This window comes from Perissodus microlepis, chromosome 7 (assembly GCF_051167445.1).
Source record: "Perissodus microlepis isolate ML-2025 ecotype Zambia chromosome 7, ASM5116744v1, whole genome shotgun sequence".
Lineage (NCBI taxonomy): Eukaryota > Metazoa > Chordata > Actinopteri > Cichliformes > Cichlidae > Perissodus > Perissodus microlepis.
The window spans coordinates 28833735-28945683 of record NC_140467.1 but is presented as its reverse complement, the minus strand read 5'-3'; the positions used below and the strand labels follow the sequence as shown (position 1 = coordinate 28945683).

Sequence of the window (111949 nt, the reverse complement as noted above, 5' to 3'; positions counted from 1 at the left end):
GAAAATAAAATAAAATAAATACATAATTATAATAAAGGTCAGTCAAATGGACCAATACAGCAAGGCCATGATGATCCACTTGGTAAAGTAAATCCACTTGGCATCTTTCTTGGCCTTCAGACAACAATTCTGATGGCTAAAGATCCAAACGAGACAGGCAAAAAAAAAAAAGTTTTTATTTATTTAAATATTTATTCATTTTTTGTGTGACATTGTACACTTTTTGTATTTTATTTTATTAATTTCTTTTTAACAATCTTAATTCTTCTTGTATTACCGTGGTTATGTCTCGGGGTCGCGCCACAGAACTGCTGACCTTGATGTCCAAATAATACACATAATTTTAATTTCTTCATAAGTAAAAAACAAACAAATAAAGGGATGTGGGAGGGGAAAATGGAAGAAAAATATTAACTGGGCTGTCAAGTAAAAATGTCGTGCCATGAACGCCTCTCCGTCACGCTCTGAACTCTCCGAGGTTTCCTCAAAGCAACACGAGCTTTGACAGCTCGACGTGCCAACATGGCGGCTGGCAGCTAACGCAGACGCCTCCTCCTCCGTCTTTATCGTTATCTTTGTCAGCAGTGAAGAGATCAGCGGGCCCGGGGGAGGATTCACGGAGAGGGCCGGTGAGCGGATGTCTGTCCCGGTCTCTGTCTCGCTGCTGTCCGTTACGTGAAGCCGGCTTTTTTTCTGAACCGACAACAACAACAACAGGAGGAGCGGAGGGCGGGCTGGTTCAGCGGGGCTTCTTCACCTGTCGACCGGTATGTCTCTCAGGTAAGAAGGTGTACCTGTGATGGCTCGTTGCTGTGCTGGCTTTCCTCCCTCTCGGCCAAGTCAGGTGACCCGTTGGCATTAAAATGGCTCTCAGAGACAAGAAAAGAAGAGCGGGCGGCTGACTGCTGTGACATTAGTCTGCTTAAATAGACTCGTCAGGCTTATTAAGGTTAAGGGTCAGAACGGTGCCACATCACCCTGATACAGGCTTATTTCTCAGAGGCTGTTTTTAAACCCGAGTTTCTCCTAAACAGAGACTCCACTGTCTCTGCTGTAGAGTCACAAGAGAAGGTCTTTTGTTTGTCATCCAAATCTAATCAGTGGTTTTCATTAACACCTGAACCTGATGGTGGCTCCACCCATGAGTGATTCATATTAGATAATCCCCTCCACTTATTCTGCTCCAAACTTTTTATTTCTGGACTGAACTGAATAGCTTTGCATGAGTCACACTTCAAAATAAACCTTCTTTATTATATAATGGTCTTATTTAGCTATTCTCTCTTTAATAGGGCTTTTAAATTATTGGCTGCCCCTCATAAACAGAAGTGGGTGGAGCTTCTGTGTGACTGAGATGGCATGTTAGGAATATCCCCTCTGCCAGAGGCTGGTATGATGGGTTCAGACCAGCCACATCTAACCAAACAGTTTTCAGTAGCTGAATAGAGCAAGGAAGCAGACATCGACATGAATGACCTGCTTCTGTTTCTCATCTTTACTGAGCAGGAGTATCCAGGCGGTCTGAGTAGTTTTTGTCACCTTAACATAATCGAGGAGTTTTTAATGATAATTAATAATGCAGTACATATCGAAAAACATGTCCTCAAGCTGCAGAGAGGCTTAAATAAAATATATTGATGTGCTGTCTGGATAGATGGGAGCAGGATTAGGGGGGTTAGCGTGGAGTGGGAAGGGAGGCTTATTAGCAGCATATCTGGAGACTGTAAAGAAGACATAGAAAAGGATGAATGCTGGGAAACCAGCAACAAAGGCCGAGTGCTGAAAAGCAGCACAGGTGGATAAATTTGGCTTGGCGCCGGCACATTTGGCAGGGCTGAGTATTTGATTATGGAGCTGCTGTCATCCGGTGTGCTTCTGGTCTGACTCCGGCACACCTGAAACCACACAAACACAAAAAGGAGACGCTCAGGGAGGGGCGCAGGTCAGCAGGAGGGAAAGGGAGGTGGAGGAGGGTGTGGCACATGAAGCAAAATCTGTAGACGGCCTCTGTCATCTGTTTAACTTCCACCTGCAGGTTTTGGTTTTGCTTTGTGTGTGTTTGGATGTTTTTGGCCATACAGAGTACTTTTTGCTGTTTACATAAAGACACCTCACAGTTCCCACTGAACTGAGTCAAACCCTGAGGACCGCTGGAGAAATTAGGCATGATCATGATCTAAAAATAGATCAAAAATTGAACTCTCGCTGCACATCCCTACCTCAGTGTTTTCCCTCTTCTTGTGCTTTTATCTGCTTCTCTGGCTTCCTCACACATTAATAAGTGAGCCGAGCAGCAGGCACCCAGCGGGTGTGTGCTGCAGCTGTCTGATGACCACGGTGGCGTCTGGGCGGAGACGCACATTCCTCAGCTACATACCAAACATGCTGGTTCCTGTGAAGTCTCAGGAAGTAGTCTGGGCCCTCAGACTCTTCCTCTCTGGTTTTGCAGGAATTGGTGAACTTTGCTCGTTGTGACCTTGAGTTGTTTTTTTTTTTTTTTCTCTCTGCAGGTAATCTAAGGAATCTCAGATAACCTGCTGATGATGTCATCACCGATGGCAGCAAAGCCATCCACTGCCTCTGCCTCCCAACTTCGGCCCTCCACAGCTCTGGACTCACTGTCCGTGTCTTCCCTCTTAAGCGGGGATCTGGACGATGAAGAAGATGGAGGAAGTCGAGGCGGTGAGGATGAAGGACTGGGAGACCTGGAGGTGAACCCTTATGATGGTTTGCCCTTTTCTTCACGATACTATGCCCTGCTGGAGGAGAGGCAGCGCTTTCCAGTGTGGCGACTCAGGCAGAGTCTGCTGGAGCACCTCGAGAGCCACAACATGGTCCTACTGAGCGCGCCCAGTGGGTCTGGGAAAAGCACGCAGGTAACCACAGGCAGGAAAACGTTTTTTGTTTTGTTTTTTTGTCGAAAATGTAACAAAGCCAGTCAGATCTGTGACTGCCTCCCAGTTGCTCCCATTTAGAGAATTTCCTAATCCATATTTTCATTCTTGGACTCTACTAGAGACGCTTTGCATGACTTGCATCAAAATAATCCCTCTTTATCTTACACTTTGCACAGCTACGTTTGGCATCAAAAACGAGGCTTGATTTTTGGTCTTTTCTTTGTAAATTCAAACTGTGGTTTGAGTTTTGCTGGTTTAGAAGCCTGTGTGCTTTATGGTGGTTTTACTGGTCTCACTCATTTAAGATCAGACTGAGCTGTATGTGTCCAGTCTGACACCCGGTCTTTTAACATGACTCGTGTGTGGAGCCAGCCTCAAGTGGACATCAGAGGAACTGCAGGCCTGGCGGTGGTTTCTGTGCCGGGTCTGTTTCTCAGGGACAATCTGGTTATCTATATACCTGCTCCATAGTTACATCCACCCACAGGCTAATGAATGACACCATTAAACCAATGTGATAGATTCACAGTGCTGTGCTGTAACCTGAACGCTCATTTCGTCCTGAAACACCCACAGATCTCATTTCCAGCACCTCCTCCTCCTTCTCCTCCTCTCTGTGAGTCTTTATGTGCTCGTTGCTTCGGTCTCTGTTGATCGGCTGTTTTCTGTGATACCATCACTTTGTCTTTCTTTTTGTGTTACAGCCTTTATCTGCGCTGTCTGTTTATTAACCTGATTCTGGGTCACATAGCTGTTATCACTTTGACCTTTGCCCCTCAGTGCGCTCGCTGTATGTCAGTAATTTCTTCTGTTTTTACTCAGTGTTGATGAGTCCTGATTTCCTCTTCAAGGTTTAATTTAGAAGAACAAAAACGTGTCATAAGGGTACATTTTTGTGTATTCTGGGTCTGAATATTTTGCTTATTTTGTATTTAATTCTTTATTCTTAGTTTGGGTCCCCATCAGCTTCCCCCTCCTCCTCTTAAGATCAAATGAAAGCTTTGATTAAATATGGATTTAAGCTCCATTTAAGGCCCAGCTTGTTCTCTTTGGTAATGCGTGGATGACACTTGTTGGCAGTTTATTTATTGCTGTTAATAAGGGATGGATGTAGCCATGGTGATGTCACCCACTGGTTTCTGCACCTTTTGAAGATGACTAAACGTAGGTCATGTGCAGGTTTTGGGACTTGTGCACTGGTTTCTTGTGGTGTCTGAGGTCATGCAGCATGGCGGTGGTTGTCTGGTCGCAGGCATGGCAGGCTCAGTGAGCAGACTTGACTAGCAGACGAGGGCAAATTCAAACAAGAGAACCAATCACAAGCAGCACTCAGAATTTGAATGCTTACAGCCAAATGACAGCAGTCCATCCAAAACCTCATGATGTTGCGCAAGTATAGTGTGAATTATAGGCTTTGAAGAACTTTATTAAGTCTAAAAACATTGTGTGACCTCTGTCCTCCCATGTGCTCACTGCAGGTTCCTCAGTGGTGCGTGGAGTATGCGCTCTCCTACGAGTTCTCTCGTGGCCTCGTGTGCTGCTCGCAGCCTCACTCGGTGGCGGCGGTGAGTCTGGCCCTGCGCGTGGCTGATGAGATGGACCTCAGCCTGGGTCTGGAGGTCGGCTACAGAGTGCCCAACGATGACGGCTGCACGCCTGACACCATGCTCAGGTTAGATCGTTTTGAAATCTTACGCTGTTTTCAAAGTAATTTCATTTCTGTAGTGGCAAATAAAAAGTATTCAGATTACTCTGAAATTTCTCCTTTACTCTGTCTCTTGTACCTTTAGATACAATATATTTTTAAGATAAATGCTTTTTATTGTGAATTATAATGTTATTTAAAAAATGAGGCACACAGTGCATAGAACAGAGCACCACTGCTTCTTGTTGTCAGTATCAAACAATTAGGTAATCGTAAGTAAAAGTAATTAATCTGCGGCAAACCTTAGACTGCTCTGAATCTTTGCTTCAATATTTACACTAGATATTGTCTTTCTTCTGCTTTCAAGATCAGCTGCCATCACTTCATAACACGTTTATACTCTAATCCAGCAGGTACAGGCAGTATATCTTATAAGCATTGGATGATGCCCCTCTGCAGGCTTCCAGAAGGTGATCAATCAGGGGGGTCTTAAAAAGATGGGAGCTGAAATGGCTCGTTTCAGTTAGATGAACCGAGTGGTTACATAAAGGCTCGATAAAAGATAAATAAGGATTGCTTTGAACGGAGCTACTGCAGCTCGTTCCCTGTTCTCATTTAACTCACAACAAGGACGCAAGTATTAAATTATTCCTTTTTGTTATTCTTTGAAAAGTCTCTGAAACAAACCTGCATGAAACATTTGATCCATGTTAAAGTCTAAACTTCTGCATCTCTGGATTTCTTTGGTTCTGGATGAAAATATTCCTCTGCCTTTCTTCTGCCCACAGCCTCACCATCAATTCTTATTCTCTGTACAACTTTAGTTTCCTCTGAGATTGATCCACGTGTCCTGTTTTGATGCCCTCTCCGCAGGTTTGTCAGCGACACGCTGCTGCTGGAGGAAATGATGTCAGATCCCCTGCTGCATCAGTACGGCGTCGTGGTCTTGGACGAGCTCCAGGAGCGCACAGTGCCCACAGACGTGCTGCTTGGCCTGCTGTGCGACGTCTGCCGCCAAAGGCCCGACAACTTCCGAGTGGTCCTCCTCACTCACCCCACTCTCGCCCCTCGGCTCGCCACCTTCCTGGGACCCTCTGTCCCTCACCTCTCCTTGGACAACCTCCCCTCAGAGCCTGCTAATGGAGACCAGGAGGAGGAGGAAGAGTGTGGAGCAGTGGAAAGGAAGGCTGTGAACGTGGAGGTGGAGACACTGTACAGGGAGCTTTCGGCGGGGAAGGAACCCACCGCCGTCGCCTGTCACATGGTGCTGGATCTGCACCGGAGAGGAGTGGAAGGAGACGTGATGGTGTTTCTGGCCAGTGCACAGGTACACGAGTAAACAGCCACGGAAAAGAAAGTAGATCCTCCGAGGTTTTTTGTGACAGAATATCTTTAAAAATTAATCTCCACATCAGCAGGCATGAAAATAATTTAAATACAACCTCTAATGAAGGAAAGCATGAATCATTTAACAAAAACTAAACCAAAGACTGATTTAATAATAATATACACTATATTAATGCCATAGGAAATTAGTCCTCTGCATTTAACCCATTCACTCAGTGAAGCAGTGGGCAGCCACCAATCCAGCACTTGGGGAGCAGTGTGCGGAGACGGTACCTTGCTCAGGGGTACTTCAGGGTTCGGTGGATTCGATCCCCTGACCTTCCAATCATGGAACCACCTACTGAGCTATCTCTGTTTGAAACAAAGTAAACTGGGCCTGTTGGTACAAAGACACCTGATCTTATTCCTTTAACACAGTGTTTAGTTTTTACACTTTAACACAAAGCAAATTACCCAAACCGATCTTCATTCTTTATTCTGAGCTGTAGAGTTTCACCACCTTTGTCCTGCAGAGCAGTGAAATAAGGTCAGCTCCACCTGAGAGGCGTCTGGGGCTTTGCAGGTGTCTGATGTCCCAGCTCAAATGAAACTACAAATATGCAGAAATCCCTCATGTGCTTTCTGTACATATTGACCTTCACTTTAGACTCTCGTTTAAACTCCCTTTGTGTCAACATCACCACACCTCCTGCTCCTTCACTCACTGTTGAGGTCTTGTCTCCCTCGAGGGTAGTTTAGTTAGGATTACCTGGAGTGGAACAGTGTCAAGTTCTTTTTAAATTGCCACTAAGTGACAATCAGCTCGTCCTCAGTTTGGAGAAGCAACGCTAGAAGAGAAGGATAGCTGCAGGTGACAGCAGGCCACCTAAAAACATTCACTCTGTTAAGTGTGCTCTTTATTTAGAATATTTTTACTTCTTTGTCTTCAGAGAGCTAAAACCATCAAACTTTGGCAGGAGCATCATTTAACCTCACAGAGCACAAGCTAGGTGAGGGTTTTTTGTGCTTGTTTGTTTGTGGAACCTGTTTTATTTTTAGAGAAATGCCTCAAAAGGAACCAACAGCACAAACAAGAGGAAATCGGCAATGGAGGCAAAACCGTTTATGTATCAGGTTGTAAATGTTTATTTCTGCTTTAATGTCAGGCACTTTAACACGGGAGAGTATGGGGACTCACTGCTGTAGCTCCAGTGGACATCAGGGGAACTGCAGCTGTTAGTGCTTTTTTTCAGCCTGGTGATGAAAACATGTCCCCTGAATCACACCCTCAGAGTGGATTTGATCGTGTCCTGTCTCCTCTCTGTTAAACAGGAAATAGAAGAGTGCGCCGCCCTGCTGGAGAAGGAGTGTGTAGCTTTGAGTCCTCAGCTCGGCGCTCTGCGACTCCTCCCCCTCCATGCCGGACTGGGTGGGCTTACCCAGCGGATATACGAGTCCGACCCTGATGCGTCCACTCTGAGGGAGGACGGCAGCTCTGAGGACAGCTCGGCACTGGGAGCTGGAGGTGTGGGCATAAAAAGGAAAGTCATCCTCACTGATGCACTTGCAGAGGCGTCCTTCTCACTGCCCGGAATTCGCTACGTCATTGACATGGGGCTCCAACTAAAAAATGTGAGTTTGTTTTTGTATGAACAGCAATATTTCATGTAAAAGTACTCTTTTTATTATCACTTAATAAGCTTTACGCATATTCAGGCCTGTTTTTGAGCTTGAATTTAATTAATGTTCTGTGGCAGGTTTATAATCCACAAATAAGAGCGAACTCTCAGGTTCTGAGGACGATCAGCAAACACCAGGCCGACATGCGCACTCAGAGGGTGAACAGCCACCTTCCAGGTAAGCCATCTGTTCAGGTTTCACTCCCACACAAATGCTTCCTGAGGGTTAACAGTTTGCTGAAGAGTTATGAAGCACTGACTGAGCTAATCACAGCTCAAAGACTGAAAGATAAAACTCCATTGGTATTTCCCATAGACTGTAAATAAAAGATGCCCATAGCTGCCATGATGTCACCTGCTGGTTTCTCAACTTTGGTGGTGAGAGTCTGAAGTGACCGTTGATCTATGAATTTTAAGTTTGCACATATTCGCACCCCCAGCCTGATTCTGCTGGAGGCTTCTTCGTGTTAAAAGGAAGTTTTTCCTTTCCACTGTCACTAAGTGCTTGATGATAGGGTGTATTGCAGTATCTACCATTTTAAGGCAGCAGAAGAGCTCATCTTTACAGTCGCTCCAGGCTGAACAGCTGCCGGGTAACTTTAAATGACCTGAAATTGATTTAGTGACAGCAGCTCACTGAGATTTAGTTTAGATGTAATTTTACCAACTGATTAAAGGCAAAGGGAGCGACAAATTCTAACTTTCCCCCCCCCCCCAAAATAAGCTCAGTGCAGGATTTAGGGACAAACAGTAACTTCCAAAACCTTTCAGTAGATGATAGCATAAATGTATCAGTGATTGGTTCTACAGAAGTAAAAGAAGACCATTAAACATGAGCAGAATACAGCGGGGATTAAATGGTTTTAACTTTAGGTGACTGTGAGGTGTAAAACAGGGTCGTCCATGTAGTTATAGTGCAGTTCCTCTCGGCAGACTACATGCTGCCATCTTATGGTAAAGTTTGGTATTACATGGACAGGGAGAGGCCTAGCTCTGTATCTTTCTTCACACTCTGCTGGCTGCTTTGGATAATTCTGGGAGGATTTGAACTATTTTTAAACAGGAGTTTACAGAAAATACCTTTAACACCTGCAGTGTTTCACCATGGCTGTTAACTGTGTGACTTCTCTCACTTTTTAGGCCTGTGCCTCCGTCTGTACTCCCAGTCCCTGTATGAAGAGGGGATGGCGGAGGCTCACTGTCCAGGTGTGATGGAGGAGAACCTCAGCCACCTGGTGCTGCTGCTGAAGAGGCTGGATATTGCTGACATGGGGCAGTGCAAGTTCCTGGACAGACCAGGTGACTTTTTGCAAACCTCCTCTGTGCCACAGAGCACACAGTGAAGGAGGTACACGTTTGTACCCATGTTAAGGAGACAGTCCAAACTGGTAGTAGTTTGGATTTACCCTCATACCCTCCTCTCTCTGCCCCTCCCCCCAGCCCCTGAGGCCCTGATGCAGGCCCTGGAGGACCTGGACTATCTGGCAGCGCTGGACGACGACGGAAACCTGTCGGAGGTCGGCATCATAATGTCAGAGCTGCCCTTGGAGCCGTCGCTGGCGAAAGCCCTGATCGCCGCCTGCGAGTACGACTGTGTCGACGAGCTGCTCACAATAGCCGCGATGCTCACGGGTAAGCAAGCATTACAGGAAGTGAAGCCCGATGAGAGACATTCGTTCTACATTGACTCTTTTAATAAAGAACATTTGATCTGATCTTTGTGTTTTCTTGTTGCAGCTCCTTCCTGCTTCGTCACTGCAGAGCCCAGCAGAGAGGAGGCTGCCGTCACACACTGGAGGCCTCTGATGCACACAGAGGGAGATCACATGACTCTCATCAATATATATAATGCCTTCTTGGAGCGTACGTACACTTAACCTTCATCACAGATGTACTGTGCTCAGCAGTGATGGTGCAATATTTTTCAGAAGCTTTAGGCAACTTTTTTCCATTAAACAGAGAAATTTAACAGAACAGCCCGTGGACCCGTTTCCATGCTGTATTTGACATTAATAAAGTTGAAGCCTAAAGGAAAAAAACCCAAAACATTTTCACTGTTTTCTGGGTACAAGTCCTGAAATTCAATAACTGCTTCTGCTGGTTCCTCTCTGATTGCTGGCCGGCCTGTGTGCGATCACTGCAGACAATCAGGATGAGGCCTGGTGCACGACGAACTTCCTCTGTCACGCCGCCCTGCGATTGGCTGTGGTGATCAGGGTGCAGCTGCTGGAGGTGATGCAGCGGATAGAGCTTCCCGTTTCTCCTCCCACATTCGGATGCCAAGACAACTGCACGAACATCAAGCGGGCTCTCATCTCAGGCTTCTTCCTCAAAGTACACTCCTCATTTTAAAAATATTTTTACCCATATTTCTGCTCTTCAACTTGGTGAATTTGTGTAACACTGACTCTTCCTCCTCAGGTGGCTCACGATGTGGACGGCTCCGGTAACTACCTCCTGCTAACTCACCGCCACGTGGCTCACCTTCACCCCTTCTCCTCTTACCTGTGTCGACAGCCGCGGCCCGACCCCCCCAGCTGGGTCCTCTATCACGAGTTCACCATCTCCCGCGACAACTGCATTCGCATCGCCTCTGACGTCCACCCACAGATGTGAGTTAAAGCTGCAAATTGGCTGCAATGTAGTAAAAAAGTGGCTTCATGCAACTTTATTAAAGTGAAAAACATTTTTAATCCCAGTGTCTGAGCAGATTATAATCTAACTTAAAAATCAGACCCTCCACAACTCTCAGCTGCCTCGAGCAGCCTGTGAAGGATGAGGGCGTAAAAGAGTCGTGTTTTGAGACGCTGTTGTCACTTAGTGCTGATTATTATCACCTTTAAGCATCTCTGTTGACGCCTGTCGTGATTCCCCATAGGCTTGTGGAGCTGGCGCCACAGTACTTCCTTGGAAACCTGCCTTCGAGTGACGGGAAGGAGCTGCTGATGGAGCTGCGGCAGAGCCTAGAGCCGCCAGGGTTGTACGATCAGGAGGGGGCGGCGCAGGAGCACGGCCGGAGTCCTAGAGACGCTGAGGGGGGGCAGGAGCCTCACAATCAGTCCAGCACTGAGCTCTGCGTCATCCAATGAGAAGGGAGAAGGGGCGGAGCTTCTCAGGAGAGGATTCTGAAGACTTGGCGGTCTTCTTGATGTGACTTTACACGTGCAACACTAATGTACAGTCCTGTGTGTCTCCTCCTCTGTGTGGCGGCTATGAACATTCACACCTCCTCATTTCCTCCTCCTTTTTTTTTTTTTTTTTTTTTTTTTTTTTTTTTTGGTTGACTTTATTTAAAAATGAATCTCAAACATTTGCTTTTATTTAAAGAGAGATTTCTATGTTTCTATGAATTTAGAGTTTTAAATTAAAGACAAAAAAAGGAAGGAGCTATGAGGGTGAAATACCGGAAGCAATACTCCCTGTTAGTGTACGACCTTTGACCTCTATGCAGACGCCCATGAAGAGGTGCTTCTCAGGGCTCACTGTGATCTGTTGTGATGCTGATGCTTTCCAGCTGTTTTGATACAGTTTTCTTGCTCAGTCTTTTCCCTTTTTAATAGAATTTATGTCGGTGCAAAAACTGCTTTGAATAAAGTGAAGTTTTTCATGTTTTCAGGATTTCAGCTGAGTGATTTTGAACTTTGTAGCTACCTGAGTTTTAACTTTTAAAGTCGCTTTACTGTAAGATTTAAAACTGTCAGTTATTAAAGAGAATTTCCTCCTCCAAAGAGTCTGTTGGTCTGTCAGTGAGATTACACATAAATGATGAGGTTAAACCACAGACTGTAAGCAAAAAAAGGATGTAGCAACCGTGAGTTCAGCCACTGGTTTTAGGTTTTTGGGCATCGGGGAAGACTGTAAGACTGTATTTCAGCAAGAAGCAGGAGTGTCAACTTTGTCCTTGCTCAGCGAGCTGTGTAGATGCATTACTCAGGCAGATAAAATTTACACTGAATGATAAACACTAATGATGCCTGTAGTTACAGCATATGTATCTCCACTTTTATTGTACATACATGCAGCATATTGCATTACAAGCTGCAGCTTTGCAATCAGATCAATCTCTGCTCAGAGGCTGTTTGCAGAGCTTTAGGGGACTCGGTATGTACATGTCAGCAGACAGTTAAGATAGGAGCATCAGCGGTGAAGGTTTCTGGTGTTCAGTGCTTCAGTGCAGCGTCCCTCATGGTTTGGTACGCAGCCTTGTTCTGCTTAAACATCTTCAGCTCCAGCTCGGTCTGTGTGCGCATCCCCTAAAGCACAAGAAAGTGAAATCAATGAATTTACAATTTATTATAGCACTTAAAGACCAAACATGTGAGTGCATTGTGACCTCCAGGTCTTTGGTGATGGCGTGGTTGGATCCATGGGTGACCATCAGGATGCGGTAGGCCTGACAGATCAGGCTGTGGCCCTCCTCAATCTGCCCTGCATGCCAGTGGGTGACACCTGCCCGCATAATGGCCATACCCAGCTGGGCATTATTGGGGTGGTACAACTTCCTGTTTCCAAAAGCAAAGGGGGCGAAAGTCATCCAAAATCGACATTTTAGATGCTTTATAATACACACTCTAAAGCAATGAGTATATATTATAAATTATTTATTTATTATTTGTAGATTTATTTTATATTAACTCTGAGCTCCAGCAGGATTACAGGCCAGGTTGAAGTAGTGTGTCTCATGCATTCATTTAAAAGGCGCTGATGTTTAGGCAGATCTGTTATGAAGTGATGGACTGTTTCAAAGCTCAGAAGCAGCAGATAAAAAGCGTTAGAACCTAGCCTTTGTTTGCAACCATTTGAGTTGTGCTCCTCCACATTGAAAGAGGCAGTTGAGGCGGTTTTGGTATCTGACTAGTATGCCACCTGGACGCAATCTAAGTGAAGTGTAGGACACATCCTACCAGGATAAGGTCCTGGGGCAAACCCAGTATACGCCAGAGGTATTATTTACTTTTTCCTCAGTCTACACCAGCCTCCATGTCCAAGTTACTAACATAGCAACCACACAGCATGATGCTACCACCACCATGCTTTACTATAGGGGCAGTTTTAGCAGATTACAGGCAAGGACTGATTTTTTTTTTTTACCTCAAAACTGTATTTTTTGCCTCATCAGGTCTAATAGTCTGGGTCTTTCCAGCTGTTCTAACAGAAGGGCCCTATTAATGAGCTACTGAGATGGCCATCCCTAATCTCTTCAGAGGAAGCTTTGTTGGAATAACCAGTTCATCGTTGCTCCCCAATCAAGACCTCAGATAGTCACTTTCTCTATGAAGAGTCCTGGTGGTTCCAAACTTCTTCCATTTCACACATGGTTTTAGACCCTAGCTCCCATGCATGACCTACCAAAGTTTAATTATGGAGGTCTGCAGAGAGTTAAGCAGACATCAGGACTCCTAAATGTGCTGTTCTGGTCTGCCTCATGGAAGCGCTTCCATACTGGCCTCACTTCTCAAACCTGGCGGCTATGTTGATCTGATACAGAGTCTATTATCAGCACTAACCTGTATCCCTCCACCATCCTGTGGGCGTAGTCCGCTGCCTTGGCGAAGGACCGCTGGTATGACAGGACCTCGCTGGCGATGCTGAGCACTCGCAGCTTGTACAGGTTAGTATCTGCCAGGACATTCTCCTGCTTCTGCAGACACTCATAACACAACTTCAGCACCTGAGAGAGGAAAGGAGAGATGCTGACTAGACTGAAGGAGTTAACGAAAGCATGGCAACAGTCATCAAGAGAGGGTTAGGTGGAAGGAAGCTGACAGGGGCGTGGTGTACCTCATTGTAATCTCCCTCAACACGTGACTTCTCAATCTTCTCCAAAGACTCCTTACTGAAGACTGTTACCTCCTTTACCTTATCCGCAGATGGCTGAGAGAATGAGAGAAAAGTCGAGGTAATAAACTGAAAATACACTTTAAAAACAGTCTAATGTTTGCCCTCGCACTTTGCTGTCTGCACCCGCTGTCATCAGGTCATCCTCGATGTGCTTGCTGCAGTGCTCACAGGTGCAGTCAAAGTAGAAACGCTCCTTCAGCTTCTTCTGGCGGTCAGCCGAAAGGTTCAGGAAGTCCACGTAGCTCACGGTCAGCTCTTCTCCCTCAGGGATTTTCCCCAGAGCACGTAGCTCAATCCTGGGACAGAGAAGGACCGGATGGTGTAGGTTTCTCAGTCATCCAGGTCATGGTAGTCTAAGGAGCTTGGAAAGAAAGTGACTGGACTTCTTTAAGTTTGGTGAAGACATTTCACCTCTCATTCAAAAGGCTTCTCCAGTTCTAAAACCACGTGGTGTAGAGTCTCAGTAAACCCCAGTGAGGGTTTACGATGGTTATCAACCGTCTTAAGGGACAACTCTGAGGACATCACGATGCATGTAAATTGTTTTATAGCGGAGGAAACTGGACTTTGTTACCTATCTGAATATCTTGAATCCTGGAAGTCGATTAGTCCATGTTCACTATGATCTCTGCATACAAGTGTACTTTTAGAGATATGGGGCAGGTTGATCTCTTGTTTATAATCCTTATGACCATCGTAGGGATGGGTACCGGTATCCGGTGCCATGATGGCACCGGTTCTGACATAAACGGTAGTAACCAGACCGAAAAGCAGCGCACATTTCGGTGCTTTATTTCGGTGCTTTTTTTTCCTGAGATGTGATACACTTTGAATTCTAGCCAATCATTTTACGTTTCCGAGGATAGTAGGCGGGTCCAGGTACGTACGTTCTTTTAGAGCAAAGCTACAGAGTAAAAATGCCCAAGGCAAAGCGGTCAAAAGTCTGGCTGTACTTTACAGCAAAATATGCAAACTCAGCAGCCTGCAACAAGTGTTTTAAGGTGATACTGTGATACTGTCAAAGGAAGTAACACCTCAAATCCGATGAAACACCTGGCGACGCATAGCGTGTTTTTTTAAAAAGCCAAAAAATGCGCCGTATTTGATAGCTTGCTGCGAGACCTCACACCGAGCACATCTACTGCGGGTGTGGTGCCTTTTATCGGACCCGGAGTTAGCAACATCCCCCAAAAACCCGAAGAGTAGAGTCCTGGCCCCTAGCCCTGCCAGTGTAGCAGAAATGATGACGGATGATGATGGCAGCAGCAGCCGTTCTTCTCTGCGTGAGTAGCTTAATGTTGTTCGTGTGTAATTTACGTTGAGTAGGCTAACCATGTTATTACATTAATGCATGTAAGGTGAACTAGCAAACACCATCATAGCTACATGCGGCTGTCTTCTTGTTTGATGGCAGATGCTCCCTTCACCCTGGCCAAAAAGGCTAAAATGACCAAAGAAAAAGTGGAAAACAGTTAAACATGAGAGGTTTTTGGACAAAGTTTGTGTTTTTTCCATTGTTTAAGCACTGCTTCCAGCCAAGAGTGATACCATATATGCCCTATAGCTGCAGAAAAGGCTAACATTGTTATCTTTTTACAAAAAAAAACAGCTGAACATGAGAGGTTTTTGGACCAATTTTGTGTTCTCCATTCTTTAAGCACCGGTTTGAGCACCGTTTAAGCACCGGCACCGTTTCAAAAGTACCGGTTTGGCACCGGTATCGGATAAAACCTAAACGATACCCATCCCTAACCATCAGCCAGGAAAAGACCAAAACCAGGTATGAGCGTCTCTCAGAAGCTTTCTTTTTTATATCTAACAAGGGTCTACGAGCATTTTCTTCCTCTTAAGCTTGCATGAATGACCAACCTATTGGGTGATTTGTTGCCATTTACTGCTTTATCTCTTTGTTTTGATGCTTTGACGCATCACAGGATAACTTGCAGGTTTAGCAGTTCAATTGAATTTTATTTAGATAGTGCCAGATTACAACAACAGCCTCAAGGTGCTTAGAATTGTAAGGTAAAAACCTAATGCAGCCTTGAGACTGGTGACGTTTTGGCTACTATATTTGAACTAATGTGGATATTTAGCTATATGCAACTGTAGTGGTAAACAGCCTTAGGTGGATCCTGTAGACACTGTGTTATTGAACTGAAAACTTAAAAAATGCAAAAGTTCTTGTGGAAAAGCAGTTCATGTCTAAGAACTTCTTTTAGTGCAACCAAACCTGCACAGATGCTATGAAGAGGAAACTATCCACAGAAATCAAAACTGATTTTCTACCAGGCTGTAAACATTTTTATTTCTGCTGTGAAGTTGTATATTTTAACACAAGTCCTATGGGGACTTGTGCACTTCTCGAGGGAGCCTCCAGTGGACATCACAGGAACTGCAACCTCAACTTTGGGTGTTTTTAAGTCTAATATTTGTGTTTTTTTCCTCAGCCTCACAGGAGAAACAGAAAGATAATAAAACTGTGTATGTAGCGTTCTGCGTTATAGCTGGAATAAACACTGCCGTGTGTCTCTGTGTGTTCTCACTAAAGCCAGTCATATGTCGGAACGAGTGGTGAACGTCTGGAAAACATACCTCCTCTGAGAGTGGAGAGCAGAGCTCACAGCTGACTGGCTGCAAAGAAAAGAGAGAGTCAGACGTTTATACGCTGCACTCTGTTTAAAGTAAAGCATCGGTGTGGTCCACTAAATCTGCCAGACTCTGGCTTCATTACTGTACTTTACTTCCCTAATATATGCCTCCATATATATCTGTAAATTAAGTCGTCACAAGCACAAAAAACACATAATAAACAACTTCTTAGTGTTAGGAGGATAAAATTCTGCGTGCTTTCATTAAGATTTTTTCAAATTGTAGTGTTTTTTTATGAAATGACCCTGAGAGGTTTATTTCATGATGGAGCAGTGCTCCGCAGCTCGGATACGTACTTTCCATGGTTGAGGATGACGGTGCAGTTAGGCCAGCAGTCATGGTTGACCAGGCACAGGTTGGGAAAAAGACCCACACCCACAGCCTGCAACCCTCTTTGGTCACTCAGGGTGAATCCATTACACTTGATCTGCAAGAACAGACACAGATGGCAGGAAGGGTAAGAAGAGGCAGGGGCAGGGCTAGGATGTTGGATTTGGTGATTAATGATGAAACACTAACGATGCCAAAGATGTGTGAGATATAGTCGACAGAGTGTTGCCTCGTCCCGTAAGACCAGTACTGAAGGAACTTGTGCACGTCAGCCCGGAGCTGCTTAAAGTCTTCAGCGGCCAGGTCGGCCACATGCTCCTGCAGTTGGTCAACGGAGATCAGCTGACTGTCGGAAGCGATGCCCGTGTCCTTGTGCATACGCCACAGCACACGAGCTGCCAAGCTGTCGCAGGAAGAAACAGGAAATTGAAGGTTCATTCATCCATGTCCAAGATTCCTGGGAATATCAGCCAGATCATAGTCCAGGACAATAAACCTGGCAGGAAACGCATGATGTAGTGCAATGATTCCAGGTATAACTGGGATTTTGTTGTAGACACACAATTCTAAAACAATCATGTGACACAAACCCCCAGCCTGGCTGATTTATTAGCCTCAGATACCTGGAAGTTCAACCTTCTGATCATGACAGCAGCAAAGGCTTTAACCAGGTCCCCAATGACCTATTTAGACTTTGGTTAAGATTTTTAGTTGGGTTGGTCCACCTAATTTGGAACACCCCAATTGAACCCCACCCCAAAAGAAACTTTACCTATTTAGCACGTGGCTAAAACAAAATCCAATGCCAATCTTAGCTTTAGATGAGTCACAGGTCATTTGGGGATAACAGATAAATGGGATTGCTGGTAGTAACCAAATACAAAACAAGATTGAGCACATTTGGACAAACCTTGCACTATCACATTTAACATCACTTCCGGTATTAATAAATCTTAGTTTAAGCACACGTTCTGGTACTTCGCGGCCTGTAAACAGCTCTTAACTGCCGGGAATGTGTGAAGTCTGTAAGCGTTCAAGGGGAGTGAAAATCTGTCTTTTCATACAAAGTGTATTTCCCTTCTCTTCTACAAACTTTATTTATCCAGGAAGCAAAAACGTTTCAGATGTTAGCACATTTTTCGATGGTGGGAAAACCCAGAGGTCTCTGTCATGCACCTTTTCTTACCGAATATTCTCGCTGGGCGCGCTGCCGAGCTTCTTGATGGCGCCACACTCCTGCTTGTGCTCGTTCCAGCACGCGGTCTGGCAGGTTCGGTCGCAGTAGTGGGCAAACTTGCACTGAGCGCAGCGGTGCAGATTGGCCTGATGGCGGAAGCAGCTGTGGCACACCTGGGTGGCCAAACTGAAAGAGAAACACAGACAGGTTAATGGTAAAATCACAGAACTGAGGAGTGCTCCTATGTTCAGAGAATAATGAAAGTGTGTAGCTGTTTTTCTAGTTTCCCTGATTCTCATTTCTTTATCATTCTTTAAACCTCACAGAAGTTTGCAGGTCTGTGTGTAAACTGTTTATTTAGCCCTCTGTGCCGTTTGTTAATGCCTCTCACCACTTACAGCGTCCTCAGTCTCTTTGTAGTTTTGGACAGCTCCCGCCTTATACTGTGCAGAAACCCTCAGTGCATGCCTGCTTCGGTGAGCTGCCGTCTTGCAGATACGAGCTCTTATAAGGCTGTAACACTAACACTGCTACCAGATCTGTGTCTGGTATTCTAGCACATCAACAAACCAGTGTTCCCTTTAATACCAGCTGATTTTAGCCATCAGCAAATCATTACTAACCAAAGCAAACATGTAGAACGCTCAAAAAAAAATCAGGAATCAGCTCCCGCCTGATCCTGAGATCCAATAACTTTAGTTCATTTAACGAAGGCATAAAATTTTTACCTTCTTGTATGAAATTACAGTTGCAGGCCCTCATCATAATATCTCATAGTTTCAATAAAGATCAAAGATTTCATGTCCTCGTAGAGGAACAGAAAAAACAAACTGGTTCTCTGGATGTTTGTTTTCCAATAATTTGCTGGATAAATCTTCAAAACAATGAAATTTTTTCTTTTTTACCTACATTTGGACACAAGAGTCATTTTCTATGTCAAAAGGTCAACTGTCAACTTTGGCGCCAAAAAAACAAAACCAAGCTTGAACGACTTTAAACTCAGATGGCTGCAGCTTATTCAAACCACTGAAACCAGCAAAGCAGACCACATCAATCCAGTTCTTAATGACGTCGCAATGGCCTCCTGTGTGTCCCAGTTTGACTTTTGCTGCGTTGTCAAACATCCATCCCTCTCAGATTTTCGGGGACAGGTCTGTTTTCTGTCTCCAGAGGCCAAACTAAACAGTGAGAATCAACCTGCAGATCACTGCATACCTGAAACCAACCACAATGTGCTTTTTTATGTTCCATATGTGATGCTAAAAGGCGTTACACTCTTAAATCTGATCTTATATTAATAAAACCTGAACGTTAAACCTTGTAAAGGTGCCATAATCCTTTCTGCTGGAGCCTCCTCACATTGGATCCAGAACTATGTCACGCTCAAGTTCACATGACACCTCGATGGCCTTCGTGTTGCTGATGTCATAGAATTCAGAGGTCTAGAAGGAAGGTCACGACCCTGAGATGGTGACCAACCCCCACAGTCTGAGTACACCTGAGACGTGTTCATGCAAAACCCAGAATGACCAGGAGACCCGTACCTGTCGAAGACCACAGCTGCAAAGCTGGGCTCGGAGAAGACCACTTCCCCCGTGTTGAGCTCTTTGGCGGCCCTCAAGCCTCGACCTTTGCTCCCGGCATCAAACAGCTCGGCTCGCTCCATGTTCCCTACAGTCATTGTGCCGGGCAAACAAAACACAGAGGAGACAGTGAGGAAGGAGAAAGCAGCCGAGGGCGGGACAGGCTGAGGGAGTGCAGGACTCTCACTAACATTCGGGTGCCCTCTCTCTCTCCTCTTAGGCCGACCCCTGCAGAGGCCAAAAATAACCCTGAAGGGGTTGAACCACCTCAGCAGAGCGGTAAGAGAGGGAGGAAGGTGAAGGAGGTATGAGGTGGTGCATGTGGGTACCCCTTGTTTGGGTCGGTTCCCCCAGTGGTATTTTAGTCCAGGGCAGCTGTGGCTGTCTGTCAGAGGCACATGACAGGAAACAGATTCAGTAACTTTATCTTTGCTTTTTACAGTAGAGTGGAGGTGACTGCACCCAGTTTACACTCATTAACACATAAAAGAAGATTTTAAAGTCTTCTTTTATGAAATAAATAGAAATAAAGTCACTTTAGTGTTAATTTTCATTGGAAAACAGACAGAAATACAAAGCCATTCTTCATATTTAAAACAATAAACTACATTATTCTTGTTTTAAAGTCACACCATCCACAAAGTGATGAGTCTGAAATAACTGCTGACCCAATAACCAATAAAGTGTATATCAGTCATGCTGACTGGTCACATGTGCAAATAAAAGCATTAAAAGATTCAGGACAAGTAGCGAAGAGGCAGAGCCAATGAGAAAGTGAATCCAGGTGTGAATTGTTTCATGCTGTGGATGCTGCACGCTCAGCACCAGTATGAGGAAAACATGTATAAATGATATTTCCAGTAAATGTACATTGGTTACAGGCTGTGATTAAGGTCCTTAAAATAATACTAATATGTGGTATAGCCTGAACAACCTGATTTATCAGCATTTAAAATGGTTTGTAAATCTAAATAAGTAAAGAAGAGACGAGAGAAACACCATTCATCTGTGCTGTGAGTATCATTGTCAGAGTTTATCCACTAGAGGGCACTCTTCAACATCCCTGTTAGCAACACAGTTTGAGGATTTGTTCCAGTTTCTTCATTGACCCTCCCATCGGCAGAGCTCCAGAGAATCTTGTGAGTACCGATTTATTCAGTCTTTCTTTGCTTTATTTTCATGAAATAATGGTGAAAAACAGTTCAATTATATTATTTCAGACTCACACGAGGCTCTCTGTGATTTTCTTTCTGTGACTGTGTGAATCAGTGATTTCACAATGTTTAGCTAACACACGGGCGGAGGATTTAAAGTCGGTACACAGTTTTGGTCAGTGTTGTGGTAACCGAGCACCGTTCACGCTGTACATCCGGTGACTTATTCCACTGTGAGTTTAACAGTTTCGAGCCGAATTTACTTAAATGAGACAAGAGGATGATCCAGCTCATCATCATAACATCTGTGCTCGCTGCATACATCACACTGTATAAAACACCTGATTCTACAAGTGAAGGCTTTGATGAAAGAGTGAGCAGATTACTAAAAACTGTGTCAAATTCTCTCTGTTTCACATCCAAAGTGCTTTAAAACCAAACATATTGAGTTAGATTTTTCTTTAATCACTGCATTTACTATCTCATACTCATGCCTAATTTTAGAAGGAGCATTTAACATCTGGGAGAGCCCCCACTGGGACCCTCATCCTAGAAGCCTCCAAAGAAGTCCAGGTCATCGGTCCCCAGCGGGCAGGCTGCGGAGCCCAGAGGAGGTGGATGCCTCAGAGGGTTTGTTACACCAGCTACACCAACCAACAAGAAATGGTTTCTTTCTGCAGTCTGATCAGCTTCCACTCTCTTTAATTTAAACATCAAATGCTTCATGAACTAAAACATTTACTTCTCTTTCATTCAGCCTCTCACTACAACCACATCCAGCTCCTACCAGGAGTCACAGGAGGAGCTGCTGGAGGTCTCACAGGGTCTGGATCAGCTTGCGGAGGTGCCATCTCCTGATGCTACTCCTCACAAGGCTCCCCCTCCATCTTTGGTGGCTCCTCCACCATAACCGAGCATTTCCTGGCCTCGTCCAACCTGAGCCCTGGTTTCCACTGCCAGACCAGTTGAGGTGAACCAAAGGTGTTTAGTCTTCACGTGGGTTTGATCAAGCCTGCTGCGTACACAGGTTTCACCTTTAAGCTGCTCTGTTCTCACAGTATAAATGACGTTCATACTTTGAGATCTACGTGTGATGAGTTACACAAAACTGATCGGGGTGGAGTAGCTGTAGCAGCAGCAAGCATCAAGCTCAAAGATGTCAGCTGACGTTCTGGACGAGGGGACGGAGCCACCGTCATCACCTCCAATTCTTCTCCCCCTTCCGATGCAGACGGTGGGTCAGCTGCAACGCGCAGAGATGACCTGATGCTGCCGTCTACATTGGCTTACTCTAACCCTACTCACCCATCCCTGTTGCTTGTCACGTGTTTTCATGGTTTTATGGTTTGAGGATTCGTGTGCTTTTGTGCTGAAGAGTTTTTGTTTTCTGTTCTCATACCAAGAAACTAGCCAATCAGGAGCTCAGTCTGAGCAGAGTTCTCTTTTTTCTCCTCCACTGCCCTTTTGTGTTGTACATTTCATTGTTGTTCTTTACACTACCTGTTCTGACCTGTCTCCCCAATGTGAAGTTTGTGTAATGTATGTATGGTTGCAAGAGGTCCAATTTTGCTGCAGGCAACTGCAAGTCACAAATAAAGGCTTCATCAAATCAAATCATCGACGTGGATATCACCAGCACAGTGACATGTCTCCAGACTCCTTTTTAAAAAAGAAAGAACTATTTGGCATCTTTGTTTACAGTTATTTCCATCATAAGATAAGAAAGAATTTATTAGTCCCAGAAATTCACTTTGTTATAGCAGCAAAGTAGAAAGGGTTGGAATAAATCAATAGATGCGGCATACCTAAGAACAATAATAACAATAATGCAAAAACAGAAGAAAATATAAAATATACAAGGTAGAAGAAATATTTAGACATGCATGTAAACAACAAGACAAGCTCAACAGGTCAAACAGTGCAAACATGATTTAATTACAATTACACCTGATTTGATAACAGAGTTCACTTCTGTGTGATTTCAGCTCAGACCGATTTTAGAGATATTCGCAGTCATATGATGGAGTTCAATTAGAAACGTCAGTGTCAGTGATGGAGGTCTTTACACTCCACCACACATTTCAGATATTAAGTCACACTGAGGAGTCGGTCCGTGGCCTCCATGTCAGGAGGAAACACTGCAGAATGAGAAGGACATTTTCTACAGACACACTTTATCACTGCTTACTACAGGTTAGCTCAGGCCTCTGAGGAGAGTCAGGCCGAGTGTGAACGAGTCCATAAAGAACTAAACATAACAAATGTTACAGAAATCTGCTTTATGTTAATGAAAGAAAAATATATCTGATCTTTAAGTCATGAAATATCAAAGTTAGTCTCATAACAAAGAGTGATGTGGAGAAAACTACCCGACAACAAAGAGCAGAATATTCAGATATCTGAACTTTGATCAGTCTGATTCACACCTCTAGTTACTTCATACATTTCAACACAAATAAGTTGAAATAAAGTTCCTGTTGTCATCATCAATGTATTGTATTAACGTGAGGTTAATATCTCTTAGCTTTACTTAGCACTCAGAACCAGCTGCTAGAAATGTCCTTCAAAGAGCCGTTTTAACCTTTAAGTATATTTCAGAGCCTCAACTTCTCCATTTCTTTAAAGATAAATCAGTACTTCAGCTTCTCCCTGAGGCTGTTCTGTACTTCTGAGTATCTAAGTATTTGTGTACTTCTGGTCCTTGCACAGGACTGAAGCATTATCCACACTAACCCTATCTTCAGAGACCAACAGGATATAAAAACTTCATTAACTCTGATCAAAGTTTACATTTCAATTGAGAGCGTTTAAGTGTCCCCTCTCTCTCTTTTAACACACACTCATTAATTTTATAAATATTTTAATAACATAGAAATATTACTTTACTGCTGTTAAACACGTTTCTGAGCACACATGCACCGAACCAGCCTCTGATCAGGAACATTTAAAGCATAATGTGCGGCTTTAAACTTCACACTGATCTCATGTTACAATCCTGCTGTGATCTCAGTAAAAGTCGTGCAGGAGAAGCAGAACTTAGCATGTGGACAAAAATCCTAAATCTTAAAATTTAAATGTTTCGGCACTGCTGCCATCGCCTGCTTGTGTACCACCAGGGGGCGGAGTCAGAGGCACTTCCTGCATGATTTAATGCTAAAGAATTAGTCAGCTAAAGAATGATTAAACACAGATTTTGTGCTTGTTTTAAAAGAGAAAATGAGGAACGCTTCACGAATTTGCGTGTCATCCTTGCGCAGGGGCCATGCTAATCTTCTCTGTATCGTTCCAATTTTAGTATATGTGCTACCGAAGTAACACGACAGCTCCAAGGAGCCGGGAGCTATTTAAAGCCCTCCGTCACGGAAGCTGTCTGAGTCACGGTTACAGTGGGAAGAGGCTTAAACTGCGTTTAAACTGATGGGAAACTGCAGCAGAAACACGTCTGGGTGCTGCTGGGTCGGTTATACATCCGTAAGAAGACACAGAGGCTCAGAGAGCGCTAGTCTGAGTCTGTTCCTCATTCTCTGCTTTCACTTTGAGCCTGTGAGACACACGGAGGCATTGTGGGTAATTTACACAGATCGGTTGTACTCACACGCTGCTGATTGGACGGCTGAAGGCAGCAAAACAAAAGTAATAGTGTTCTTAATGTGAGCCATAATAACAAACATTACTCATTACCACTTGGTGGGAAATTCGGCACATAGTATATTTCAGAATCTCAGCGTATTGTGGGCAAAAACACTGATCAGCTCCTTCAGGCGGCGGAGGTCGCGGACAAACAGACTCCAGGAGAGCTTGTACAACAGCGCAATAGCCCTAATCAATGCTAACAGCTGACAGCAGCCAATCAGGTCCAAGCTGACCTGATTGGCTGCCTTTATGGACAATAAAAATAATACTAATAATGTGCAATAAAAATATACACTCATTATTTTTATTTATGAAGTTACTGTGTTGTGTTCTCTTGTTTGTGTTGTGTTGTACGTACTGCCAACGTGGGACAGTTTTGCAATTTCGTTGTACTATTGCACTAGGTATGACTGTGCAACGACAATAAAGCGTTATCTCTTAACACACCAGCCGCAGTTCCAGTGGCTGCCTCAGGGCGTGGCTGTGTGGACGCGAAGCTGAGGAGTGTGACTGCAAGAGGAAGAAATCAGCCGCATCACCAATCTCATTAAAATTATCAGTTACTTCTGATCAAAGCATTAACAACGTCACCAAGATGACTCGTGACAGCCTGCACTAAACTAGTTGGACCAGGTTACAAACCGGCGTAGAATATTTGTGAGATTTTCAGGTTTATGTCGGTTTTCTTCTGGACTCTCCACCATGTGACCCTAGAACTGAAGAAGCTTCTCGGATGAGAGGTGAAACGTCTTCAAGCAACTTAAAGAAGTCCAGACTCTTTTCTCTCTTTTCTTTCCAAGCTCAGTAGACGTCGGTTTTCTTCCCACAATCCCCACCTGAAGGAGGACAGGTGACGGTGAAAGACTTTAGCCCAGCTTCACTAACATTTGAAGAACTGGACAGTTAAAAATTGTGCTTTTAATTTTGAAATGTAGGTCAGAAAAAACACATTTATTACAGCAAATGAACATGCTCTGTATTAATTCACAAAAGACAAACTCGTACATTTGCAAAATACGGCTTCAAATATTATTCTAGCTCCACAACCTCCTGAGGAAATCGGCTCACACTGTGGGAAATATTTGAACTTCATGTTTTTTATTTCAGACTTTCGGCTGGGATGCTACATGAGGGCTGCAAAGCTCTGCAGAGCAGAAACTCTCTGTCACCAACAACCATCGCCGAATTTATTAACCCCCCTGCATACTTCATGTACAACGTTGGGGTTGATATAAAACTCGCTTTATTGATTACAAACCAAAGACACAGTAATTTAGCTAAATATTGAACGAAGTCTGGCGCGCACAGGAGCTACAGTCAGTCAGCTAAAGAATGATTAAACACAGATTTTGTGCGTGTTTTTAAAAGAGAAAATGAGGAACGCTTCACGAATTTGCGTGTCATCCTTGCGCAGGGGCCATGCTAATCTTCTCTGTATCGTTCCAATTTTAGTATATGTGCTACCGAAGTAACACGACAGCTCCAAGGAGCCGGGAGCTATTTAAAGCCCTCCGTCACGGAATCTGTCTGAGTCACGGTTACAGGGCGAAGAGGCTTAAACTGCGTTTAAACTGATGGAAAACTGCAGCAGAAACATGTCTGGGTGCTTCTGGGTCGGTTATACATCCGTAAGAAGACACAGAGGCTCAGAGAGCGCCAGTCTGAGTCTGTTCCTCATTCTCTGCTTTCACTTTGAGCCTGTGAGACACACGGAGGCATTGTGGGTAATATACACAGATCAGTTGTACTCACACGCTGCTGATTGGACGGCTGAAGGCAGCAGAACAAAAGCCGACTCAACAACCCTCCCACCCCCGACTGACCTTCACCCGCCCTGCAGGCTGGGAGTAATGATTGGCTGGGAGAGAGACACCCGGCCTGCTCCACTCAAACAGAAAGACCTCCACAGGGTCTGGATCTTGCATCAGGACTCAGATCTGGAGATTTCTCTGAATCCCAGCAGGACCTGGACTCATTCTGCTCATCATTCTGCTGCTGCCTGCCTCTGAAACAGCTCCTGATCTGGCCTCTATTTTAAAACCTCTCTTAATTATTGTTATACTGAATGCTGCCTCTGAACATTAAGTGTATGTGTGGACTAAAAACTGCTTTGCTGTCTTTATTTTCCTGCGTTAAACTGAAGGAGGAAGTCTGCTTTTGTTTAAATGACAAAAACAAAACCTGCAGCTCCACCAACCTGCCACACAAGGGCGACACTGAGATATAAGAGTCTCTGATTTAAGACGACAGACCTCACCAGACTCCGTATAAAAATTGTAATATTTAGCAATCTCAGGGCATCGCTGTCTGACTGCAAGCTGCACAGTGGGAATGCAAAAGGAGGAAATCAGCCACATCACAGATGTCCATTAAAAGTATAAATTACTTTGATCAAATGATTAACAAGGTCACAAAGATGACTCATGACACCACGGAGTAAACCAGTCGGGTCATCCTACAAATCCAGAATAAAATATTGATCAGACTTTCAGGCTTATGTCGGGTTTCTTCCCACAATCGCCCATCTTAAGGAGGACAGGTGATGGTGAACGGCTTTAGCCCAGCTTCACTAAAGTTTGGAGAACTGAACGGTTAAAAATTATGGTTTTAAGTTTGAAATGTAGGTCAGAAAAAGCACCTTTATTATTGCAAATTAACATGCTTAATTCACAAAAGACAAACTTGTACATTTGTGAAATACGGCTTCAAACATTATTCTAAGCAGAGGTACAAATCCTGCTGAAAAAATTGGCTCACACTGTGGGGAATACTTGACCTTCATGGTTTTGTTTTTTTTATTTAAGTTTTTCGTTTGGGATGCTACATGAGGGCTGCACAGCTCTGCAGAGGAGAAATTCTCTGTAACCAACATCCATTGTTGAATTTATTAAACCTCCCTGCATAATTCAAGCACAAATTTGGAGTTGCTATAAAACTCACTTTCTTGGTTGCAAACCAAGGACACAGTAATTTATCTAAATATTGAACGGAGTCTGGCGCACACAGGAGCTACTTCTCTTTTTTTTATCTTTATTTTCTTCTATGGAATTTACTGTGAAAGGTAATTAAAATATAAGGTAATCCATAGATGGTCGTGGAAAACCACCCCCCAGTTTTACTCCTCAGGGCCACTGCAGCCTGCTGAGGAATTCATCTCAACACTCATATCATTCATTTTGACTCAGACAGCAGAGGAAACAAACTTCATCTCTGCGTATATTTGGATTCAGCGAGTCTTGAAAATCTTTAAATGTATGAAAATCAGATTTTCTCTGTTTGGGTAACACTCACAGTATCTCTGGTCATGATCTCTGTCCATCCACAGATAGGGTGGTGGTGGTGATGGAGGAGATTTCCTTCAAAATGAAAGTCCTGCCCAAGTTGAAGTACAACTCAGGTCAACTGTGTGTTTTAATGACAGTAAATACAGAAGAATAAATGTATATACTTGTATCAAATTTAACATAAAGAATGACATATTTTAATATTGTGTCTGACTCCAACACCAACACGTGTTTGTCCTGCTACGGCCCTTAATGTGGAAAATCTCACATTAAGGGCTGTAGCAGGACAAACACGTGAACTCTCAGAGTGGCCTCCATTTGTCAATATGACATCCATTATGAGCTTAAAACGTCCAACAAAAGGAGCAAGTGCTGACTCTCCAGGTTGGTCCAGCTAATGTGTGACCTCCAGCGGCGGCTCCTGTGATGTTTTTAATTTTTGCCTTACACAAACTTCCCTTAGGCAGTATCATTAGAAGGTACAGAATACATTTTCACTGATCTGCAGATGACACCCAACTTTATCGATCCATGAAGCCAGATAACACACACTAATTAAACTCTCTACCACCAGGGGGCGGAGTCAGAGGCACTTCCTTCTTGATTTAACTCTACAGTCAGTCAGCTAAAGAATGATTAAACACAGATTTTGTGCGTGTTTTTAAAAGAGAAAATGAGGAACGCTTCACGAATTTGCGTGTCATCCTTGCGCAGGGACCATGCTAATCTTCTCTGTATCGTTCCAATTTTAGTATATGTGCTACCGAAGTAACACGACAGCTCCAAGGAGCCGGGAGCTATTTAAAGCCCTCTGTCACGGAAGCTGTCTGAGTCACGGTTACAGTGGGAAGAGGCTTAAACTGCGTTTAAACTGATGGGAAACTGCAGCAGAAACACGTCTGGGTGCTGCTGGGTCGGTTATACATCCGTAAGAAGACACAGAGGCTCAGAGAGCGCCAGTCTGAGTCTGTTCCTCATTCTCTGCTTTCACTTTGAGCCTGTGAGACACACGGAGGCATTGTGGGTAATTTACACAGATCGGTTGTACTCACACGCTGCTGATTGGATGGCTGAAGGCAGCAGAACAAAAGCCGACTCAACAACCCTCCTCCCTCCCACCCCCGACTAACCTTCACTCGCCCTACAGAGATTGACAGACCACGTGACTTTTGCGCATTGCGTTGTGGGTACGAGTGTCAACAGAATCAAAACACTGCATCAAGCACTAGCATTTCCAGCACCGGTAATCATTAATTCTGTGGTTTTAAACCCTACTTGCATTTTATTTGCCCCAAAAACAGTTATGTACAAAACGACGGCGAACACGGCAGGTCCGTACAAAGACAGACTTAATGAAAAGGCAAAAAAAAAGCACGAGGAAAAAATCAAAGGAGTGAAAGGGTCAGACCCATATGAGCATACAGAGTGGAGTAAGGACGTTATCGTGCTGCCTCGCACATATTTATTATTATATGGTCCTAAGTGTGAGTGCATATACTCACAAATGTATCTCCTGTACAGGCCAACACAATCTATTTGTCGTTTCAGGTTGTAGTATTACACAACATTTTCAGATCTAATTGAAATAAAATATGTTTCATAATTCACTCAATTTATTGTCTGTAACGTTGGACCCAAGAAACATAAGCCGGAGCGAATTTGACGACAGCAGAACTTTTATTTAACACTGTGGTTTACTGGGACACAGACACTCCAGCTCTCTCTCTGCTGTCACGTCCGCCCTCCTCCTCCGACTGTCACTGCCAACATATAAAGAGACACAATCACTGTCAGATCCCAGCACACCTGTTCACCCCGCCCCTGCGCCGCCCCGGGAGCTCACTGTGTCACCCCTCCTCTGCAGCTGGCCAGAGACCACACCCACGCCACATTGTCTTTATTTATTACTGGCATTATTGTTTCATTCTATTATAGAATCTTACAAGAAAGAGGCAAAACTGTATTCCATCGTGCTTTATTAGCTGCTTCGGTAAAAAACAAATGAACAATGCAAAAAAAAAGAAACCCCAACATACTGGAAAACAGTTATACATTGCTTTATTGCTTTAATACAACACTTGGGCACATATATGCAGGACGTTTCGTGGCTGTTTTGATATCGCTCTCTCTCTTAATCGATCAAATCTCGCTGTGGTAGCAGCTTTAAACTCAGTATGACCCAGGTTGATAGAGGTGCCCAGTCTGGATCGCATTCCAGCCCTTTGTAGGCTGGTTTTCCTACAAAACACAACAAACATTAGCCCGCAAAGCCACTGTGAACAAAGCAGCATAGCCCAACGAATTCAATTCAAATCAATATAAGACTTATTTGTAACCTACATCAACAATTATGTTATGATAAATTACGCAATAACTACAACAGAAGACTTACCTTTGTGGAAATGCTTGGAGCAGACTAACATGTGAGCTGGAGTGTTCTGGGACGTTATTTTTGGTCTTTGAATGGCTGCAATCCAGGCCATCCGTCGGCTCTTTGTCACTTCGGAAACATGGCTTAAACAATTTCTCTTCCACGACGTAATCCGATAAAAAACGATCTCTTTACCCGTCGGCTTCCCGTGGCTGTCATGCGACCGGCTATTGCAGTTAATAATACCACAGCTTCTTGCCATTTTTTGTGTTTCTTTTTATTGCTGTGTGACTGTTTTCATGTGAAATCCTGCGTGCGCTAGTACCGCTTGCCACTCGTACCTGCAATCCTTTGTGGTTTTACCCCGGAAATGAGGTCACATTTTCAATCTCTAGTAGAGAGAGACCAGGCCAGAAGAGCGATGCAATCAGGAGGGGGGAGGAGAGAGAAACCCGGCCCTGCTGCACTCAAACAGAAAGACCTCCACAGGGTCTGGATCCTGCATCAGGACTCAGATCTGGAGGTTTTTTAAACCCCAGCAGAACCTGGACTCATTCTGCTGCTGACACACGTGGACTTTGCGACAAGGGTGAGAAAAGCGCTGGATCTTGTTTACACAAACATTCCCAGTGCTTAGAGATCAAAGCCCCGCCTCCACCTCGGACACTCAGACCACTTGTCTGTTATGCTAATTCTGGCATACAGACCGCTTGTCAGATGCTGCATATCGGTTCTGAGACAGGTGAGAACTTGGCCTGCAGGAGCTCTCTTTGCTCTTCAGGACTTTTTTGAGCACACTGACTGGGACATGTTCAGGGAGGCCGCAACAAATGGTGACCTCCCTGCAACCAGAAATCATGGATGACTGCATAAGTGTGTGAGCTGCTAAGAATTCGAGACTCTGCCTTCAGAGCAGGCGACAAGGCAGCCCTGGGAACAGCGAGGGCTAAACTGTCTCATGCCATCAAAGCAGCAAAGTGGGCGCATGCCAGAAGAATCCACAGCAACTTCCAGGATAGCAGTGACAGGCGTCGTATGTGGCAGGACATCCAGGCCATTAACAACTACAGGAAGAAAACACCTGCCCGTGATGCTGATTCCTCCCTACCAGATGCGTTGAACCACTTCTATGCACGGTTTGACGCCCAGAATGATGTGTTGGTGAGGAAGTCCACCCCCACACACCCCCACCCCCCTCATAAGAACCATGTTCTTTGTCTGACCTCTGGACCTCTGCTGATGTGAGGAAAACTCTTCTCAGAGTTAACCCACGGAAAGCTGCTGGTCCAAATAACATTCTTGGAAGAGTGCTCAGGGAAATATGCAGACCAGCTCACAGATGTCCTCAGTGATATCTTCAACCTCTCCCTGAGCACTGCTGTTGTCCCAACGTGCCTCAAGGCCACCACTATCATTCCCGAGCCAAAGAAATCCCCAGTGTCCTGCCTCAACGACTACCGCCCCGTTGCAGTCACACCCATCATTATGAAGTGCTTCGAGACGTTCCTCATGAGGCACATTAAGACCCTGCTGCCACCCACACTGGACCTACTGCAGTTCGCCTATCGGCCCGACCGGTCAACAGACGACGCCATCGCCACCTCCCTCAACACCACCTCCATAACCAAGAAGGCTCAGCAGTGTCTCTTCTTCCTGGGGAAGCTGAGGAAAGCCCATCTCTCATCATCCATTCTTACCACCTTCTACAGAGGGACTATCAAGAGCAGCTACATCACTGTCTGGTATGGTAACTGTACCATATTGGATCGCAATACCCTACAACAGACAGTGAGAGCAGCTAAGAAGATAATTGGAGCCCCTCTCCCCTCCATCACGGACACTTATAGCACCTGCTCCATCCACAAAGCCACCAACATTGTGGAGGGCCCCACACACCCTCACACACACTCTTCTCCCTGCTGCCCTTCTGGAAAGAGGTACCAGAGCCTCCGGGCCCTCACTGCCAGACTACAGAACAGTTTCTTCCCCAAAGCCATCAGACTCCTGAACACTCAGTGACTGGAACGACACACACACACAGACACACCTTCATACATGTCACTACCAAGCACTTATCTGTAGTATCTCACACTCACACACCTTCAGACATCAAGTTACTTTTTGCACAATGCTCAGCATTTTGCACATTTCCATTGCACCGGCTTTGTCTGTATCATCCTGTTCTGTCTGGTGTTGCACTGTCTTGTCTTGTTTATTTTTGCCATTTTTTGCACACTGCACTTTACGCAGTCCTGTGTTTGTCCGTTACATGTCATATGCAGCACCAGGGTCTCAGAGGAATGGTGTCTCATTTCACTCTGTACTGTACCACCGTACATGGTTGAAATGACAATAAAAGCCACTTGACTTGACTGCCTCTGAAAAACCTTCTAATCTGGCCTCTATTTACAAAACCCTTTCAATTATCCCCAAAAGTTGATTCTGTTCATTTGGACATAGTGTTTTTCAGTGGGAGAAATGTTTCAGCACTTAGTTATCAAAGTTACTCATCAGTCTCAGCTGACTGCAGGTTTCCCCAACCTTGTGATCAAAGAATATTGATCATTCACCAAAGACCACTGATCAATGGCCATGAGTACCATTCACAGAGAGTTGGGGAATGGCTGCAATCACAGCATTGTAACATGGTGAAAGATGTACCCTTAGGCCCCCTCCTTGATTCAGAGATGGTCTTTCCCTTTTCACGTAAATGGCCTCCTTGACTCCGCGCTCAAAGCAGCGTTCCTCCCTGTCCAGGATGTGTACATCCTCATCATTGAAAGATTGGTCAATAGCCTCTCTTAGACTGTGGAGTTCTGGCCTGACAAACTCATCTTTGTTGTGCCATCTGCTTAACCAGAAGTTGTTTGGTTTCCCCGATGTATAAATCATGGCAATCCTTCCTCCTGGCACTTAACAGCGCACACCATATTACTCTGTCTGTGTCGGGGGACTCGATCTTGGGATGGACCAGTTTTGGGCACAGTGTGTTTTGGGGTTTGAAAGCCACATAGACTGTGTTTAGAAAAAATGGGTGTCAACTGTTCTGATACTCCTGACCAGAGATGGGCAGTAACGCGTTACTTGTAACACCTTACTGTAGTCTGATTACTTTTTTCAAGTAACGAGTAAAGTAAGGGATTACTATTGCAAAAACGGTAATTAGATTACCGTTACTTTCCCGTAGGAACGCTGCTTACTGCGTTATTAAAACCGTGATTTTTTTGCGAGAATGTCTCACGACAGTGACGTAAGCGAGTGCGACGTTCGTGACAACAGCTGTGTGCAGATCAACAATGGATAATATATCGAGTGCAGGAGAGAGTATGAGCCTGCAGCATTTAAAGCGTGGAAGTACTGACCTTACTTTGAGTTTGATTCCATAAAAAGTGACAAAAACTTTAGCGTCCGTTGTGCGTGGGAAGAAAACTTCTTTTTACAGCGAAAAAACTCCTAAACAAGCACCGAGTGCGCTACGACGTAATGGGAAATTCACAGAGAAACTCGCGGATTCTTCAACTGACCGCTGCGGCACACCTGCTCCAGGGTAAACCTCCGCCTACCCCACTCCTGCTATACAGGTGAAAATAGAGCAACAGGACCGCTAGTCTTTGATTTTATTTATTTTCTGCTGTGTTTTACGTGCATTTATTTGAAAGAGTGAGTGTAAACACAAAAAATATTTTATTTTATGTGCTGGAATGTGCAGAAAATAGGTTTAAATGTTAAACAAATTTCTTCACGTCAGAGAATGTTGCATATAATTAAATTTTTGCTTGATGCATAAAGTTAAAAGATTAAAACTAATAAAACAAGTTTTAAAAAGAGACTTTTCCATTTGATTACATTTTGTATGATAGATTATGCAGAAAAAGTAGAATTGGGCTGAAAGATCTATCGCTTTATTACCTATTCAGGTTGTAAATCGTGTTTTTAAAAAGTAACTAAGTAACTAAGTAATTACTTACTTTTGAAAATAAGTAATCAGTAAAGTAACGGGATTACCTTTTTTGGGAAGTAATCAGTAATTAGTTACTGATTACTTTTTTCAAGTAACTTGACCAACACTGCTCCTGACACACAAGGGATCACTACGGGTTTTTGCTTAGGCAGCAGATGTCCTTCTCTCCTGGATCACCTGGAGCTCTCTTTAGGTGCCTTCCCGGCTTTGATAAATGCCCAGCTGGGATAACCACGTTTACTACATCCAGGTGAACAGAATCAGCATTTGGGGATGTGTTTAACTGGGTGAATGGGGATGTCTCAACAAAGAGTTTTGTACTTAATTCTGTCTCTGAACATTGAGTGTATGTGTTACAAGAAATAACAGCTGCAGTTTCAACAACCTGCTAAAGGGCAGGTTTAACTGCTGTGTTGCAGAGTAGAATGTAAAAAAACAAAACAAAAGCAACTGTGTTTTTGAGTGACAGCAAATAGAGAAGAATATATTTATATACCATCCAGCCATGGTTGGCAGGAAGTAACGTCTCTACACTAATGTGAGTTGAAGACGGCTCTTATGTCTTTTTACAGTTCTGACTTTTTGAATAGGTGCATACCAAGGCATACTGCTCCCCTCCTCTGGTCATTCCTTTAATCTCATCACAAGAATAAGATCCTTGGATCAAATCAGTAGATTCAGTTTTCAAGAGAATGATCTGTAACATAGATCCCTGACAAGTCTGCATGTAAAAGTTTTCTTTCTGCATCAGTAAGTGCAAGTCAGTGCTTCTCTTTGGTGTTGTGTTTGTTTGTTTTGTTACATTACACATGCTTCCCTTAGGCACTACCATTAGAAGGCAAAGGGTACATTTTCACTGCTATGCAGATGACACCCAACTTTATCTATCCATGATGCCAGATGACACACACAAATTAAACTCTCTACCACCAGGGGGCGAAGCCAGAAGCACTTCCTGTTTGAGTTAAACTAAAGAATGATTAAAAACAGATTTTTTGCATGCTTTTCAAAAGGAAAATGAGGAATGCTTCATGAATTTGCGTATCATCCATGCGCAGGGGCCATGCTTCTCTGTATCGTTCCAATTTTAGTATATGTGCTACCGAAGTAACACGACAGCTCCAAGGAGCCAGGAGCTATTTAAAGCCCTCCGTCATGGAAGCTGTCTGAGTCACGGTTACAGTGGGAAGAGGCTTAAACTGCGTTTAAACTGATGGAAAACTGCAGCAGAAACATGTCTGGGTGCTTCTGGGTCGGTTATACATCTGTAAGAAGACACAGAGGCTCAGAGAGCGCCAGTCTGAGTCTGTTCCTCATTCTCTGCTTTCACTTTGAGCCTGTGAGACACACAGAGGCATTGTGGGTAATATACACAGATCAGTTGTACTCACACGCTGCTGATTGGACGGCTGAAGGCAGCAGAACAAAAGCCGACTCAACATCCCTCCCACCCCCGACTGACCTTCACCCGCCCTACAGGCCGGGAGAGAGACACCATCAGGAGGCGGGAGGAGAGAGAAACCCGGCCCTGCTGCACTCAAACAGAAAGACCTCCACAGGGTCTGGATCTTGCATCAGGACTCAGATCTGGAGGTTTTTCTGAATCCCAGCAGGACCTGGACTCATTCTGCTCCTCATTCTGCTGCTGACTGCCTCTGAAACAGCTCCCATTTTAAAACCACTTTCAATTATCCCAAAAAGTTGATTATGTTCATTGTGTATGACCTCCTTGGCTTTGGTGATTCTCCAGGTTGGTCCAGCTAATGTGTGACCTCCAGGAGCCCCTCATCTATTAGCTCTATTACGGACGTCTCTACACTAACGTTAGTTCAAGACAGCTGTTATGTTCTTTTCTGTTTTTTTTTTTTTTTTGAATAACACCAAGGCATTCTTCTTCCTTCAATTTATATTATACATGCTTCCCATAGGCAGTATCATCAGTAGGCATAGCATACATTTTCACTGCTATGCAGATGACACCCAGCTCTATCTATCCATGAAGCCAGACACACTAATTAGTTAAACTACAGGAATGTCTAAAGACAAAGACTTGGAGGACCTCTAATTTTCTGCTTCTTAACGGTGATCAAACTGAGTTTATTGTACTCGGCCATGAAAATCTCAAAAATATGGTATCTAAACAGATTCTTACTCTGGATGGCATTACCTTGGCCTCCAGTAACACTGTGAGGAAACTTGGAGTAATTTCTGACCAGGATATGTCCTTCAATGCACATATTAAATAAATATGTAGGACTGCTTTTTTCAATTGCACAATATAAAAAAGAGCACAAGAGAGAGCATATAACCCCTGTGCTTGCCTCACTGGACTGGCTGCCTGTGTACAAACATTTTAAAATTCTCATGTTTGTTTTTAAATGCTTTAACAATCTTGGCCCGGCCTTACCTCTCTGAGCTTCTTCATCCCTACACACCCTGTCGGTCTCGTAGATCAGCTGACCAGTTGCTCCTGGAAGGACTGAGATCCAGGAGGAAGCTCAGAGGGGACAGGGCCTTTTCTATCCTTGCTCCTAAATTATGGAATAACTTGCCCTTGCACGTTAGAGAGGCCCCTTCACTGTCTGCTTTTAAAACACGTGTTAAAACCCATTTTTATTCTTTGGCTTCTGACCTCAGGGAGACTTAGTTAACAACTAATTTAATTATTTATTTGACCTTTTTTTTTTTTTTTCTTTTTTTTTTTTTACTTTATTTGGCTTTTAATTATATTTTATGTAATTTTATTATTATATTCCAATGTACAGCACTTTGCATCCGCTGTGGTTGTTTTAAAGTGTTTTATAAATAAAGATGATGAAGAAGAAGAAGCAGAAGAAGAAGAAGAAGATGAGGATGATATCTCTGAAATTAGAAATATCCTATCTCAGAGTGAAGCTGAAAAACTAGTTCATGCATTTATTACTTCTAGGCTGAACTACTGTAATTCATTATTATCAGGATGGCCTAAAAACTCCCTGAAAAGCCTTCAGTTAATCCAAAATGCTGCAGCAAGAGTCCTGACAGGGACTAGAAAGAGAGAGCATATTTCTTCAATATTGGCGTCTCTTCACTGGCATCCTGATAAATCCAAAATCAAATTCAAATCCCTGCTCCGGCAGGTGATGACGTACCTGCTTCCGGGTCGAAACTACTCTGCGTTTATTAAGGGTGTTGTGTTTTTAACATTTTTTAATTCTTTGTACCTTGCGCTATTTAATCTGAACAAACCCCTAAAAAAAGGCAGTGATCTCCGTCGGCCTCTCTCCGTTTTTATTACCGCTATTCATTTTAAAGCTTAGTTTTTAAAACCTTACGATGCTACAACAGCCCAGCTCATGCAGCAGTATATTAATGACTATGTCACGGATCACAGAGTGTACAGGTAATTGGACCCCAAAAAGCAGACTCAAAACACCAAAACTCCAAACTATGTACAGATTTATTGATTAACTCATGAATCTTTAACGAAGTCGGGGGAACGAAAAACTAAGGCTCACACTTTGGGGGAAAATGAGGAGCGCGGCGCCCATGGGGGAACTCCAAGAGAAAGGGGAGACACAATTAATAGCACTCAAGCTGTGTCCAAATTCATGGGCTGCATCCTCCTGAGGACGCATTTGTAGACCGATTACGTCACAGCGATGTGCCGAAGGCTGTCCAAATTCGTAGACTCCTCCGAATGCAGCCGACAAATGCGTCCTCCGTTTCCCCGAATTTGAAGGATGGGTCGGGTGTGTCCTTCGTAGCCTACCATATCCCAGAATTCATAGCGCGGCCCAGCCAAACTCCAGTTTTCTGCAATGGCGGCCGCTACCAAGTTTTAAAATTACTCTTATTAATCTTTCTGGGTCACAAAATAAACTTTTAACATATTTTCAGGCGAGAATGTGGATGTGTAAACTTGAAATATCTGCTCAATTTATTAAGATATCGCATATTTGCAAAAGTGCTTTGACGTTTTCGGAGACGTCTGTTACCCACCAGCTCGATAGCTAGCCGGGAGCTCGAGGGTCACTGAAGCCGCCGAGAACGGCACAACTCCCGGTACATCCTTTTCAGATCACCGCGGACTTTTGCTACTCAGGTTAAACGTAATATATAAGTCACTTAGACAACCTAAAAATGTTATTGTTGGGCTTTTTTCAGTGTTTTATTTGTTTGTGAGTAAATCGGTTTGGCTGAGTTTAAAGTTATTAGATTAGGTTAGGTTAGGTTAGGTTAGATTAGATAAAATAAAACTTTATTAATCCCCCGGGTGAGTTCCTCCTTGGTTTTTACACCGCTCAATAAAAGTCAAACAGAAAACTGATTAAACAGAAGTGTGAGATGGTCGAGAATTTACACCAGTGTCCTGTTATATTTTAGATAGCAAGGAGCAGACGGCCGAGTTTATTAAACTCCACCGAGACAGCGGTGATGCTAATCAGAAGGCTAGACCGTCCAATTTCCCCAGCCGTTTACTTCCGGCCTACCCGACCTTCTGAGGACTCGGCCCACGTAGACCGCGAAGGCCGGGTCCTCAGGAGGATGCAGCCCATGAATTTGGACACAGCTTCAGGTTACCCGGAGCGAGACAGCTAGACTGCATTAATTGCCGAGGCTTACAGGCAGAGCAGGACCGTAGAGCTTAGAGAGGCAGAGGTGTCTTTGGAGGGAATCCAAGGGAGGGAGGCAATCAAGCAAGAGGACAGGCAGGCAACAGACTACCTTGCCGAATGCTGATCACTAGTTGCACAAACAAAAATCAAATGGAATCCAAAATCTCACATGGAAAAAGCAAAGATTTAATGCAGAACCTAGTTACCACCGAAGGGAGACTAACAGACAGGCGAGGAGCAGCCATGGAGTGGATAAAAGTTAGTGTTCATCCTCCAGCTGTTTATATTATGCTAACATAGGTGAGTTGCTAGCAATCACATAGCACATCATTATATACACTGGCTAGCCCAACTTCAGTAACCCTACAAAAGTCACTGCTGTTTAGTTTTCTGTCTTCATTTATGTCAGAGCCGATAGCAGAGCATGTTTACGTTTGATTTTTTTCAGAAATCTCTCAGTCAGAACATGCTAAATCATGTTTAGGTGGGAACTAGTGCGCTAACTCCCTGCTAACGTCTAACTCCATTAAACGATCTGGGGCGATCGTGGCTCAAGAGTTGCTGGTTCGAGCCTCGGCTTGGACAGTCTCGGTCGTTGTGTCCTTGGGCAAGACGCTTCACCCGTTGCCTACTGGTGGTGGTCAGAGGGCCCGGTGGCGACAGTGTCCGGTAGCCTCGCCTCTGTCAGTGCGCCCCAGGGTGGCTACAATGTAGCTTGCCATCACCGGTGGATGACTGGATGTGTAAAGCGCTTTGGGCTTCTTTGGGACTAGTAAAGCGCTATACAAGTACAGACCATTTCATAAACTTTGTTTTCATGGATGCCTGGATGTTAAACTTAATTGTTACACCTGGTAGAGCAGCCACACTGATCGTTTTATTACAGATGAACGAATTTAGACAGTTTGTAATTCTCTGTGATGCTGCAGTGTTCGTTTGACTTTGAGACCTGAAGCAGAGTTTGGGCCTGGAAACGGCTAATGACATCAGACCTAAAGACCGGACAGGGGGTCATACATTTGTTGGGGTTTTCTGTGTTTTCTTTGTATTACTGTAGGGTCTTTACCGTACAATATAAAGCACCTTGAGGCAACTGTTGTTGTGATTCAGTGCTGTGTAAATAAAATTGAATTGAAGTTGCTGTTTTGTTGTAGTATCATGAAAATGCTGGTTTGCTGTATTTATGATCTCTGGTGTAACAATGCTCATATTTTATATTTGCGCCTACTCTTAATTACATTCAAAATAAGCTTCCAATTGAAACAAATTTCAATATTTACATATTAAAAGAAACTAAATCAATGAGCTGAATGTCCAGCTGAGCAGGTTTGTTCTTCCATCAGGCACTTATATTATTTTGTCTTTCTTGTTTTTAGAGCAATTTTGAGCACATCTGAACTTCTTTGTGTGGAACTGGCTTTATCAGGGCTCAGGCTGCCAAAGTTCATCAAAGTGCATCTGAAGATGTCTTGAGCCTGGCATGATCCAGAAAACAGACGGGTTCAGTTTGGGTCAGGCAGGATGTGCGTGTGTGTGTCTGCATACAGCAACAGTCTTACTGTGTGTATCACTGTGATGTCATTATGGTGTTTCGACTGGCTGGCTGGTCATCACCAGCTGCACTTTTACTGAAGTTCATCTTCGAGTGAGAATGGACATGTTTGATGTGCCTGCTTCTGACCCTTAACCGAGTTGAGAGCTTAAGCACTTAATCTAAATACCCTTCTGTGTTCCCTCCCCTTTGTTCTTGCTCAGTAAATCTGTGTATGTGTAAAGAGTGCAGGGTATAAACCTAAACAGAGCCAGTGTGATTGAGTCGAGCTTGTGAGAGTGAGTGGATTTAAGAAAGTGAGTGACTCAGGTGTGTCAGTTGGTTTGTCATGTGTTTTAAGTTTTGAGGGGAGTTAGAATATTTTTGTTTCAAAGCCAAGTTAAAAATATTCATAATTTAATTTCCAAAACTTGCATATGATCTTAAATTTGCAGCTAATCTACTGACGTATCACATAGCAGCTCCAGTCTCAAATGGAGTTCAGTCCACTATTGCCACCTGTGGCCAAGTGCCATAACCTACAACCAATGTTCCCTCTAAGCTGCGCGCGTGCGCAATTGCGCACTGCTGGCACGGTCTCTGTGCAGAAAAAAATTTGCGTTGCGCACACAAAAAAAAAAAGAAATCTAACCTGAATTGAAATTAAAGTAAATACGTTAACAATTCTGTTTTGCAGTGTTAGTCAGTAAGTGACTGGCTGCTCCAGTATGGGATTAGAACGATGCCGCCTTATCCCATAGTCCAGCCAATAACGCAATTCACATTCGTATATACGCAGTTAATCAGCGTCGTTGACAGGCTATGACAGCGTCCTTATGTGCCGACGCCGGTGTTTTAGCTAGCAAAGTGGCTTATGAGGAGTGAAGCCACGTTAATGACAACGTGTACAACCATTGGAGATGTGAGCAGGACAGACGGAACAATTGACGGAAAAAGTGTGGACTTTATACCAGTTTTTAAATTGTGTTGATAGGCCACGTAAAACCAGAGTTATGATAAAAATATATGCAATGTTTGGTTTCCTCCCTGAATACTGTCGTTGTTTATATTTACTGCGGGAAGAAACGGGAAAAATGGTGTTTTATAAGGAAAACGCTCGAAAGCACTCTCCGCCAAGTCAGATACAAGTCAGAGCTTTATAAAAAAAAAATTAAAAAAAAGAAAGAAAGAAAGAAAGAAAGTTGTGTTTTCAAAATTAGAGTTCAAGTTATTTTTACTTCCAATAGTGTTAACATACTACACAAGTCATGAACAAGATTTTTTCAAATTTTCATTGTAAGTGGGATAAAGCAGTTAATTAAATGTAAATGCTGTAATTTGATTATTTTAATAAACCATGTAACTTGGATGGATGTGATGCTGGCGTGACCACAGTGCACACGTCTGCTGTTGCTCACAGTGGTCCAAAGGGACCGCTCAAGGAAGTTTGTGCGTTCTCTCAGACACATGAAAAATTAGAGGGAACATACAACCAGATTGTTTGTGCTGCATTCATTTTAAAGATATTAATACAAATTTCTAGAGGTCAACTCCGCCCCCCATCATTAATGGAATCAAACAAAATTGGTGTCAATCACTGTGCTGTATTTGTGCTGGTTTGTGCTACTGAAATTGTAGTTTGTGCTGCTTCTGTTTTAAATATAATAAAAGGGGGGGTTGACCTAAAGGTCAAAAGGTCAACCAGTCCCCACATACCACCCAAATCCAACAAAACTGATGTCAAACATTTGTGCTACATTTGTGTTGGTTTGTGCTGCAAAAGTTTTTGTTTGTGCCACTCTCATTTAAATTAAAAAAATATATATATATTCATAAAATATTAATATTAATAAATATTAATAAAAGAATGTCTTGATGCATACTCAATCATCCAGGTAAGTCTTTTCTCTGCACATTTTAACTGAAATAACGGGGTAGGGACTTTGTATATTGCATCTGTGTCACTCACCTTGGAGAATCGTGTAGTGTTTGCTAGGAACACCAGTAGCCAATATAGGTAATTGATAAGCACAGCTGGAGAGAATTGGTAGTTATACACAGTCTATATAAGCTTGGTGAGTAAAACAAACCTTTGGGGGTTTATGAGGAGAGAGTAGTTACAGTGAATTTACAGTGGTTAGAAAGCAATTATAGCCAGGGTGGTGATTGAGAAGCGCTTGTGAAAGTGAGTGTCTGGGGTGTTTCAGTTGGTTTGCTTTCTTTTCTTTCTGAGTCTGTGTGTTTGTGGTACAGTGGAGTAGGTAAGTTATCAGGTGTGATAGATACATGGACAAGCGTAGGTGGGGGAAATGGAGCCCAAACTTGTGAGGGAGCTTCTGGAGTTCAAACTCCACAATTGCTGAAGGGTCAAGAAGCAGATAAAGATGTACAATCAAGAGAAGAGCTGAGACTTTCAGAAAAGATGGTGAGTACAACTGATTATTTCATGTAAACTATCAGAGTGTACTATTCTGCTTTCATGTGATCATTTGTTTTGTTTTTTCGCCTTTACACGCTTAATCTAGATGGAAAGAAAACTAAAACTGAGCACTTGGTGGAAGTGGTCTGCTCTGCCAAAGAGGCAAGTGAAATGTTTAAGGATATTTCATTACAGCCACTTTGGTGGACAATGTGGATGGAAGAAGACTCAGACTATCATGGCACACTATTACTGCCCTGGCATGGAAGGGGACATTCAAAAATGTGTGAGTACATTTCTTCAAGATGAGCATGAACATGCCTCTGTCAGTGCGCCCCAGGGTGGCTGTGGCTACAATGTAGCTTGCCATCACCAGTGTGTGAATGTGTGTGTGTGAATGGGTGGATGATTGTGTAGAGTGTAAAGCGCTGTGGGGTCCTTAGAACCAAGTAAAGCGCTATACAAATACAGACCATTTACCATGAACAAAGGTGTGTGTTTTACTGTGCTTTTCTTTGTTTGTACTATGTTGGTTTTGTCAAACATATTATCTACAGCTATAAGTTATTGTGCTGATTATTATGAAAAGCAAGGAGAAATTTAGACTGTTTTTAAGAATTTAATGTTACTCTATTTGTCACTAGGTTGCTCAGTGTCCACAATGCCAATGTAACCAGGGCAATATTATCCCATATGGAAAGGATGTATATAAATCTTATAAAGTTCGTATCTGTCTTTTGTGAAACTTGTATGAAAAGCATACAAGAGTGAAAACAGATATAAGATTCCTCGAAAAATTATATGAATGAAACTTGTATGTTTTGGATACTTCCTAAAACAATATATGAAAGTGGCCACTTTCATGAGTAAATCATGTAAGCCTTATATGACTCACTATATGAAGTAGGCCACATCTGATGCAAGTCTTTTCTATTTCTTTTCCATATGGGAAGGGAAAAAATTATACATTTCAATAGAGTTAAAGTAATGCAGACAGAATAGTTGATACTATTCAAATACTTCAAACATAATATAACACACTTGTCTTTTTTCCTCATAATTCACAGAGCCCTTTGAGCTCACTGGAATGGATCTTGTTGGTAAACTAACCTTAACAAATGGCGGTAATCAATATATTTGTGTCATGATTGATTATTTCACCAAATGGACAGAGGCCTACCCACTAACCGGTGTATTCTTGATCTCTTTTACAAATTAGGTGCACCTAAAAGACTGCTAACAGACCAGGGCTCAGAGTTTTTCCACAAGGTACAACATTAATAAATAAAGCAAAAATGTAATTTCAGCTGTGATGACTAATGTGATCAACTTTTCAAGGTCATCTATGACCTGTGTGAAACTCTGGGCATCAAAAGAAGCCTCTGCTCACCATGTCATCCCCAAACAAATGGCCTTGTGGAAAAATTAAATGGCACAAGCCAGAGGTTAAGTACTGCCATTTATATGTAATGTTGTAACTACGTCACAAAACTGCATATTGAGTATATTTTTCTTTTTCATGCTACCAAATTTCAGATCCCTCAATAAACTGGTGACTGACCACTCAAAGAGCTGGGACAAATTTCTGCAGTTGACTATGTTCGGGCTCAGAACAAAAAAAGCAGGTGACTATAAAATAAAGCCCCTTTTTCCTCATGTTCCACAGGGAGGCAAGGTATCTATTGGAGATCCCAAAGGAATGCAGGTAAAATGCTATAATGCACTTGAGGGAAAATGTTTTAATCCAGTTTCAGTTACTCGGTGTCCTTCTATTTTGGCAGATTACAGAAGAAAGCGTCTATACGATCATTTCAATGAAGTTTGTGAGGGCCTAAAATCCCAGGAGGTGGTGTACGCTGAAGTGACCAAAAATGCCAAAAGCAGCCAAGAAAATATCTGCAGGAGAGAAGCAAAAAGGGGAGAGGAGGATAGTTTTCAGGTGGGAGACCTTGTTTTGTGGAAAAATATAAGGCAAGAAGAGAAGAAAGGTGGCAAACTGGATTTGGATATGGTGGGACCCTTTAAAATTATGAAGCCGGAGGGCAAAACTTGGTGTCAGAGAAGGGAAAGAGGACTCTCAAGATTAACACAGACCAATTGACACACTACTTCCAGCCTAAAGAGAGGGTCCAAGCAAAACTGAAGGAACTGTTTGCTCCTTGTGAGGGGCCATCAGCACCACCAGTGTCACCACCTGTTAGGGGAAATCGCCAGTGCACTCTTGCTGTGACCCAGAAGATGATGGCTAAGGAGATGGTGAAGTTATTTTCTGAGAATGTTGACTTGGCCCCTGGGAAAGAGTTGGAAAGTGAGGTATGTAAACTTTTTCCAAATTAGTGGTCACCTTATTGGAAGGGAATGACGGTGTAATGTTTGTTCCGGTATGATGGCGCCTGTGTTTGGCTTTGCCGCTGCCGGGTGCAGTTTGTCACGCTCTTTCGTCGTGCTGTTTTTCTCTGCTCTGCTGTTTTTTTTTTTATTTGTATCAATGATGTACTGGCTGCCTTGGTTTATGATCGTTTGACGCTGCTATCCATCCGATCTTCAATGATGGCTCAAGATGTCTCATCCTCCTCCTCCTTTGGCACTTTCCATCCTCCGCACTTTCCTCCGCACTCCTTTGGCACTTTCCATCCTCCGCCAGTGGCTGGATCCTCGGCCAGCGTCCTCAGCGTTCCCCGCAGACCACGGAGAAGGAGAGGAAGAAGAGCAGGTATCCAGGTGAAGCTTAGGCTTTTCTGGCGGCGGGGGCTGACTGGAAAGCGATGTCGAGCGTGCTTTGTTACCTATGCTCAGAACAGCTCCATGGAGAGGAATTTGTGTTCCATGTCCCTGCTTGGATATGCAGGGCCCGGCTCTCCGAGACCGTGCTGCCTCAGAAGGGTTCATCCAGACTCTCCTGCTGACTGGCTTTTCATCCCCTCGGTGAGTGGAATCTACGAGCGTGAAGGCTCAAACCCCGAGTATTTATGTCCTTTAACTCGAGCCTCTGCCAAAAATGATGCTTCCACCCCGCTGAACATGGCGCTTTTTAATGCCCGATCATTGACTAATAAATCGTTCGTGCTTAACGATTTTATATCTTCTAAAAAACTGGACTTCTTATTTCTTACCGAGACCTGGCAGCGGGACTTGGACTATTCGTCTCTCATTGAAATGTGCCCGAACGGCTATTCCGTCATCAGCCAGCCTCGGGGATCTGGTCGTGGAGGAGGTCTCGCGGTGGCATTTCAGGGCCATTTCAACTGCCGTTCAGTGAAAGTTGGACACTTTCTTTCCTTTGAATTACAGCTTATTAAAATCGGAAGTAAGGATCCTTTTTATTGTGCTGTGGTGTATCGTCCACCCGGCCCAAATAGCTTGTTTTTATCGGAGTTTAGCGACTTCCTGTCCTCTACTATGAGGTTGTCCAGACTGCTTTTAGTTGGGGATTTTAACATACATGTTGATGATGACTCCGACCTCTTTGCCAGAGGTTTTATCAACATTATGGATTCTTTTCATTTTACCCAGCATGTGTCTGGCCCCACACATAACAAAGGACACACACTGGACCTTGTTTTTACTTTGGGTTTGAATATTGATTCTATTTGTTCTGAGGACATCTTTATCTCTGATCATCACTGTATTCTTTTTAACATGTCTTTTCATGAGCCTTTGTCTCCTGTTCACCGGACAATTATCTCGCGCATCATAAATTCCTCCACAGCGGAGAATTTCTCGGATGCTTTTAATTTAACACTATCCCCGCAGAACGGCGTTGATTTCTTAACAAATCTATTTAATAACCATTGTTTTTCGATTTTAGATGAAATCTGTCCGGTTAAAATGAGACCCGTTTCTGTTTCCAAGTCCTTACCTTGGCTAAATGACAACATCCGCTCCATAAAATGTGATTGTCGTAAAGCTGAGCGCTTATGGAGGAAAACTCATTTAAATGTTCATCTCCTTTACTTAAAGGATCTTTTAGCCTCTTTTAACAATGCAATTAGAGATGCGAGGGCTGCTTATTTTTCTCATCTGGTTGCAAAGAGCAGAGGTAATCCTAAGGTATTATTTGACACTATTACTGATATTATTACCCCTGCTCCACCTGCTGCCATTATTTCTTCTAATGAAGACTGTGAAACATTTCTTTCTTTTTTTTTTTTTCTAGAAAAAATTAGTAATGTAAGGAAAAAATTGTCCCCATCAGCATCTGCATTGTCAGTTCCTACGCCAGCTCGGCCTGTCGTTTTAGAAAGCTTTTTACCCGTCTCACTATCAGAGCTGGAAAAAATAATTAATGCAACAAAAGCATCCTCCTGTTCACTCGACATTTTACCTGCATCGTTATTCAAAAATGTCTTCCACTCTATTGGTCCCTGTGTGCTCACCATAATTAACACCTCACTGGGATCTGGTAAAGTCCCTGCTTATTTTAAAACTGCTGCTATACACCCCCTGTTAAAAAAGCCTATGCTGGACCCATCTCTCACTAGCAATTACAGACCAATCTCAAAAATACCGTTAATTGCTAAGATATTAGAGAAGGTTGTGGCTAAGCAGCTTACAGCAGTTTTAGACAAACATAATATCTTTGACAAATTTCAGTCTGGCTTTCGTAGAGCTCATTCTACTGAAACAGCCCTTCTTAGAGTTTCCAATGACATTCTGATGCAAAACGATGCAGGAAAGTGTTCTGTACTCCTAATGTTGGACCTTACGTCAGCCTTTGACACGTTGACCATTATATTTTGCTTGAAAGGCTGAAATACTGGGTTGGTGTATCTGGGTCTGCCTTAGAGTGGTTCTCCTCGTATCTCTATGAACGATACTTTTCTGTGGCGGTTTCTAAGTACAGGTCATCTTCCACGTCCCTGTCCTATGGTGTGCCACAAGGTTCTGTGCTGGGGCCCTTATTGTTTTTAATATATCTACTTCCTCTCCAGCATATCTTGAGCCCCTTTGAGGACATTTGCTACCACTGCTACGCAGACGACATCCAGCTATATATATCTTTTAAACCTGAAGATGTTTCTAAGCTGCAGATTCTGATTGTGTGCTTAGAAACCATCAAAGGTTGGATGGCTGACAACTTCCTCCAACTTAATGAAGAAAAGACTGAAGTCCTTCTATGTGCTCCAGACAGACATGTACCTAACATAATGAATGCTCTTGGTCCTCTTTCAACATTTGTGAAATCGTCTATCAGGAACCTAGGGGTAACCTTTGATTCTGCTCTTACCCTGGATGTCCACGTCAAATCTCTGGTTCGGTCCTGTTTCTATCATTTAAGAAACATTTCTAAATTGAGCCCCATAGTATCTCATACTGAACTGGAGATTGTTATTCATGCATTCATTTCATCACGATTGGACTACTGTAATTCACTGTTTACATGTCTAAACAAAAACTCCTTGGAGCGTCTGCAGATTGTCCAAAATGCCGCAGCAAGGCTTCTGACAAAAACATCGAAATACTCTCATGTAACACCATTGCTTATACAGCTGCACTGGCTCCCCATTGAATTCAGAGTCCACTTTAAGATTCTGGTTCTGACATTTAAGGCTCTTCAAGAACAAGCACCAGCGTACATCATTGAACTTTTACAGCCCTATGCCCCTAGTAGGTCCCTGAGGTCTTGTGATCAGGGCCTACTTGTTATTCACTATACAAGACTGAAAACCAAGGGTGATAGAGCTTTTGCTACTGTGGCCGCCAGACTGTGGAATTCTCTTCCTCAGAACTTAAGATCTGCAGACTCAGTGATTACTTTTAAAAAAAAAAAAAAAAAAAAAAAAAAAAAACAGCTAAAAACACATCTTTTTAAAATTGCATTTTGTTAACTTTTGACTGTTTTTGTTTTATACTTTGTGAAGCACTTTGATCTTTTATCTAGAAATGTGCTATATAAATACAATTTTACTTACTTACTTTGTGCCTATTTGTCGATGGTGGGGCGAAAAAATGCTGCATTAATTATGGACTCATGTTTAATGACATCAGTTTGGCAGGGGTCCACAAAAAGTTGTCATGCCTGTGGTGAGAGAAGCTCGGGTGCAGAAACAGATCAGTGGGTAAGATAACCAAATCAATACCTAAGACTGAAGCACCTTAAATGGTTTACTTCAACATCACTGGGTGAAATGTTGCTTTGATGCACCAACAGAAAACTTCAGGTAACCTGCATGCCTTTGCACTTTAAACACACGGAGCATCTAAAGGACACATGAAAACATTGAGCAATCCACAGATAAGACTTTTGCACAGAAATCTGCAGTACCTGCACATTCAGATATGTTTAGTTGCTTCACTCAACAGCCTGACTTTAGACGAATGACTCTAACAATCTAATTTTTCTTTCAGATTGAATGCAACTGCTACAGAAAGTGGTACCACACAGTGAGCGTGGACTGTACAGAAGGCTACTACAAATGTTATGCATGCTAAATAAACAGAAGAAATGATCGCTGTTGTCTTTGCTTAATGATTGGTTTAATTCTTGACAATCCACATTGCTGGCATTGCATCTTTCAACATGCTTGTGGGTAGATTTGAATGCACATGATTTATGTGAGTGAAGTTGGCCCCCAAATGAAAAATTTTGCAGCACAAACGTTTGATACCACTTTTGTTAGATTTGAAGGGGGGGGCAACTTCACTCACATGCCAGATGTAAGTGCAGCCACTCAGCCTCTACTCAATGTGGTGATAGAACCAGGTACAGATGTGTCTCAAGTTAATCTGGTCGTAAGCTATGGCACCTGGCCACAGGTGGCAGTAGTGGACTGAGCTCCATTTGAGACTGCTCCAGCTGCTAGGTGATAGTCAGTAGATCTGCTACAGACTGAAGATCATATGCAAGTTTTGGAAATTAAATTATGAATATTCTTAACTTGGCTTTAAAACAAAAAAAATTCCAACTCACCGAAAAAAATCAAAACCACACAACAAACCAACTGACACACGTGGGTCACTCACTTTCTTAAATCTACTCAAGCTCGACTCAATCTCACTGGCTCTGTTTATTACTAATCACTGTGTAACTGCTGTAAATTCACAGTAACTACCATCTCCCTACAAATGTTTGTTAAATTAACCAAATTTATACAGACTGTATATAACTACAAACTCTCTCCAGCCATGTTGATGAATTACCTATATTGGATCAAAATGTTCATTTCCGGAGAAAAGACGCAGATGTCTATTTATTTGCTGTTTTCGTAGTTGCCTCATGCATGAGAATATCACCACATAAACTTGCAACATTTTTTAAATATTTTGTTGTTCAAGAGCCAGGCAGACTAAAGGTTCAGTTAAGAAACAAGGGGACAGAGCGGTTGTAGCACAGTGTGGAGCACTAGTAAAATTACTGCTCACTCTAACCCCATGATTACACTACAAAAACCACTACACACCATTCCAACCCCTAACTGCACTCAAGTAAATGCAAGTTTTTGGAAAAATATAGTTTTAAAAGTACTTTTATTGCACCATGTTCATTCACTCATGAGCTGCTGTAACATGAATCAGATGGCTGAATAGCCACCTCAGCATGTAGTCAAGTTCTATTGTCTTGATTTTATGAGCTTTATTTTATGACCAAATTATTTATTCTCTTGTAGATCTTTGGTTTTCTCCATGTTTTTTTTTCCACCGTGACATTTAGAAGGGCTAAGAAGATCTCTTCAGAGCAACAGTTAGTGTTTTGAAACAACCTTCTGTATCTCTGTAAACAATATTTTCAGTAAACTGACCGCTCTGTGACCATCACTAAATGAATATATTAACGTGACTCCGGCTTAATCAGGATAATACTTTCATGTTGTGACCACCTGAGCTTCAGGTAAGGAACAAACTAACACAATACACATTTTAAAAAAAGGTAAGAATTCACATTTACAGAGGTTCAAATTGTTATCAGCAGCTTTTGCCCTGCCAGGTTGTTTTTTATTTAACTTATTAGCATCCACCAAGAAATATGAAAACATGCAAGACTAATTTAGAATGCAGTTTCTGAAAACTGGATGGAAAAGTAGGTGAGCTGTGAATAATATTTAACCTCCTGAAACTCAGGATTTTTATTTTTTTAAGTAAGTAACAACTATGTTACATCTTCCAGTTAATAAAGGAAGCTTAGTTGGGCCAGACAGGAATATAAACTCATTACAAATAGTTAGGAGAAAATTAAAAAAGTATCTGAAATAGTTTAGGGCTGCTATTTCTCTCACCCAAAACACCCTTTCACGTGAAATACATCAGCTCTAAAGTTGTGCTGTCTATAAAAAAAATTAAATTCCATGTGATGACGTTTTCAGCTAAGTTTCTTCCTGAACAGTAATGGCGGCGCACTGCTGAAAACGTGGTTTGTGACTTTGGCATTCCTTTAGTTTTTAAAGTTAGCCTGTGGCATTTACAGAAAACAATAACATACTCATAAAACAAAATACAGTCTGCCGATCTAGAAAGCACGAGAATGGCTGCCGAGTCATCTGCGTTGTTCCACTGGTTCTTGTGGTTTTTCAGCATTGTCATGCTTGTCTCTGCAGGTGAGCGTTATTTCTTAAACATTCGCATTTGGTTTATAGAAGTAGTAGTATCTGCCCATTTTACATATAAATACTGTTTCTTGAAGAATTATTTTCATAATGACTGAGTTTCTTTGTGTGTTGACACGAGGCTGGTGGTGGTGGTTGTGATACACACAAAGCAAGGCTACGCTATGCTAAGGCAACACAAGGCTGGGTGGTGTCTGTGGCCGTGTAACGTTTTGACTCCATGTCTGACCACAGAGACCAAAGAACTTTACTGCCTGCAGCATCTGTAGTTTTCAGAATGAGTCTCCATTGAATAAAGCTTTTTGTTCAATGAATAAAGGCCAGCAGTGGCTGCACTGAATAGACACAGTAACTTATAATGAGGGGACTGCATATTTAATTGTACCATGGCATGGTTTTGTTCTGTAATCTGTATGCACTGATTTACACTACTAGTAAAATGTTTTAGAACACATCGATTCTTCTAGTTTTTAAATTTTTATTTCAGAATCCTACAAAAAAAAGCCTTTTTCAGGGAACAAGAAATGGCTTAACAACTTAAAGCTGTTCTGCAACAGTAGAGATTGATCAAGCCTTCAAAGTCGATGCTACCAATTGCTACAGGTGTCCCAATTTTTCTTGATCACTTACAAACTGCTCTGTCTGCTGGGGGCAGGGGGTTGTAAATGCAGTGTTGGAACACAATGAGGTACCATACCCTTAATGTACTCAGTTGTACTGCAGTAATGTACTGAAGAAATTTGTGTGTTGCTATAGAAATAGAAAGAAAAAAGCAATTAACAATGGAAGGCAGACAACTCATCATAAGGTTTAAAAGTCTTTCCTACAGTGAATTTGCAAAGAAAGTCACTGTGTTAGTTGGTACAGTTCCCTTCACCATCAAAGGGCACTCAGAACCTGGGGAATCTCAGACAGGAAGTGGTCTGGCAGACCACAATAAAAATCAACAGACAAGTTTCTGGGAGTCAACAGCTTATGCGACAGACAGCTCACACAACTTCCCAACTTCAAACACAGCTCAATAGATGTTTGTAGTCTCAGTTTCGACTGTAACAAGAAAACTTTGAATTGCAGGTTTGACAGATCGAGTTACAACAAGAAACCATTGGTAAGTCGTCAGAATAAGAAAACGAGACATGCCTGTGGCATGAAACACCACCGATAGACAACTGAAGACTGGAAGGTGTTATGGACTGATCAATCAAAATTTTAACACTTCATCATGCATAATTTACGTACACCACCGGGTATTGTTTTGCTGCGGTTGATGACTGTTACAGAATGAGAAGCAATGAAACAACCACAAGGTGGACATTTTTCCCTCTTCATCCTTTCTGGGGTTTTTCCCACTAGTTTTGCTTTTGGCTAGTGTCAGTTTCATTACCTGTAGCATGAGGCGATACCTGGACCCCACAGTAACCAACTCGTCCAGAATGTCTCATCATTATGTGCCACTGCCACAAAGTTTGCTGTGTCTCAGTACAGTCTCAGAGGCACAGTACACTGACCCAACAGTGGTCTCTCTCGCTGATCCTCACTGTGATTGGCTGTTGTAGAAGCAAGCAGTTATACAATGATTGCTCTAACCCCCTCTACTTTGTGTTGTTTCCTCTTTTAGAGCTGAAAAACATCACAGCTGAGTCTGGACTGAACGTCACTCTGCCATGTCGAGCTCCAAACAATAACATCCTGATCTCAGTTGTAGAGTGGAGCAGGCCTGACCTGAAGAGAGACGAGTATGTGATCTTATACCGGGACAACCAACTTCATCCAGATTACCAGGATCCATCCTTTAAGGGCCGGGTGGACCTGCAGGATAGCCAGATGAAAGATGGAGATGTCTCATTGGTGCTGAAGTATGTGACGATTAGTGATGCTGGAACATATGAGTGTCATATCATCCAGAGGACAGGAACAACTCGAATGAAGAGAACTTGGCTGACGACTGACCCCATAAATATCATCAACTTGAGTGTTGTTCCTTCAGGCGAGTTTGAGTTCAGTGTGTGCAGTTTGAAGAGGAAATTGATTCTGGTCTGTGCTTCAGTGATCACCTTCCTGTCCCTCACACCTATTTCTCACCTACAGATCCACCAGGAGGACACAGAGAGGACAGATGGGAGGAAGATGGATCTGTTGGACTGATAGTTGGTGTGCTAGTTTCTTCTGCAGCGGTGGTTGTTGTCAGTGGTCTATTGATTTACAGAAAACTTAAAAAGCAACAGAATCACGGCTCAGCAGCAACAACAGGATGAAGTGCAAGCCTCCTGGTGCCGTTTCCAGTGTTGACATTGATGACGTGACTGAACGCTCAGTATTTGGTTTGATTTTTACATGCCTCTTATTATCCTCAGTGTTTATACACCTGCAGTACTTTCTTTGGGTTTTCATTACTGTATTTTTCGGACCATAAGGCGCACTGGATTAAAAGGCGCAATAAGCAAAACAAAACAGTCAGATAAGTCAAACTTTATTCATGTCATTTTTCTTGCTTCCTTCACTTCCGTACCATTGATTCATTAATGTTGAATTCTCTTGCAGCTTCTCTATTCCCATGTTGTTGCTGTAAATTAATGACTAAGCTCGTATTGTGGATGGATTATCTCAGTTGTTCTCCTGACTGAAGTTTGGTCCGTTTACAGCATCCTGCCATGCAATTGCATTTTTCCACAACCATCGGGGACCCTCGTGTTATCTTTTATTGAGTGGAAAAAAGTTAGCGTTCATCCTCCAGCTTCACTGTGTTTATGTTATGCTAACATAGCTGTGTCGCTAGCGATCACATAGCACATAATTATATACCAGCTAGTCCAACTTCAGTAACCCTGCAAACGCCACTGCTGTTTAATTTTCTGTCTTCATTTATGCTGGAAGTGATAGCAGAGCTGTACGTTTTAATTTTTTTAGAAATCTCTCAGACAGAACATGCTAAACTAATCTACGTTAGATGTTACAGACACTGAGCTGACTGACAACAAATACACTGTGTATTACTGTAGATTATAAACCAACAGTTGTTACTAAGCTGTTTAATGGTGCAGGACCCACAGGTTGATTACAGCTGAATGACCTCCAATTTCAGATGGGGGAGTCTCGTCTACGCCTCTTCCTGTTGGTACTCTCACTGCAGATGATGTTGCTTTATGTTGTGTTGGTTTTTGTTTTTTTTTAAATGTGAGTTTGTGTACTGCTAATAAATGTCTGCATCACTTTTTGTAAGTCAGTATAGTCTTTTGTTGTCCTTGGCTGTAAAAGTTAAAATTCATCTTCAACATTTAAATAGTTGTAATTAAACATAACTGGAATCAGTTCAAAGCAAAGAAATCATCACTGAACATGAGTAAAATCTAGACCAACCAAGTGATAACTTATAGACTGCAGTTTGCAGTCTATGACATTATCACCTGAAAAGCCATTTAGTTTATTTATTTATTCATTTTTTTTAAAAATTAATTATATTTAGTGGAGTCATCAGATCTGCTAATGTTAGCTAGCTTAGTTAGCGAGCTCCATTCATATGCACACACTTTTACATCCTCTCCTCGTGTCCCATCACAGATGTGAGCTTAAGTGTTAAGGTCAAATTGAAGCAACAGCTGGAACAAAAATATTTTTATAAATCATTCAATCGCTTTTAATGATCTCAGGCATAAAAGTGTTCATGGCATACTTTATACACCAGGCCAGTTCTAATTTAATCACAGTACGGCATAACTGACAGAATCAAACTTAAAAAAACCAAAAACTTAAAAAACAACAACAACAACATTAATCTTCAATAAACTCCGATGTGAAAATGAACATCTCTTCACAGGAGCCAAGAATCCAGCGACTGTGGCATTATAGGGCGGAGCCCTTACTGTCTTCCCCGCCAGTTCATCAGCTAGTTACAAGCCGCCTCTGCTTCGTGTTCGTTGTTTCTAAACTACGTTTACCTTGTTTACCTTACTGCTGTTTCCTATGATCGAATCTGTGTTTGGGTCCATGTCCACGTCCTGGCCTCTGGGCTCCCTCTCTTCCGTGCCTCCTAACAGACTTCGGTCTTCAGTTATGCACCTTCACGGGCTCGTGCTGCAGCAGGACTTAATGTCGTTAAAGCAAACCTTTAGAGAGTGTTTTTCCTCACAATCACACACACAATCCAGACGTGTCTGCTTTAAAAAAGTCAACATACAGCCAGAAACCACCTGTTACTTTGCTTAACAGCTTCTTGTAATGGACCGTGCTCTCCTGTGAAGGCTCAAAATGCACTCAGCACACCCAAATAAATACGACAATAAGAAAGATATTAAGGTGAAACTTTTTAAAAGTCCAAACACACAGAAATGATAAAATTACTCAAGCAGCAGCAGAAATTTTTGCCCCATTGGTGTGAGAATCCATCTAACACAGGATCATGGCAGTTTGTGATACGGTCATCTCAATACACTGATTTGTGTCTGTATGTACAAAATAAATATTTTCCTATATAAGCAGACATCAGCAAAAATTTACATTTTAGTTAGGGCAATGCGGTTCCTGTGTAGAGTAAAAAAAAAAGAAAAGTGTGTTGCACTGAGGTTTTCGGCTAATGTTATCAGTACATGTTACAGAGCTCTAGTATCAAAAATATCTCAGGTTGAGGACAGCAAAGAACCAAAGTTTGGAAACATGTTTCCAGCATTTTCTGGTAACATCTCCTGTGGTATTTCAAATAAATTAAGACAAATTTACACTAAATTTACATTTATTGATGGGGTGCACAAAAAGACATGCTGTTCTTGAGCATTAAATGTGGTGCAATTTAACTACTCTAATATACCAAAACATTTGCATTTTGAGGGAAACACCTACATATCCAATAATGTAAAAAAAATGAGTGTAACCACACCTTTTATTTGGAAATATTGACCCCGGACTTCTTTTTTTTTTTTTTTAGCAAAATAAATAAATAAAATCTTTTAATACCAAAAGACGGGTTTGTGCTGGTTGGATTTATTTAAGATGTTTTCAACAGAGTTCTTAACAGAAAAATTGTAAATAAATTGAAATATCTCAGATGTAGTTGAAGACAAAGCAAAACGAATATAAGAAAAGAAAAAAGGGGGATTCTGACAGCCTTTTGATAAAAAAAAAATAGTATGTAACAATTAGAGAAAGAAAGTTTACAGACAGCAAATGCTCAGAGAGAACCAAATTAATAAGGATCAGGTGAACAAAATCAGGCATTAACGAAGACTGGACAAAGAAGAAAAGGAAAATAGTAAAACAATATATTGTTAATGTAAGAATGATGTTAGAAACCAAAATTATCAAAAGGTTTTTTAACAAATGTGATTTTCTTTTTTGAAACTAAATGTTGCTGCAGCTGTTTTTACATTAGTGTTACATGGCAGCTCAATAGAGGATTTACCTCGATGCTGCCCCAACATTTGGTTTTGTTTGCGGAGTGAGTCAAGTATACAGCGCCACATACTCTAAATATGGAGCAAAGCTGTGAGCAGGGTTAGAAAAGCCTGGGCCTTCCAGTGTTAAAAACAAGGTATGTGTTAATAGTATCATTGAATAATAAATAACTTCTCTTAAAAACAACATACAAATACCAATAATTATCAAGTTGTTGCAATAATTAAAATTAGTAGGCATTTTGTTGAGAAAGTGATGTTGACAGGATACCATTATGAGGTAAAAAAAAAAAAAAAAGAAAAAGAAAAAAAAGAATAAAAGTAAAATAAAACTATTTTTTACTATTTACTATTTTTTTTATTTTCAGTTGTTACATACGGGACAGACATGGCTGGTGGAAGGAAAAGGGAGAAAGAAAGAGAGGGAGGGAAAGAAAAACAGCGGGAAAGAGGAACAGTGATAAAGGTTACAAAACAAAAAATGAGGTGGGGGGACAAAAAATACATATATATATCAATCACCTGGATCACCTGTTGAGAGAGAAAAAAAGAAAGAAGAGAAAACAAGCAAAAAAGAGAGCGATATAATAAACAACATCATCACAATAATCTATGTGTATATAATATATAATATGGAATATTAGCACGTAGGATCGACAGCGCACAGTGTGCTTTGAGGTAGCAGCCAAAAAAGGTGTAGTTTGTGTGTGTGAGTCCCCGTGTGTACACCTGTGAGCATGAGCGCGCTTGTATTCAAAAGGTTCCTTCATATAATGATCTGCTAGAGGGTGTGTGGGGCCATAGCCCCGTCCTCCAGGGCATGAAGCAGGTATGGAGGAGATCCAGGCTCCAGACAGTGCAAGACCCTCAGAGTACAAGAGTCCAAGAAAGACCAACAGAGGGGCAGCCGCGCCACTATCCCAGAAAGAGCTGAGGAGAGCCCCAGATGAGGGGTCACTCAGCAGCTGCGGAGCAGAAGCCAGGGGGGGTTGCAGTGACGTGCCCGTGAGCTCCGACGGCAGCCAGCTGTGCCAGAGTGACTGAGCCCCAGGCCCAGGGGCCAAGGGCACCCCACCCCCCGAAGGGGCCCGACTGAGCAACAGGTGCCAGGCCCCGACAAGCAGCCACTGGGACTGAGCCGGTGCATACCTGAGTGCCCAGACCCGGACACCAAGAACCACCAATGCACCGATGTCTGAGGGCATCAGCCACCGGCAGGTGGAGTGGTGGGGGGAGATAGGCCTCCATACCTTGGAGGGCCTGAGATGTCCCCAGAGAGGTGGCATCTGATACCCGACCTGACATATAGACACAGACAAACAGGCACAAACAGATACAAACATCCATTCCCACCCTCATGCTTTCATATGCAATTACTCAGCACTCACCCAACATGGAGACAGACATAAATAGACACTGTACACACAATCACACTCCCCAAGCGTACTCTATACCCCAGGTCTAGGTACCCTTGCCCCTGGAGGGGGAAACTGCACCCAGACCCAGGAGGAGTTACCCTTTTCCGTGGGGTGGAGAGAAGCAGACCGCCCTGACTGCGCAGAAGCAGAGAGGCCCTACATTCCAGACCCCAATCGGACAGCCAACTCCTCCTCCCAGCCCCTACCTGCCAGAGAGTAGCAGATAGCAGTGAGCGACCATCTTTGAACAGAGGCGGTGGTTTACGACACCAACTGTCTGCCACCTATAATCCAGTTTTGAGATCCCTTCCCAGACGCCTTAACGCCCACTCACATCCTGGGCCATCTGACCTCAGGAAATCACATGATAGGGTGGGGCCAGGTTTCACAATGAGCTCACCTGAAACCCTGGCTGATTGTGACCCACATCCGTTTTCACACCCCGGCTCATGTGATTAGGTAGAGGATCATCAGGGGGTCCTTTGTCCCTCTTTGGGGGGAAACTCCCACAGGGTTTAAATCTGGGACTCGCCACCATTTGACCTTAGAACTGAAGAAGCTTCTCGGACAAGAGGTGAAACGTCTTCAAGCAACCTAAAGAAGTCCAAACGCTTTTCTTTCCAAGCTCCTTAGACCAGCGGTCCCCAACCTTTTTTGCGCCACGGACCGGTTTATGCCTGACAATATTTTCATGGACCGGCCTTTAAGGTGTCGCGGATAAATACAACAAAATAAAACTAGTACCGGTACCGAAAAAAAGAAAAATTTATTCATAACACACGTGAAAAGACCAAGGAAAACCGAGTAAACGATAAAAACAATAACAAAATAACGCTGAAAACCGATAAAAACCCTGAAAACTATACATTTCACACCTGAGCCTCAACTCTCGCGGCCCGGTACCAAACGACTCACGGACCGGTACCGGTCCGAGGCCCGGGGGTTGGGGACCCCTGCCTTAGACTAGCAGATAGCTGAACTGAATCTAACTAAAGAGACATCTGAACATAACACAAACAAGACAAGAGACCATGAAAATAGAAGAGGTAATACCAGAATATGGGCATGCGGACTTTTACACAAAGACAGAAAGAGACAAAAAGCACAGAGAACAAATTACTTCATACAGGAGACAAAAACAAAAATGAGACCAGGACAGGCGCGAAAGGGAACTAACATAATGAAACAAGGAACTAAGGACTGGAACATACTGGAAGATAATCTCAGGAGCACTAGGAATAGATAATCTATTCTAAAGACAAAGAACTTTAATATAAACCACTAGTTAAATCCAAAGGAACAAATCCTGAGTCCACAACCAACTCAAAAACACTGGGTCAAAGATCTAGGACCATGACACCTTCCACATCAGGTGGTACGACCAATGTAAAATTAGGAAAATATTAACCTATCTTAAAATCTTTATCTAATTTAAAAGTTACACGTATGCGTTTGACGCCAAATCCAAAACACAACATAGATGTCTCCATTACAGTTAAAATAGAAAAACAGTTGTAACAATCAGTTGATGCAGCTAAAAGAATTTTACTTTGTGAAATTAATGTTATCAAAAGCTTTATAGTTACACATTACATTTTTAAAATTTTTATTTAATAGACGTTAGGAACTTTTCTTCATATTAACCTTCTTACTATTAGTATTCTTATTTTTGTATTAGTAACTTATGTCCTCTCCACTGTTTCTCCTCTCTCTGTTTCCGCTGTTTCTTAAATTTAACTAACTAAATAAAATAAAACAATATTACACATATCTTTACGGTTAATTGAACAAGTAAACTGACAAAATGGAAAATTTGACAAAATCGCACACATTTGCAAAGTTGGAGATATTTAACTCTTAAATGATATAAATATGAAAGTGACTGTAGATTCAAAACACATTTGATAAACGTGTGGAGACTTTGGACAAAATTATAGCGCAATATTCTGAGCCTGACCACTCTATCCTTAATAGAAGCCCTCTTTGAGATGAAATGATAAATTCATGGATTTACATTTATCTATAAACAAGAATAAATCTTTCCATTTAAATATCTTGTACAATTTTATGAACTATCATGCTGTACAGAACTTATGATATCAAGAGAGCCAGTATATGGGACAGTATTGTTTCTCTTTCTACCAGGCTGTCAAAAAAAAATTATCTATTATTCTGGTAAAAATGGGCCTATGGGGGTAGGTCACCCCTTACATGCTAAAAAGAAGTGGGACAATTTTAAAAAAAATCAAATACAAAACATGTATATGTGTTATCAATAATATGAATTTGGATGGATGCATAGATAACTGTCATCAACATATTTTATTAAATTTTTATTTTTTTTTACATCTATAACATGAAGATAATTTGGAACATTTTAAATGGCTGATTAACAAATGAGAGGAAAATTAAAAGGTAACAACAAAACGAGAATATATACAAGAAATCAAGAATATTTACAGGAGAAGAAAACAACTATGTACAGGTATTTATAGTGCAGACCACAGGATTAATCTGACTGACCTGTACCTGGATTGTTTCTTTGAACTTTAATAGCACAGCAGGCCCGATGTTTGCCTGAACAGGAAGTCTCTGGCAGTTTCTGCTGAAGCTAGATCAGAGAGAGGGATATTGTACTGCTCCTGAGACCCGTATCTTGTCTTTTCTGGTCGGGTGGTCTGTAGAGAGTGCTTTGGATGCTTCCTTCCATTGTCCATCGGTGGCTGCCACTAAGATGTATTCAGAAAGATGAAACAAAAAAATGTGGATACTAGTCACTCTTCAACAAACAAAACAGGTTAACAAAACACACAAAAAAACATAACAGGAACCTAGACTTAAATTTTTTAGCTTGCCTGTTAAAAGTAGTTGTGTTCTGGTGTACCTCCTCCAGGACAGCAGAGTTTGCTCTGACAGAGAGAACCCCTGACTGCCTCCAAACCAGTCGTCCTCTCAACCACTCCTGCATATTTCTCAGGCTCATTCTGCGGGGCCATGATGTCACCAGCATGGAAGCAGAAGAAGCATATGCTGCACTTGCAGGAAGATGGCTCAGAATCTGGTCTTCATAACAGAATGTGCCCTGGAATATTGGCTGTTGACATACTGGGCTCCCACAGCTTGTACTTGCCTTTTGTAGGGAGTGATGAGGGGTAATGGACATTGGAGTCATGGGTACACTCCATCTGCCAAGATAAAATGCCCTTGAGGAGGGTAGACTGACTGCCTGCACAGTGGGCTGTGGCGGAGCAGTCTGGACTCGTACACTGACCTGAGGCTGGTCAGGTACGCGTCAATAAAGCCCTGATGGTCACAAGCCGCCTGTAAGATGATGGGTCCTCAGAGGCTTAATGTAGATGTGGCAGCAATCAATTGCACCAGCTGCTTTCAGAAAAACTCTGAGGCATACTAGCCCTGCAATCGTATGGGACACTACCTCCATGTCATTGACGGTCTTGGGGAGCTGGAAGACCTGGTGTCCACGACCTCCTCTGTGAGTCTGTGGACTGTAGAAGACTCTAGAATGAGGCATCCCTAACACCTGAGAGCAGCCTGTGGGATGCTCCACTTGCCAACTAGCAAAGAAAAAGTCTCAATTGGGGTACCCCATCCATGCTTCCGATTGTGGTTCAGTGGATTAAGCAGCACTGCCAGAAACTACCAGCTCAGCTGAAATTCAGGCTTGGTGTCCTCATGGTTAAACACACTGTCCAGCACTGGGACACTGCAGTAGAGAGGTCTGCTCTGGTTAAGGAAAAGCTAAAGAACAACATAAACAGTTTTACTATTAAGGTACGATATGGGGTATCTTCAGAGATCAAAGCATTCAGATTTTTACACTTAATTAAACATACGAACGCACAGTGAAAAGACTCCACTGTTGTACACCTTACCTGTGCAAATCAGATTTGTTGTGAACTCAAACATTAAAGAGTATGTTTTCAGTTTTGTGACATTTTTCCACACACACAAGAAGATCAACTGAATATTAGAAAATGCTCTATTTTAAATTTGAAAGATATATTTAGTTTTTCTAGCTATAAGCTATAACATCTTTTTAATTCATTTGAAAGCCTGATGCTTAACATTGTCCACCCCAGCTGTGAAACTCAGAAACCAGTCTTACTTGTTATCATCTATCGTCCACCTGGGCCTTACACAGAGTTTCTGTCTGATTTCTCAGACTTTATATCTAATTTAGTTCTGAGCTCAAATAAAATAATTATTGTGGGTGATTTTAACATCCATGTAGATGCTAAAAATGACAGCCTCAACATGGCATTTAGTCTGTTATTAGACTCAATTGGCTTCTCTCAAAATGTAAAAGAACCCACCCACCACTTTAATCACACTCTAGATCTTGTTTTAACATATGACATAGAAACTGAACATTTAACAGTGTTTCCTGAAAACCCTCTCCTGTCTGATCATTTCCTGATAACATTTACATTTACAATAATTGATTACACAGCGGTGGAGAGTAGATTTTATCAAAGTAGATGTCTTTCTGAAAGCGCTGTAACTAAGTTTAAGAATATAATCCACCCACTGTTATCATCTTCAATGCCCTGTACCAACACAGAGCAGAGCAGCTATCTGAACGCTACCCCAACAGAGGTTGATTATCTTGTTAATAATTTCACCTCCTCACTACGTACGACTCTGGATACTGTAGCTCCAGTGAAAACTAAGGTCTCTAATCAGAAGTACCTGACTCCGTGGTATAATTCTCAAACACGTACCCTAAAGCAGATGACTCGTAATCTGGAGAGGAAATGGCGTGTCACAAATTTAGAGGATCATCATTTAGCCTGGAGAAATAGTTTGCTGCTTTATAAGAAAGCCCTCCGCAAAGCCAGAACATCTTACTATTCATCACTGATTGAAGAAAATAAGAACAACCCCAGGTTTCTCTTCAGCACTGTAGCCAGGCTGACAAAGAGTCAGAGCTCTGTTGAGCCAACCATCCCTTTAACGTTAACTAGTAATGACTTCATGAACTTCTTCACAAATAAAATTTTTATCATTAGAGAAAAAATTACCAGTAATCATCCCACAGATGTAATATTATCTACAGCTACTCTTAGTACCATTGATGTTAAGTTAGACTCTTTTTCTCCAATTGATCTTTCTGAGTTAACTTCAATAATTACTTCCTCCAAACCATCAACGTGTCTTTTAGACCCCATTCCTACAAAACTGCTCAAAGAAGTCCTGCCATTAATTAATTCTTCGATCTTAAATATGATCAACCTATCTCTAATGGTCGGCTATGTACCACAGGCCTTCAAGCTGGCTGTGGTTAAACCTTTACTCAAAAAGCCATCTCTAGACCCAGCAGTCTTAGCTAATTATAGGCCAATCTCCAACCTTCCTTTCATATCAAAAATCCTTGAAAGAGTAGTTGTCAAACAGCTAACAGATCATCTGCAGAGGAATGGTTTATTTGAAGAGTTTCAGTCAGGTTTCAGAGCTCATCACAGCACAGAAACAGCTTTAGTGAAGGTTACAAATGATCTTCTTATGGCCTCTGACAGTGGACTCATCTCTGTGCTTGTCCTGCTAGACCTCAGTGCAGCGTTCGATACTGTCGACCATAATATCCTATTAGAGCGATTAGAACATGCTGTAGGTATTACAGGTACTGTGCTGCAGTGGTTTGTATCATATCTATCTAATAGACTCCAATTTGTGCATGTAAATGGAGAGTCCTCTTCACACACTGAGGTTAATTATGGAGTTCCACAGGGTTCAGTGCTAGGACCAATTCTGTTTACATTATACATGCTTCCCTTAGGCAGCATCATTAGAAGACATAGCATACATTTTCACTGCTATGCAGATGACACCCAGCTCTATCTGTCCATGAAGCCAGATAACACACACCAATTAGTTAAACTGCAGGAATGTCTTAAAGACATAAAGACCTGGATGGCCGCTAACTTTCTGCTTCTTAATTCAGATAAAACTGAGGTTATTGTACTCGGCCCTGAAAATCTTAGAAATATGGTATCTAACCAGATTCATACTCTGGATGGCATTACCTTGGCCTCCAGTAACGCTGTGAGGAACCTTGGAGTCATTTTTGACCAGGACATGTCCTTCAACGCACATATTAAACAAATATGTAAGACTGCTTTCTTCCATTTGCGCAACATCTCTAAAATTAGAAATATCCTGTCTCAGAGTGACGCTGAAAAACTAGTTCATGCATTTATTACTTCCAGGCTGGACTACTGTAATTCATTATTATCAGGATGTCCAAAAAACTCACTGAAAAGCCTTCAGCTAATCCAAAATGCTGCAGCAAGAGTACTGACAGGGACTAGAAGGAGAGAGCATATTTCTCCTGTTTTGGCTTCCCTTCATTGGCTTCCTGTTAAATCCAGAATTGAATTCAAAATCCTGCTCCTCACATACGAGGTCTTAAATAATCAGGCCCCATCTTATCTTAATGACCTTGTAGTACCATATCACCCTATTAGAGCACTTCGCTCTCGCTCTGCAGGCCTACTTGTTGTTCCTAGAGTATTTAAAAGTAGAATGGGAGGCAGAGCCTTCAGTTTTCAGGCCCCTCTTCTGTGGAACCAGCTTCCAGTTTGGATTCGGGAGACAGAAACTATCTCTACTTTTAAGATTAGGCTTAAAACTTTCCTTTTTGCTAAAGCATATAGTTAGGGCTGGACCAGGTGACCCTGAATCCTCCCTTAGTTATGCTGCAATAGACGTAGGCTGCCGGGGGATTCCCATGATGCATTGAGTTTTTCCTTTCCAGTCACCTTTCTCACTCACTATGTATTAATAGACCTCTCTGCATTGAATCATATCTGTTATTAATCTCTGTCTCTCTTCCACAGCATGTCTTTTATCCTGTCTTCCTTCTCTCACCCCAACCGGTCGCAGCAGATGGCCGCCCCTCCCTGAGCCTGGTTCTGCTGGAGGTTTCTTCCTGTTAAAAGGGAGTTTTTCCTTCCCACTGTCGCCAAAGTGCTTGCTCATAGGGGATCATATGATTGTTGGGTTTTTCTCTGTATCTATGAAGCGCCTTGAGGCGACTTTTGTTGTGATTTGGCGCTATATAAATAAAATTGAATTGAATTAATAAATGTGTATATTTGATCACCAATGATTCAGTTCCTGAAATTAACCATAAAACTAGCTAAAAACTTACAGATTAGTCAAACTATTTTACCTGGATATGATAATCTGTCAGCTTTAGATATGAGACATGCCAGCAGCAACGGTACAGCTCCTGCAGCTCTCTGAGGATTTTTTTTTAAAGGGAAAATTTCAGGTTCCATTTTGACACCACTGCAGGTATTTCACATTGGCACAAATCTGCTCAACTCTTGTTGTGTGTTTGTGTTCCTTCCTTATACACACTGTGCTTATGTGCTACAAGTGAAATAATTTCCAATTAGTGAAACTAGCCTACTAAATGAACAATGGGCTGTGAGGTCAGTTCCATAAGGTTGTGAAAACCTGCAGTCAGCTGAGACTAAAGAAGTCACTTGAACGAAAGTTTGTGCAGCACAAACCAGCACAAACGTTTGAGCGTGCATAAAGACATAACGCAGCTAGGGTTCACCACTCTCTGATGGCCTGTAGGAGGCAGCACGAGCAGTCAGCCGGTATAGAAAGTATAGAAAAAGAAGTGTTTCCGGGTGGCAGGTGGATGTTTTGGTGTGGGTCGGGTTGATTAGGTCGTTACAGGTTCTCCATTAAACCGTGTCTTCTGTCCGTGGACACTTTGATGCGCTCCCCTGAGCTCTGCTAGCCGGATATCAGTGTCGCCCCCCCTCACTCGCTCCGACCCTGACATGGCCTCCAGGCGGCCGGACAGCTTCGACGGGCTCGGGTACCGTGGCCGGGATGACCCGCTGTACGGAGCGGGCTACCCGGTTCGCAGCGCCGGAGCCCCCGCCGAACCGCAGCTCCACCACTGGGTCACCACGCCGCCGGACATCCCCGGCAGCCGCAACCTGCACCCTGGAGAGCGGACACCTCTGTTCGATGACGCCCCGGGAGAGATCGCAGGTTCTGCAAGCGGCTGGGAAGCTCCAAATCCCGGCATGCCCCCCGCTGGTAGGTCGTTGTGCAGGTTCAGAGTCACCTAGCCTAGCTGGCTAATGACAGGATGGAGCCAGAGCTGGCCAACTACAGAGATAATGGTCTGATAGGCGCCGATGACCTGTCAGCATGCATGCTAACCGGAAGCTAGCACACAAGCTAATCAAGCTCAGAGTAATTATGTAATAAACGGACTGGGCTAGCGGCTAGTTAACCAGAAGGCTAACTATATTAGCCAGTTGGCTAACAAAATGCACAAATAGTAAATACAGTAATATAGTAAAATCTTGACTCGCCCATCATTTCCTCAAATTTTGCAAGAAAAATGGGAAACGCAAAATGCAAAGATGTGTTTAAACATGTAAACATACCTGGAAATACAGTCAGTAACGCAACATAGAGTCTAACGCCAACGAGCTTGACAGTAAATATTTGGCATGAGCAGCTCTCAAAGGCAGCTTTCTGTAATTTGTGTTTGTTGTGTTATGTTTAGTTTACTACTTATTAACTAACTTTATTGGAGTTCAAAGTTATTAAAACACTGGAATCATCCTCAGTGATGAATGGACTAGACAGCAGACTGTTTGGTAGCTTATGTGAATAAAGCCGTTATTGACAGTACTGCACTGTGGGAGTTTATCGTGTTTGCTTTTGTCGTTGCAGAGCAGCTGAATCGATTCGCCGGCTTCGGGGTTGGATTCGTCAGGTGAGGAAATCGTTTCTCATGGTTTCAAAATGAGCAGAGGCTCGGATGGAGTCACTGCGTGTGGACCAATATTCAGTTTGAATGAGTTTATTCAGTCTGAACTGTTTGGACTCCATGGTTGGAAACAATCACACATCTTTCTGTTCTCAGTGTTTCCACTGAAGCTGAAGCTTCATTTAGTTTCAGTAACTCACTGCAACAAAAGTCTCCACTGTCAAGACAAAGATGCTGGTGGTGATTTTGGTTCTAATCACAGGGAAAAATGAGAGCAAAAAAAGGACGAGACTGTGTCAGTGCTCGCCATTAGTGACAACCAAAAAGCGAGATGTTTTACTTTTTGACACTTTCATCCCAAAAACAGGCTGAAGTGTGAGTTTGGAGAAGTCAGGGGGTTTCTAACTAAAACGTGTGTGTGTGTGTGTGTGTGTGTGTGTGTGTGTGTGTGTGTGTGTGTGTGTGTGTGTGTGTGTGCGTGCGCACTCAGTCTGTTCACAGAGAACGTCCTCTCTCACCCCTGCATCGTGTTCCGCAGACAGTGCCAGGTATGACCTCACCTTCTTATCAATAAATGATCCATAAATAATAATTACTATGGATTAAAATACTTTTATTAACACCGTGGGAGAAACTTTTTTATTTCAGTTTTGTGCGTTTTGAGACATTAAATGTTTTTTTTTCCTCTTTCTGTTGCTGCACTCTGATTGGCTGTTTACATCAGGTGAACTACCACGCCCGGTGTTATCACCTGACTCCATTCAGCGCTGTCGCTGTCATGTACAGCATCACCAAAGCTCAGGTAACAGGACACACTAAAACCCAAAGATGAATAAAAATATATTTAAAAAGATCATTTTGAATATGTTTGATTGTTTCTTATAAATTATGATAATTATATTTGTATAAAAAGCAGTATAAAAATATTAATCAAACAGGAAAATCTAAATGTATTTGGACTTAATGACATTTAGAATATTTCTGTATATTGAAAAATTAAAATGGAAAATGAAAGTATTTGAACATTATTTACAAATAAGTTTAAAAAAATTTAAATATTGCAAAATATTAATTGCAGATACAATATGGAGGTTTAACAACTGATCAGAATAATCTAAATAAATAATAATACAGTATAATGTATTTATTATAAATACAATATGAAAACTCATAGATAAATATTAAAGGAATAAAAATAGAGACTTAATTATTGATGATGGAGGGGGCACTGTGATGTTGCCTCACAGGAAGGAGGACTACTACTGATCTACTCCGGCTTCCTCCCACTGTCCTGAGTCGGCCTGTCCACACGCATTTATACTTCAGGATATAAATTGTGTTATTATGTTGTCGGTGATTAATATGTTGTGTTGATCAGGGTGTGAAGGCTCTGTGGAAGGGGATGGGCAGCACATTCATCGTTCATGGTGTTACGCTCGGAGCCGAGGGCATCATCAGCGAGTTCACGCCACTGCCACGGTAACCACCTGCTCCCACTAGCACATGGATACAGTACTGTACAACGTAACTCTGACATCTTTGTGTGTGTGTGTGTTTGTGTGTGAAGGGAGCTTCCTCACAGGTGCAGCTGGAAACAGGTGGCTGGGCATTTGCTGCTTAAAGGGTCAGTTTTTCTTCTTCTTCATCTTCTTACCTGTCAGTTCTTTTTTTTTTTTTTTTTTTTTTTTTTTTTTTTGCTGTTAAACAGAGACTGAGATACAAACTGACCCCGCCTCCTCTCTCTCTCTCTCTCTTGCAGATTAACGGCAGTCGTCGCTCTTCCATTTTACTGTGCCAGCCTCATCGAGACCGTGCAGGTCACTGATTATTGTTTATTGATTAGCAATGCCTCTTTTATGACAGCAGTCAGTTAGCAGCAGCTCATTAGCTTTCCTTTTATCACATGATGAGGTTTACCAACTAGTGGTCTAGATCAGAACCTCTTTCTCTGTTCATGACATCACTCACAGAGCAACCAATGAGAGTGAGGTGTTGTTGCGGCCTATTGATGTTGATTTATGCCTTCACTGCCATGAGATCACATAAAGTGGTGCATAATCTCTCCAACACCTTACCAGCGTTGTGTGAGGTTGATGACGCCATCAGCCACACGGTTCCTGTTTGAAACAGCGAGGGCATGATGATGTCATACAAACAGGAAGCTGAGGAGCAGCTGTTAGATGACCTGCTGTTCAGTCATTTAGAGCAATGATTAGCTGGATGTGTGTGTGTGTGTGTGTGTGTGTGTGTGTGTGTGTTTTTTTTTTTGTTGTTGTTTTTTTTTTTAATTGATCATGTTATCGGACCTGTGTTCCTCTCTCCATCTTCAGAGCGAGATTGTGCGGGATGAGTCGTCCTCTGGCCTGCTGGACTGTGTCCGTGAGGGTGTTGCTCGACTGCTGGGTGTCGGTGCACCTCACAGTCGTCGCCTGCTTCCTCTCAGATGCCTGCTGCTTCCCACTGCGCTGCATGCCATCCTGCGCTATGCCGTGGCTACCTCCATCCAGCGGGTGGTGCTGTGGCTGCACCAGCGTAGCAAGAAGCAGCGGGCAGAACCATCCAATCCACTGGATGCCTACTTCCCCGAGCTGGCGGCATCTTGGGCGGGTTCTCTGGTGGCTGACGTGGTGTTGTTTCCTCTTGAGACGGTGCTACATCGCCTGGCTCTGCAGGGTACGCGCACCATCATTGATGCCACCGATGGAGTGGTCGCGGTGGGAAATGGCGGGAGCCCGCTGGTAGTGCCCGTAAACACGCAGTATGATGGCTTCTCTGACTGCCTGCACGCCATCAGCCGCAAGGAAGGCGGGGCTGGCTTCTACCGAGGTTTCGGCGTGCTGGTGGCCCAGTATGCTTTGCACGGAGCGCTGCTGGCCGCCGCCAGGACGCTGATGAGGGTGCTGCTGCTGGATGCCAAGGCCAGCTAGGTTGTTACTACAGAGACGGTTGTCATGACAACTGGACATTTCTCATCTTGTAAATGAGACGAAAAAGACCTGCTCATGTGACGACATCAGCACTTGAGTCCTGTTACCTAGCAACCACTAAGAATCACCAGATTGTGTCACCTCCTCCCCAATGATGTCACTTCCTGCTTACGTTTGGACAAACAGTGGTGGCCGTTGTTTTCCTTCACGTAAACTGAGCATCACTTCCTGTGTTTTTGTTCAGCTCTGACAGCTGATTGGTCGCCCACTACTGATATACAAACAAACATGTAAACAGATGTTTTTGTATAAAGTTGTAAAAAAAAAAAAAGTTCAGTGTAGATTTAGACTAAATTATTTCTGATCGATTGGTCTCTAAATCGATACTTGGATGAGATGAGCCCGGTTTTCCAAAATAACTGTCTGTTTAAGCTGGTGTAAGGTGTAATGGCGTCTGTAAATGTTTAAATGTGAAATAAATCAATGTTAATTTGACATTTTTCTTCTTTTTGAAACTTTTTTTAAATGGATTAATTTGGATTATTTTGAAATTCAGCTTTTTAAGTTTCATAGAAGAAATTCAAACTTTTCTGACTTATTTTGAAAGTTTTAAAAATGTGACCGCATCTGTGTCACAGCACTGTGAAGGTAAAAACTCCTGCAGCCTCTTCTCTCCTTATGTCAGGAGCAGAGATCTCCCTCAGCATGATAATGGTTTCTTGCTCAGAGGTGGAGGACAGACATTTGAGAACATGAGAAAAACCATCACAGAGGATCCTGTACGTGTCACAGATAGCAGGAGTACTTTCTAAAGTCTTCTTCAATGTTTTCAGCTGCAGATAATAACCTGACCGGTGGAGACTGCAGCGTCTCTTACTGGTTGTAATAACTGTGTTCTTCCACAAGGTGAAGCTGTTCACAGTAAGGTAAAACATTTCCCTGTAGAGCCCTTAGTTCAGTTCGATTATATTTATATAAGTTTCCTAAAAGCGCTTTATATTAAAGTGTAAAGACTTTACAGTAATACAGAGAAAACATGTGGATTGACTTTTAATACAGAGACTTTAACTGGGGTGAAAATGAGCGTCTGTCTGAGATTCTCTTTATTTCTAAACAGGACTAAGGAGATGAGAGGGAAACATCACCACTGCTTTATTCTTAACCTCCAGCTTTATCTGGATAGTTCACATGGAACAGGAACAAACTCATTATTGATCTGTGTAACTTTATTCAAAAGTAATTTGCAGAGTGCTGCGACATATGAGCAAAAGCCTGACAATAAATTCAAAAACTGAAGGAAAAGTCTCTGAGAAACAGTTTCCGTTTATTCACAAATGAAATACGAATTTCAAGATCATAACGTATAAGATAGTTATTTGGCCCAAAACTTGAGATAATATACAGAAAAATAAATCTATATTTTTAAATATGTAAATTATAACACTAAGCTAAATCACTAAATGATCCAGAAAAACACAATAATGATAAAAATTCAGTATATATAATCCAATATATGTAGACAGAAATAATAGTACTCTATCACAAGAAAAATTCTTTCAAAATCAGACATATTTTAAAGTATTCATAATTTGCATTATATAATAAAATATACAATTATATTTAAAAGATTTTGTTGCAACTGTTGTGTTGCATTTGAAGAGAAAGATGTTAATGTTTTTGAAGTGATTTGAAAATTATTCCAGATTTGTGGACCACTGCATGGTCACACTGTAGGCACAAATGATAATTAAGCTGTTATAACAAACACATTAAATATCTTCATCCTTTCGTGAACATTAAAGCATTTTCTTTATCTTAAAATAAGCTCCTTGAGTCGACTGTTGTGATTTTGGGCTATATAAATAAAACTGCAGTGAATTAACTTCCTGTGCTAATCATGTGTTGTCTGTCTGCACAGCTTATCGAGGTTCAAGATTCAAGGTCTTTATTGTGAGTACATCAATATACACAGTATGCAGCGTACCGAAATGCTGTTTCACCCCAAGCCCCCCATGGTTCATTTATAAGAATATAAAAAATATATCTCCAGATATAAAACTAGAAATTACAAATAAATAATAACTCGCTAAATTTGGGTAAAATTAAGAGCTAAAAAAAGTTACTATTACTAACTATATCTGTGTACAATACACAAAGACAGGACAGAGACAATATGAAGTGGATTGTGCAGTAGGTATTGAATACCAGGTTCAAGTAATAAGTCAGGATATTGTAGACAAGACAGGACAAAGACGTGCAAGATGCGAAATGTGCAATATAGCATTATGTAGATGTGTTCAGTAACTATGTGACTGAGGAGTGCAAATAAGCATATTGTTCCCAGGTCCAGTTTGCAGAAGATTTGTGGATGTTTGTGTTGTTTTTGAGTCTTTTGGTGAGTATTGTAAGGTGTTTGTAAAAGTGTTTGTGTATATCAGTCCTTTGGTGATAGTGAGTTGAGGGCTCAGACTGCTTGAGGGTAAAAGCTCTTACAGTGTGTAGTCGTTACATTTTTGATGCTGCAAAACCGTCTGTCAGATGGAAGGAGGGAGAACAGTTCATGTGAGGGGTGGAAAGTTTCCTTCACTATGCTGTTCGCACGTCGGATGATGTGTCTGTCGTAGAGTTGGGAGATGGGTGGGAGAGGCCTCCAATGATCCTCTCTGCTGTCCTCACTATCTGCTGCAGAGACTTCTTTTCAGCAAAGGTGCAGTTCCCGTACCAGATAGTGATGTAGCAGCAGAGGACGCGCTCAATGCTTGCCTGGTAAAATGAGCATGGCAGGAGGGAGACTGGCCTTCTTCAGTTTTCTAAGAAAGTGAAGACGTCGTTGGGCTTTGTTCATGATGGTGGTGGTGTTCAGGTTCCAGGAGAGGTCATCTGATATTTGCACACCCAGGAACTTCACACTGTTGACCATCTCAACAGCAGATCCGTTGATGTGCAGTGGGGTGTGGGTCGTTGAGCTCTACCTGAAGTTAACAACCATTTCCTTGAGAGTTTGCTTGCTAAACATGATTGCGCCTGTGTGTTTGGCACGCCGTCTACTGCTCTCTCTTATCTGTCTCATTTTATTGTTTTTAGCCAATCACCAGCACACAGCTTTGAAACCTCACCTGAGTTTTAGCTCTCAGTGGTTAAACACTGGACTTAATTCATTCAGGTTCTGTCTGTCGGGTCACGTTTAGTTCGCTGTTTTATTTACAACTGAGCAAATCGGGTTGGCTCAGATTAAAGTTACGTAACTGCATAGTTTTACTGAAGTTTAATGTCTCACTGGTACATGAACCAAGACTGAACCATTCACTTTTCTTTATTATCTGGTGTGATTTGGATTTTTAAACAGTGAATTTTGAGATTAAACTGACTTTTAATGTTTTTTTATACAAAGAGAAAAGAGAAGGTGTATTATCACCGAGAGGAGCAGAGCTTGCAACAGCATGTTCATCATAACGACTGCAACCTGTACAGAAATATTACATCATCTGTTTTTTCATAGTTATTCAGCTGTATTATAAGGATCAGCTATCTGTTAGAATTTTCCTAGTTTACTAACAACGTAACAAATATATTCAAATAAACACATTTCTTATTTTGGAACTAATCTTTCAAGAAGTGAAAACAGTCTGTCCATCCTCTCCCTGCTCTCCTGCGCTCTCCTCTCCTCAGCATCTCTTTGCTGAGTTTCTTCCTGTTAAAAGGGAGTTTTTCTGGATGAAGCTTGCAGCCATATGTTGTATTTGAGTTTTATAAATTTTCTAGCTCAACACATGGCAAAATGTGAAAAAGTCAGAGGTGTGTTTAAAACATACTGAAAATAAGGAGGGAAATTCAAGTCCAGAAACAAAAACTAAAAGATTAATTGTTGTGTTGTGCTGCCCTCTAACAACAAAGTCTGAAACAACCTTCATGGAAAAACCAGGAAGGTTGTTTAAACCTCTGATGCCATAAACACATTAACCTACGGCTTTGCTATTGTTTAAGCAGTGAGGTATCCAGGTGACTGTGTGCTCCAAAGAACAGCTTCAACCTGTTCACCCTGATCTGTGGAAGCCTTTGAGTGTTCAGGTCTGAAAAGACAAAACTGCTTGCACCTGTTTCAGATTTTCTGTTAAATCACATGACCCAGAGTCTCACCTAATCCTCCACCCTCCTCACTGATTCATGTCTGTTTCTCTGAGGAAAGAAAAATCAGCTATTGCAGACTAAAAACATCCTGTTCATATGTGCAAATGTACATTTGCTGTACAGGTGGCTGTGGCTCGTGAGGAACAGGAAGTCATGGTTTGTTCCCCGGTTGCTCTACTCTGTGTTTTAGTGTCCTTGGGTGAAATGCTGAAACCCAAGTTCCCCCCAGTGCACCTACTGGAGGATGAGTGTGTGAATTTTAGGTTAAAACACTCAGAAATATAGAACTGTATGAATGGATTAATAAACCAATCAGTTTCTTTGTAAGAAAATTTAAAAGCAACAGGTTGACCAAAGTGCTGTACAAAGTAAAAAAGTAAAACAAACACAGAAAAAACAAAACAATTAAAAGCTAGGGAGTAAAGTCGTGTTTTCAGACGGGATTTAAAAATGTTCAGTGTTGGAGAGATCTTAATTCGAAGAGGCAAACTGTTCCAAAGTTTAGGCGCAGCAATCACAAAGTCCCGGTCTCCTCTGTGTTTCAATCTGCTTCTAGGAACATTCAGAAGCAACTGATCAGCTGACCTAAGAGTTCTGTTTGGAGTATTTTTAGTTAACAGATCAGAGAGGCACGAGGAGCTAATCCATTTAGAGACTTAAAAACAAGCAATAAAATCTTAAAATCAGTTCTAGAACCTACTGGAAGCCAGTGTGAACGAGCCAAGACTGGGAAATTATGGTCACGTTTACGTGTGCCTGTCAAGAGTCGGGCTGCAGCATTCTGAACAAGCTGAAGACGAGAGAGCAGAGCCTGGCTGAATGAGGCGTGCAGTGATAAATTGCTTTGCGTGTTTAAGTAAAGGGTTAGAGTTCTTTATTCTGAATATAATCATACAAAACAATAAAACCACATTAATTATTCATCCATAATGCAAACACACATGCAGCCTCATAACCTTCTTTCATTGCAGCTGAGTGATGCTGTGGACGCATGAATACATCAGTAATAAAAAAAAGATTATAGTCAGTCGGTACAGTATGTTTACTTGCATCACAGAACTATGGAGCCCATTACAACACTGGTTCATCCCTTGTGCCTTCACAGGTCTGGTTACAGTTTAAATTTTTTTCTTTGATTTGGCTTCATTAATTACTTTAATAATTACTTGTTTAACACTGTTAAACTATTCTGTATAGAGTCTTTAAGGGTCCACGAGATTTCACTAATACCCAGTGACTGATTTTGTAAATAACACATATGCACCATGTATACTTAACACATCACATATTTTTCGTTACTCTGTTTCTGCACGCAGGTTCTTAAATTCTTGATGTTGCTTGGACACAATAGCCTAAGATCGTTTATCAGCAGGGGTTAAAGTGAGATTTGGTAGGTGGAGGAACCCTAAGATCAGGTGTAGCCATGCAGCGTAGGAACAAGAATCACTTAGAAATGCAGCAGGAGAAACAGAGAGGACAAGTTTAAGGCAAATGTTAAAGAATTACTTTCATAAATGAAGAGTTAAAATATAACTCGTGGATCATCAGTGCTCAAATTCATGAATATGAATGAACTCTGATCATTTTTGTTTGTAACTGCTGTGTCTGACTCAGAGCTGCATCACTGAGCGACAAAAAGTTCAGGCTCATGAATGTTATTTATGAACAAACATGAATATAAAATCAGATCAGATCAGTGCTGGTGGGGAAAATGAAATTCTCACAGATTTAATCACACAGTCGTCCTGTTTTCAGGGCTTTGGGTTTTTGATTCGTGTTCATCTTTCTTGTTTTTATGATGACAGTGTTGTGATACTATTCTGTTCTTGGCTTTTGTGTTCAGTCATTATTAGAGACAAATTGTTGAAAAGAGCTACTTTTTACTGTCTTGAACTGTTTTACTTTTTCTTGAGTTTAGCTTATACCGAGTGAAAAAACAGATTTACCAACATACAGAAATAAAATGACCTTTGACCCTTAGTTGTACCGCTAAATCCTCTACTTCAAACACTTTATTCAATCGTGCAGAAAAAACAAAGAACAAAAAATTTAATTTAAATATAAACTATTTGACCTGTATAATTATCATCTGTTTTCAGTATGGCTTCATGTCACATCTGAAGATCTGTGGGGATCCTGTGTCCTTTTCCCCTTTCCCAAAAGTTAATGACAAACAGTCTTTAGGTTCTCATACAATTCCTTCTTTTCTCCTCTCAGTGTTTTCTGTACTTCTTCAATCGTGTCTTCATCTGCCAGCCGATGAAGGAGAGGTCCACAGTAAAGCCTGACAAAGCAGAAAATCTCAGTTAAAGTTGATGAAGTGTGTTAAACATCTGTGGAGCGCATCATTGGTCTGGTGTTTACCGGGCACACTGAGGTTCTGGTAGAGGGGAACACAGCAGCTGGTTCAGGTGGAGGCTCTGCCTCATGCAGCACTGCCATTGGCTGAAAGCATGAGCCACACAAGGCTGCCATTTCCTCCTGATAGCTGCATCCTTTAAAGCTTTCACCTTCCTCTCAAACTCGTCCTCTAAAGACAAGATAAGACAAAGTTTCAGTGACACAGAACCAGAGACCAGCAGCAGTTTGTCTTCTTGTTCAGGCTGATGTGGAAGCATCAGTGCTGCTGCTGTCACACAAACTCTGACTACAGGAAGTCTGACTACAGTCCATCTGCTGACTGCTTTCAGAGAGACTAACCTGCTGACAGCTGACTGTGAATAATAAACAGAATAATCAGATTTATGGAGCTGAAACTGTAGAAATTTCATCAGAATGGCAGAGCTGTCACAGGTGTTCCTAATAAAGTGACATGTAGCTATGCATTTCATTGTAAATATCCATCATGGTATCAAGTAAGACTTACCTGGACCATGTTGGTCAAACACAAACCCCAGCAGGAGGGCGTGGAGGCAGTGGACAGTTTCAGGTTTTGGGTGGTGTTGTAGCCTCTTGAACCAGAAAACAGTCACACAGACTGGCAGCTTCAGCTGGTCGGGGATGTTTTCTAAGGCTGAAGTCTGAACCTGCAGAGCTTCTTCAAACACCCTGCGACGCAAACCCTCAGGAGCCTGCACAGAGGTACCACACAGACAAGATGCTCACATGTACCACAGAAACACGTCTATGACCTGTCAGAGGAATTAAACACATATTTCATGATTGACCTCAGTACCTTATGTAGACGCTGTAATTTCAGTTGTTTCTGTTCATCACTGCTGAGGAGTATGGATGGGACACGCTTGTCTTTGATCTCTTCTCTATCCCTGTCATATTCAGTGCACATCTGACCTCCAGTTAACAGTCCATAGAAGTACTGTCTGATGCGGTAAGCAGCTGTGTAACTACTGCGCTGTGAAAAGTCCTCCACAAGAGCAGGCAGCAGAATAGTCTTCTGATCTAAAACACTTATGACGAAAGTGGTGAGTTCTCCACTCTCAACTTTTTTACTCACCCATGTCGGCAACTCAAGACATTTTTTTTCTGGTTCAACATATTTTTGAATGGCGAGTTTGAATGTTTGGTTTTCTTTTTTACCAACATGATTTAAAGCTTCACTCAGAGCACGTTCTCTCTTCTGTGAGTCGTTCAAACCGTCCAGATTCACTTTACTTAAAAATCTGAGCATACCATCCAGTCTTTTAATGCTGTACTCACCAGGTGAAGATGATTCATTTGCAAAGGTACCATTGTCTTTTAATCTTGAATAATCATTTCCTGCTATTGAAGCAAAGACTGGCATGAGAGCAGGGTCCAATTTAAAATGCTCACAAAACTTTGAACGTGTGTAGAGCTTAGCAGGAATTTTGCCATCCTCTTTGCTTTTCCACTCAAAGTTGTCGAGATGAAGGAAACCTTTGCACAAATCAAAGATGTAAAAATCCTTATCAATGGACAGCACAGCACATTGTTTCTGATTTGCAGCAGAAACAATTACAGGGTCAGCTTCTCCTAAACACTGTTCAAACATGATGTCTTTTTCCTTTAAGATTTCTATGAAGACATCTTTTACCAGAGGTGGTAAGACGTTACATCCTTTTGGTGCAGCGTCAGGCTCAGTCTCTGCTACTGTCTTTGCTTTTTCCAGTTTATGTTTTAGACGAGACACAAGATGTTCACGCTTCTCAGGCCCTGAGCCTCCATCCAGGAAGACGTACGGAGTGACTTCACAGTCCTGCAGAGTCTTAAAGAAGTTACAGACCTCATCTTTGAATCCAGGATAATCTCCTCCACAGCGCTGGTCCAGCTTTGGATCAGACGTATAATACAAAGAGTAGTACAGAGCTGCACCATCAATGATGAGACCTGTTTTTTCTATGTTAACCTCTTCAGAGACACAAAAATCATCTATAATTTTCTTTAAGGTTGAAACCTCCATGATTCCTTAAAGTGTTGTGAAGGTGAGTGGTGGTTATTGTGCTAATGCCTCTGTGTCTGCAGATATTTACACACCTCCTAGAACATCGTACAGGTACACACCCACACTGACAGAACCAGTCACACCTGTTCTGACTAATCTAGCATACCTATGTTACTCTTTGGTTTCATTTCTTTCATCTTCATGTTGTGGTCTTCTGTTTTATTTCATTTGATTTGATTTGATTTCAAGTAAACTCAGGTGCCCTGGCTTTTTGTGAAACAATTAATTGGTTCTCGACCCGTCAGAGCATTCACCCATTCTTTTAAATGACAGAGTAAAAACGGTGTTAGTGATAAGTTAGACAGAATCATTACCTCAGACTGTCTTCTGATTATTGAGAGAAATAGAAGTGGAGATACTTCTGTTACAAATGCAATATTAATATAATATCAATAGATAATAATACAAATTTTATTTCAATGAATGTAATCACTCACATCTTTTATGTAGAACATAAGCAAAGAAAAACATTGTACAGCTGTGGTCAGAAGATCTTAATGATAACCCCGAACCACTAAGGCTGCAAACAAGTCGACAGCTGAGCTACTAAGTTATACATGAAACAAAACTATTTTTTTAAAGAAAGATAGCGATGTAGAAATACACACGACTGTGTTTTCAGATAAAAGTAACAGTCACACAGTGAAAAGCAGAAATAGATGAGGAACAAACGGTGCTAAAAGAGAAAGTTATCATATTCATGAAGCTAAACTTAATAAATTGTGCGTTTTTGATCAGTATTTACTCAGGTTTGGATTTACGCATTTGTAATATAGTCTTACATGTGTTTATATTGATTATTTGTGTGTGGATTGAAGCACGCATTTCCTGAAAAGTTACACACAAATCATTGTACACATTTGTGAGTCTAATTTTAAGCTTTTGGATGATCCTTGAATGAATGTTTGGATGAAACACCCTCGCTTTCGCAGAGAATTCATTCCAACAGCATTTTGACTCTATAACTCCTCAATCACGATATCATGAGTCACAGGACATTCTGGACATTCACAGACATGCTTCATGCAAAATGCACCTTTTATTTGTATGGATGTGTGCAGGTATATGTATACGTATGTATATTTAGTGTACATATAGTATAGACATGTACATGTGTATGTGCATGTACATGTCTATACTTATTGATATTTACAGATATCTATTACTTACATAGTAATAGTAGTAGTAGAATAGTTAAATTCATGTCAATCTCTGCTACACTTCATGTAACCTACCTGTGACCATGAAACCACCAACACTGTGCAGCAGTCACACACAGTTCTTTACTTTGAATCCATCACAGTACAGCAAACTAACCTGTTTATCCTGCACTAACCTGCAGAGGATGTTCATGTAACCTTTAACACAGTTTACCTCAGTTCGTTTAGCAGCAGGTTTCACAATATGAAAAAGCACAAGGTCACATGTATGCAATGTGTGATTTAAAAACATGAGCACTTACATGTAAGCTTTAACACTTGGATGCACAACCTACCAATACCTACGCTCTTTCTTTTTGTGGGGTCAAAAATGACCCCAAATAAAATCTGTTTTTGCAATAAACTGGGTGTTATTCTTCAAAATCTTTAAAACAAAGAGTTGTAATATATTCATATTCCAGGTATTCCTCATAAAACACATTTGTGACATGAGGCCATTAGCATTTTTATATATTTTTTCATTAATTTTAAGAAATTGCAGTTTTTGTATCACTACCTAAGTCTTCACAAAAAATCAATGCTTTTTTGCAATAAACTAAAGACATTTCTCTCATTTTGGTTAAGTTGATATATCTTGTTCAAACAAAAGAGTAATTTCATTTTTGACATGTACATTTTTTTATTTTCATTCACATTTGAGCACTTAGCAATCAATCAATCAGGCGTCAAAACATGTTTGTGTTCAGAACTACAAATTAAATTTCTTTTATCAATTATTGTTTTTTTTAATGTCACAATTCCAACCCTCCTCCTTTATCCGGGCTTGGACCAAGAAAAAAAGTGACCCGAAATAGGCACTCTGGTGAAGTTACTTTGTGTGTGTGTTTGCATTTATAAGTAGTTTTAAATCTTGTGATCCACAAAACATCATAACAGTAAAAGAAGAAGTGACTGCATTACAGTCATTACGGGAGCAGCGGCTTCGCTCATGCACATTTCATTTGGAGGTGTGAACATCTTCTGCCCTGATAGCAGCTGGGGGAGGACTATCCTCCGCCTGTGAGCGCTTTGGCACGGGCAAGGTGCCCACGGCAGCACCCGTTGCTTGTTGAGAGTAAGAGTGATACACACTTTCACGTCAAAAAGTCGTCATAAATAAGTCTCCAATAACACCAGAAAACGTCGCCAGATTTGTCGCTAGTCGCTTTTTAGAAAAATAAGTCGCTATGGGGGTCTGAAAACTCACTAAATATAGCGACAAAGTCGCTAAGTTGGCAACACAGGTCCTGGATCATTTGTAGGGCAAGGTCCACAGGGATCCTAGCTGGCCTTCGAGCAGCCATGTTTAGATCAGAGGTTCCCAAAGTGTGGGGCACCTAGATAAACACAAAGCAGGAGATGAAACATCGGCAGATATGTTTCCAAACCAACTTCATTCCAAGCCAAAGACTAGAAAATATGATGAAGCTTGATTGAACTGCTCCAGTAGGAGTAACTTTTTAAGTTATTTTACTTTTCCTTTCTTGTTATTTTTCCTTGCTTTTGTTTAAATACATGGTACCTGCACAATCGTTTTGTGTTGTGTTTATTTATTGATTATTGAACATCAGCTCCAGTAGCCCTTCTTAAGTCTAACGATCGAGTCAACTGATAATCGCACAATATCTAGCTTAATACCTGGTTTCTATGAATTCATTAGCACTTCATCAGTGCTACATGAGGTTATAGTCTGAGAAGCAGTGCCAAGACAAAAGGTACTGATATTTATGCAAACAAAAAGAGAAAATAAAATGTCTTTATCTTAAATAATATTTGCTTTTTTCCTGCTAATGTGCCCGGTAAACTCTGTAACATTGTTCATGGTGTTACATGTGATTTCTGTGTCATAGATCTTTTACATGTTGGTTAAACTGCAATAAAAATGATGGGGCACATAAGGATGTTGAGTAATTTGAACTCAACAGTATAATGTGGACTCATAAAAAGATTAATCCTTGATGATATTAGTGAACAAAAAAACCTCCAAAATCATATTTTCAAATTTGTTGTCCATAACGCAGTTGAAAAATAACTAATTCGAATGATAATTTTAATTTTATTTTGTTTTTTATTCCAACATTTTATATCCCACTACGTTTTTCTGACCAATCCCAAAACAAAATAGAAAACATTCTTTTAAAACAATTTATTACTTAGACTGTAAATTTGTATTTACAAACTCATAAAGCATAAAACTCCTAACAACATGTCACCTGTACTTGATGAGGTACGGGCTAAAGCATGGAGATACAAATGACATGCAACACACACACACACAGCATTAACTTTGTACAACAGCAGCACAAGCTGAAGCACAATATGCAACACAAACTGTGCTCACCCAACATTATTGATCATCAATGACACGTTCTATTAAAAGGGTCCAGGTGATCAGGAAAATTGACAAAATGTGTCCCAGTCAGAAAAAGGAGATAGGGAGGCAAAAGGGTTAAATTAAAGAGTTTTATTTAAGTTTCTATTAATAACTCAACTAAAAGAGAAGGACAAGCCGCTATGACCAGTTAAAGAAACAAACAACTCAGACATTGGTCAGTAAACTGAAAAGTAAGTAAAAAGAAAAAAAAGAGTGTGGTCACCAAACACTCCTCGCCACAGAGCAGGAGTAAACAATCACCGAACATAGCTCTCCAGCTGCAACAACCAGAGCTCACCTTTCTCCTGCCTTAAATACCTTTAATTGCTGATGGGAGTCAGCTGTTCAAAAGCAAAAAGGTGGCACCTCAGGCAGGACATACGTAGGACACGCCCACACAGGCAACTTCAGGAGAAGGCCCTGCTAGGGCCGTAACAGAAACAAACACCCCTACAATCAAACACCAGTGAAACACACACACACACACACACACACACACACACAGGGACATTAGACAGAGCAAAACAATGTATTTATTTTTCATCACCTTTTATTTCCTGAACTAGCAAAACTGAGGCTGGTCCAAGTTTGTATTTGTTAAACTGAGCATAAGGGGGGGGGGATCTGATGAAAAGAAAATCACCGGAGAACAGCATGAAATCACAGAGATAACAGGATTAGGGGCTGTATGTCAGTATGAGCAAACAGAATGTAAGATGGCTGATTACAGACACCACCTGAGATTCAGCCTCAGATGCAGAAAAAACAGGATTACTCCTAAGCTGCAAATGAGCTCTGTTAAGGCCTTGAAGCAACAAAAATACTCCAGAAAGCACAGCACCAGTTGAACGGGTAAGACAAACACATTTTTACCATCAACATGCTAAAATTTAAAGAGGACCGGATCTGACAGAGACTACAGTTTTTCTGGATGAGAATACTCTCCAAAAGGTGTTTGATTTCACAAAAAACCTTGTCTATACCAAATGATTTGTCTGATAAATTCTTGAAAAGTTCCTCCTTTCCTCTCTCAGCTGCTCATTAAACACCTGACTGGCATCCATGTTCCTGTTTTCTTCAGTTTCCTGCTGCTCATAAACTATATTTGAGTTAGTGCAGTTCAATCACCTGACTGAAAAAAGTAAAACAAACCAAACTGACAGCTCTTTATTTCCCTGATTTTGTTCTTTTCTTCTTGCTGTATTAAATGTTGAGGCAGGATTGTGTTTTATTTCTGCATTACTTTAAGTTTTAAAAACGTCATCATGTTTATCCAAAAATAAAAGGAAGCCATTCATCTCTTAAACCTGCATCACTTCATTTCTCTGTGTTCTTAACGTCTACTGTAAAAATAATATATTTAGTAAACCACATTTAGCTGTTTTGACTCTTTGGTGTTATGGAGTCACAGCCTCTATGACAACAGACCCTAACTCTGCTTTCTTGTCCAAATTCTGTATAAATTCATCCAGACGTCTAGAAAGGAGAGCTGCACCATCCAAAGTGGGATGGATGCCATCTTCCTCAATAAGACCAGGGTTTTCCCAGAAGGTTTGCCAGTTATCTAAGAATTTCACGCTGTTTTCTGAACACCATTTAGACAGCCAGTGGTTCAATGACAGCATGCGGCTATAGATGACATCATTGGTCTCATAGGGGAGGGGACCAGAGAAAACTACAGTGTCTGACATTTTTTTGGCAAAGTTACAAACTGATGCAATGCTAATTTTAGTGACCTCGGATTGACTGAAAATGCTGTCATTACTGCCAACGTGAATTACAATCTTCCCATATCTATGTTCATTCTGAAACAGCAGTTTCAGATAAGCTTTAATGTCACCTGCTCTTGCTCCTGGAATGCAATTGATCACAGTTCCTGGAGTCTCTAGCTGCACATCTCTGAGTACAGCATCACCAATAAGCAGAGTTTTTTCCACAATGTGTGGATTGTCTGGATTGGTTTTGGAATCTTCATCTGAGTTCTCCTCTTCCTCAGGCTTCTGTACTTGTTCCTCACTTGAGGGCCCTTCCCCAGTAGTTTTTGGATAAGAAATCGTCTTTAAATATTCATATAATTCCTTCTTTTCTCCTCTCAGTGTTTTCTGTACTTCTTCAATCGTGTCTTCATCTGCCAGCCGATGAAGGAGAGGTCCACAGTAAAGCCTGACAAAGCAGAAAATCTCAGTTAAAGTTGATGAAGTGTGTTAAACATCTGTGGAGCGCATCATTGGTCTGGTGTTTACCGGGCACACTGAGGTTCTGGTAGAGGGGAACACAGCAGCTGGTTCAGGTGGAGGCTCTGCCTCATGCAGCACTGCCATTGGCTGAAAGCATGAGCCACACAAGGCTGCCATTTCCTCCTGATAGCTGCATCCTTTAAAGCTTTCATCTTCCTCTCAAACTCATCCTCTACAGACAAAATAAGACAAAGTTTCAGTGACACAGAACCAGAGACCAGCAGCAGTTTGTCTTCTTGTTCAGGCTGATGTGGAAGCATCAGTGCTGCTGCTGTCACACAAACTCTGACTACAGGAAGTCTGACTACAGGAAGTCTGATTACAGGAAGTCTGATTACAGTCTTAACCTGCTGTGACATGCAAGGGCATGAGTCATCTCTGTGGGCCCTCTTCCTTTCAGTGTAGCCAGTAGTGATTCATATTCTACATTTGTTAACAGTCCACGATGTCCATGTCTGCACAGTTTTCACATTGATTTCCCAACACTTTATAATCTACAAATATTTTTTGGTTAAATAAGTTTTATTTTGTGTATCTTGAAACATTGAAAACTCCGATTACACTTGTAACACTAAAGACAACTAACAACATTTCACCAGAAACATGTTTTTGCCACTGTCATCCTCTGTCATGCTCACAATCTTCTTCTAGCCTGGTCCCCTGTTAACCTGCTTAGAGCCTCAGACTGTTTTCGACCTGTTTGGTGTTGAAGGTCAACAGGGGTCAAAGCAGCTCATCAAGACACACCAGAATAACTGTAAATAATATAATTATCTTTGTAACTGAGAAAGTTTAAATACATTTTGAAACTTGTACTTAGAGTGTTGATACTGATAGATACAACTGTTTATAACTTAAGGTCTCCGCTATATGAGCTCACCTTGTTTCCCATCATTTGGAGAGGAGGCTGTCGATGCTGCTTCAACTTCTCTGTTAGCTTCTGAAATGAAGGAACATCTTTCACATGTGACACTTTTTCATTGTTTTCAGTGACAGCTGATAGCTAAACCAGATTTTATTTTAAATTGTATAACAGTTAACTTCCCTCATTTTGCTTTTCTTGATTTTCTTCTTTTCATTTTTAATACCTTTTATTTTGCTTCCATGGGGAAAGATATCCCTCATGGTGCACATTCGCAATTACTTAGATAGAATAAATAAGCAGTGACATCCAGTGTAGGGCGGACAACACAATTTTATAAGTGCCATCAGAAAGCCTCCATTATATTATTGTTTTTTTCTCAACCATTCTTCCATAAAAAACAATTGTAAGGTCACTGATGTTGGACGAGTAGGCCTTGCTCGTACTCTCAACTGTAAATCATCCCACAGTTGTTCTGTCAGGTTGAGGTCAGGACTCTGTGCAGGTCAGTCAAGTTTGTCCACATCAAACCTACTCATCCATGTCTTTATGGACCTACTTTGTGCAGTTATGTGCAGCGATGTTGGAACACGAAGGGGCTGTCCCAAACTGTTCCCACACAGTTGGCCAAAATGTATTGGTATGCTGAAGCATTAAGAGTTCCTTTCACTGGAACTAAGGGGATGGGACCAGCTCCTGAAAAACAATCCCACATCATAATCCCCTCTCCACCAAACTTTACTCTTGGCACATTGCAGTCAGACAAGTACTGTTGTCCTGACCACCATCAAGAACAGACTCATCAGTCGGATATCCAGACAGAGAAGTGTGGTTCATCACTTTAGATAACATGTCTCCACTGCTCTAGAGTCCAGTGGCAGCTTGCTTTACATCATTGCATCCCACTCTTTGCATTGTGGTTGGTGATGCAAAGCTTGGATACAGTTAGTCGCCATAGAAACCCTTTACACAAGACTCTCTACGCACTGTTCTTGAGCTAATCTGAATGCCACGCGAAGTGTGGAGGTCTGTAGTGACTGTCTGCACAAAGTTGGTGACCTCTGAGCACAATGGGTCTGCTTACTCTGTAATTTTACATGGCCTACTACTTTGTGAGTTGCTGTCATTCCCTATCGCTCCCACTTTGTTATACTGCCACTAACAGCTGACTATGGAATTTTAGACTACGTCCACATGTACACGGGTATTTTTTAAAATGCAGCCTTTTCTATGCGTTTGGGCCTTTCGTCCACACGTAAAAGGTGTTTTGGATCATTGAAAACTGAGATTTTTAAAAACTCCTGCCTGGGTGGAGATTTTTTAAAATTCTTTGCATTTACGTGTGAACGAGGAAAACTGAGATTTAGTCAACCAACGTCAAAGGTGTGCGCCTTTTTTGACTTCACGCTGTGCGCCACGTTATTGTTTACATGAGATAAATTTCTACAATAGCAGATATAGACAAAATAGTGTTGCAGTTTTTTCACGCTTATATACACACACGGAGTTACTTTCCCTCCATTTAGAAAGACTGAGGCGTCAGAGTGAACTTCTACTTCTGTGGCTTCTACATTCAACACATATGCTCTCACAACCCAAATCCCAACGCCAAAGTTGTCTGTTTCGGACGAAGACTGGGTCGAACCACCTCTTGATAGACAACTTTGAAAGCACGGAGGTACTTCCAGAAAAATGGCGAGAGAATTTTTGCATGTTGAGGACTTCACTTTTGGCTCTTTGTGAGCTACTTCGTCTGCACTTTGAAGCCCAAACAACCAAAATGAAGTTGCCTGTCAGTGTTGTAAAAAAAAAAGTTGCATGCACATTGCATTATTTAGCTGATGAAGTGAGGTTATGCAAGACTGCAAACGCTTTCGGACTATTAAGGCAAGTGGTGTTGAAAATTGTAAGACAAGTTTGTACTGCAATTACTGTTCACTTGGGCCCTGTGTTTATACAGTTACCAGCAAGTACAAAGTAGAGGAACTTGTAGCAGGGTTTTACTGAGCCTATGGAATTCCTCAGTGTATTGGTCCTGTGGATGGGACCCATGTGGAAATAAAGCAACCATCCATGAATTCTATGGACCATGTTAACAGGAAGGGTATGTTTTCTCTGAACATACAAGCCACCTGTGACTATAGGTATTAATTTATTGATGTTGCGTTGGCAAGGCAGTGTACACAAAACCCATATTTTTGCAAATTCTATGCTGAACACACATTTGAAAAATGGCATGAACTGTGGAACATAAAGAGGCAATTCCAGTTTTCCTTATTGAGGATCCAGCATACCCATGGCTTCCTTACCTAAAGAAAGAATACGCAACCGTGGGAAGCACTGCTCACGAACACTATTTTGGACTATGCTTATGTCGAGCTCATTGAATTTGTTTTTACAGACTGAAAGCATGGTTTAGAGCATTGCAAAGGCCCTGGCAAGTCTCCCAGTTCGTGTTTTCGTGTGTTTTTGCTGTTTTATATTCTAGCGTGATATTGAGGAATAATTCCACCTCACTGTCTCTCCACACATAGGACTCCTTTCTGCTTTTATGTGCCATCTTTGTTTGTGCTTAACTGGCCAACATGGTTAGGATTATTTTGCCACCTTTTTTTTTTTTTTTTTAAGCATGTTCTTGACAGCATTTGATTTGTTTTTTGCCTTTACATGTGGACAGAGATATTTTTTCAAAACTGCACGTGTGGTCCGTTTTTTTTTTTTAACGAAAACTGAAATTCTCTGTTTACAAAAGTACCTGTGTACATGTGGACATAGCCTTGGTAGGCAGGAAATTTCATGACTGTACTTGTTACACAGGTTGCGTGGTACCATACTGGAATTCACTGAGCTCCTGAGAGCGAAGCATTCTTTTACTCATGTTTGTAGGAGCAGTCTGCATTCCTAGGAGCTTGAGTTCATACACCCTAGACCACGAGAGTCATTGGAACACCTAAACTCAATGATTTGGATGGGTGAGTGACTACTTTTAGTACAGGGTGTGCCATTTATATGGATACGTCGTAATAAAATGGGAATGGTTGGTGATATTAAAGTCCTGTTTGTGGCACATTAGTATATGTGAGGGGGCAAACTCCTCAAGATGGGTGATGACCAGGGTGGCCATTTAGAAGTCGGCCATCTTGGATACAACTTTTGTTTTTTCAATAGGAAGAGGGCCATGTGACACATCAAACTTATTGGTAATGTCACAAGAAAAACAATGGTGTGCTTGGTTTCAACGTAACTTTATTCTTTCATGAATTATTTACAAGTTTCTCTTTGTTCACAGCCATTGACATGTCGACGAGATTAACACGTGAGGAGCGGATCGAAATTGTGTTGATATCTGGTGAACGCAGTAACTGGGTCATTGCAGCAGATTTCAATGCAAGACACCCTACGAGACCACCCATCTCCCATGCTACAGTTAGCAAACTGCTTGCTAAGTTTCGTGAAACTGGTTCAGTGTTGGATTTGCCAAAATGTGGACACAAGAAAACTGTCACTAATGAAGAAACATCAGTGGATGTCCTAGCTTCATTCAGCAAGAGCCCAAAGCGTTGCACTCGCCGCATGTCACTGGAGAGTGCCATTAGTCAAACATTCCTTCGGCGGATATTAGCTACTCACAAATGGCACCCTTACAAACTCCAGCTACTGCAGCATCTCAATGAGGATGACCCAGATCGGCGCACAGAATTTGCAGAATGGGCAAAACAAAAATTGGAACAGGACCCTCAGTTCACGCAGAAGATTTTGTTCAGTGATGAGGCAAACTTTTATGTGAATGGTGAAGTTAACAAACAAAACCACCGCTATTGGTCTGACACTAACCCACATTGGATGGATCCCTCCAAGACTGTTGGAACAACAAAAGTGATGGTTTGGTGAGGTATATGGGGTACAACGATAGTGGGTCCATTCTTCATCAATGGAAACCTCAAGGCCACTGGATATTTGAAATTGCTACATGATGATGTGTTTCCCTCTTTGTGCACTGAAGCTGGCATGTTCCCTGAGTTTTTCCAGCAAGATGGTGCACCACCACATTACGGGTGCCAGGTCCGAGCATTCCTAGATGAACAGTTTCCTGGAAAGTTGATTGGTCGTCGTGGGCCAGTTGAATGGCCCCCAGGGTCTCCCGATCTGACCCCCTTAGACTTTTATCTTTGGGGTCATCTGAAGGCAATTGTCTATGGTGTGAAGATACGAGATGTGCAGCACCTGAAACTACGGATACTGGATGCCTGTGCTGGCATTTCTCCAGCGGTGTTGCTATCAGTGTGTGAAGAGTGGGAGAAGAGGGTTGCATTGACAATCCAACACAATGGGCAGCACATTGAACACATTTTATAAGTGGTCAGAAACTTGTAAATAACTCATGAAAGAATAAAGAAACCAAGCACACCATTGTTTTTCTTGTGACATTACCAATAAGTTTGATGTGTCACATGGCCCTCTTCCTATTGCAAAAACAAAAGTTGTATCCAAGATGGCCGACTTCTAAATGGCCACCATGGTCACCACCCATCTTGAGGAGTTTGCCCCCTCACATATACTAATGTGCCCCAAACAGGACTTTAATATCACCAACCATATATAAATGGCCATATAAATGGCCCACCCTGTAGTACAGTATATTTTCTATCCATTATCTGGGAAATATCTACCATGTTACCCAGTGAGACTTACCTGGACTGTCATGGTGATACATAAACCCCAGTAGGAGGGCGTGGAGGCAGTGGACAGTTTCAGGTTTTGGGTGGTGTTGTAGCCTCTTGAACCAGAAAACAGTCACACAGACTGGCAGCTTCAGCTGGTCGGGGATGTTTTCTAAGTCTAAAGTCTGAACCTGCAGAGCTTCTTCAAACACCCTGCGACGCAAACCCTCAGGAGCCTGCACAGAGGTACCACACAGACAAGATGCTCATGTGTATCACGGAAACACGTTTATGACCTGTCAGAGTAATTAAACACATATTTATTGATTAACCTCAGTACCTCATGCAGACGCTCTAGTTCCAGTTGTTTCTGTTCATCACTGCTGAGGAGTATGGATGGGACATGCTTGTCTTTGATCTCTTCTCTATCCCTGTCATATTCAGTGCACATCTGACCTCCAGTTAACAGTCCATAGAAGTACTGTCTGATGCAGTAAGCAGCTCTGTAACTGCTTGGCTGTGAAAAGTCCTCCACAAGAGCAGGCAGGATCATTGTCTTCTGATCCACAATATTTATGATGAAAGTAGTGAGTTCTCCACGCTCAATTTTTTGAAGAACCCATAAAGGGAGCTCAGACTCAGTCTTTGTTGGTTCAACATATTTTTGAATGGAGAGTTTGAAAGATCTGTCCTCGATCTCACGAACGTGATTTACAGCATTTTGCAGAGCGTGTTCTCTCTTCACTGAATCACTACAGCTGTCCAGCTTCAATTTGCTTAAAAATGTGAGCATACCATACAGTCGTTTGATGTCGTTTTGGCCAGGTGAAGATGATTCATTTGCAAATATTTCTTTACCTAATCTTGAACAATCATTTCCTGCTATTGAAGCAAAGACTGGCATGAGAGCAGGGTCCAATTTGAAATGCTCACAAAACTTTGAACGTGTGTAGAGCTTAGCAGGAATTTTTCCATCCTTCTTTCTTTTCCACTCAAAGTGTTTAAGATGAAGGAAACCTTTGTTCACATCATAGATGCAGAAATCTGTGTCAATGGACAGCACAGCACATTGTTTCTGATTTGCAGCAGAAAAAATCTCAGGGTCTGCCTCTCCTAAACACTGTTTAAACTCTATGCCTTTCTCCTTCAAGATTTCTATGAAGACATCTCTGACCAGAGGTGGTAAGACGTTAGACCTGTATCTTTTTCGTACAGTGCAGCCAAGCTCAGTCTCTGCTACTGTCTTTGCTTTTTCCAGTTTTTTTTTTAGATGAGACACAAGATGTTCACGCTTGTCAGATCCTAAGCCTCCATCCAGGAAGACGTACGGAGTGACTTCACAGTCCTGCAGAGTCTTAAAGAAGTTACAGACCTCATCTTTAAATCCAGGATAATCTCCCCCACAGCGCTGGTCCAGCTTCAGATTAGAGTAATAATACAAAAAATAGTACAGAGCTGCACCATCAATGATGAGACCTGCTTTTTCTATGTTAACCTCCTCACAGAGAGAAGGTATCTGATCTATCAAGTCCTCTAACTTTAAAATTCCCATTATTCCTTAAAGTGTGGTGAAGGTGAGCGGTGGTTATTGTGCTAATGCCTCTGTGTCTGCAGATATTTATACACCTACTAGAACATCGTACAGGTACACGCCCACACTGACAGATCCAGTCACACCTGCTCTGACTAATCTAGCATACCTATGTTACTCTTTTGGTTTCATTTCTTTCATCTTCATGTTGTGGCTTTCAGTTTTATTTCACTATGTGGAGCAAAATGAAATGTGTTTCATTAACTTTCCAGCTCTGTTAATATATCAAAGATACTTAGTTCTTTAAGATAAGAAAACGATACGATAAACCTTTATTAGTCCCAAACTAATAAAGGTTAAAAAAGGTTTTATTATCAACACATGTCCCAACTGGTGTTTAAAGAAATCAGTATTTAAATTCAGTAATGAACCATGTTGTGAAGAGGAGCTTTTCAAATTGAGAGCCACTGCTAAAGAAAGGCACGATTTTACCACCTCTCGGGTTGATCGCTGTAACACTGCCTATTCAGTCCATGTTCTCCTTTCTTTACTACAAACAGTCCAAACTCAGGTGCACTGGCTTTCTGTGAAACAATGAATTGATTGACTCATTAGAGCATTCACCCATACTTTTAAATAACAGAGTGAAAACAGTGTTTGTGATAAGCTAGAGAGAATCATTACCTCAGACTGTCATCGGATTATTGTGAGAAAACCTGATATTGTTGGAGACTATGTGAGGAGCAGGCATTGCACTGAAGTAAAACACATTTACAAAAGATTTCAACATTTCATATCTTGACTCATGATCTTTGAATAGCTGCAAATCACTGCAGTGTGTTTGTATTCACATTTTTAGGTTTCTAATCAGAGGTGAAACAACTAGAGTCATTTGTCACCTAAGTAGAAGTAGAGATACTTGTTACAAACGCCATATTAATATAATATTAATGCATAATAATAAAAAGTTTATTTCAATTAATGTAATCACCTTGAACATCTGTTATGTAGAAAGTAAGCAGAGGAAAACACTGTACAGATGTGGTCAGAAGATTACATACTCTAAAAGATTAAGAATAACCCAGGAACCACCAAGGCTGCAAAACCAACAGCTGAGTTAGTAAGTTACACATGAAAGCGGTAGAAAGAAGAACAAAGATAGTCTCTGTCACCAGCTGCATCTGGAGAGGCCCAGCATCCACCTATTGCTTTTCACTGTCCAAAGCACTGTTTGTTGCTTATCTATTTCTTCCTTTCTCTAAGCTGATGTGGACTTGAAAGAGCAGTTTGTAAGAACTGATCCTGCCACTGAGACAGGTTTCTCAGGTAGGAGGAAAGTAGCTCTGTGCATCTTGACCACGTTTGGCTCCACTCCACAGTGAACTTTATCAAAACTAAATACCGATCCCAGCTCATCAATGAGCACCCCACATGTGTATAAGGATGACCCTGACTCCATTCAAGCCCAGGTTTAAAATGCTGTCAGAATAAGCTAAAGCTCAATTCATTCACTGAGCAGAAAAGTGGGGAGTTGATTAAATATGGAGAGAAATTTGCACCCAAATGTCTGAAACTACACGTAACATCTCCCTCACTCACTCACAATACCTCAAATACGTGTGCACCAATCACCTGGTACACACAGATCATATCACATGCCCACGTGGGGTTCACACAGATCGACAAGTGTAAGCTATGTTCAAGTCCCAGTTAAAACTGGGACTTCTGGGCTTCAACTGTGTACCTGTGTCTATTTGTTTTGTTTTGTTTGTTTATTCTTTTTACTTATGACTTAGGACACTTGTGCTCCCAGCAAGGTTTTTGAAAGATAAAATTATCGGATTCATGAAGCTAAACTTAATCAACTGTTTGTTAATGATCAGTATTTACACGGGTTTGGATTTATGCATTTGTAAAATAGTCTTGTGTGTTCAGATTGATTCTTATTTCTTTGTGGTTTGAAGCATGCACATGTGAGTCCTCAAAAGTTACACACAAATCATTGTACACATCTGTAAATATTATTTTACGCTTGTGGATCATGTTGTATGCATTTCCAACACTTTTGAGGGAAATTTCTCTCTTTTTCGACCTCTTTAAATTTTAGTTGAATACCCCAAATATATACTGTTTATGCTGTGTTTATATTAGACTCTGTAAAGCTGGTATGAAGGTGGAATTCAGTGAATGAATCTCAGGATCATCATCTAAAATTCATGTGAATCTCTGCTACACTTGACGTAACCTACCATGAAACTACAGACACTGTGCACCAGTCACACACTGTTCTTTACTTTGAATCCATCACAGTACAGCAAACTAACCTGTTAACCTGCACTAACCTGCAGAGGATGTTCATATAACCTTTAACACAGTTTACCTCCGTTTGTTTAGCAGCAGGTTTCACAATATAAAAAAGCACAATGTCACATTACAGACCCAATGTGTGATTTAAAATCATGAGGACTTACATGTAAGCTTTAAATGAGCAGTCCTTACCTTTAAATATCACCTGCCTGTGAAATACAGCAGCTGGACCTTTAGCTAGCAGCACAGTTTGTGCGTTTGTTAAGCTGATAGAAACATTGCATTTGAAATTACCTGCCACTTAAAAATATTTTACTCCTTTTATGTTTTTATTGTCTTTATTTTTATCTCATCTTCAGTAGAGCTAGCTAGATGCTGAAGCAACATACAGACACCTGCAGTGTCATGGTCCGGAGTCTGGTGACTCTGTGTTTATGTTTTGTTTTCTTATATTTATATGATTTAGTGGTTTGTCATGGCTTTGTCTTTCGTATTTCTAGTATTCTTAGTTATTCTTTGGTAATTTAGAGATTTTCCAGGCCTTAGGTTTTGTCAGTGTGCCTATACCTTGTGTTCCTTGTGTTACATCTAGAGTCCTGGTTTCTATGTTCGTGTATTTCCTTTGACAGTGCCATGTCCCGCGTCAGTGTATTCTGTTTGCTCCCCCTCTGTCTTATCTCGTTTGATTATGTTTAGCTGTGTTCTCTGCCTGTTTGCCATTTCCTCGTTTCCCTCTGTGTACATTTATTGTGCGTGTTCACCTCTGTTCCTCGTCAGATCGTCTGTTTTCTCCTGGGTGTAATGTGTCTCATCCCCGGTGTTTATGTCTCAGGCTCCACATTCCTGGTGTTCAGGTTTTTGTAACATTTACTACTAATAGTACTACTAATTACTTTCCTCATGTTCTTTTGTTAGTTTATCCCAGTGTAGGTTTTGTTAGTCTAAGTCCCCCTCATGCTCTGCTTTTGTTTCATTTTGTCTTTCACTAAATAAATTCACTCACAGCTACGCTGTCATCAGTGCCTGCACTTTGGTCTGCTTTCTCTTCTCTCCACACGGTTCCCTCGCCAACTGTGACCAAACCAGTTAACCTCTGACTATGGCACACAGTTTTGCCTATTTTGTCTCTGTTCATCGGTCGGTATAACACATAATACATCCTAGATAAGCGGAAGAAAATGGATGGATGGACAACGGGTTTACTTGTAGCACAGAACTATGGAGCCCAGCACAGCACTGTTTAATCCCTTGTGTTTGGAACTTTTTAATGTTTGAATTATGAACAGGCCAGTGTTTTATCAAAGAATCAACCATTCATTGTTTGTTTAAATACATACTAGTTTTACTGTAGTGTTTAATTGCTTGAAGCAAAATATAATAAAATGAGGGGTTACTCAACAATTCTGCACAGTACTATATTTAAACAAACTGATAAACATCAGACTGAAAAAAAGCAAATTATTTTCATGCTGTTAAAGCTAAACAATCACCAATGGTCAGTATTTGATACCAACTGGAGACCAACACTATTGGTTGCCGCTACAGTTCAATATGAAATAGAATAGATCTTTATTGTCACTGTTACAAGAACAACGAAACACAGTTTGGCATCTCTCCGTTGGCAGCATGTAGACTTACATTCAGATTCTTACAACGTAAGTATCTAGAAGGTAAGATAGTCGTTTTTATCTATACAAAAAAGGTATGTAAGATAAAAAGATATGCAATGTAAGCAGGAAGTGAGGGATTAGTGCATTATAAGGTGCTATGTGAACAGTGGTATTGCACATTGAGTAAGGTTTAGAGCTGCTGGGTTGCTACTATAATAAATACAGTTATATAGCTAGAGGTAGGAGTGTTGGTTGCAATATAGTATAATAAATACGATTTATAAATACAGTGTAAATGTCCATGAATGTAAAAAGCACAGTTAGCCTTCAATCAGGGTAGAAGTCGGGCATGTTTTCACAACCACATCACTTCCTTATTTCTTTCCTTTAATTTGGCTTCATTAATTACTTTAATATTTACTCATTAAACAATGTTTTTGTCATTGTACTACATTTGTCTGCAACTATTCTGCATAGTCATTAAATGTCAAGAATGTCTTCATTCTTGACACTCGATGTTGCTTGGACATAATAGCCTGAGATCATTTATCAGCACAGGTTAAAGTGAGATTTGGTAGGTGGAGGAACCTTAAGATCAGGTGTAGCGGTGCAGCGTGGGAACAAGAATCCCCTAGAAATAAGTCATATATAAAAAGTCTGCTGAAAGAGCTTTTTTTATATATCAGTCTGCACCTTTTTAACACCAACAATACACCTTTAATGTTTACCTGCATGAACTCTGAAGTGTCATATTAGAAACAAACGGCATCACTGAGAGCACATTCAGTAGTCCTGTTGTGAGTTCATCAGATTTAATGATTTTGTACTGAAGCATTCATTTTACTGATACATATTCTTTATTGATCTCTGCCACCTGTTCCTCTAATAGTGTTTGACTGCTGTAAGCTGCTCAGCTGATCCACTTTGTTTAGTCAACGTGTGACGCCCCTCCTTTCATGTGAGCGCACTCAGAGCTTGAAGTCGAAACTTTGGTTGGCAAACACAGTTAATAACTGGTTTCCCAAACTATCAGCCGATGTTCAACTAATAGACAGAATTCAGAGAGTGAATCTAATCAGCATCTCCAGCTTAAAGTTAAATTGATGTTTCAGACAGAAAGATGGACAATAGAAAGTGAATAAAAGAAAGTTAAGACAGAAAACATCTGACAAAGAAACACAAACTGTCACCATAATTCAGAAATAATAAAAATAATAAAGCTGTTTAAACATCAAAAATTAAGTGATGATCAGTGTAACCTGCTGTTGTACAACATGTTACTTCCAGTGGATTCTGTGTGACGTAAAACAGCCACTAAGTGTCATTTGTCATGTTAGCATTTCCACGTTCAGTGATCAAGAAATTAAGAAAATAAAATAATGGACGATGAAACAAATGGTCTTGATGGTAAAAGTCCTGATTTTTAAACATTCAGATGAGGATGTGGGATGGGGATCACATCAACATTTCTGCTATAGATCTCCAGAACAGGCTTATAACGTCATCAATACAGACATACAGATAAATCAAATGAGCAGGTAACTGATGTAGAGAAGCAAGCTTGAAAACAGCTGAAAATAATCCCCATCTCAGTCAGTCCTGATTAAAAGACCAAGTGTGTTTAAATCTGTGCAGGCAGCATTTTATCTTGGAGGGCCAGATTGCCACTGAGACAGGAACACATAACAAACAGCTGGAGTATTAATGTGGTCTTTATCTTACAATATAAAATGCTGTGAGGAGTGTTGTTGTGATTTGGTGTTAATTAAATGAAACCTGGGGATCAAGTTCATGAATATGAATGAACTCAGATCATTTCTATTTCTATATTACTCAGAGCTGGATCACAAGTGAAGCAAAGTTCAGGCTCATGAACATTATTTATGAACAAACATGAATATAAAATATTGCAGCTCAGTGTTGGTGAGAAGTTGAATTCCCACTAATTTAATCACACACTTGTCATGTTTTCAGCATTTTGAGTTTTTGGTTCTTGTTTAACTTTATTGTTTTTATGATGACTTTTACTTTTGTGATGATTTTCTGTTTTTAGCTCAGCTAAGTTTCACCGTTTTGTTTTCCTCTGCAGTTCATCCATGTTTACTATTCGTTTTTTATGTTTTGTTGTCTTCTTGTTCCACTTCCTGTTTATGTTAGTAGCTGCTTTTCTTTTTTTCTGTGTGTGGTTTTATCAGAATCAGAATACTTTATTGATCCCTAGGGGAAATTATTTTTCGTTACAGTGCTCCATTATAAACAAACATTAAGACAGACAATACACTAACTAAGAATAGCACAATATATACAGGCATATATATACATAAAAGTCACTTATTAATAAATAGCTGAAAAAGAACATGTGCAAGAAGGGTGTAGCTGTTGCAGTAAACAGTGTGTTAAGTGGATGAGTTGTACAGGTAGATGGCCACAGGCAGGAATGATTTCCTGTGTCGTTCAGTGGTGCTTTTCAGTAATCTCAGTCTTTCACTGAACGAGCTCCTGTGACTGACCAGCATGTCATGGAGTGGGTGGGAGGTGTTATCCAACATTGTCTTTATCTTGGACAACATCCGCCTCTCCGACACCACCTTGAGGGAGTCCAGCTCCATCCCCACAACATTACTGGCCTTACGGATCAGTTTATCAAGTCTGTTGGCATCTGCGACCCTCAGCCTGCTCCCCCAGCATGCAACAGCATAGAGGATCCCACTGGCCACAACAGACTCATAGAAAATCCTGAGCATTTTCTGGCAGATGTTGAAGGACCTCAGTCGCCTCAAAAAATAGAGACGACTCTGGCCCTTCCTGTAAAGTGCTGTGGTGTTTTTAGCCCAGTCCAGTTTATTGTCAATGTGTACTCCAAGGTATTTATAGTCCTCCACAACGTCAACACTGACCCCCTGAATTGAAACAGGGGTCAAGTGTTTCCTGGTCTTCCTGAAGTCCACGATCAATTCCTTGGTCTTTGCCACGTTGAGCTGATGATGATTCTGCTCACACCACGTGACAAAGGAGTCGACCACAGCCCCGTACTCTGTCTCTAACTTCAGCCTGTGTGAGTGTCTGACCTGGCCTCATTATTTTTCTCTGCTGTTAATTATTTGTATCTGTTGTTGAATGTTCTCACCTCCATCTCATCTTCAATCAGTCCTCTGTATATCTCTATAGCTCTCAGCACCTTCCCGTATTCATTGGTGTCTGTTTAATTCACCAGTAGTGTTATCCTGTTTTTCTGCTCTTTAGTTTTTTCCAGTTGAAATTTAGCTCCTGGTGTGTTTTTCTGTATGTTTCTGGACTCCAGTCTTTGTTTCCTTTTGTACTTTGGGTTTGGATGTTTTTCTTTGGCCAAATAAAGATACTTCCCATCAGCTACATTGTTCTCCTACATTTTGATTCTCTTCAAACCCCTCTCCATGCTTCTTTTGTTTTATTGTGATCTACAATAAAAACAGTCCTGTGAGGACAGATGCACACACAAAAATATTAATGATTAAACCGAGTGCAGTGCATTAACTATGCACAGTGCAGTATGTATGCTGATTGCAATGGTAAATGAAATAATTTGATGATAATAAAAATTATAAAAAATATATAACGAAATAATAATACAAAATGCCCTCAATGCAATAATACCCATAATGATAATAATAGCAATAACACTAATAACATAAAATAACAACATAGTAGTCTCATTACAAAGTAAAAGTAGCAATTAATAATAAATAAATAATAACCACAACCTCATATAAATATCATGTAAGTACAATTGTTAAGAGAAAATACCGTAAGTTTTTGTGTGTGCATGTGCGTAGTTATGCAGTTGTCTAGTAGGTATAGTCAGATTTAGAAATATGTAACAACTTCTGTGATTTCCAGGTAAGAAGAATCATTTTCTTGGAGTTAGTTAGAGAGACAAGGAGGGGATTTATGTATTTGTTTGGGAGATTTTCAACTTCAGTGACTGCCCAGCAAACAAAGGGTTGGTAAAGCAGGGACTTACTAATATCCAGAATAGGTTAGCAGGTGTGCAGGTCCATGTGGCATTAAAATAGTTGTCAGTGCTACTCAAGGTGCAATATGCAGTTGGATGTCTCTAAACCCATTTAAATGTATAAAGTATCAAGTCTGTGAATAACTGTGAATGATATTGTGGCAGGTTTTAATCTAGAAGTCAGAGCCGTGAGAGAAGGCCAGATCTTTTCCACATTGCGGTACTGGAATTGCCGTTGTCATTTCCGAGGTACACATTAATATTTATAGTCTGGATACTCGATATGTTCCTTGTATTAGTATTTTTTATGGATTCATTTAATAATCTAGGTCAGTGGTTCTCCAACTATGGTACACGTACCACTGGTGGTATCTGGGCACCCTGTATTGGTACATGGGAAATCTCCAAAATGTTTTTTAAGATTAAATAATATACTGTGGCAAGTTGAGGCATCTTTAGAACAAAGGATCAAAACAGAGGTTTCAAAAGGTCACAAAATCATCAAAGTTGGGATGCTGTTTAATATGTAAATAAGAACAGAACACAAGTATTCATAATTCTCATAAACCTATATTTTATTCATAATATAACATAAAAAAAATGTGAAATGTTTAAACTGAGAAATAAAGGGTAATTTTAAATATGATGCCTACAAAACTGAAATTTAATTGATTTTGTTGTCGTGGTCCTGAGTCTGACAACTCAGTGTTTTGTGTTTCTTAATAATATTTAATGTTCTTGTTTATTATGATTATGTATTCTGTTAAGATTTGCCATTTGTTAGGTTTCTGTTCGGTGCCTGCCCTGGTCCCACTTCTCTGTATTCCGTCTGTCTGTCCATGATGTTATTATGTCCACTCATGAGTCTGTGTCTGTAAAGTTCTGTCTCGCCTGGATTTAATGTAAATATAATATGGCCAATATTATATGTATTGTCAGATTATTATGATATATATTACAGGATATATTACAGCAGTGAGCTTGAACTCTGTGTCAAAGATTCAAGTTGCAGTTATTTATATTTCCTATCACATTAAATCTTCACTCAAAGACAAGTATCTTTGACAGTGTATATATAGATGTATTATACATAAGAGACAAACATTGTTCGTTTAATATGTTGGCATTATTACATTTGGCTCAATGCTTACATACATGTGTAAAAAGCTAATGTACAAGCTGTGATAACTGTTTCTGATAGAATGAAGAGTAGACTGATATATGAAATATTCCTTTATTGGGTGAGAAAATCAGACCATGTCATAACTGCTTTAAGTCACACAGAATAGATATCAGAGCCTTAAACAGGCTGACTTCTGCTAAATGGGTCAAACTGGGCAGAAAGTACACAAACACATAACATCCTTATAAAATATGATGTAACACTATAGATCAACTTACCTCAGAATATATAAAGCATATAAACAATTACAGCAATATGATGCAACAAACACAGCAGTACTACTAATCCAAAATACTCAAAGCTTCATAGAACTGAAACAAACATTTATTTTTAGCTCCATTCTGCTGCTGATACATACTTTAGGTTTCTGAATGTTAAACTTGTTGCTGCCTTTCATAGTGTGTAACTTGAAGGCCCTGAGTACTTTCTCCCACACTGAAAACACTGGAATGATAAAATTATTTGAACATTACCTAATAAGACTGATTCAGGACAGACAGTTAGTTATTTTAAACTTTCCTAGCAGTCCTTCACAAACAGGGAACAGTCTGTCTATTCTCTCCATCTGTCAGCTGCTGCTGGCTCTTCCTCCTCCTCTTCCTCACACACTGCTGAGTTTGTCCTGGTGGATCATCAGGGGTGCAAAGCCTCACAGATGATGTGCAGCAGTGGGTCCCTCAGTCTGTCCTCACTCTGGACACTTGCAGTTGTCACACATGGAAATCAAATGTGTGATAAGCTGCAGGATTCAAACAGTGTAACTTATAAATGAATGTTCATACTTTTATTCCACAATCAGAGAGAAAGAAACAGAGAGAGAGTGCAGGACAGACAGACAGGTGACAGTCTCAGGTGTATACACTGCTACAAAACAGCACAAGAGAAGGAGGATTTAGTGTTTGTGTTATTACGAGTGCTAAACAAGAAGAGTTTCCAGATGGTACAGTGGACACATGTGTGACTCCTGTGATTAAAGCATCTTTCTTTCAGCTTAACGAGTGAACCGTCAGCTCGTTCAAACACACGTTAAAGTCCGTTTGGCTCGACACCACCGAACAGAGGCAGCAATATAACATAGCTAACGTTAACAGTGCAGTGAATCCTGCTTGTGCCGTGATATTCAGGACTGCAAACCGAGCAGCATCACTGACTTTCAGCCTGTTGTGTTTGTGGATATTGTGGTGGCAGATTTCTTTTCTCATGTATCAATCACATATTTAATCATATCACATTAGTTATAGTAATATCACGTTCTCACTTTACTATAGTAAGAGCACTCCTGTCACTAGTTTACATGCATGTGTTATGTTAACACAGTGAGGCAATTGTAATGGGAGACGTTAAACAGATAGTGGGACTCCTTCTGCTTATCAGGGATGTAAATCCTTAGGTGACGGCCAAGCAGAAAACAAGGTCATAATTCTCTCTGTATAGCACCCCCCTTTAATTATCCATAAAATTCTCACATTGTCTTTAAGATTAAGTTCAACTATTGAACAGCGTATATTTTAAAGTAAAGGCTTTAAAATCAAGTTAACGCTCAAGTACAAACATCGCTACTGTCACATAACTTTGCTGACATGTGGCCAACAGTAATGTTTCAATGTTCTTCATTATTAAACATTCGCACATAAATAAGTGACATAATATTCAGTACTTACTTTTGAAAGTTTACTCTTCGGCCGCCTCGCTTCAGCCGTCCGCCGTTTTTTCCCAAAAAAATATCCACACCCACCGCCGCGCTATGAATTGTGGGATATATGGGACCATGAAGTCTACACGGACCCAGACTTCAAATTTGGGGAAATGAACTGCGCATTTGTTGACCGCATTTGGAGTACACTTCGAATTAGGACACCCTTCGTCGCATCGCTGCGATGTAATCCGTCTACAAATGTGCACTACGAAGCGTGCGGTCGCTGGATTGGGACTAGTGATGGTAAATTTGATTCTTTTTACTGAATCGAGTTTGAATGAGTCACTCACCAAAGTGAATTGGGTTTTTTGAGTCATTTGAGTCCCTGAGTCAGTTGCCCAGAGAGTGCAAAAAATGTAGATTTTCACTCAAACTTAATTTGTTTCTCTTTTCATGTAAATCCTACTGCTAAGATGAGTGATTGAAAAAGAAAAACAACTATTTTTATAGAGCAAAAAAGAGCAAAAAAAGATTTCTAAAGGGAATATTTATTTTATTTTATTAGTATTTTCCTCAAATGTGTCAAATATATATTTTCTCATCTCAATGTCCACTGAGCTGTGGGCGGTAATGTGCCTTAACATTGGTTGCCAACCAAGAAGAAGAAGAAGCTGTGAGCCAGGATGAGAGAGGGTGAGTGAGTCCTGAGTGATTCGTTCATGTTACTATTCACCACAGGAAAGGAGGGGGTGAGTGAGTAGCTGTGTCCCAAAACATAGGCTGCATCCTCCGGAGGCCGCATTTGAAGGCCGATTACGTCACAGCCAGGCAACGAAGGCTGTCCCAATTCGTCGACTCCTTCAAATGCGGCCGACAAATGCGTCCTTCATTTCCCCGAATTTGAAGGATGGGTCGGGTGTGTCCTTCGTGGCCCACCATATCCCAGAATTCATAGCGCGACCCAGCCAATTCCAGTTTCCAACAATGGCGGCCGCTAGTAAGTTTTAATATTACTCTAATTAATCTTTCTGGGTCAAACTTTCAACATATTTTCAGGCAAGAAAGTAGCTGTTGAAACTTTAAATATCTGCTCGGTTTATCGAGACATCGCATATTTTCAAAAGTGCTTCGACGTTTTCGGAAACGTCTGTTACCCTCCCGCTCGATAGGTAGCCGGGGGTTTCCATGGTCACTCGACCCGGCGAGAGCAGCGGACTCCTGGCTTCATCGTTTTCAGACCCCTGCAGGTTAAACATGATATATAAGTCACTCGGATAACTTAAAAATGTAAATGTTTGGCTTTTTTCAGTGTTTGTTTTGTTCCAGAGTAAATAAGTTTGCCTGAGATCAGAAGTTGTTAGCTTAGATAAGATTAAATAAAGCTTTATTAATCCATCGGGTGGGTTCCTCCGGGGTTTTCACACAGCTGAATAAACCTCAAAAAGAAAACTGATTAAACAGAAGTGTGAGACGGTCCTGTTATATTTTAGATAGCAAGGGGCAGACGGCTGACTTCTCGGTCTTCGAAGGACCCGGCCCACGTAGACTACAAAGGCCCGGTCCTCCGAAGGATGCAGCCGACATTTTGGGACACAGCTAGTGAGTGATTTGTTCATGCTATGATTCAGCACAGGAAGGGAAGGGGTGAGTAACTCAAATGTGCTGTTAGCATGTTAGCAGAGCGATGCTACTGTGATCCGAGGAGCTATTGTCTTTATGTGAGCTTCTACTCAGGGTTTTTTCTTCCAGTTCAGTGCAGAAATGTTTCTGTTAAGAAACTGGCTGTTGTTTTTTTTCCCAGAATTTTAATCACAAGTGAGATACATTTCTACTAATGAAATTAGTTTGCTAACAGCAACACGAGTCAGTAAAGTGTTTCTCGAGTATTGAACGATTCGTTCATGATTCGCACATCACTAATTGGGACACAGCTCTAGTCTGCGTCTGCCCCTGCTCATTGTCGCGTCGTCCCTCATACTTCACTGTGTGTTCTATTTGCCAACTTGCCTGCCTGTTAGTTTTTCTTTCCCAGTTTGGCTAGTGTTCTGTTCTGTCTGCTACCCCTCAATAAAGCTGGATGTTTTGAATCCACTTTGCTTACATGAGTCCAGCTCTTGGGTCCGCCATTCCTGCCTACCTTCACACAGCCATGACATTTTTTTCCCCATTACATCTTCCTTGCATCCATCCAGCCATTTCTTCTTATTTAATTAAGGTTTGTCAGGAGATGAAATTAAACTGTAATTTTTCTTAATGTGTTAATGTTTGACATTTTTGGTTATAATTCTAAGCTGCTTTATTATTTCTGTTGTCTGGGAACAGTTTGTTCATGTTTTACAGTAAAAACATACCATCTGTATGACAATGCTTTATGAATAAAGTTAAACAACCAAAAAAACAAGTTAAGTAACCTCTTCCTGAAACCAGTGAGGGCGGGTGTGTCTTAATAAGGAAGTTTGAGTCACTGCCATTTTGAAGCGTGAGTCATCAGAAGGACACAGCACTGCAGGTCAAAGGAGGACTCTAACCCTCAGATAAACTCTGCACTGAGTGGGAAAGTGAAGGTGAAACTTTAAAAAGTTTTAACTTTAAATTATTTTTCATGAAGTTTTTTTCAGAGACTGAAGATTCTTTCAGGTCAGGTTGCTTCATCCTTTCTCATTCTTTCTGTTTCCGTGTGTAAGCACATGTGCTGCTATTTGTCTACATGGCAGTGTAGAGTTCATGCACATACCTACATGCGCACACACGTTTGAATTATTTGTTTATATGGCTGGTTCAGTCTGTTCTCATTTCTATGTCATCGTTTAGTGCTGTTTTATTAAAGCAGCTGGTGTGGCTCATTTATGCATAGGTTTCTTTTAGTATTTGAGCCTTGTACACCAGATTATGGCATCATTGTGAGTGATCAGTAATTCTCAGTTCTAAATCTGGTAACAGGCCGTTGTGTTGTGAACTTTAATTACTTAACTTAGATTTTATTGCCCAAATGTAACCAGTGGAAACGCACATAGAAAAGTCTGAGTGGGATGAAAACCATGTTTTCCAGGCAGGTAACACTGAAAATGATCCCACTTCCATCCAATCAGTCTGCTAATGCAAGTGTAGTTGGCCAGGTTACTCTCCCCGCTCTGTTACTACTATGCCTTCTCCAGGTCATGATATCTCACAGCTACAACAGCAGCAGCTACAGGTAGGCTGCATGTCTGTCGTCATCTGGTTCTGTTGGCTTAAACGATAAGAGATTTAGAAAGTTACCCGGTAGCTGGCAACACTGTTTATAGTGTAACCAGCTACTCATTTCCAGCAGACACAGAGTAAGTTGTGATCCTTCTATCAGCAGTTTTGAAACAGAGTCCTGTCCTGTGTTTGTGGTGAGTGGATATGTTATTCTTATTGAATGCTAATTGTTAAATCTACGCTAATGCAATTGTTTTATCTTGGTAAATGGACTGATTCTTATATAGCACTTTTCTTCTCTCCCAGTAGGGCTGTTCGATATAACAATATATATCGGATGACGATATAAAAACATCTATCGTTTCATTTTACACTATCGTTTGTTTCATGGTGTCGCAAAATAAACTGTTTACGGCAATATTTGTTCATTGTTTTGATGGTCACTGTAGTGGCTATATTAATTTCTTAAAGTTCTCTCTTTCTCTTATATTTAATATAACCACACTACTGACGGACAAGCGCCTGTTTTTATGCGTTGTCGTTAGAAACAGTGACGGTAACACCTTCGCGTGTCCGCTTGTTTATGTTCCACATAAACCTTTCACAATAAAGCTCAAGATCCTTGTGGTATCGCAAGAAATTAGTTGGTTATATAAATATATGAGTATGCATAATAGTTATTATTCATAGATACCTACATCCTAAGTTCCTGTTATTCATCTGAAAGAAACAGAATGAGTGTGTCGTTACAATGGTAATGCCAGGAGAGGCAGTAGTGGTTCTGTGTTACATTAATGTTGTAAGGAAGTGGAAGAAGAGTGTGTCCTGTAGGAGGCAGTAAAAAAACGGATACTGATGTTCTGTACATGCACTGAAAAGAAGGTTCAGTAAACCAGTTGCAACGATACTCCATTGTAAGTCTCAGTTATTTTATTTTTATTTTTTGAAGATGCAACAATCCTGTTGAGACTTTTCAAAATAAACTGAATCACGTGAAAGAGCAGATTATTTGCGCGTGAGAAGTAAAAGAAGAGCTGCCAGGTGCTAAAAAATAAACCTTAGACTCAAACGTTAGAACAGGCTTTTCCCCGCAGCACGCCGTGTAATAAATACAAAGAAAACGGCGGCTGTTACAACTTATGTCTAAAAATGTATAGTTTCATACATTGGTTAAAACACTCGACTCCGGGTAAAGGACGTGCAGCTGGAAACACTTCACGCAAGTCGAGCTGCCCGAGATTGACAGAAAATTTTAAATTTTTGTGATTTATATCGTTATCGGGATGATAGAATTCTTATATCGGGATATGAGATTTTGGTCATATCGCACAGCCCTATCTCCCAGAGTACTCAGAGCGCTCTATACAACATACCACAATCACCCATTCACAGAAGCACTGTCCTCTATGCTTTTAAATGTTTCTAACTATCATTCACACACATTAATACTCCAATGGATGCATCAGAGAGCAAGATGGGTTTAATATCTTGCCCAAGGATATTTGCAGACTGGGGGAGCAAGGGATCGAACCACCAACCGATCAGTAGTAGACCTGCTCTACCTCCTGAGCTACAGCCACCCCTTATCTTTAGAACTTTGTTCTTGTCTCCATCAGCGGCTGGTGTTTGACACCCTCCAGCATTTCGACTATATGTAGTTTAACCCTTGTAATGTCCTCGGGATTCCTATACACCTGTTTGCCATATGTGACCAAGTGGTCGGCGGGGTTCTAAAAGAAATAATAAAATGACGCCACCTAGGGGAATTCCATCCCCAGGAAATATATGTTTAAGAAAAATAGATAAAAAGAATAAAAAGAGGCTGCACAGATTCAAGGATGCACACTGAGGCAGGTTGGCTCCAATATTAAAACAGATTTATTTATAGTAAAAGAAATAAAGAATAAAATATTAGGAAAACAAAATGTAGCGTCTTTGTTGACAGTGTCCTAAAAGTACAATAAAACAATGATGGAACTTGGACTTACCAGCAGCCGTGGACCCAAAAGAAGATCACACAAAAAGAAAATCACTGCAGCCCACCCGGTGCTGTACAAAAGAAAGTGTGAAAACGACCCACCACCTGAGGTCCCAGGGCCACTGGCACGTCCTCCGTTCACTGAAATAAAACACAGAAAAATACGTTAAAGGAATAAAAGGACACTGAGGGTCTGGCTCGCTACAGATCATAAAAAAACTAAAACACACGTTAATAACTTTAATAAAAGAAATCGCACATGCACACACACACACCACACTGGAAGCCTTATACCCCACGGGTCAAACTACCACTCGTGCTGGTAGTAGTTGTCCAAGCCTCAATCGCAAGCTGGTCTGGCTCCCCACAGGCTGAGACCAGCAACGGAGGCAATTTAAAATTTCCGGCACGACACTCGGGCAGAGGATCGCTTCAGCCCGCTCATGGGGCCGAAGACCTCGACTAGCATAAGCCACTGGCCTAACTACACCTTCTACGTCTTGGGAGAGAACTGCACCCAAACCACTATGGCTGGTGTCAATCTCCAAGATAAATGGGCGTGCGAAGTCAGCATACGCCAGCACAGGGGTAGACACAAGCTTTGCTTTCAGGGCCTCAAAGCTCTCCTCACACTGAGGGGTCCAAATAGCACTCAAACTCTGTCCCGAGCCCTTCTTTGTCTTAGTGCCAGCCAATTTAGCCACCACTTGATGCAGGGGAGCCGCCAACGTGGCAAACCCCTCCACAAAGTGCCGGTAATAGCTGGCGAAACCCAAAAAGGATCTCAACTCTGACACGGAGCGAGGACACTGCCATTTGGCTACTGCATCGACCTTGGCTGGATTGGTGGAGACACCCTCGCAAGAGATTACATGGCCCAAGTAGTTAACCTTCTGCTGGAAAAAGGCACACTTTTCTATCTTAGCCTTGAGCGCCTCTTGCTGCAGCCTTGCCATCACCATCTCTAGCCGTTGCAGGTGCTGAGAGACAGACAAGGAGAACACAATGATGTCGTCTAGGTACAGCAGTAGCGACTGGCACTGCTGATCCCCGAACATCCTCTGCATTAGGCGCTGGAAGGTACCAGGAGCATTGCACAGCCCGAACGGCATACGATTCCACTCGAACAGGCCAAACGGCGTGCAAAATCGGTCTTGGGCTTATCCTGCTCAGAAACTGGCACCTGGTTGTACCCGCTGGCCAGGTCGATGGTAGAAAACCAGCGTGCGCCAGCAAGGGCATCCAGACTTTCCTCGATGCGAGGTAAAGGGAAGGAGTCCTTCCTCGTTTTGCTATTCAGCAAACGGTAGTCAACGCACAGACGTAGACTTCCATCCTTCTTGCGGACCAACACAATGGGAGAGGCATAAGGACTGCTACTCTACCTGGGCCTCCAATAGCTGATTGATATGGGCCCTGACAGCCTCATAATCAGAAGAAGGAATTCGCCTGTACCTCTGCCGGACGGGTGCGTCATCAAGCAGAGGTATGTCGTGCGAAATGAGGTTTGTGCAGCCCAAGTCTCCCTCATGAGTGGAGAAAACAGAGCGGTACTTCTGCAAAAGTAACCGTACCTCATGTTGCTCTGACTCAGCGAGAGCTGACAGGTCAATTGCATCCACCATGTCTTGAGCAGGGCTGCTGGTTGTATGGGAGGAAACTGTGACGGGAAAAGAGTGTTCCTCGCTAACACCAGCAGGGAGGCTAACAACCATAGCTTGGCTTATCACTCCCAAACGGGTCCGCGGGTGGAGAACAGCTTCAGCTGTCCCCACATTGGTGACTGGGATGTAGGCAACGCCCTTATCCACCTGGACCAAACATGGAGAGGCCAGCAACCCAACTGGCAACCCGGACTCAGAAGGCTCAAAAAGCACAGCCTGACCTGACAACTGCTGAGAACAGGTGGTAGCCACCAGCTGCATGACGCCACCAGGTATCCGCACGGCCCGCGGGCCCTGTACCTTGACGGTACCGACAGGGTCCTCCAAGGCTTGGGCTGCAGACTGGTGACACTGATGTAAGGCCTCCAAAACTGGTCTCGGTGCCTGTGACACAGAAGGAGAATTAAACAAGGAGCCTCCGAAAGCCCCAAACAGCTCTTGATAACAGCGGCGAATTACATTCATTCCTAAAATACCAGGGACAGAGGGCGTGGCACCAGGAGGGTCCTTCACTATAAGGACATACACCAGGGTCATTTTTGACAACACAAGGGTTAAGAATGTATAACCTGCAGAGGCCACCATTGTTGCTGTATGTCCTCTGGGAAGAGCTGCTGTCTACCCTGCATGGTTTTCCATGCAGTGTTTTGCTTAGTGTTTCACTTCTGCTGGATTGCCTAATACTGAACTGTTTGTTTGTAAAGTTGCCTGGCTTCAGCAGCTTAGTATGGGACCTTTGCCTGGAGTTGTCCTGGGGACCGGGTAGGTTTTGCTTTCGGTTTTCATTTCATTGTGTTCAGCTATTCCCTTCATGGAGCAGTTGTTGAGCCAGACATAATTGTGGATCTAACTGCGGCTACCCGGCTCAGTTGGCAGCCTGATTATGTTAAAAAGCTGCAACTGGAAAGTTGGAGCAGTGACATCTTTCACATACAATGGTGATGAAGGAGCCCTCTAATGAACAACATTAGCCATTTATTGTAATTTATCCTGAACTGCCTCATGCCTTTTGACACCAACATCATGTCACAGATTTCTCATTAAAACACTTCTGGTGGTGCATTTCCTTGTTAGCCCCATAAAACTGGTGAAAGCCTTACTGGTTAACCTACAGTCTCACTGTAAAATAATGCATCTCTGTTTGTGTCCACAGAGTCTCCATGACCACAGTTTGATTTACAATCCAAAGCAAAAGTTTAGAGGGCAAGTTGGTCATCTGACGAAAATGGCTTCTGGACCAAAAAGAAGACACAGCAAACAGCTGCCTCCTAATCTGTCTGAATTAATGGACAAACTTACTGAAGAAGCAGCTTTATTCATCCAGCAGTTTAGCAGCAGTGAACCAAGGATGAGAGAAATTGTAGAAGAGTTTCTGAGGATTTCAAATAAAATAAAAGACATGCAGTGGAAAATGGACACAGTGAGAAACGTGGGAGCTGTTACTGGAGGAGCAGCAGTAGCAGCAGCTGTAGTCATTGGAGCCTCAATCGTTGCAGCTCCGTTCACTGGTGGGATGAGTTTACCATTTGGAGCTGCTGCTGTAGGCAAAGTTTTTGCTGCTGGTGGAGTTGCTGTTGTTGCAGCCAATATAAGAAAAATGATGTCAGAGAGTGGAAGTGCAAAGAAAGTAGAAGAACTGGGGAAAGAATTCATGGTGATTGTGGAACCAATGAAGAAGAACCTGGAAGAAATAAAGATGACGTGTGAAAAGTTGGAGGAAAAATCAGCAGAAGCTCAGGCTGAAAACTCTCTGACTGATGTGGAGGAGCTTCAGAGGTTTCTTAGACGAGTGTCTGAACTTAAAGAGAAAAGTGCAGGAGTTTTGACTGAATCTGTATCAGTGCTGTATGCAATCAATCAGCTACTGATTCTCATTGTCAGCATCTTCAGGGTGACTGCAACCCCTGAAAACGATAAAAGGTTAGAAGAGGCCATTATCCAGTCAGCCGATCAGAGTCAAAAGGTTGTTAATGAGTTAAATGAGATGAGAAATGAACTCGGTGAGTTCACAGAAAAGACGGGAGAATAGAAACCACCCTGTGAACCAGTTCAGACTAACAAATAAAATTTTAAGAATAAAGGATCATCAGACTGTGATCTGGACTGTATGAAGGACTCATGTAGTTTGAGCCTGAGCTTCCTCATGACCTCCGTTAGCAGACTGGATGTTGTTGTATAGCCATGTAAAGCTGATCCACAGCAGCCTGACGTCACACAAGGTCACAGAGAGGTCGTATGAAGAGGGTCCACAGCCTCTCCACGGATTTGACTGTTTTCACTCCACATTTAACCTGAATTAAGAGATTCTCACTGATTTTCTTTTGTTCTCACTGGAAAAGCTGTGTTCTTGTGTCATCACTAATTAAAAGCCTTCAGAGACAAACACATGAGACATGACAAACCATGTTTTTTTTTCTGTTCAGTTCAACCACAGACTTAACAAAATAAAACAAAACAAACTGTCAGCCAAATTCTGTACTTTATATTTTTAATGTTTTTTCTACTTACTGTTTTTAATTTAGAGGTAGAATCATGTTTTATTCATGCATTACTTTCAGTTTTAAAAACTATCATGTTCAGCTCAATGCAAAAGGGAACATGAAAAGGAGTTCTCTTGTTCTTGACTTTCATTATCAAAGGATGTGCTTCGATTGGAAAATGTGTGTTTCTTTTAAATGCATGTATTACAGAGAACATTTGGGATCATCAGGTGACTGGACTACCTGCAATTCATCACCAGTTTAACCATGTGAAAATGACTTTAATTACTTCACTGATTAATATCAAAGGCATACATGTAAAATAATGAAAAAAAAAACCCATTTTATTTTATGTAAATTTTTATGGTAACTTGTTTTGGTTTTTGCTCATTTTTGGTTCAGTTTATTAGGTAGTCTGCCAGGATAAACAGTCTCTTTGCATGATATTTTGGATTGTATTGTACTGTATTTGTCAGGCTCAGGAGAGACTCGGAGGCAGACCGTCACTTAAGTTCACAATTTATTTACACACAGACACCAGGTGCAGATATATACAGGTGAGGGGGCACAGGAAGAGGGTCTCCGGGGAACACAGGCACGGGAAGGGGACGGGCTATGTACACAATCCTTCACTGAAGCTCAGGTAGCTCGGACTTCGGCTTTTAGCTCACCAAACGGCGGTCCTCAGGCTGGCGAGAAATCTGGCACAGGGAGGAAGAACAGGTAAGTTGCGGCATGAAAGAAACTCGGGAAAAAGCTCAGATGTGCAATGACACTGACGAGTGTTACACAATAATCCAGCGAAGAAGCACTCTCAGCAGCCGCCTTAAGAAGTGAATGAGATGAGACGATTGTTTGCAGGTGTCCGAGCCAGGGGCTGGAGCCGTCATGACTCCGCCCCAGTAGAGCGCAGTGCGCGGGAGGGGAGAGAGAGACGCAGCACAACAAAAACACTTGTAGCCAAACTGAGTCAGCCGAGAAGGCACAGGGTCATGACAGTACCCCCCCCCCCTCAACGGGAGCCCCTCGGCGACCCACCCGGCTTACCCGGATGCCGCTGGTGAAACTCGCGGAGCAGACCAGGAGCCAGAACCGCCGACCGGGGCACCCAGGAACGTTCCTCTGGCCCGTAGCCCTCCCAGTCCACCAGGTACTGAACGCCCCTCCCCCGCCGCCGAGAGTCCATAATGCGGGTGATGCCAAACACTTCCTGCCCATCCACGAGCCGGGCGGGCGGAGGGGGCCCGGAAGGAGGGCACAACGGGCTGGAGAGCACGGGTTTGACCTGGGAGACATGGAAAACATTATGGATACGCATGTTGCGAGGCAGCTTCAGACGGACAGACACCGGATTGACCAGGGCCTCGATCTCGAACGGACCGATGAACGCC

The 111949-nt window shown here is 41.8% G+C and overlaps 7 protein-coding genes, 1 long non-coding RNA gene and 4 other non-coding genes across 13 annotated transcripts; 4 read left to right on the top strand and 8 right to left on the bottom strand.

The window, feature by feature from the left end:
- The first annotated feature begins 481 nt into the window (after positions 1 to 481).
- On the top strand, positions 482 to 11275 carry dqx1 (DEAQ box RNA-dependent ATPase 1). 2 transcript variants are annotated; one of them, XM_084934521.1, is made up of 12 exons: positions 482 to 767; positions 2511 to 2876; positions 4376 to 4569; positions 5416 to 5869; positions 7201 to 7500; positions 7626 to 7725; positions 8688 to 8846; positions 8988 to 9179; positions 9285 to 9410; positions 9691 to 9881; positions 9969 to 10159; positions 10426 to 11275. In XM_084934521.1, exons 2-12 carry the CDS (start codon positions 2541 to 2543, stop codon positions 10634 to 10636), a joined length of 2454 nt encoding a protein of 817 aa, XP_084790647.1. In that variant the 5' UTR covers positions 482 to 767; positions 2511 to 2540; the 3' UTR covers positions 10637 to 11275. The 2 variants fall into 2 exon arrangements, with proteins under 2 accessions (XP_084790647.1, XP_084790646.1); XM_084934520.1 differs by having other exon boundaries at positions 482 to 780.
- Positions 11276 to 11528: 253 nt separating this feature from the next.
- Positions 11529 to 19397, bottom strand: LOC146383326 (histone-lysine N-methyltransferase SMYD1-like). Its single transcript, XM_084934522.1, has 10 exons — positions 19089 to 19397; positions 17554 to 17730; positions 16557 to 16770; positions 16334 to 16464; positions 15981 to 16019; positions 13498 to 13684; positions 13329 to 13421; positions 13055 to 13218; positions 11881 to 12049; positions 11529 to 11800 (listed from the first exon to the last, which is right to left on the bottom strand). Exons 1-10 carry the CDS (start codon positions 19223 to 19225, stop codon positions 11708 to 11710), a joined length of 1404 nt encoding a protein of 467 aa, XP_084790648.1. The 5' UTR covers positions 19226 to 19397; the 3' UTR covers positions 11529 to 11707.
- A 4096-nt stretch (positions 19398 to 23493) lies between these two features.
- LOC146383325 (U6 spliceosomal RNA) lies at positions 23494 to 23599 on the bottom strand. Its single transcript, XR_014800920.1, has one exon. It is a non-coding gene; the product is annotated as a U6 spliceosomal RNA (small nuclear RNA).
- A 1684-nt stretch (positions 23600 to 25283) lies between these two features.
- Positions 25284 to 25389, bottom strand: LOC146383324 (U6 spliceosomal RNA). The gene has a single exon (XR_014800919.1). It is a non-coding gene; the product is annotated as a U6 spliceosomal RNA (small nuclear RNA).
- A 2478-nt stretch (positions 25390 to 27867) lies between these two features.
- Positions 27868 to 27973, bottom strand: LOC146383323 (U6 spliceosomal RNA). Its single transcript, XR_014800921.1, has one exon. It is a non-coding gene; the product is annotated as a U6 spliceosomal RNA (small nuclear RNA).
- Positions 27974 to 34543: 6570 nt separating this feature from the next.
- Positions 34544 to 34644, bottom strand: LOC146383322 (U6 spliceosomal RNA). The gene has a single exon (XR_014800922.1). It is a non-coding gene; the product is annotated as a U6 spliceosomal RNA (small nuclear RNA).
- A 15949-nt stretch (positions 34645 to 50593) lies between these two features.
- On the top strand, positions 50594 to 52873 carry LOC146383321 (coxsackievirus and adenovirus receptor-like). Its single transcript, XM_084934519.1, has 3 exons — positions 50594 to 50609; positions 52237 to 52605; positions 52707 to 52873. Exons 1-3 carry the CDS (start codon positions 50594 to 50596, stop codon positions 52871 to 52873), a joined length of 552 nt encoding a protein of 183 aa, XP_084790645.1.
- A 2033-nt stretch (positions 52874 to 54906) lies between these two features.
- On the bottom strand, positions 54907 to 60447 carry LOC146383320 (uncharacterized). Its single transcript, XR_014800740.1, has 2 exons — positions 60276 to 60447; positions 54907 to 60149 (listed from the first exon to the last, which is right to left on the bottom strand). It is a non-coding gene; the product is annotated as an uncharacterized LOC146383320 (long non-coding RNA).
- A 4591-nt stretch (positions 60448 to 65038) lies between these two features.
- Positions 65039 to 69612, top strand: slc25a46 (solute carrier family 25 member 46). Its single transcript, XM_084934517.1, has 8 exons — positions 65039 to 65505; positions 66154 to 66196; positions 66681 to 66738; positions 66915 to 66992; positions 67569 to 67669; positions 67758 to 67814; positions 67950 to 68007; positions 68521 to 69612. The coding sequence occupies exons 1-8, from the start codon at positions 65241 to 65243 to the stop codon at positions 69115 to 69117; spliced, it is 1257 nt and encodes a 418-aa protein (XP_084790643.1). The 5' UTR covers positions 65039 to 65240; the 3' UTR covers positions 69118 to 69612.
- A 3994-nt stretch (positions 69613 to 73606) lies between these two features.
- LOC146383318 (single-strand DNA endonuclease ASTE1-like) lies at positions 73607 to 77701 on the bottom strand. Its single transcript, XM_084934516.1, has 4 exons — positions 76421 to 77701; positions 76112 to 76316; positions 75610 to 75775; positions 73607 to 75529 (listed from the first exon to the last, which is right to left on the bottom strand). The coding sequence occupies exons 1-4, from the start codon at positions 77621 to 77623 to the stop codon at positions 75409 to 75411; spliced, it is 1695 nt and encodes a 564-aa protein (XP_084790642.1). The 5' UTR covers positions 77624 to 77701; the 3' UTR covers positions 73607 to 75408.
- A 3186-nt stretch (positions 77702 to 80887) lies between these two features.
- Positions 80888 to 90608, bottom strand: LOC146383317 (single-strand DNA endonuclease ASTE1-like). The gene is made up of 5 exons (XM_084934515.1): positions 89339 to 90608; positions 89030 to 89234; positions 84356 to 84415; positions 83482 to 83647; positions 80888 to 83401 (listed from the first exon to the last, which is right to left on the bottom strand). The coding sequence occupies exons 1-5, from the start codon at positions 90548 to 90550 to the stop codon at positions 82636 to 82638; spliced, it is 2409 nt and encodes an 802-aa protein (XP_084790641.1). The 5' UTR covers positions 90551 to 90608; the 3' UTR covers positions 80888 to 82635.
- Positions 90609 to 103741: 13133 nt separating this feature from the next.
- Positions 103742 to 111443, top strand: LOC146383316 (uncharacterized). Its single transcript, XM_084934514.1, has 2 exons — positions 103742 to 103820; positions 109232 to 111443. The coding sequence occupies exon 2, from the start codon at positions 109304 to 109306 to the stop codon at positions 110105 to 110107; it is 804 nt and encodes a 267-aa protein (XP_084790640.1). The 5' UTR covers positions 103742 to 103820; positions 109232 to 109303; the 3' UTR covers positions 110108 to 111443.
- Positions 111444 to 111949: the final 506 nt, after the last annotated feature.

Coding starts and splice junctions, on each gene's coding strand:
- LOC146383316 (XM_084934514.1), top strand. CDS start 109,304: ATGGCTTCTGGACCAAAAAGAAGACACAGCAAACAGCTGCCTCCTAAT.
- LOC146383326 (XM_084934522.1), bottom strand. CDS start 19,225: ATGACTGTAGGGAACATGGAGCGAGCCGAGCTGTTTGATGCCGGGAGC. Junction 13,422..13,497: donor CAGCGGGTGCAGACAGCAAA/GTGCGAGGGCAA, acceptor TCATTCTCTCAG/CCATCTGCGGATAAGGTAAA. Junction 12,050..13,054: donor AGGATGGTGGAGGGATACAG/GTTAGTGCTGAT, acceptor TTTTGGAAACAG/GAAGTTGTACCACCCCAATA.
- slc25a46 (XM_084934517.1), top strand. CDS start 65,241: ATGGCCTCCAGGCGGCCGGACAGCTTCGACGGGCTCGGGTACCGTGGC. Junction 66,197..66,680: donor TTCGGGGTTGGATTCGTCAG/GTGAGGAAATCG, acceptor GTGCGCACTCAG/TCTGTTCACAGAGAACGTCC. Junction 66,739..66,914: donor TGTTCCGCAGACAGTGCCAG/GTATGACCTCAC, acceptor TGTTTACATCAG/GTGAACTACCACGCCCGGTG.
- LOC146383321 (XM_084934519.1), top strand. Junction 52,606..52,706: donor CTTGAGTGTTGTTCCTTCAG/GCGAGTTTGAGT, acceptor TCTCACCTACAG/ATCCACCAGGAGGACACAGA.
- LOC146383318 (XM_084934516.1), bottom strand. CDS start 77,623: ATGGAGGTTTCAACCTTAAAGAAAATTATAGATGATTTTTGTGTCTCT. Junction 76,317..76,420: donor AATTACAGCGTCTACATAAG/GTACTGAGGTCA, acceptor ACCTCTGTGCAG/GCTCCTGAGGGTTTGCGTCG. Junction 75,530..75,609: donor CCAGAACCTCAGTGTGCCCG/GTAAACACCAGA, acceptor CTGCTTTGTCAG/GCTTTACTGTGGACCTCTCC.
- dqx1 (XM_084934521.1), top strand. CDS start 2,541: ATGATGTCATCACCGATGGCAGCAAAGCCATCCACTGCCTCTGCCTCC. Junction 9,882..9,968: donor TCTCAGGCTTCTTCCTCAAA/GTACACTCCTCA, acceptor CTTCCTCCTCAG/GTGGCTCACGATGTGGACGG. Junction 10,160..10,425: donor TCTGACGTCCACCCACAGAT/GTGAGTTAAAGC, acceptor GATTCCCCATAG/GCTTGTGGAGCTGGCGCCAC.
- LOC146383317 (XM_084934515.1), bottom strand. CDS start 90,550: ATGGGAATTTTAAAGTTAGAGGACTTGATAGATCAGATACCTTCTCTC. Junction 89,235..89,338: donor AACTAGAGCGTCTGCATGAG/GTACTGAGGTTA, acceptor ACCTCTGTGCAG/GCTCCTGAGGGTTTGCGTCG. Junction 84,416..89,029: donor GTATCACCATGACAGTCCAG/GTAAGTCTCACT, acceptor CCTTCATTTCAG/AAGCTAACAGAGAAGTTGAA.